The following is a 119,069-nucleotide window of genomic DNA, read 5'->3' as shown; positions in this document are numbered from 1 at the left end:
AACTGTCAAGTCAATCTGTAAGTGTTCTTTTAAAAATCTGTGATAAGGGCGTTTTTCACGGATATTGCGGAAAGGCACGACAAATAAACTTCTGTTTTCTTTAGCTTGTTTTCTTGTAATAACTTTTGCATTTGTGAATTTTACTGTCGTTTCAGAAGATATTTTAGCGGAACAACCATTAAAGTTCCGAGAATGCTGTGTTTTTTACGGAAAGATCAGTCTATACACATTCTCTAAATAGGTATTCTCTCGTGTACAACATTGTTCCAACAATACATTTTACCAGTGTTTTTTTAAGTGTTAACTAAAGCCGCCATACCGAAGTCTTGATTATAAGGACGCTTTTGTTTCATTGTTTATCTTTGCACAGTGATCTTGACCTTGAAATAAGGCAATCAGCCTCATCTGCTAATCGAGTCACAGCTTTTGAGCTTAAATGAGCGTCACTTGTTTCATAAGAAAATGGGCTACCTAGTAGTTGTCAGTGATATGAATGCCTTTCATTAGGTCGTTTGTTTTCGCTGTTCGCATGCTAATAGCGAGTGTAACTCTGGACTTGAAATGATGTAATCGCCAAACAATCCTGTTATCTAGATGAAGAACTGTTTGAGAAAATTAATGCGATGAACATGAGAAGAGTATTTTTAGATCACAGCCGTTGACGGGCCGCTCCAAAGTCATTGTTGGACTCAAAATACCCTCATACATTCGTTAACCAAATTAGCACTGCTTGTTTTCTCTTTGCATTTTGTGTGACTTTCAAATTATTCCCCGTGATATCACAGCTTTGAATCGTATAAATAAGAAGCATCATGTTCTGGCCAAATCATTGTCAACATGAACAGGACCAGAACTAGACTTCCGTGTAGACAACTAAATAGTCAAGCGATAAAGAGTTCGGTTTTATGCTACATCAGTCCAATAGTTGCTGGGAAGTGCAGTATTGTAAGTGCAAAATGCGTTTGCAAAATTACAGAGGAAGGATTTCAAAGGGCGTGGAAGAACGTGTGCAAGATACGAGAACTTTGCGACGAGGCAATTTTTGGTGGGTATTTGTTTTCCATGCGTTCTCGCAGATTTTTCGGTTGACGAAGAAGTGTCTCACTGCTTTCTAATTTCGTATGTCTTTTACGTTTAACAGGAGTTCAAAACGTGGCATTCTTTTTCTCGGCAATAAGTGCACAAGGACCTCAGAAGAGCAGGGGAAAAAAGCAACCAAGCGCCGTGGAGCCCGAAAGTGATGACAACAACGAAGAACTCCTAACATCAAGTCAAGTTGCCAGCAATGCAAGTCAAGAGTGGCTTTCGAATCACTCGACTGTAGTAGACGAGAAACTTCGTCCCACAATCAACTATTGGATAGCATTAACTTCGCCAAATGGAGCCCCGGTAAACCCCATCCACATACACCGTGAGCTTTTAGATTGTGACGTGGAAACTACGGCAAATCAGGTACACATGGGCTTTAGAAATGTTATAAGACACTGATTTCTAGGGAATAAAACAGGATAGATCTTGCACGGTATTGATTTCTTACTTAATAGCATACCGTACTTAGATTGTAAATCCACTGATATATGATTACAAAATAAAATGACTTATGCTCACAAAACTTGAACATTTCGATGAGCTTTTTTTTATCTAAACGAACAAAGATATGATCAACCGTAAAATTATAAATGGCGACTAATCATTTAAAATGTAACAGTAGATGCGTTAATTGCTGACACCTAAATTTCTGTCGTAGGTGCCCTGTTACGAAGGCAGAGAATCAGCGGCAATGAAGTCATTGTACAACGTTCTGAAAGATCATAAGAACCCGATGATACAAGACTTGGTTAATTCGTCCTATGAACATTGTTGCACAGAAGAAATCGAAATGGTGGTTGGAGACGGTGATTTGTTCGATAGTGAAAACTGTGGTACAGAGAGCGCCGCCAGAATTTGTCTTGTAAATCCTTCATTTAACACGGTTGTACAGCATGCAGTGAAAAAGATGGAAGATGCTAAGCTTGTGATCGACCAGTTTGGCTTTAGCATTGATCATCCAGACAGTGCACCAACGAACGATCGCGATGAAACGAGACTTTCAGATAAACTAACGGTGCTAATAAACGACATTGGGATTGCCACGAAACGACTTGAATACGCCTTGTACCGTGGCGAAATTTACAAGAAATGTCCAATGGCCAAATACACGTTCGCTTACAAGTGTGAGGTTAAAGCCTTCATCAATTGTTTAGCAGCCAACGAGTCATTCAAAGCGAGACTCTTGAAAGACATGAGGAAGATCATTGATGTTCTGGCCGACCCCGATTGTGAAGTAATCCGTCCAATATGTGTCGATTACAACTTGATTGAAGTTAGTGAAGGCCAATGCTGGTCCGTAAAGGACAGGTGCTTCTTAGCAAATCCCATCCAAGAAGAGAAAATCGGACTTGTCACTCCGAGAGCGTTTGCAAAGTACGATCCGCGTAAACAACCAGATGGAAAGTATTTCAGAGAAATTTTACAGAACAGCCTGACTGAAGTCGAAATTGGTGCGTTCTGCGAAGACTTTCTGCGACTTCTGAACGTCAACAAGAAGTGCCACAAGGACAAAGTGCCTTGCCTCATTGGCGATGCCAACAGCGGCAAAACAAGTCTCTTCCAGCCAACCCTAGGCTTAGTTCATCACAGCAACATCGCCACTGTTACCAAGCAAAGAGTATTTAACAAGGCGATGATCTCTAAATCTACTGAAATCATCTTCATCGACGAGGCCTCTACGTCGACCATGGACATCGACGACTGGAAGATTTTGACGCAGGGAGGCTACACCGCTTGTGATGTGAAATATCAAACAGCAAAATCTTTCATTAATCGCTGCCCGATGCTCATCACTGCCCAAAGGAAACTTCTGTTCAGTGACGAAGACCAACCTGCCATGGATTGACGACTACGAAATTACACTTTCAAGAGCCTTGCAGCACCAAAAAAAAGAGCAGCTGACTGGCTGAGGAAACACCCTATGGAATGTGTCGTCTGGGCCGCTGAAAACGCTCGTAGATTGGAAGATGAAGACGATTCGTCAGCTTCTTCGGATGAAGAAGACGATATGGAGAATGAGGATGGCACCCTGCCGCAAACCGAACGAGAAGCTCTCAGAAAGATGGTGCTCGCCGATGTTGTAATCGACCCTACTCAGGATAGTGGTGACGAGCTAGAGGATGTCATGGAGGGTGAGCAAAACAGCGTCGAAGATCACGATGACTCGAACGAGTGTCCAAGCATTGCAGCTCTGAAGAACATCATCGTGGAGTGTTCTCCCGTGTCGATAAGACACCGACAAGCCGCTAGAGTTTTAGAAATGCGCTTGGAAGAGAACGCCAGATTGGAAGAGTGGCAAAGGCAAGACTACGTGAGAAGACAGGAGCACCTTATCAGACGCGGAGTAACAAGAGAACACGTAGAATTGCTACCCGAAGAGGCAACAGATCCACTGCCCACGCCGATTGTCGCCGATCTATCCGAGTTCAGGCGACAAGCACTTCGAGACGAGTTGGTTGCGCGACGAAGGAAAGCAAGAGACGCATTCCAGCTGCCTTGGCTACAGTCGACAGAACGAGAACTTCACGAGACGACAACAAAGTTGCTGCAGGTAGACCTCGACGGGCAAACGAGAGCGTCTCTGGAGGCTTATCAAGATGTGCTCCAAGAAAAGCTGAAGAATCATCACCAGAATCTTGGCTTCAATCTTGACTGCACCATCGCGTTGGAAGAGAGAAAGAGAGCATGCGTCGCCTTGGGAATCCTGAGTAAAGAGCAAAGAGACCTAGTCAAAACCCTCTTTCAGACCCTGCCCACAATTCAAGAGGTTGGCGAGCCATCGGGAGTGACCAAGGAGAACGATGCACCGCCTCTTTCAGAAAAAGACGGGAGCAGTGACGAAGAGAATGCCATTTTCATCACACAAGTGCCAACGTCGCAGGTCGGCGAGCCGTTTGCCACGCCAGTCAGAAACACAGCTCCAGTACGTTCTTGCTCAGCCCCTAAGAGAAAGCGAAGGCTCGCAGCTAGCAAGGAAGGCAATTCAGGAAAGAAAGCTTGTAACGACATTAGGAACTATTATATTTCCAGTCAACGTTGATTTGTATTTATCGCTCACTGAAAGCAGTTAAGTTAAACAAAGTGAAGTGATAGTCGTGTAAACCTTAGGCAAAGGAACATTAAACTCTTCAGACATTGCATTGCAATGTGGTTGTCATTTATTTGAGACAAGTTTACCCCTTTCATGGAATTTCAACTCGTTTTGCTTAGGCAAAGTTTCACGTACATATAGCAGAGTTCTTTAGTTGGTACACTTAAGCGCTGTAAATTTGAGTCCAGCCCTTTTCTTCAGAGAATCTGCCGATCTTTCTTTTTGAAATTTGAAATCGGAATCTCTCAAAATTGCCGTCCACTGTCCATATCCATGCCTGTGAATGCCTTTCTCGAGAAACTCGTCCTCGTTTGCAGTGAATTTCAACACCGAGCGGTGATTTCTTTGAATTCGCAATTGCTTTGTGGGCGGGGAATCCGGTCTTTCAAGAAGCGCGCTCTTTGTTTCTGTTGTTTCGACTGGTGCTTCAATACTTGCGGTCGAACTGCTAAACCTCGTTTGCACTTCTCTATCCACCTCCGAGCCTTTCGTGCCTTGTAGCTTTTGTAGACACTCGTGAGCCTTGACAGCAACTTCTCGCGATCTTTGCTTTTGATAGTGAACTTTCGCAGCGGCAGAACTGTGTTTTTGGTCTTCTGACAAAATTCTTTGCTCCTTGCTTGTGAGCAATTCGAAGCTTTGCGTTTCCACAATTTGACGATAGCGCGTTGGGTGAATGTACTTTCCGATTGCATCGAACACTAGTTTACTCATGACGTCGCCCAATTTACTGTGCTGGCCTCCGTTTCTAGTGACAAGTACGAAGTCGCACTGGGGTTTCAGCAGTGGCCTTACGAAATTGATGTAGCTTTCGAGCACCTGCATGCTTGCATCGGTCAGAATCAATGAGTCAAATGCATATTTGCTGGCCGTCTTGAACTTTTTCTGGTCAATGAATCCTCCGTTTACCTTAGCCGCTCTAACCATGTCCACTGTCAAATACTGATATGTCATGGGCCGAGATCCTTTCACCTTGATGAACAAATACACCGCAACAAATTTCGTGGAAAATGTTAAGTCCGAAGGATTCACTTGACCTGGGAGGGTTTTGCACGTCTTTACAGTGTTCTCGAAACGAGGCAAATGAAATGTGACGACTTCTAACAGTTCCTCCATAGTCGCCCAATGCCCTCTAGCATCCAAAGTTTCAATGTCTAGATCTTGTGTCCATTGCAGTCTCATCATCTTTGCAACCGTCTTGCGTGCTCGTTTAAAGTACAGCTCCGTTGAAGACAAATTTCGAAGAACTGTGTCAGATGCGCCATTTATTTTTCTGAAGTCGATTAATTCGGAGATCGCATCAATGTAGCCCAATCGGCCACCGTGTCCGAGCTTGCATTCATCTTGCAGGTAGTCGATAAACTTGAACAACAAATTATGTGAACACAGGCTAAAATCGAGCACTTCAAAACTTAATTCCTCCTCGTCTTCGCAGCAAAATTTGAGAAATTTGAAACACCTCTTGACTATCTGCTGGGCTACGTGATCTTTCTTGCAACCTCCACCACTTCCAGTTAACTATCTCGTGAATGATTCGCCAATTTTGCTGGAAACGGAAAATGAAGGCAAAACTCTGGCAGTTTGTATTGTGATCTCACTCGATTTAACATCACTGGCACCTTCTTTTGCGCATGCAGCGATTTCTCCCAGGTCAGGTTTCTCGTCAAAGTAATAGAACCAACTGTGCTTGATATTCACATGTTTTCTGCACCCTCTCTGACTTTGAAACCCATCATGGTCACACACTTGTATTGGGCAATGAAACAATTGGTCGATTTCATCTTTTTCCAAGTGAAGCCTTTTCGGTTTGGGCGAAGCTCCATCAATATTTGACCAATTGATTTTGGACTTCTTGCTCATTTTGCCCTTTAAAAACAATGGCCAAAAATCTCCTAGATTTGAATTTTTGCAAGAAACAAGGAACGAGTGAAAAACTAAAGGAACTTCATTCATGTTTAAACTTGGCAAGGCATGCCTCTGCTTGCCTACCTTTATTACTATTGTGCAAAATTCATGACATGTTCAACTTGCCCAAGCGGGTCTATGCGCGCCCCATTGTTTGTCTTCATTTTAAAGAACATTTTAATTTAGGAACAAAATGGACCAAGAAGTGAAAGGAATTCGGAACTGAACAGTCCTTAATTCGTTCCTAAATGAGCAATTTGGGAACAATGTGTTCCATTAACAGATAGGAACTCGGAACAAAACAGTCCTAAGTTATCAATTTGGGAACAATGTGTTCCATTTACAGATAGGAACGCGGAACAAAACAGTGCTAAGTTATCAATTTGGGAACAATGTGTACCATTTACAGATAGGAACGCGGAACAAAACAGTCCTAAGTTATCAATTTGGGAACAATGTGTTCCATTCACAGAAAGGAACGCGGAACAAAACAGTCCTAAGTTATCAATTTGGGAACAATGTGTTCCATTTACAGATAGGAACTCGGAACAAAACAGTCCTAAGTTATCAATTTGGGAACAATGTGTACCATTCACAGATAGGAACTCGGAACAAAACAGTCCTAAGTTATCAATTTGGGAACAATGTGTTCCATTCACAGATAGGATCTCGGAACAAAACAGTCCTAAGTTATCAATTTGGGAACAAAGTGTTCCATTTACAGATAGGAACGCGGAACAAAACAGTCCTAAGTTATCAATTTGGGAACAATGTGTTCCATTCACAGATAGCAACTCGAAACAAAACAGTCCTAAGTTATCAATTTGGGAACAATGTGTTCCATTTAAAGATAGGAACGCGGAACAAAACAGTCCTAAGTTATCAATTTGGGAACAATGTGTACCATTCACAGATAGGAACTCGGAACAAAACAGTCCTAAGTTATCAATTTGGGAACAATGTGTTCCATTCACAGATAGGAACGCGGAACAAAACAGTCCTAAGTTATCAATTTGGGAACAATGTGTTCCATTCACAGATAGGAACTCGGACCAAAACAGTCCTAAGTTATCAATTTGGAAACAATGTGTTCCATTTACAGATAGGAACTCGGAACAAAACAGTCCTAAGTTATCAATTTGGGAACAATGTGTTCCATTCACCGATAGGAACTCGGAACAAAACAGTCCTAAGTTATCAATTTGGGAACAATGTGTTCCATTCACAGATAGGAACGCGGAACAAAACAGTCCTAAGTTATCAATTTGGGAACAATGTGTACCATTCACAGATAGGAACTCGGAACAAAACAGTCCTAAGTTATCAATTTGGGAACAATGTGTTCCATTCACAGATAGGAACGCGGAACAAAACAGTCCTAAGTTATCAATTTGGGAACAATGTGTTCCATTTACAGATAGGAACGCGGAACAAAACAGTCCTAAGTTATCAATTTGGGAACAATGTGTTCCATTTACAGATAGGAACTCGGAACAAAACAGTCCTAAGTTATCAATTTGGGAACAAAGTGTTCCATTCACAGATAGGAACTCGGAACAAAACAGTCCTAAGTTATCAATTTGGGAACAATGTGTTCCATTCACAGATAGGAACGCGGAACAAAACAGTCCTAAGTTATCAATTTGGGAACAAAGTGTACCATTTACAGATAGGAACTCGGAACAAAACCGTCCTAAGTTATCAATTTGGGAACAAAGTGTTCCATTTACAGATAGGAATGCGGAACAAAACAGTCCTAAGTTATCAATTTGGGAACAAAGTGTACCATTTACAGATAGGAACTCGGAACAAAACAGTCCTAAGTTATCAATTTGGGAACAAAGTGTTCCATTTACAGATAGGAACGCGGAACAAAACAGTCCTAAGTTATCAATTTGGGAACAAAGTGTTCCATTCACAGATAGGAACTCGGAACAAAACAGTCCTAAGTTATCAATTTGGGAACAATGTGTTCCATTCACAGATAGGAACGCGGAACAAAACAGTCCTAAGTTATCAATTTGGGAACAATGTGTACCATTCACAGATAGGAACTCGGAACAAAACAGTCCTAAGTTATCAATTTGGGAACAATGTGTTCCATTCACAGATAGGAAAGCGGAACAAAACAGTCCTAAGTTATCAATTTGGGAACAATGTGTTCCATTTACAGATAGGAACGCGGAACAAAACAGTCCTAAGTTATCAATTTGGGAACAATGTCTTCCATTTACAGATAGGAACTCGGAACAAAACAGTCCTAAGTTATCAATTTGGGAACAAAGTGTTCCATTTACAGATAGGAACGCGGAACAAAACAGTCCTAAGTTATCAATTTGGGAACAATGTGTTCCATTCACAGATAGCAACTCGAAACAAAACAGTCCTAAGTTATCAATTTGGGAACAATGTGTTCCATTTAAAGATAGGAACGCGGAACAAAACAGTCCTAAGTTATCAATTTGGGAACAATGTGTACCATTCACAGATAGGAACTCGGAACAAAACAGTCCTAAGTTATCAATTTGGGAACAATGTGTTCCATTCACAGATAGGAACGCGGAACAAAACAGTCCTAAGTTATCAATTTGGGAACAATGTGTTCCATTCACAGATAGGAACTCGGACCAAAACAGTCCTAAGTTATCAATTTGGAAACAATGTGTTCCATTTACAGATAGGAACTCGGAACAAAACAGTCCTAAGTTATCAATTTGGGAACAATGTGTTCCATTCACCGATAGGAACTCGGAACAAAACAGTCCTAAGTTATCAATTTGGGAACAATGTGTTCCATTCACAGATAGGAACGCGGAACAAAACAGTCCTAAGTTATCAATTTGGGAACAATGTGTACCATTCACAGATAGGAACTCGGAACAAAACAGTCCTAAGTTATCAATTTGGGAACAATGTGTTCCATTCACAGATAGGAACGCGGAACAAAACAGTCCTAAGTTATCAATTTGGGAACAATGTGTTCCATTTACAGATAGGAACGCGGAACAAAACAGTCCTAAGTTATCAATTTGGGAACAATGTGTTCCATTTACAGATAGGAACTCGGAACAAAACAGTCCTAAGTTATCAATTTGGGAACAAAGTGTTCCATTCACAGATAGGAACTCGGAACAAAACAGTCCTAAGTTATCAATTTGGGAACAATGTGTTCCATTCACAGATAGGAACGCGGAACAAAACAGTCCTAAGTTATCAATTTGGGAACAAAGTGTACCATTTACAGATAGGAACTCGGAACAAAACCGTCCTAAGTTATCAATTTGGGAACAAAGTGTTCCATTTACAGATAGGAATGCGGAACAAAACAGTCCTAAGTTATCAATTTGGGAACAAAGTGTACCATTTACAGATAGGAACTCGGAACAAAACAGTCCTAAGTTATCAATTTGGGAACAAAGTGTTCCATTTACAGATAGGAACGCGGAACAAAACAGTCCTAAGTTATCAATTTGGGAACAAAGTGTTCCATTCACAGATAGGAACTCGGAACAAAACAGTCCTAAGTTATCAATTTGGGAACAATGTGTTCCATTCACAGATAGGAACGCGGAACAAAACAGTCCTAAGTTATCAATTTGGGAACAATGTGTACCATTCACAGATAGGAACTCGGAACAAAACAGTCCTAAGTTATCAATTTGGGAACAATGTGTTCCATTCACAGATAGGAAAGCGGAACAAAACAGTCCTAAGTTATCAATTTGGGAACAATGTGTTCCATTTACAGATAGGAACGCGGAACAAAACAGTCCTAAGTTATCAATTTGGGAACAATGTCTTCCATTTACAGATAGGAACTCGGAACAAAACAGTCCTAAGTTATCAATTTGGGAACAAAGTGTTCCATTCACAGATAGGAACTCGGAACAAAACAGTCCTAAGTTATCAATTTGGGAACAATGTGTTCCATTTACAGATAGGAACGCGGAACAAAACAGTCCTAAGTTATCAATTTGGGAACAAAGTGTACCATTTACAGATAGGAACTCGGAACAAAACCGTCCTAAGTTATCAATTTGGGAACAAAGTGTTCCATTTACAGATAGGAATGCGGAACAAAACAGTCCTAAGTTATCAATTTGGGAACAAAGTGTACCATTTACAGATAGGAACTCGGAACAAAACAGTCCTAAGTTATCAATTTGGGAACAAAGTGTTCCATTTACAGATAGGAACGCGGAACAAAACAGTCCTAAGTTATCAATTTGGGAACAAAGTGTTCCATTCACAGATAGGAACTCGGAACAAAACAGTCCTAAGTTATCAATTTGGGAACAAAGTGTTCCATTTACAGATAGGATCTCGGAACAAAACAGTCCTAAGTTATCAATTTGGGAACAATGTGTACCATTTACAGATAGGAACTCGGAACAAAACAGTCCTAAGTTATCAATTTGGGAACAATGTGTTCCATTCACAGATAGGAACGCGGAACAAAACAGTCCTAAGTTATCAATTTGGGAACAATGTGTTCCATTTACAGATAGGAACTCGGAACAAAACAGTCCTAAGTTATCAATTTGGGAACAATGTGTTCCATTTACAGATAGGAACGCGGAACAAAACAGTCCTAAGTTATCAATTTGGGAACAATGTGTTCCATTTACAGATAGGAACGCGGAACAAAACAGTCCTAAGTTATCAATTTGGGAACAATGTGTTCCATTTACAGATAGGAACTTGGAACAAAACAGTCCTAAGTTATCAATTTGGGAACAATGTGTTCCATTCACAGATAGGAACGCGGAACAAAACAGGCCTAAACTATCAGTTTGGGAACAGTCTGTTCCATTTAGATTTGGGAACTCGGAACAAATAACTCCTATTTTATCTTAGAGTGAACGTTTTGTTCCTAAGTTTATAAAAATCTGATCCTCTTAGGTTCAATAGGAACACAAAAACAAGGAACAATCGATATTAAAGGAACGTTCCTTATGAAAAGATCGGAACATGCTACAAAACTTAAAACCAGTTAAAACTTAAGCAAAGATTCAAGTTAAAAGTCAAAAAATGGTAAGATGCACCCTCTAGTGAAATGAAAACAATCTTAAAAATTTGATCAACTTTAACGCACTCAAAGGCAATAAAACATTCAATGAAAAATATTGGGAAACGTTAAGGAGAGGAGAGGAGAGGAGAGGAGAGGAGAAGTGACGAGAGGATTGGAGAGGAGAGGAGAGGTTAAATGAGGTGAAGGCAAAGAGAGGAGAGGAGAAGAGAGGAGAGGAGAGGAGAGGAGAGGAGAGGAGAGGAGAGGAGAGGAGAGGAGAGGAGAGGAGAGGAGAGGAGAGGAGAGGAGAGGAGAGGAGAGGAGAGGAGAGGAGAGGAGAGGAGAGGAGAGGAGAGGAGAGGAGAGGAGAGGAGAGGAGAGGAGAGGAGAGGAGAGGAGAGGAGAGAAGAGCTAAGGCGCGCTATGTGTACTGATTTCCTAGGCTATGGTATAAGAAGTTAGGTCCCTTTGCATATAAATAACTGCTTTTTTTAACTTTTCTTACCATTAACCCAGAAATCGCTTGAATTTCAGACCATGCAAGAGATTCTTCTTGGGACTAAAGGCTGTCCTGAACTTCAAAATAACGACCGCAGTGACCGTGAAATTAACAGTGGAGATATTTCACCTTATGTAAATGAAGGAAAGTAAAATACACCAACACAACCGTCAAAATTTTATTTAACTTAATAGCGATGTCAGATGATATCAACACGCCATTTCATAGCGCTTATTACCATTTTTTAAAAATACTGTCACCTAAATACCGATAACATTGGATGGTTGTTGATAAATCCTGCAGGACACCATTTCCCTTAATCAAGTAGTAATAACATTAAGCTTGGCTTTGCTTTGTGCTTAGCAACAACAAACAAAGCAAAGAAGCTTCACTCTTTGACTATGGTTATTAAGGTTATTCTACTGAAATAGAACCTGCACTGAGATTTTTTTCAAACTTTGCCCATTGATTGTTTTTATTATAGGAACTGAAATTGTGAAATAAAGATGGGGGGGGGGGGTGGGGGGTGGGGGGGAGGTGCCCATGCTCGTTTAGGACAAAACCACCTTGTTTATACCCAAAAAATCCTTATAATATCACCATGATTATAGTCAAGATTGCTTGTTAAATTCACTTTTAAAACTATCATGTCTTATTCTACACTTAGAATTGGTCCAAATGTGTTCTACTGAAAGAAAGTTACTATTCAGTTCAAAACAACAGAATAAAATGATAGGTCACCGCACTCGTTTTTGAGAAAATGCCGTTTTACGTTTCTGGCGAGGTTCAGTCATAAAGAAAAAACCGCCATCTTTTAATGCGCCCGCTTATCAAGCGTTGAATTATATCCAGTAGGGATACGCAATGCAATACTGCGTAATGACCTTAAATACGGATTATGTCGTGGATGCACCCCTGGTGGATTTACATGTGTTAAATAATTTCTAGCTGAAACCATCCATTGACGTCCTCTGAATATTGAATTTAATTGTCACAGATTATAAATTAGATGACTGCTTTAGTTGAAGGTCGCAAATTTGTGTGCGTTTTCATGCTTATCACGGCTAAAAAGGTAGGGGGAACAAGTGCCAGTTCATTACGACATCCCTTCTCCGAGAAGTGACTGAGCCCGCGATTTTCGTCCCAGAAATTGCTAAGCAACATGACGAATTTGTACGCGCGATTGCTTTCGAAGTACGCGTGAACGCTCGGGCTAGTTTTTGATTGAATTAAGTAATTTGGAAACTCTCGAGTGTATCAGCGAATATTTGCCAAAACTGGCACTTATTCCCCCGACTGAAAATGTCTTGGTCTAAATGGTGCGAGATGTATGCTTAATATAGGTTGAAAGTGAAAAAACTCCAGATATCTTTATTCAGCTAAGTTAACTGTACAATAAGGGCAATCGGCAAAAGTCTTATGAAAACAATTTCAGAAGATTTGTCAAAAATTTAACGTAACTAAAAGTTGATGACAACTTCTCTGTCGAATGATTGTTTAGCAAAAGGTTGAGTTATCTTGTAGCGTGGCGTCCTCAGGCCTCACATACCTATATAGCACATATTTATCCCTCGGGGGACGGAGAAAGGGGTCTTTAATAAGGGATTAGAGACTTTGTTAAAACTTTTCAGCCCTGAGGCAATACTGCCCTAGAAGATAACTTCAAAGGGCACAGTTGTTGGCGATAACTTACACATGCAGGTTGCAATCTTTCCATTTGACCTTCTTTTCGTCGCTTTCTGCAGCTGTCACAACCATGTTTCAAAACTGAAATGCTTATCATTCAATGTAACAGGTTTATTGAAAATTTACTGTCACTCGCTAAAACTGAACGAGAATATCTTGGAATTTCGGTTTCTAAGACTGCAACCGGCTGTTTGGCAAGACACGAGATCTAGTGTTATTATTATTGTAATTCTAAAAATATCTGGAACCTTTCCTCGTAGCTGTTATTTTTTTTAAAATCAAGTCCTCGGTCGGTTGCCTAGAGTCTCCGAGAGTTTAAATTATTTATCTTCTCGATAAAGAAACGATATCTTTTCATGTTTGTTGAAAGTTTGAATATAAAGGTCGACTTTGGTTTCTGAACAATGTTTGTAAAACGCGCAGAGAATGAGCTCGCGTCAACGAAAAAACAAAATATCGTGATCAATCAAATGCAAGTCAATACAGTTACCCCAATATTAGAGGGTAACTGTATATTTTCATTTCAAGTGGCTTCAATTTGATTTTTAAGGAAGCTAAAGTACACTGACTCGAAAATAAAGGTTTGTTTTACTACAGTTGACTTATTTGTGTTAGGCCAGAAAAAAGCATTGCCTGATGAAATAGAGACTAGTACAGAACTTTTCGATAAAAGTTACGTACTGGGGAAAAGTAAAACTATTTTGCAAAACATGCACATTGAATACATGTAACAGGCGTTGGCTTTGAATTTCTAGGAACGTTAACTGCCACCAAACGAATAAAACTTGCCATTTCTTTGCTATTTCCTAATCCATAAATGGAAGATTACATTTCATGCGTGTGTTTGGGAACGGAAGAGTTTGAAAGAATGAAACCTAGTTTTGGACGAATGAAACGCGTCTAACATAAACAAGTGATATAGATTATCAAATAGGTTTTAGGCGTATAATTTAACTCAAAATTAGGAAGAAAATGATTTTCCTTCAACACCACGTCTTATCAAAAGGACATCAGCTGGCGAAATAGCAAAAGGAAAAGGCAACGGAAGTATCAGCAATAATCTGAATAGTGACAAATTTCCTCTTTTCTTTAAATAAGCTAATCACTGCATTTTATTTTAAAATATTACGGAACTCGTGATCGCTGGGTATTCAATAACAGTCAAGAATTAGTGTCAGAAAACGAAAATTTACATGACAATTTCATCTTTTTGCATGTTTATAAGAACCAAAACCTAAGCTCGAGGAACATTTTATTTTGAAAAATGGCTGTTAAAAGAGGTGTGAAAAATGAGGACCTAAACTCCATCTTGAAGTCTCTGGCAGAAAGAGGAAAGGACGGTGAAATTTACAGTGCATGCAGCGATTTTTTCAGAAGCCAGCCGTCGTCCACTGAAGTGAAACAGTTGAACGAAGCTGTTAATGACCAGGTCATATTCCGGCCCTATGGAAGCGAAGCAGAAAATCTTAAGTGCTACGAATCCCATGATTTTGGAGATATTGATATTATGATCTTCCCATATTCAGATAACTTGATGATTGATGAGGAACGGCTCGAATATTCACCCGAGAACCCACTGCACGTGAGAATCAGAGGAAGCGATCATCCAGTGTTACAGTCCTGCCTCGTGGCAGACACAGAGTACGTCGCTACTTCATCCTTCAGAGGTTTTCATCCAGCCGTTTTTGGTGCTGGGATGCCTTGGGCAATCGACTTTATTTCCTTTATCTTGCAGAAGAACGAGCAGGAGGACGTTTCACTTGATTTTACTACCGACCTGAAGAACAACGCGACCAGCCCAGCTGTAACTCTTAGTATGTCTCACTTGTTGGGTACTATTTCCGAACAACGAGAAATGTTGAAAGCCGACATACAAAATTTTCCTATTAACAAAGCAGCAGCTGAAATGGAGGGCATTGTCCATTTCCTGTGCGTGGCAAAAGGAATTGACTACACCAGACAACATGCCGAACTTTTAAACGACTCTCTACTATTATTGAAAGACACTTCCAATATGGTAAACAGTTTTTCAATTTTCGTTTTTGCTTCAGATATGATCGATAAATTCAAGAAGCTCGATTCTCGATTACAGGAAGTGAAAAGTCGATTACAGGACCACACCATGCATAATGGCGATTACCAAATTATTACGCTAGAACAAAATGACGAAGATGGAAGACGGAAATTCAGGAGCAACTGTGCCGAAATGACTTCAACTTCTAGTGGTGACATTGGTTTAAAAGTCACGCCACAAACAGATGATGTCGATCGGCGTTCTCCCGAAGACTTAGAATCCACTTCAAGCCAATCAATACTGAGGAGAAAATCAACAAAAATGTTTCATCATCTGCCCGAAATACAGATTTCGAAGGAGGTAGCCGAAGGTGACGTCGTGGAAGGAGACAGCCAAGAAGAAAAGAAAAGAGAGATAACCACTGATAATGTAAAAGGCGAACATTCAGAATATGGGAATGAAAAGATCGAAGAGAGAGAACTTAAAAGAAGATGTTTCCAGTGGATTGAAAGTATGGTTTGTCCAAGGGAAGACCTATTTAAAAGACGCTTTAAGGACTCTGAGCGTGTTAAAAGCGGGATGGATATCATCCCTGCCTTTCAATCCCGTGGATGGCCGAAGGTTGCAATGGAGTGGATCCAAAGAGAGCGTAAATGGCCTTCACCTGAAATTGTCGACAAGATCATTCAGGAGGGGTTCCAGTTGGTAGTAAAACCCCCAAAGAACAATGGCAACCCAGATTGCGACTTCAGAATATCCTTTTCTCATGCAGAATACCTACTGAGCCAAGAGATGAACGACATCCAGCGTGAGTGTTACCGTTGCTTGAAAAGATATCATCGCGCTTATCTTTCCACTCAGCCAAAGAGTTTGGTTTCATTTCATCTCAAGAACATTTTCCTGCAAACAATCGAAGAAACCGGTGCTGAGAAGTGGACCGAAAGCAACAGAGTCGAGTGCATGATGAAACTCCTAGGGAACCTGTTGGAAGCTCTTACAAAGAACGATTTACGACATTTCTTCGTGAGATCGTACAATCTGTTTGGCGAAGATTACATCGAAAACCCAGAGATTCTTGAATGCGTGACCAGCAAAGTTAAAGAAATCATTGAAAACCCCATACCGTTCTCAGTGCAGTTGATTCAGAATCGAGAAGATACAAAACAAGTCAAAAAGGAGGAATGCGTCTCTAAGAAAAACGTTTCAAGCACCGAATCAACTCTGACTGGAAAACCTGCTCCACGAGAAGAACATTTGAGAACGGAAGAAGTTCCATTCAAAGGCAGCAGTGACACCCATTTCAGAAAAGAAAAGGTAAAAGATCCTTTGCTGCCAACGGAAGCAACCCAAGAAAGCTGCCAAGCTGCAAGTTATCGATATCATGACCTCCAAGATATTTACCAGGAGGTGACCAAGCAGTTGGTTGATGTGGCTTTTGACAACACCGATTGCACGCTTCAAGCTATGGACCCTCTGGGATGGTCCTTAGTGGAAGATCTCAGAGAGCTTGTAAGGAGATACGGCATCCCTTTTGATATGTTCCTGAAGGTATTTAACGTTTACTGGCACAAAAGGGCCTACTATTGGATTTGGCTTAGCACTGAACCAGACATGAGGCACCGTGTGCTTGTTGCAATTCAGGCTCTAGTTGAACTATTGAAGTACCATTTGAAGGAAGACGATTTCCGGAGCTCAGAGAATGAAGAAATGCTTGAAGCTTTAGTTGACAGAATTCTTGACCCTTCAGTTGAACATCCTATAGAACTGAGCCATATTCGTCCGCATGGTAATTATTTTATAAAGTTTATGCAGACGGTTGCCAACATGCTTGATAAGCAAAATCAGACACAAGTGGACTCCAAAACGTCCCCAATGGAAAAACTGAAAGAGATGGTTTCGAAGCATTTTGACCTCAGTGGCGACATTCGGCAAGTATACTCCGAAGGTTTACCAGACGACGAAATTTTGGATCTCTTCAGCAGTTTTCTCAGCACCACAAATTGGGGATCAGCTCAGCCAAATATGGCGTCTAATCCTGGCAATGAATCGTATGATATGCTTGTTGAATTTCAGGGTCTACTTGGATTAATAAAGCAACATGCGTTAAAGGGAGGCGACGTTCGGCAAGAAGAGGGCGACGAAGGCGCCGAAGATGTTCCCGACGGACTTCTTGATCTCATGAACAATTTACTTAACAATATAATTTCGACATCAGCTCAGTCAAATACCGATGACATTCCATTAGACTGACTTTGTTTATATGCAGAGAAATTTTGACAAAGCTGTCCAGTAACAAACGCAGAGTACGCGGATCGTATTCTCTCGCTCAGGTGAAACATTTCCAGAAAATTATAAATAATTATGCTTATTTCACAACAATGAAAACTTTTTAATTTTCTATTGATTGTTTTGCATTAAGATATTTTCCTTCGAAAGCAACTGCCGAGAAAAGAAAGTAATCAAACATTTGGTAACTATAGAAAAATGAAAGCTTTTATAAAAGCTCGGAAGATGCAATGTTAATCACGCCATACGTAATACAATGAAGAAAAAAAAACACATTTAAAAAAATCACGAGTATTGTAAAATTTAAATTCTTCAGATTACTTCAATTTGTAGCTGTTGACAGGTGTATTCGATACTGCTAATAATTGGGTTTACCTCGGTGTAAGAACCTGTGATATTTTTCTTTGTTTTGGAGCTTTTGGTTTCCTGCTCTGTATTGTTTTTGACGCTCTTTGTTGCTTTGCTCGTTCTTTGTTTTACGTCACCGGTGAGCTTCACAGGTTCTTACACCGAGGATGAGCCTAATAATTGCCTTATTGTTGATGTGGATCTAATAAACAATTAGACTTCCTTTGATTTATTTGTTTAAAATTATTATTTTGTTTGAATTATCTGTTTGAATAAGAGAGGCATAAGGGTGGAAAGAGTAACCTACCTTTCAATGCTTTCAGCGCAATGGTCGCGCGGCTTAGAGCGCGTTCGTTCTTTTCTCGTCCAACTAAGCTGATTAATAACTCATTTCTCTATGGGCGCCGCCATTTTGTTTTTACCCCTAGGCCCCAACTTTCACTCGGTCACGATTTGACGGGGACATGGAAAATTTGGAAGGTTCCTCTTGAAACTGGATTAGGGAGAACGCATCCCCCCAGAATTTCCCGGTGGCCTATGACCTCCTGCCCTCCATTCTTTAAATGATAATGAAAAAACTTGCATTTAAACGAAAATCGTCAACTAATAGAGATTTCTTGTCGCAATCTGAGTTAGTTTCGGAAATTAAGGACTCCGTCCATAAGAAACGTTGAGCACAGTTCGTTTAAATTTCTTCTTTGACTGATTTTGTTTTGGGTGTCTATTAAACGAGGGCACAGGAGGATAAGAGGTGGGGACGGGAGATAAAAAAAATCAATAGCTGACTAAATACACATGGTATTTTATTGATGTAAAAAGGAAAATAAAGCGCGCCTTAAATAACGATTTTACATCTTCAGTATCAAGAACTAAGCTTCTTCTACTTCTTTGTATTTTATTTTATTATTACGATGCAAGATGATTACAGAACATTAGTATTACAAACTGTAATATAACTCAGTTCTGTAGGCTTGCATATAAAGTATGTTCACTTATTTGGATTAAAATTTCAAGGTTTAGATACACACCTTGATAAATTTTTAACTTTTAAAGTTGGCACACAAGATACCTTGTAATAGAACGGATATCGTGCAATATATCTAGTAAAAAATTATCAGTGCCCCAACACCGAGATTTTTTTGCCAGGCATTATTTGTCGGCTGCTCGTATCGTCTGTACCAAAAGTTCTAGATCTAGCTGTGTTGTGAGGGCTTTCCACGAAGGGGGTTGTCCATTTTCCCTTGTTTCTAAAAAAATTTCCTTGAGTTTCCTTTTTCTCAAATTTTTCTTCGATTTTATTGTGCCCTGCTCCATAAAATATGCTTTTGTTTCCCTGTTCCCTGTTCCCAGTTTTATTTTCCTTTTGTTCCCATGTGCCCAAAACGTTAATGGCCATATTCCCATGTTTTCCGAAACCCCTGGAGAAGTCTCCGCTATGGCTAGCAAAATTTAGCCAAAAAAAAATTGTTTCCAGCCCGTCTCGTTTTTTTTTTTTCACTCATAAGTGTTTCACTTACTAAGCTATGTTTATGAGGTTTTCTCGATTTGAATTGAAACATTATGAAAGACAATGGTTTTCTTTCCTACATGAGGAAAACTTAATGGCATTAAGCTTCAAGCTATTCATTTAAGGCATGATACATTCAAGGTGCCTTGTCACAGTTACACACGAGAGGAGCCGGCTGGATCCATAACCAACCCCCTCCCCTAGTACAGTCGTCCCCTAGTACAGTACGCGCTGTAAACTGATGAAGGTCGTACGACCGAAACGTTTTTAGTAAATTTTTATATTTTATGTCATCTTAGCCAGAAGTTGTCCGTCCTTGGTCTTTCTCTTCAATTTCTATACTATACTCTATACTATACTGTAAATGTACGTGTCGTCCGAGGGTCGAAATCTATTTTGTAACCAGGTGATACATATGGTACATTACTTTGAGTAGTATATCAAACTAGCCCTGTTTTCTTTTGACAGTCACGAGTAAAACTGAAAACAGTTAGAGCTTTGTTTTTTTACAGTCTATACCTCTGACTGACTGTAATCTAGCCCCATATAAACATCAACAGACCTCCCATGTGCATCATCTAGTGATTGGTAATGTTCCCCAGGGTTAAAGTGGGGGTTTTGAAAACCAACATCGGGCTGCTGAAATCCCTCAATTTCCATGTATTGTGGTTCGTTGTCTTGAATGCTAGCTGAGTCGTATGTCGGGTTAATATGCCCCATAGTTTCCTCCCCGTACCTCTGTGTTGGAGCATTGGATTTCGGCCGTCTGCCAACCCTGCAAAAAAGAAAAAAAAATCCATTGAAAAGTTCATTAATATCAAAAGTTCATTGACTTAAGGCAAATGGAGTAAAAGCCGAGTTTTTTAGATAAGGGAGTTTTCAAGCGACAAACTGGTCAACGCTAGCAGCAAGCAATTGAAAATTAGCCATTAAATATATTTATTAACCACGCGCTAGGGCTTTACAGGAAGAATAACGGCCCTATAGGCCTTGACAGTACGGCTTGGCCGCCGCAAGGTCCATGCAAAAAACACCAATACCAGCGATAGAGTGTTTCTATTGGTTGATTTTAGTCATTGCCCCCACCCCCTAGTTTGGAAAAGTCAATTTGAGACAAAATTTCGGTTGAACTCAGCAGCTACAGGAAGAATGTTGGTTTGAAAAGGCAAGTAGAGAAGCCCAAAAATATCCATGAAAACATACAAAAATACAAAAATTTGTAGTGAAAGCACTAGTTTCGCCTGTGAAGATTTGAACCGTTTTTTTAAGACGTTATCTGTATGGTCGGTAAAAAATGCTTACCATGGAAAAAATGTGGTTGATTTGAATTGTATTCTTAACAACTTACAGGTAGCGTTTTCGCAGACAGAAGACGACGACAACAATCAGTGCAATAACCACAATGGATCCCACTGTAACAACTGGATAAAGAACCTTCCCGGAAATGCCTTGTTCTTCAGTCTTGGATGGGCTGGGAATTTCTAAAAGGAAATAACAAAATATAAATAAAATTAGGGTAGGGTGCAAGATAGTCAGAAACAGTGAGGCCGAGTTAGGTGCGTGTGTGATAGATTGCATGAACATAGAACCATTCCCAAGCCGAATCTTGTAAGTAAGTAAAATTTCTTAGCCTCTAAAGGAAGATGAGTCCACGAGTTTCCAAATCAATCAATCAATCCAAAACAAACAAACATACAAGCAAAAAAAGAAAAAAAAACAAAAAAACAAAGCAATTAATCAATTTCAAATTACCTTGACAGTCTTTGGCCTTCTTTGATGCCGTTTGTCCAAAGGTTGATGTCCCGGATGGACACGAAACACACGAGATCTGGGCCTCTTGATCCTGATAATGGTCTTTTGCGCATGCCTGACAACTAGTACTGTTAAAGAAGTAGTAGCCAACTGGACAGTTTACTAACAAAAAGAATAGAAAGTAGTATTTAGCAAGTTAGCTTCCAGATAATTCATCATGCAGTTTTATTGTTTTTAGGTACAATTCAATCGAGTAGCTTTCGAATGATTTTCTTCGAAAACCAATGTCAATTACCTAAAAAATCATGGATAGCTTCATTGCAAGCAAGTTTCTTCCAGGCGTTTTAGTTAAAAGTTAAAAACAAACGAGACTATTTTTGAAACTGTTCAGCCTAACGATTTCGAGAACCCATATCGTAATCTTTCTTCAATTTTTGTCCATCCATGCCTTTTTTGTATTTGTTGTGTTAATGAACTGTTCCTTCACTGTTTTAAAGTTCTACTATGATCAAATTTTTGATTTCATTTTTTTACATTGTCGTGAACAATTAGACTTTCTTACTCACCTTGCCAAATTTCAATCTATTACGAACAGCAGAAGTCGTTTTATTATAACATTTACGGCCGCCATTAATCAAACTTGTTCCAAGGCTTAGTTGTGAATAGAGAGAAAATGACGTCAAAGGCTCCAAAATCCTCACGGGTTGAAATTAGAATAACAATCAGCATAGAAAATTGCACGAAAAACAAGCCCAAAGTTTTTTTTTTTCGCGTGATTTTCAACACATGTTGTTATTATAATTTCAACCCGTGAGGTATTTTGGAGCCTTTGACGTCATCTTCTCCCAATTCGCAACACAAGGTTGTTTAATGGCGGCCGAAAATTATCGGAAATAAACGTTAAAATAAAACGACTTCTGATGTTCGCAATGGATTGAGAATTGGCAAAGTGAGTAAGAAAGTCTTATTGTACACGAAAATGTAAAAAAAAAATGGAAATCGAAAACTTGATCATAGTAGCACTTTAAGCGTTTTTTTTATATTTCTCTCAATTCGGTGGCAATTTTCTTAGGTCTAAATTTATCTTTAGTTCTTGACGGTTCCATAACGAGATAAAACATGACCTAAAAGTACAAAAAAAGACAGATGCAATAATATAAAGACAAAACTTCCTTTTATAACGACCGACTGCGTGGACCAAGCTACAACATGGTAAAAAGGTAGCTACGTCCCTATCTGCTACAATTTTTTTCAATTGAGATTATTATTTTTTTTATTTGTTTTGTCTTTCATACAGGAACAAAATGTTTGAACATGACCGGATGGAAAACTCTAGAGTACGTCTATCCCGTTTGTTATGACTTGCCCTTACCCGACAAAGGGCTAAAAATTTAAGCCTCTGGTTTAAATTCAATACGCGGAAAATTTACCTTTATCAACTTATATTTGATAATTATTCATGTGTCTTACCACATTTTGTCCCTCTAAGAACTTGTCCTTTATCACAAACGAGACCAACGACGCGAAACACTGGTGGTTTCGATGTGTCATATTCTATAACAACTCCATCTATATTAAGATCCAGATCTGTTTCGTTCAGGGCTGTCAGTAAATCACTTGATAACTCTTGAGTAGTCTGGTCGAGGTTAGCTTCGGAGGCATTACTGGGCAGTGGAACTTTCAAAGCAAATTTCACAGTAAGAGGAACTTTTGTGTCTCTTCTCCGACGCGTTCCAGTTTGTTCTCCACATTCTACTCTAACGTTGTCAATTGTACAGAGTTCGTGGCTACAAGCCCCAGCCATACCAAAACGTGACTTATTGAGAAGTTCGATGAAGTTACTGGCGATGACTTCGTGCATGTCTTCTCCACCGCAGTCATCAGTTAGATAATGCAACTCTCCATTTACTATTGCTATTGGTGAGTGTGTTCCTGAAATCATAACAATAAACAATAATTGCAACATTCAAGACGTCGGCTGACCTACCACTAACGAAAATTACAAAATTTCAAAACTTTTTTGCCAATCACAAAGCCACGTTAAACAACCAAAACCAATTAACACTTTCAGGTATAGTGTTTTAAAAACGGAAAGGTTTAGTTCTTTGAGATCTTAATCTAAGTAAAAGCCCGGTCACAGGCTTATGTTCAGCCGGGCATTGGGCGAGGCACACAATTTGGTGTGCGGAGAGGGGGATGGCTGTTTTTCAGATTTATGTGGCTTATACATGTATAAAATGAGAGTTTAAAGGGAATGTCAATTCTTACTTGCACAATCCGGAAGAGCAGCTTCTTTCTTTCCTGGCACTAGGGCATTGAACCAAATTCCGCTGGGTGTGCAGATATATAACGAAGCTGGCTTAGTAACGAAGCCATATCCTTTATTGCAGTGCACGGTGCAAAACATGCCAGCGGTCTGCCAGGTGTCACATGCTTTGGCTCCATTCTCTGGCGGTGACATTTGGTCGCACACAGAACCTTGTACAGAAGAAAACAGACTGTCAGTTCAACATACCAAGTTAGAAAGGAAAGCCGTAACTATGCTAAGTGCTCCGTCAACTAGGTGTGGTGTCAAACATAGACTGAGTTCTAGCATACAAAAGTAAATGTGAATCGGAGGTTGAAATTTTCGTCTCAAATAGTGATGAGTGTAAATTTGTAGATTGTGATAAAACAAAAAATAGGATTTGTCTTAAAAGCTCGCCACCCGTCAGGACAGAAATTCGACCTACTTAACGACAATCTACGTAATAAAGAGATATAAAGCTAAATGCATGACCATTATAAACAAATTTGACATTTACATGCCAAATGGGAGGAGGCTGACCATTTGGTTGTTGCCAAGGAATTAAATTTGTGGCTACCGAGAACGACTCCACTTACTAGCTTAATGTTAAGCTTAGACACAGAAACTCAGGAATGTGTAAGCTGAGATAAGACTTTTTTTATAGAACAGAGGAACGAGACGACATATTTTTTTGTGGCAGTGCATAAATGCACTTGGAACATTGCGTGGAATTTGCCTGTCACAACTGCAAACCCGCCTCCCCCCAAATCAATGTATTTTTACAGGTTGCCAACAGTTTGACAATAGAAGTGTCGACAGGTAAATGAGAAGCGGTATTGTAAGATACTTATAAGTGCCGTGTCAAAAAAATCTAGGAAAATTTCACGACCACACTGGCGTCGCATGCGATATGACTATTGACTTTTAATAAGCGCCCCCCTCTTTAACCCGCCCCGTCCTCTGCTATTTGCCATCCCTGACAATTCAGCCCCTTTCTCTCTTAAATCCCAACTCCCCCCCCCCCCCCCTTAAAGGTTACAATAAAATTTCAACGCAGCTTTAATTAAATAGTAAATCTTGTGAATGAAAGATTCTGCATACCCACAATAACAAGTTGAAACTTGCAATAAGCTGTGTTCCCTGCTTTATCTCTTGCAGTATAAGTAACGTTGTATGTTCCCCATGATAGACTACTTCCATTTTCTAAGTTTGTTCCAAAGAAGTCGACACCGACATTATCTGTTACAGTGACTCCAGGAAGTAAGATCGTATTCCATCTTTCGTGAGAAGTTATTTGAACATCACCAGGACAAGAAGTAATCGTTGGCCGCTCAAAATCTGTTCGAAAAAAAAAACCATAAGTGAAAAAAAAAAACAGCAACAAGTACAAACAAACAAACAACTAAACAAAGGAACGAACGAATGAACGATTTCTTCGCTATAGAAACTGCTAAGATTTGCGTAGAAAATTCCATACTGATAACGTAGCACCACAAAGGCCCGTGCAGTGTCTTTGATTGGTTTTTACTTGCGCGTCAAAATTCAAAACAGAGTAACAAACAATCAGAGACAATACATAGCCCGCGCCGCAGACGAAACTAACCGGGGTTAGATTACGTCTGCCACGCAGGCTAACAGTACACGGATCTCTATAGAGCTGCGATTTGGGCGTGCAGAGAGCACTTATTATTTAATAATTTTTCCTTAAAGTGTTTTCTGTGTTTTTTTTTTTCTTGCTCTTCAGTCAACTTCCGCTTTGCGGACCGCTTGCTATTAAGGACAGGAGTTGAAGTCCCGATGAAAAGGATTACTGAAAATTACTCCAGCTACTACGGACTTTTTCTTTTGCTGTCAGCAAACTTTGGTCCCGGAGGTCCCCGTTATAGTAAGAGTTGACTTTATAGCAAGAATAAAAACTGATCAAAGTCATTTAACGGCACGTATTAGAATTCATCGATTTAGACTGCAAATACGTACCCTGCAAAGTAATATTTTTATCCGTACACGAAGCATTAAAGGTTTTCGCCCAATTCAAGGGATAAAGACATCAGTGAAATGGCTGGGTGCTAAAATGCTAAAGCATTTTTTCCCCTAAGGCCTTTGCTGCGGGAAAGAAACAACCATTAAGCAAATTCCTCTTAGAACTAAAGCTACAGTTAGTATAGACTTAGTATAAATATCAATATTTGATATCATTACACCCACTTTCAGTGTTACGTACACTACTTTCCACATGTTAAAAAATCAAGACGGATCAAAATTCACCAACCACAGCCCACTTGCATGAACTTTTGAGCTTGTGGGCTCATTTGAATGAAACAAACGTCGGTATGCATCGGTCAAAATAACGCGATTTTTTGGGCTCATTTCAAACTGCAAGTTAAAAGATGATGTCGAAACAGGAATGCCGAAAGATGAATGCACGTAACACTTAAAGCAGGTCTAAGATGACAACAATGCGTACCTTTAACATAGACGAAAAACATGCAGCTATTACTCATTCCAGATGTGTCGGTGACTCTGTACGTTATGTACTTTTTACCAACATTCACGTTTTGCGGTGGAATTGTCCACGGAATGCTGCGTTTAAGGGGCTCGTTAGAGTTGTCGGTGGGATCTGGTACCTTCCACGTCACTTTTGCATATGATTGGCCAATCTCCGTTGAAATATTATCCATATTATTTGGACATGTAATTTTAGGAGCTTGGACATCTGTCGAGGAAACAGCTTTCTTTTAAAATAAAACTGACACGAAACAATTCTTCCTGGTTTAATTTATATTTAACGATTAGACTACAAGCCCGAGTTTTCTATAAGCGAATATGTAGAGCAATGAGCGGGCGTTTGTGTTTTATCAGCAAAAACAGTGGGAGAATCAATCAGATTCGCGGATTTTCAATATTTCCACGGTCGGCTTAAAGGCCATGTGTTACTTTTTAAAGGGAAATTTTGACTGTCAACTTAAAATAGGAATAATATATATAGAATCGACCTAGTGTTCTATGAGAGATATTCGCTCAAGGAGAAGTCAGGTTAGGCTTTCTTTGAAAATGACAAATGCCGTACCCAGGGGTGGGGGGGGGGGGGGGAAATGACATGCTTCAAATTTACAAAAATTCAATTTATCTAGACTCAAACATTTGTTAAATGCCTGAAGTGATGCAAACTGAATGCAACAGCAAATTACAGTACACTAAATTGAAGAGAGGTTGACACTGTGAAAAGCATAAACAATGAACGATATGGGTCGACAGCATTAAGCTTAGTAAGCTTAGTAATATTCCATTTATTTAGAATCAAAATATTTTCTTTCGTTGAGAGCTTTGCAAGCACGATTTTGCAACCTGTCTTATTATAATGTTCATTATGTCAAAGACAACGATTGCTTTTTTGTTTTGTCTTCCAAGTCAACATTTGGGGGCATCGTTCATGGTTTAGGATTTTCATGAGTCAACGTTTCGTCCCTCAGGTGTATACAATACGTACCTCTACAGATTGTTTTGGTGGTATCTGCACTCCATAATCCATTTGCAAGGCAGAATACCTGCTGTGTGCCTTGTAGTTGATAACCGTCCGTAATATCGCACTTGAAGATGCACTGTGTTTGATAAGTCACACCAGAAGGTATCTTGCAAGTACTTGGTTGAACCGTTACATGAGACGACGTTACAACGGCTGGGCACATGACAACTGAAGGGAAAAGAAACAAGACCTTTTAATTCTTATTAGCTAAGCGTGAGAGTCGTTACCAAACTGAAGGCGGAGAATTGCAGTCAACTCCAGCTTTGCGGGCACCGCTATTACAGACACCCCGTTATTATGGACGGGCGTTTGAAGTCCCGATAAATAAGGACTTCCTTTATTGCGGACAGCAAATTGTGGTCCCGAAAGTGTCCGTTATAGAGAGAGTTGACTGTAATATCACCTAGTTCAAGGTATTGTCTTGGACAGACAAAGCGAATTGAAGTACCTTCAAGAAAAAACAGGATATTTTTTCAGCGTGAGCGTTTTTTAATCCAGTGTCGTTAAACCAAAACCAAAGTGACCATTTTAACCAATCACAAACGACTTATAGTCCAATGATCCAATCTAAGCTAGAAGCAAATAAAAGTCGCCTGCGCAAAGCGCGGAAAACGAGTGCTACCGAGCCTCGATTGATGGGTGAATAAAGTGGCGCGCGTTTTTGAAAGCAACCACTAAACGTAGCAATGTAAAAGCAAAACAAACGCGAATAACTTTCGTCAGTCAAATGAAAGTCGCTCTAAGCTGAAGTACGAGAAACGTTATGTGGTGTTGCTTACCGTTACATACAGTCGTGCTGCCTGACCAGGTCCCATCTGCTTTACACGAGCGCTGGCTTGACCCAGTCATTCGGTATCCTGTATCACAGGAGAGGGAAGCCTGAGAACCAAATGAGGATCCACATGATAGAGAGGTTATTGATCCGTGGACTGGTGGCTGGAGAGCTGGGCATGATTTCCCTGTGGATAAAATATTCTCTTTAATTAGATGTTAACAAATGAAAAGCACTCGGATGTATAACCGGACATTAAGCTTTGGGTTAAACCATGTGCTTAGGCTGAAATAGAGTCGTAATACTATCAACGTGACTTCTTTGGGAAAACTCGACTGCTGAAAAATATCTACGACAAGCAGAATTTTCGTGTCACGCCATAACACGTCGGGTGAATAGCTAGTGGAAAATGAAATTTTTCTGCTGTCCGTTAGTTGCTTTACAACGGAACACAACCTTGTTTACGTTTTTAGTTAGCAATGAGACATGTCATCTTCCATTAAGCCATAAAACTCACTGTATTTTGCGAGAAAATAAACGTCGTCGATCGTTTTTACAGTTTGTGGGTATCGAATAGGGTTAACTTTGTGCTTTATGCTAAAGAACGCACCGTGAGCTATAATTCACGAAAGCTAAAACTTATTCCAATTTCAAAACTCACAGGAACTATAAAATAGTTAGGAAAATTTATTAATTATGATAATCTAGTTTATAAATTATGTTAACTAACATAGCTATTTTATTTTACTTAAGTATGATAATTTATTTCATCAATGATGGCAAGAGCAATGACTTACTTGCTACTTGCACGATAAAAGTACAGTTGGCCCGGTTTCCACTGCTGTCTGACGCGGAATACAACACATGGTACAAGCCAATACTAAGGTTAACAGGAGGTCGCATGGCAGGGTAGCTGATAGAGACGTGACCAGAATTGTCAGTAGCTATTGGTTCATTCCACGTAACGAGAGCACTTGACAAGCATTCAGGAGCGTAGAACACCATATTGCTTGGACATGTGTCATTGAAAGAAGGACGAGTGTTGTCTGCAAAAAATTTAAATATTAAAAAAAATATTTCAACTTCTATCACGACAAATAGTAATTTGTTCGATGTAAAATTACTCCAAACTGAACGAGATAGTCACTCAAGGAGGAAAACACAATTTTTTTTAAAGTGACTAAATCGAGTTACAAACACCGAACTTGTTAACTCAGTTTTCAAAACCAACAAGTAACGAAAGGAATTCGAAAACCATCCGTGAACGATAACATTGAATATATCCAATTTCTGTTTTTTTTCTTTTTAATTTGTTTTGCAAAATTGATTCTGTTCGTAACTGTTTTAACAGCAGTCGTCGTGGAAAATTTATAGCTAGAAACTCGGATTACGAGAGCGGTCTGTGTTTCGTGCGAAAGAATTTCGAGCACAAAATGAAACGCCACGGTAACCGAAGTCGAGTGACGTTTACTTGACAGTTTTACCCATGGCAGTTGAGCCTACATTTGACTTCCGGAAACATCACTAGGCGATCAGGTAGCAGGTCTCACAAAGTCTCACATGAATGGCTTGCCACCCCCTTCGGCAGAGCAATAGAACAAACAACAGGAACAATACCCCCCCCCCCCCCTTGAAAAAAAAATGCAACTGCTACACCAGAGGACCAGTAGAATTGCAAGCTAACTAGAGCTTCTATACAACTGTCATAAGGCATATATGATCAGTGAATTTCCAAACAATAGCGAGAGGAAAAAAAAAATAAAACAGAACGTTAAGTTATGTTGCGTTACCTCTACATCGCGTATCGTTCGACCCAGTCCACTGTCCGTCATTAGCACATACACGTGAAGAAGTTCCCTCCAGAACGTATCCAGGTCTTTGACAAGTAAATCTACATTTCTGAGAGTAATTACCACTCGATAGACACGAAGATGGAGATATGACAACGTCAATGGGACGGACCAGTGGGCCACAGGTAATAGCTAGAAAAAACAGCAACAACAAATATTGGCAGATTATAAATTTGCAGATATGCTTCACTCATCAATAATGTCAACATTTCTCTACCAAAAGGAGGTTTGGGACTCCGCATCAAAGGGCTTTATTAAGCGAGTCTTTCGCTTTGAGTAGACTTGTAATAATTTCAATATAACAAATGTCATCGAGAAAAGGGAGGGATTTGCTCAACAAAGTTACTAGGAACAATGGACATATTTAAGACAACTTCCACTACCCCCTCCCCTAGAAAAGGAAGAAATTTTCTTGAGCGAGAGAACGAGCAAAGTATAGGCATAGAAAGCTTTAAGTCATCTTTCATAAAAAAATATGTCTTTTTAAATTGACCACGAGGAAATTGTGTACTATAACGAAAGCTTTAAAGCTTTATTTGTTTTGTTTTAAGATGTGTTGTTCCTTACAACAAAAGACGATTATGTGAACTTATATTTTCATTGGTGAAATTGAATTAAAACCCTAATGTACACTATAATCTTGCTGCGTAAACAAGACTCTGCCTTCTAGTGCGAACGCTCTCTTTTTCATTTACACCCTTGTTGCAATTTGTATTTCTAGAACTATCCTTTTACACCTCTCACCTTGGCAGTAGGCCTTTTGTCCACTCCAGGTCTCGTTTTTTAGGCATCGCCTAACTGACGAACCGATCATTTTATAGCCAACATTACAAGAAAAGCTACAGTGTGTATCGTAAGGCTCGGACACAATGTTGGTACAGCCGGTCTTGACTCCATTTGATGGAATAGGGAGAGACGGACATGTTATAGCTGGAGAGAAATAAAAATGGATATAATTTATAAACAGAAGGAATAATCTGACATTTGAAAAGACCTTCTTTGCTGCTTAAAAAATTGCAAAGCAAAGACAAAGGTTGATGGGAGGCGCAGTGGCCTAATTTGTAGTGCGCCGGACTCCGGATCGAGCGGTCCTGGTTCGAACCCCGGCTGGGATCACTGTGTTGTGTTCTTGGACAAGACACTTTACTCTCAAAGTGCCTCTCTCCACCCAGGTGTATAAATGGGTACCGGGGACATAATGCTAGTGGGGGGGAGGTACCCTGCGATGGGCTTTCATCCCACCGGGATAAGCTCCGGCAGTGTGGAACGCATGCATCGTGGCTTCCCTTTAAAGTGAAAGGTCAAGCACGGTAAATTGATGACTTTGTCATCCCGCCAGCTCAACAATAAGAGCAGCAAGAACAAAGTTCGTCTTCAGTTAGAGCGGTTTCACATTTTTGGTGATGAACTTTGTCATGCGCGCTAGGAAAAATGGTGCATGTAGAGTATTGAGCTGAAACTAAATGGACAAAGCTACGCAATCTATTCTATCACGTACCTTGGCAAATGGGCAAAGGATTATCCCAGGACGCTGGAGGTTTGTTACCAGGGGCAACACACGTGACTGTTGATGAGCCATTCAAACGATGACCAATCGCACAAGAGAAGTTACATTGCGATCCATAATGATTACCACAGCTGCTCATGCGCAGTGGACCTCCCGGAGTTAAAGTCAGCGACGTGCAATTGATTACTGATGACGTTAAAGGTATTAAGATGGTCAGTACAAAAAAATCGTACAGTACAACTTGTTGTGACAGCTAAGAAGAAAGCAGTTTTTACCTATCACTTTAATAGCAAAGGTACAAGTGGCCTCGTTTCCTGATTGGTCCACAGCAGCATATTTGATCACGTGCGTTCCCTGAGTAAACCTTTGTGGTGGTTGGTAATTTGACGTCAAGGAAACCGCTGCTCCCAAGTTGTCAGTAGCAACAGGCTCGGTCCAGTTCACTTGGACTGAAAACAGGCCGCGTTCTGCATACACTATCAAAGGACTGGGTGGACATGTGGCACCAAACGTTGGGGGATAAATATCTGCAGTAAAAACAATACCACATAAGACACATACGGCACAGCAAAGACCAACGTTCTGAGGGTTTTTAAATCTAACAATATTCTATCTGCTAGCTGTTACCTCAAGTCGTTACTCAAATGCTCTTCAATACGGCTTATACACAGCAGTAAATGTCTGTTTATGTTGATCGAGGTGGGTTTAACTTTTATTCAGGGATGTGTGCTCACTTCAATGAAAGCTATCGAGGAGTACGTACCTGAGTTGCTATTTCCGATGCTGTGCAAGGTGGTTATAAGTTTCAAATCTGAACAAATTTGTTGATGAAACTGTAGTGTGTGATCATTCGAAAGAAAGCTATTGAACCGTTTCTTATTTTTTTAGAGTTTCATAGAGCGTTACTTTCGCGTGTTATGTAAATGTCCTGCACAAGATGGTTCTAACTTTTATAAAGTCTATGGATGAAACCCTAGTAGGTGGCCATTAATGAAAACTATTGAGCAGTACTTTCATGTGGCACTTTTATTATGCTGTACAAGGTTGTTCTAAGTTTTTTTCATTCTGAAGATGAAACCCTAGTACATGGCCATTAAAATGAAAGCAAGTGAGCAGTACTTTCACTTGGTAGTGTATATTATGCTGTTTAAGGAAGATCTAAGTTTCACGTTTGTGAATGAAATCTTGCGTTTTTGTCTGTGGCCATTCCGCACAAATACCGAGTGGTAAGTTCTTGTAGTATTTTTTATTTCGCTGTTGAAAATCATGATTGAGTTTCTGGACGAAAACCATAAATGTCTTTACCTGTACAGTTGATGGGATTACCACTCCATTGTCCAGAGCTTAAGCACGTCCTAGTCACATTCCCGTCAGTACTGCCATACCCACTCTGACATCCAAAAACACAGTTTGATCCATATGTATTGCCACATGATTTAGTTAGCAGTATGGCTTTTGGCGGGACGCTCAAAGGCGGACAGGCAACAGCTGTAATAGAAACGAACGTATTACCACATTTTAGTAAGTACGGAATAATTTACAGGTCTTATAATTGCGATGTAAACTAACTAACGCTTATGTATAAGGTCAAGAACAGGCTTGCGCCAGACAACGTCTCTGCCCTTTTTGTCCGCAAAGACACTACACACTCGCTTAGAAATAGTGATTTTGTCTTAGCGCGTTTTGATACTAAACGCTACGGGAAACATTGTATCAGATATCTTGGACCACTTCTATGGTCAAAATTAAGCAAAGACCTGAAAAACTCGCTGACTGTGGCTGCATTCAAAACTAAAATTAGAAAACTCAATCCTTTTGGACTACGTGGAGAACAATAGTAACTGCTGCAAACTCTGTAGCGCTTAAGACATTGTAAATATTAGTTTTTAGTTTTTAGTTAAGTATTTTAAATAACTTTTAGCTTAGCATTATTAATAGTATTTTAGGTATTTTAATTGTGTCCCCAATTAGTCCATAAGGGCTAAACACACAGACACGGAAATAAAGTTTTTATCTTATCTTATCTAACTCAACATCAAAGTAACCCTTACAATTTGTGTTATAGCTTAATGAGGTAGAGAAATGCCAAAGAAGGATTACAAATAAACAAAAATCGATAATGGTTAAATATACGCCTGGTGCTTTTCTGGAGGTCTCCTCGCCCTACCTACTTTATTTTTTGTTGAAATAATTTATTTTAAAATTGGATGATAAATTATGATGAATGATGATGAAATGCTGAAAGGTCGAAAACAATTACGAAAACCATAAACGAAACCTGTAGGCTTCATTTTCTGTTAAGAGCTTTATTTTTACCTTGACAAAGGAAATCCTGACCACTCCAGGTTCCGTTTTCCAGGCATGTTCTGGATGAAGAACCGATCCCAGTAAAACCAGAATAACAGGAAAACTGACAAACTGTGTCGTAAGACTCCACTGTTATCCCTGTACAGCTCTTTCTCATACCATTGGAGGGGATTGCTAGAGCTGGACACGTGACGACTTCCAAAAAAAGAACGAAAACGTTAATAGAAATTAGGAATCCCACCATTTACACAACTCGTATACAACTGAAAAGTGCCATTTGAAATAATGCTCCAAGTTGTCCTATTCGGTCCCAAAAATGGTCAGAGAATTGGTTGAGTCTGTGGCGAAATACAATCTCACTACGGCAATGCAAGTTATGTAAAAGTGTTTAGCTATTAAAAGATCACTGGCTACGTTTTAATATAACTGGTGATATAGCAATTTCGAAGGGCTCTTCTCAATATTATAAAGAACAAAAAAAGTAATAGTCCTATACATTGTATGTCTCCTTTGTCGAGGAAATATATCAGTGATAGAAATCCCAGCATGCACTGCGTATAGATGGACTGGAGTTACCGCACTGTTATCGGTAGTCTTTTTGGAATCACGAATTCAAATGTCTGCGTGTCTGCTGGACCGAGTCTGTCTTACTCTTTGTCTATCGGCCTGCCAGCCTGGGTGACCGCATAGCTTTCTGTCTGTCTGTCTGTACGTCCTTCTGTCTGCATGCCCGTCTGTCTGTCTGTCCGCCTGTCTGTCTTTCCGCTTGCCCGTCTGTCTGTCTGTATGTCTGTCTGTCTGTCTGCCGGACTGACTGTCTGTCTGACTGTCTGTCTGACTTTGGTTTTCTGTCTATGTCTTCTTTCTTAGCAGGCAATCGGAATGGAAAATGTTCTAATTTTGCAGTGCTCCTCAGTAGGTGTCATCAGGAGTTAATCCTTACCATTACACTGAGGCTGTGTTCCAGTCCATGATCCATCACTACTACATGTCCGTGTTCCTGATCCGGTCAGGACGTACCCTTTGTTACAGGAAAACTGGCAGATTTGTCCTGGCAAATTGGAACACGACTGCAAGGTTCCTTGGGCTGGTGCAGACAGCTGGGAGCAGCGGTTCACTAGTTTACAAAACAAAACAAAAAACTTTTTATTTCTGAAGTAAATTTCTGTTAATATCGTTTAGATTCAGTCTAGTGGATGTTTTCTTCGTTGATATGGAATAAATGAAATTAGCACTTAATTATCACGAGTTAGTAAATTAAAATAACTGCAATATAATTACACATGCATTCCGTTGATACACGGTGCGAGATAATGTATATGTATATTAGAAAAATGATAGTCTCTCGCATATTTCTATCAGGGTTAACATATACTACCATAATTTCTTTGTACATATTTTGTTCGCCTTTTGACCTTGGGATTCTTATGAATGTAGACCACAGAAATAAATTTCCAAAAAATACCATGAATTAGTCTGTCAAACCTTGTGTGACACGCGTAGCAGCAGACCTTACCTCCTTGACAAGTAAAGGCATCACCAGGTTTCAGTTGTACTCCCTCTGGACAAAAACATCGATGGCCGCTTGGATTTGGAAGACAAATGTGACTGCAGCCTCCGTTCAACTTAGAACAGCTGGTGGATCCTACAAGATAAGGCACAAGGAGTAAATCGTACAGGTCAACTTCCGTACATTTTATCATATATTATTTATATCACAGCTTATAATTTTTATATATCCTATATTATCGCCTGGTCGTAGCTCTGATACAAGGTATCTTTAATTATTTGTACTTTGTATTTTGTCAGGTTTTGTGGCTAACAGTTTTGTACGTAGCCATTTTTGTTCTAGGTTTCGTAGCTAGTTAACCCTGTGGAGATAGAGATCTATCTTTTTGTGATAGATGCGCATGGTTGCACTATTTGACATTTCCGCCATTTTCGCATTTTAACCAGACAAAAATGTTATTACTTTTGATTCGAGGCGTAGAGGAAAGGGGGGGGGGGGGGGGGGACATTTATTGGAATTCAAAGTGGTTGTAAAATGATTACCATTTAACGTTTCCGTGTGATCATGGATGTGCAATTCCATCGGACTTCCCATTCCATGAACAAATACTTCGATTCGCGCAGCTGACATGTTGTATTTGTGAACACTCTGGTTGTTCCAGTCAGACCAGTACAGAATGTCACCAGACAGAGCGAGTCCAAATGGGTGCAGTTTGTCCAGTGATAAATCCAGTATCAGTGCTCGGTTATTTCCTTGGAGGTCAACCCTTTCGATCTTATCAAGTTTCGCATCGCACCAGTACAGCAGTCTATTTCGGTAGTCCAATGCAAGTGAGTTCACCCAGATTAGTCCAGAACTGACAAGGATTGTCCTGGCAGATCCGTCCATGTTAGCTTGTTCAATCTTTGTTGATGATCCCCAATCACTCCAGTACATCTTGCTAAAATATCAAATTTATGTTAATCAATCAATCAACCAATCAATCAATCAATCAATCAATCAATCAATCAAAAGCAAAAATAATAATCAATCAATCAATCAATCAATCAATCAATCAATCAATCAATCAATCAATCAATCAATCAATCGACATTAGCAATATAAATCGAGTAAGAACAATGTATTTCGAGCCAGGTCCAAAATAAGTGAGCGATTTTATGAACTAAAAGTCTGGTAATGTTTGACAAACATTTGTAAAAGTTGCCGAATATTAGCATATGAAGTTATATTCGGTTAGTGAAGTAGTAGTAATGGGGCAACATAATAAGAAAACTTTTGTGTCTACGACATGGGAGCTTAAGGACAGTAAATTTTCAAGACACGTCTCTGCACAAAAGTCGTATCACAGCCAAAAGTCTTCTATCGCTCTTCAATTCCACAACAGACACGCTGGGTAGAGAAGACCATTTGTGACCATTAGACTGGAATACATTAAAAATGGTTACAAGTAATTCAAAAGCAAAACAAGTGCTTTTAATTTCTGGATTACCTTTCTGCAATATCGAGTATTATTGCTCTGGGCTTGTCAATACTTGATGTGATAAGGCTCCTTCTAAATGACCCATCCATCCGTGCCACCTCAATTTTATTAGTTCCCGCATCGGTCCAGTAAAGAATTCGTCCAACATAATCCACTGCCAGCCCGTCTGGAGTAGTCACATTATTGTGTGCAATGACTTCAACTGACGATCCGTTTGGAAATGCCCGAGCAATCAGTTTTAAGGTCACATCCGTCCAGTAGATCTTGCCTTCCACTGGATCGTAATCAACAGCTACGGGTCTTGAAATGTTTGTGCTAATTCCAAGAGGAAGGCAAGGGGTTCCCGGTACTGCGAGAGGAACCTTGTAAATTTCTCCCGTGTCCGCTTCAGCAAAGATCATGAATTTCTCTGAGCTTGACTTGTGGAACAAATCTTGGAAAAAAAAGAAAAGAGAACAGAGTTCGCGTGTAAAAATCTCTATATTGATATTGGGGGGTACTCACTAGCCAGCTTATCTTCCTTAGTTAATCAGGACTTGCTCCCTTTTAAGATATCTCAAAGAAGTAAATACAATAGGGCAACCAAATGCAAGGAAATGCTTTTTCTTGTCAGTCACTTTTGGTTAAACAACACAGTACAACACCGGAGGAGTTGCGATGGCCCAGTGATAAGAGGTGAGAGCACTTACCTCCCACCAATGTGGCCCGGGTATTAATCGGCATGGACCTGGCATCATATGCGTGTTAAGTTTTTTGTTGAGTTGCGAAGGTTTTTTCTACGCGTACTCCGGTTTTCCTACCGCCAAAAACCCAAACACTTCCAATTCCAGTTCCATCTCTGTGAAAGTATAAACCTTATTCCAAAAAATGGCGAAACATTTTTCCTGTGTCTACATGGTAATCGGCCCTCGTGGCCTCGTTTCAAGCCAAAGATTCTTCTCAATTCTGCACATGCGATCAAGGCCATGAGGGCCAATTAATAAAAAGAAAACCATTTCCATAAATTATTGGAATAAGGGGTATACTTTATAACGAGCTCTGGGATCATTTCCGTATCACGTGGTTAAATAAAATTATATTAACTAAAATTTTATCGTTCTTACCATAGTCACAGTTTTTCCCATCAGACTTGAGGGCAATGCCTGTTGAACATGCGCACTGGTATCTTCCTGGCTTTAAAATACACAGATCGCTGCAGAGTCCATTGTTTTGGGAACAGTTATGAGACCCTAAAAAAGAGGAAAACGTACATGAACTACAAATACATTGCAAGAAAAATTGGGCAAAATGATTATTCTAAAAGATGTGAAGAATAGAGCTTGATACCTGAAAATATCAAGGACGGATCAAACACGTGAATGTCCATTGGTTTTTGAAGGCCAGTTACTATCATATCCTGATTTCCACTGGTTAAATTATAACGTGATATGCTTTTGGTATTCCAGTCGGTCCAGTATAGCATGTTCTGGTACACAGCTAGTCCGTAAGGATGGATGTTGGCCGCAGATGACAATATAAGCTGTCTGTTTCCTCCATTAAGGTCCGACACTTCAATCTTGTCCAGTTTAGCATCTGCCCAAAACAAACGGTTTGTAGCTTGGTCGATAGTGAGTCCATTTGGCCAGGCAAGGTTTCCTGTTACAATGGCTCGTCTCGCTGAACCGTCCATCTGAGCTTGTTCGATCATTGGATTGGCACCCCAGTCTGTCCAGTACATCATACTGAAAGCAACAAAAAAAGCACTTTATATGTAACTGACTCTTATAGTGCATTTTGTAAGACCTACTGTTGCTGTTTTGTAACTTAAACTACTTGTAACTATTATTAGATTCGACTGCACAGTCGAACCTGTCCTTACGTACACCTCTGAGTTTCGGGTACCTCCCTCTTACGGACAACTCAGTTGGTCCAAAAGAGACATAACTTTATAACATTCCACCTCTGTAATAGGGACACCTCAACAATACAAACCCTTTTCCGTTTCATTTGGTGTCGTTATATAAGAAGGTTTGGATTGAATATTTAAAACTTACCCATTCCTCTCATCGAGTACAATCGCCCTGGGCTCATCAAGTCCATCTTTGATCAGCAGTTTTCTGCTTGTTCCATCAAGTCGAGCTACTTCAATCCTATTGGTTCCTGTGTCAGTCCAATAAATGTTTCGTCCAACATGGTCAACGGCAAGGCCGTCGGGTGTTTTAACATTACAGCGAAATAAGATCTTCAAAGAAGTGGCATTAGAAAAAGCGCTAAGAATAAGACCTTGTGCAATGTCTGTCCAATACACTCGATCCTCCACAGGATCAAAATCCAATGCAATTGGGCGCTGATTTCCTAGATGGCTAAAAAGAGTTTTCACGATGAAATAGTCCACGTCCAAGGAAATATAGTTCGTAGATTTGTCGTCGGCGTCAGCAAAGATAATAAACTTTTTCACCTCTGCAATTTGTTACAATAGTGTGTGTCAGTTCATTAGGTTTTTTTAAAGTTGTTACTTATGGGTATTCCTCAAAGCCGTCCTTTACGTAAATGGAAATAATGGGATTGAAATATGATATATTCTTTTGAAAGTCCCTTATTTGCTAAACATGTTGGAATTTCTCCAGGAGCCGTTTAAAACGCGATAAGACTAAGACAATTGCATTAAATATCTTATTCCTAGAGGTCAATAACGTAAGAGTTGATGAGATTAAGAAAATTACATTAAATATCTTATTTCCCAGAGGTCAGTAACGTAAGAGTTCCATAATGCCTCTCTCCTAGCGTGGAGAGAGTCACTAATTAAGACAGCTAAATGCTTTCCCCAAGAACACTATACAAGGACTAACCTTTGGTCTACCGCGTATCGCACTCGTGTGGCCAACCAATTGCTTATAAAACAGTATCAAGAGTTTCTGAGAAAGATAATTTAACACCTTACCTTCTTCGCATGTCTTGCCATCTTGCTTTACAGCCAAACCGGTTGGACATACACATTCGTAACCAGATGCTTTCACAACACAAAAATGGCTGCATCCTCCATTGTTTACGGCGCAAGGACTGGAAGCTTTGTAAAGCAAGAAAACATGTTCCGTTAAAGTAAAACAAACAACATTGTAATGTTTTTAGTGACAACAAATTGCTGTTTCATTTAGTTTACTATATATGGAGTAATTCCATGGTGACGGCCGCGATGCTCGCAGGGAATTTTGAAAACAAAACAAAGAGGGTACCAAATCGATTCTTGTGTGAGTGGCTCAAGTTCATTTTACTCCTAAAAGGGGTCAATCGACATCGTTAGCATGGGGGAGAAGTATGATTAAGTGCCGAGAGGTAACTGCCCATAGCATAATTATGCCGGTGCGCATATTAGACAATGACCCTTTCAATACCTGAAGGTTGACGAGAGCTATCGTATGCTACAATGCCCATAGGCTGTCCGCCATTAATATTGTAACTACGAAGCACTTTTCCAGTGGCAGCATCCAGTTGATGAACTTCCTTATGTGCATCCCAGTCAGTAAAGAACAAGAAAGGAGGGATAAACGCCACATCAAACGGATGCAGCCATTGTTGCTGGTAAAGTAGTTTTCTATTGTTGCCATTATAGTCAACGGATTCGACCTTGTCGTGCATGTATGTTGCATCTACCCAAAAGATACGTTTATTTCCTTTGTCAAGTTCAATACCGTTAGGCCAATAGAGATTAGAATTTACAATGGCGAGTCTTTGACTTCCGCTCAGTGAGGCTTTTTCAATTTTGGGGTTAGCACCCCAGTCCGTCCAGAACATAAAGCCACTATCGAGGTCCAAAGCAATTCCTCTGGGTTCGTCCAACCCCAAGTCAATCAACGTACGTTGGTTATTGCCGTCTAGGTCTGATACTGATATTGTATCATTTGTTGTATCAGTCCAGTACAGCTGTGATGAGTTCCAATCCACTGCCAGTCCGTCACAAACTCCAATTCCAGTAATGATTGTTTTCGTGCTTGCTAAGTCAATATGGAAACGTTTGATGTTTCGTTCTGTCACATCGCTCCAAAATATGTAACCCAAGCTGAAGTGAACATCTATGGCAACAGCTCTTGTCAAACCCGAAATAATGGAACGAACAGCTGCAGTTTTATAGTCGACGGCTAAAATATCCGATGTGTTTGATACCAGCAAACATGGAGGACTGCATAAGGCCGCTGCGAAGAAAAAGTCAAATATGTTTAATAAAACAGTATCTACATATATAATTACAAAATTCGTATAACCCTAATAGCGAGTAAGATATAACTTACTTATTTACATTCACACCAACTAAATTGATTTATCTGTTGGCTTGTTCATATACTGGCCATGGAACCTTGACATGACCCACTGATAATCAAGTAGCAGTGTAAACAGCAACAGCAATGACGTCTAAATATATTGACACGGCAACGTCAAAAGAGGACAACATTTACTCATTGTATGTTGGATTCAGACTTAGGCGGGAATATCAAAAACTTTCCCAGCCACCTTGAAGCCCCCTCGCTAGTAAAGCGACTTAATTTATTTTACTATAGCAACATATTTTTCCTCTGAAAAACGTGCAGTTAGGCTGCCAGGTAACACAGATTTCGTGACCCGATCAGCAGAAGATTAACCATGGCCAACGTTGGGATTTTGTCTGACTCTTTTACCTTGACAAAAGGACGTTCCTCCGCTCCAAGTCCCGTTTTCCAGGCAACGTCTAGCTGACGGGCCAATCAGGTTGTATCCATCATTACAAGCGAAACTGCATTGCGTGTCGTAAGGTTCAGATCCCATGTTAGTACAGCCGGTCTTGACTCCATTCGTTGGCGTTGGAAGAGTCGGACACGTCACAACTAGAGAGAAATAAGAGGGATTTGAAGTGTAAACGCTTTGCTTATTCTTTTTCTTTGTGAAACGGGGTAAAGTTTTGGTGTGAATTACAATTGTTTCTGGTGGCTGTGTCTTTATAACCTCTTGGTTAGTGCGCTGGACTCCGATCGAGCGGTCCGGGTTCGAGACCTGGCCGGGGCATTCCGCTGTGGTTCTTGGGCAAGACATTTTACTCTCATAGTGCCTTCTCCACCAAGGTGTAAAAATGGGTGCCAGCGAATTTTCTGCTGGTGGTCGGAGTGGGGCAACCCTTCGTTGGACTAGCATCTCATTTAGGGGTAGTAGAAATACTCCAAGTCGCTTAATGTTACTAAAACCGGGATAAGGTCAGACCTAATGAGTCACTTGGTTGGACAGTGGACTTAACCTACCTTGGCAATTAGACGTTTCTCCACTCCAAGTCCCGTTGTCCAGACAACGTCTAACTGGTGAACCAGTCAGATTGTAACCAACATCACAAGAGAAACCACAATGCGTATCATAAGGTTCGGATACGATGTCAACACAATTGTTCTTAAATCCATTGGCTGGGTTTGGAAGAGACGGACACCTTACAACTAAGAAGAATAAAAGGCGAGCTATTAGAGTCTGCTTTAACTTTCTCACATTTTGTTTCCTATGTTTGAACAACAACATGACGGAGAAAACGTCAAAGGGTCTTCAGTTGCAGTACAGTATTCTGTTAGTTGATCTTGTCGAGCATGGCAGTACAGTACAAAATAATTGTACACTTATGACTGTGATAGTACAGTTGATTTAATGTGTCATGAGATAACATGGCAAGTCCTGAGAAAACACGGAGTGACGTGACGTGACATGACTTGGCATGACATAGCATTGTATGACATAGCATGACATCGGTAACGTGACGAGACGTGACATGACGTGATATCACAAAACAGTGTTCAACATAACGTTGAACTGAAAAGAAATCACGTGATTACCTCAAGCATCTTTTCATATCACTTACCTTGGCAGCTTGGCATAGGGTTGTCCCAGTGCCCTGGAGGTTTGTTACCAGGGGCAACGCAAGTGACTGATGAAGAGCCGTTCAAACGATGACCAATCGTGCAAGAAAAGTTACATTTTGCTCCATAATGATTACCAGAAATGCTCTATGCGCAGTGGGCCGCTTGGATCTACCGTCAGCGATGTGCAATTGATCACTGTCAGATTAAAAGGGTATTTTTTTAAAAGTTAAAATACAAACATTATCAGGATATGACGTTTCATAATCACCACGGCACCTTTTACAAAAAATGTAAATTTGTATCGTAACAATATTTACTTTAATTTTTTAGCATTTTAACTTTTATGCTTTTTTACATCGCCACGAGTTGGTCTAGAAATCTTCAGTTTCAGCTTAACTAACCCTCCAATTAAAGCTCAGCTGATGCTAGGAAACAAGTAAAGGCCTCAGTACAACAAAAACTAAAGAAATGAAAAAAAAAACACGATTCTCTTGCCCTTGTCAACTGAATAATATTGCTTTAAAAATAACCAGGGGTAAACATCGGTTAAAGCAAATACAAAAGCAAGCCAATCATGCGACTTTTGCATTACTAAGCGCTTGGTTTTATAAGCAACGCTTTATCTAGGACCAGGCCTGATTGTAGAGGAATGGAATATAAAAAATAAGCCTTCAGTATTATTTTTTTTACCTATAACTTCAATTGCGAAGCTACAAGTTGCTTTGTTTCCTGATTGGTCTACAGCAGTGTAGGTGATCACGTGAGTTCCCTGACTGAGTCTTTGAAGCGGTTGGTAATTTGATGTCACAACAGGCTGGAATCCTGAGTTGTCAGTAGCAACCGGCTCGGTCCAGTTCCACTAGGGCTGAAAACAGGCCGCGTTCTGCATACACAATTAACAGACTTGCTGGACATGTGGCGCCGAATGTTGGAGGAAGAATATCTGCAATATGGAAGGGTATTATACGTTACGACACCTACTTAAAATATCTTAACAGGCTAAATTTTCCCAACAACAGAGTTGCCATATAAATACCTGTACAATTAATGGGGTTTCCACTCCACTGACCAGAGGACAAGCATGTTCTTGTCACATTTCCGTCAGTACTGCCATATCCACTTTCACATCCAAATGCGCAGTTTGATCCATATGTATTGCCACAAGAAGTGATTCAGTAAAATGGCTCTCGGTGGGATGCTCAAAGGCACACAGGTGACAACTTTATAAAAAATAAAATGCCATTTTAGCATGACTTCTAAATAAAGTAATTTTTTACACGTGACATTTTTGAATCAAGGAAAACAGGGGGGGGCGCAAGGGCCCCCCCCAAAATTAAAAAAAAAAAAAAAAAAATTAAAATACATTTAAAAAAAATTTTTTTTACACGTGACATTTTTGAATTAAAGAAATCATTATTCTAGTGCTAAAGTAGAAAGGCGCCCAAACAGGTAATCTTAAATGGAAACTTTAATGTGAAAAGATTAAACAGGGCTGTTCGGAGTGGGCGAGCTAGTTTTCAAACGCGACAAGCCCATCAGAGAACCAGGAGCCTGTAGAAACGCGTTACCCGTCTGAAAGACCTTCGGTAGAAAATCACCCATTTGTCTCTTCCGGGTTTGGTTATACGTCTCCAGTATAAAGATTCGCTCGGGCGATATTTTACAAAAACGAGTCTCGGGTAACACGTCCTTAGTATAAAAACAGCCCCATCACTAAAAAGTTTTTTCACCTTGGCACTGGAAATCTTGGCCACTCCAGGTTCCGTTTTCTTGACATTTTCTTGACGTAGAACCATACGCGTTGAATCCAACATTACATGAAAGCATACAGACTGTGTTGTAATTCTCTATTGTGGTCCCAGAGCAACTCTGCCGGATGCCGTTCGAAGGAGTTGGCAGAGCTGGGCACGTGATTGCTGTGAAGGGAACAAAAAGCTTACATGTAAACAGAGTGACGGTGTTTTATTCCTGAAAAAAATTTTCTTTACCTATTCTGAGAAAATTAAATGGCCTAGCTCACCCAACTTTTGGTGATTTCAAAAACTAATGCCCAGTCATTAAGTTAACTGAAATCGACCTTTCATGCGTTTATCTCGATTTTTATAAGAATGCTATTTATGATGTTAGGAAATTATTCTTGCTTGTTAAGTGGCCGTGATTTTCCTCTCTCAATCAATTTGAAGTTAATTGTACATAAATTTGAAAAATAAACATTATAATGTAAAATACCACGATCTAGTCCCCTTATACCTGAAAATAGCCCACCTTTGGTTAAATCAATAATCTGCTCTTTAACCGTACCTTGACATGTAGGTAAAGAGTTGTCCCAGAATCCTGGAGGTCCGTTGCCAGGGGCAACACAAGTGACTGTTGATGATCCATTCAAACGATAACCAATCGTACAAGAAAAGTTACATTGTGCTCCATAATGATTACCACAGCTGCTCATGTGCAGTGGACCTCCTGGATTTACTGACAGCGTAGTGCAATTGATAACTGATGAAATGGAAAATATATTTCTTATTTATAATCACATCTTAGTGGCAAGAAAGCTTATAAAGATTTACTTATTGAAATATGCATATTTGAAATATACTTGGTTCAAACCACTGCAAATGAAAAAACAATTTCCTTTAATTTCCTGCCTTTGTTACTCGTGTTCAATACCTAGTGTCGAATAGCAACGACCGGAGCAAACAAAATAATCCACAAGTAGGTTTCTGTATGCCTAGCTTCTTTACTTTAAATCCATACGTCACACATACGCAATAATATAACTTCACGTTTCCCAGAATATATATTTTATTTTCGTTTTTAAACAGTCACGTTTGCGTCATAATCACCACGTTCACTTATAAATCACGAAAGTTTCCTTGTAAACAATGTAAAAAGACGCAATCAAATCAGTCTCGTCTACTATCTTAAAGCTTTCTGTACACACGGCTTAAGGTAATTCACGTGAATAGCTGTTCATAGATTTCCAACCAAACTTTGCCGGCTGGTTTTTTACCTTGGGAACAAATTTTGAATAGGGGTCACCGTATTCGTGGGTGGGGCCTTGTATTCCAAATATTCCTATCTTCCTCGCGGCTCACGTGGTGGTGTATTTCTCATGAGATCTGTATTCATTTTTGTTTCGCTACTCACAAACTAAGAGAAGATCACCGTACTTTCGAGAAAACGAGATTATCTCTTTCGGGTGCCGCATAGAAAGCGGTAAAAATGTCAATGTTAATTAGGGGTAAAATTCTGCGCAGTAAGGATGCGCAATGCAATACTAGGAACTACCTTAAACACAAAAACGCCCGATACAAGAGCTATCTCAGTTGAAAAGTACACTAACATGAATTGCAAGATTTTTGTTACCTGTTACTGTGACAGTAAAGTCACAAGTAGCATTATTCCCTGATTGGTCCACAGCAGTGTAAATGATTACGTGAGTTCCCTGATTGAGCCTTTGTAGTGGTTGGTAATTTGACGTCATCGCAGGCGGGACTCCTGAGTTGTCAGTAGCAACAGGCCTGTTCCAGTTCACTTGGGCTGAAAACAGGCCGCGTTCTGCGTACACTATCAACGGACTTGCTGGACATGTGGCACCAAATGTTGGAGGAAGAATATCTGCAATATGCATCAGCCGTTAGCAAGCCCTGAGCCTTAGCAGTTTTAAAAAGATGAAGACTTAACAACTTGCATTACCTTAGAAGGTTGTGAGATAGCTACTTAGATAATTATACTGTTTCCAAGTCATACCTCCAAAAGATATGCAAGGATATTCTTGCAGAGTTTTATGTTTTTTGGTCTAATAAAATGGGATATGTTTTGTGCACTTCGATCTGGAATGGGTATTTGGGTTGAAAAAAAGAAAGAAAGAAAGGGTTGCGCAATTCCTAATAGCATTTGGGAGTAACGGAGGTAATGTCTACTTTCATTTTTTTAAGACTGAAATGGGCTATCGATGCTTCTTAAGTCATTAAAGAAATAGAGATTGTATATCACATATTGTAGTGTGAAATAGGGTTAAGAAATGGTTTCAAAAAGAGGTCCATGCATGCCGTACAAAATCAAAACGTGGAAGGAGTACAACTGGGACTCCGATACATCACTTATAGCTAATTGGTTTATTATCGACTAGAAGTTGGAAAAGGTTTAATAAACCACAAGCGTAGCGAGTGACGTCTCCCGCGTTATACCCTTTTTTGGACGCAACACAGCAAAGTCTTTCAAACTAACGACTCTCTCATTCAACGTTTAACGTATAAATACCTGTGCAGTTAATGGGGTTTCCACCCCACTGCCCTGAGTGCAAGCACGTTCTAGTTACATTTCCGTCGTCGCTGCGGTATCCACTTTGACAACTAAATGTGCACACTGCTCCATACAAATTTCCGCAGGAAGTGTTGAGAAGTTTGGCGTTTGGAGGAACGTCTACAGGGCCACAGCTATGAGCTTTAAAGATAGCAAAAATTGCACTGAATAATATCATTTTTAAGGTGTATGATTTTCCCTATTTAGACCCGAAGTCTTTTTTTGGTCCTAGGGGGATCGGGAGACTGGTTTAGTGGGGGGGGGGGGGGGGTTGGGAGGGTGCGGAAGTGCGCTTCAGAAGCACTCAAACCACCAAATTTGGTTACTTTCCCCAAAATTTATTTGGTAACATTTTGACGTCAGTGTCACGTAATCACAGTTTCAACCAGTCTTTGACAACTACAATTTTAACAAATTCACGATTTTTGTTTAGTTTAAATATTCCTATGTTTTCTAGTTCCATTTTGGTTGTTGACAACAAAACTACAACCTTAAAACTTTAGGGTAAATTGCTTAAATCGTTTTACCTAAACAAACGAAGTTTTTGCCACTCCAAGTTCCATCTTCTTGACATTTTCTTGAGAAGGAACCGTATCCGTTAAAACCAGAATAACAGGAAAACAAACAGACTGTGTTGTAATACTCTATTGTGGTCCCTGAGCAACTCTGCCGATAGCCATAGGGCGGGGTTGGAAGAGCTGGGCACGTGATTGCTGTGGATAACAAAATAACATGTCAAGATCTTCATAAAAATAGTCAACAAATAACAAATTTGTTAAACGAGGGTAGCACATAGTAGTCTAGTACGGCTAACAAAGCAGTGGACTTCGTATTTTCGGTCGAAAGATTCATATTGTGGCTCTACTTTGAGTAAGTATCTTCTTTTGTTTTAGTACTCAAAGCCTGGTAGCCATATTAGAATTTAAATCATTCTCGTCCCCAGAGTCCACGATCCTTCTGGTCTGCGCCAGGGATCGAGACCTCTGGCCGGCTCCGGCACCGGAAGTCCACTATTCACGGACTAGTTGTCAAATCTGACAAGTCTGATTGGCTGAAAATACAAACAAGTACTCTGCGCATACTCACAACTCCGGTCGGAAAGATCTCGATCTCTGGCACCAGAAGGATCACGGACTCTGGGAACGAGAATCTTGATATATCGAAATTGGTCTAATTTAATTAGACGGCCTTCATTAAATGAGAACTGTGTAATGTTTAACAGTATATACCGTAAAAGCCTCGTTTAATTACAGCAGGTGTATCGTCCTTTTAAGGAAAAAAACACGTACCTTGACAGCTTGGCAAAGGGTGGTCCCAGTGTCCTGGAGGTCTGTTGTCAGGGGTAACACACGTGACTGTTGACGAGCCATTCAAACGGTAACCAGTGGTACAAGAGAAGTTACATTGTTCTCCATAATGATTACCACAGCTGCTCATGCGCAGTTGTCCTCCGGGATTTACAGACAGCGATGTGCAATTGATAACTGGTAAAGATAAAGGAATATATGTGTTTATCCCCTTTTTTCATTAAAAAGGCCTCTTAACAATAAACGCGCAAACGCCCTAATCAAAAGTACAACAGTAACGGAACTCTTCTAGATCCGCTTGCGTTTGTTCTTGCTTCTCGTACTTTTACGCATCAATGCTGGCTTAAGAAATTGTAAACAAAAGCAATTTGGTTTTATCCGTCAGCATATCTATTGCGCTTGGCTGCATAGGGTAAGATACATGCTTTACACGTACAGTAAGAACATTGTTTGCTCTAGAGCTAGATTAGAAGATGTGAAACTAGACCAACCAAGAAACAACTCCTGTACAACACTTATTTACCTGTCACTTTAATTGTGAAGCTACAAGTGGCCTTATTTCCTGATTGGTCCACTGCAGTGTATACAATGACGTAAGTTCCCTGACTGAGTCTTTGAAGTGGTTGGTAAATTGACGTCACAGCAGGCGGAAATCCGGAGTTGTCAGTAGCAACAGGCTCGGTCCAGTTCACTTGGGCTGAAAAAAGGCCGCGTTCTGCATACACTATCAAGGGACTTGCTGGACATGATGCACCGAACGTTGGAGGAAGAATATCTGCAACATGGACAAGTATAACGTGGAAAGCAATGTTGTGTGACCTTTCACTTTAATTATGTAAAGAATGCCTATTATTTATTTTTATTTAGCAACTGATCTTCCAAGGGTTTTTGCAACGCTCTCTTAGGAAAGATACTTTACAACACAAAGTTTTTTCCCCTTACTCTAAAGACGATCGTTAAATTTCTTAATAAAATGTGATGATTCCAACGTTTTTTGTCCCTGAGATAAAACCCCCTCCTTTGATTCCGCCCATTCGACTGAAAGCTATCCCAGTACTACTTTCATGCATTACTGTCTTTCACTATGTTTCACAAGGTGTGTTCATACTTGTAAGTGTGTGGACAAAAACCTAAAAACAAACATTCAAATTAATGTTTTTGAACAGCATCTTCGTTGTAAAGTCTAGCCTGTTGTTTAGTTCGGGGATTTCGCGAAATGAAAAAGCCGAGTATTATCCAACCGTCAAAGACATGTTATAATCTGTTTTACTTTTGAAACAGTACAGTAGGTATGAAAAAATACCTGTACAGTTGATGGGGTTTCCACTCCATTGTCCAGTCTGCAAACAAGTTCTAGTCACATTTCCGCTGGTGCTGCCGTAACCACTTTCACATCCAAATACACAGTTTGATCCATATGTATTGCCACATGATGGGTAATGTAGTATGGCCCTTGGCGGGATGCTCAAAGGCACACAGGTGACAACTAAATAATGGCCAAATGTACATTTTAAAGTGAGTTGTAAAGGATACAGTTGAAGAGAATAATTATATAGCTGTTGTGTCATAGTTTGAAGTAACCACTTGTATCTTTAAATAAAGGAAACCTTAAAACAAAATGTCATAACTACGAACCTGGACAACTAGGTAAAGGGTTGTCCCAGAATCCTGGAGGTCTGTTGCCGGGGGCAACGCACTTGACTATTGATGAGCCATTCAAACGATAACCAATCGCACAAGAAAAGTTACATCGTGCTCCATAATGATTACCACAGCTGCTCATGCGCAGTGGACCTCCCGGTTGAACCGTCAGCGTCGTGCAGTTGATAACTGATCACATAAACGCAAACAAATATATTTATCATCGATTATTGGTTGACAGAATTTATTTAGAATTTCTTGGGTTTAAAGAAGCCAAGTCAAGGATGGTGTGGTGTTTTTCCGCTGTCAGTCGCGAAAACGTAACGATATTAGCAACACGAGTTTTAGTAGTCACATACTTGTTGATCTTTTTGTTTTATTTCTACAACTGAGAAAAATGACTGATGCCAAATTTTGATTGACTCACAACGAAAAAAATTATTTGAATCTATTATTTCACATCGAATGAACTCTTCGGACGAAAGGATTTATTCTAGAATGACGCAGCAGTTATCTACTCAGATATGATAAACAAAGGAATTGAGTGGGCTGATGTAATAGCTCGTACATGCGCCGAACCGTGGAGCTCTTCCCTTAACAAAAACATAAAGACATTTTGTTACCTATCACTTCAACTGTGAAGCTACAATTGGCTTGATTTCCTGATTGGTCTATTGCAATGTATGTGATCACGTGAGATCCCTGGCCAAGTATTTGTGGCGGATGGTAGTTTGACGTCACGGAAGGAGGAACTCCAGAGTTGTCAGTAGCAACCGGCTCGGTCCAGTTCACTTGGGCTGAAAACAGGCCGCGTTCTGCATACACTAGCACTGGACTTGTTGGACATGTGGCACCGAACGTTGGAGGAAGTATATCTGCAATACAAACAGCATTACGAGAGCAACAAGCAAGTTTTGGTTAAACTTAATAAAACATGTCATAGGCAGCCGGGAAAGTGCTTTGATCTCGGAGGTAGAGTGGGGGGAAGGCGCTTTGATCTGGTTAGATTATGTGCGTTGATCGACCGTCCGAGTGAACACATGGAAAAGGAGGGAGGGCTCATCATATGAAAAAGTTAGCTTTTTTAACAGGTCCGTAGATAAATCCCTTGTGTATTAACATTCAAATGACAGCCAATAAGAAGATTTTATTTGTTTTCTTTTTTTTTGTGGAAAATTTGCAAAGCTAAAATTTGAGAAATCTTTAATTCTGCAGTTGGCTTAACGTAATATTTATCAGCAAACTAGACGTTACTTTTGAAGCAATTATTTTGTTCTGCGCATTCATGAATATGTACCTGTACAGATGATAGAGTTTCCACTCCACTTTCCTGTCTGCAAACACGTTCTAGATACGTTTCCGTTGGTGCTGCCATATCCACTTTGACATCCAAATACGCAGTTTGATCCGTACGTGTTTCCACATGACGGGTTCAGTAATATGGCCCTTGGAGGAGTGTTCAATGGCCCACAGGAGACACCTTTAGAAGCAACGAAGAAAAAAATAGTTATGAAATTTCTAAAACGGGTTACAACTGAATTTGTGCGTGGACAAATAATTATTTAGCTCACCTTGGCAGTGGAAATCTTGGCCACTCCAGGTTCCATTTTCTAGGCATTTTCTCGACGGTGAACCGAGCGCATTAAACCCAGGATTGCAGGAAAACAGGCAGACTGTGTTGTAGCTCTCTGTTGTTGTACCAGTGCAACCCTGTCGGTTGCCATTGGATGGCGTTTGTAGAGCTGGGCATGTAACAGCTGAAAGATAAAAACATTTGACAGTTCGGTGGTTAGCGCCTTCTGGTATTCATTTTAATGGCAATAGGGTTTCTAAAAAGACGTTCTTTTTATGCCGAGCTTGAAGATCGATATGAGAGGTGTAGTGGCCTAATGATTAGCGCCAGACTCCGGATCGAGCGGTCCGGGTTCGAGGCCTGGAAAGGGTCATTGCGTTGTGTTCTTGGGCAAGACACTTTACTCTTATAGTACCTCTCTCTACTCAGGTGTATAAAGGGTACAGGCGACAAAATGCTGGAGGTACCCTGCGATGGACTAGCATCCCATAATATTTTAAATAAATACCATAATATTAGAAATATTCCTAGCCGCTTTATGGTAAAGAAACCGGGATAAGCTCCGGCAAGTATGGGCCACCTTGGCGTGTGGTTCCCTTTTTTGTATTTTCGGTATTGAACTGGAACTGGCTTGCACTGAGGCTAATGCGCGGGATTTTTTCAAACGCAAATGACATGAAGCTGTTTTTAATGATATTCAACCGTTTAAGCCTCCATTGCAAGCTAGTTTCAGTACATTGGCGAATATGGTCTATTAAACGTTTAATTTGGCAACCTTACCATTACACTGAGGCTGTGTTCCAGTCCATGTTCCTCCGCTGTTACATGTCCGTGTTGATGATCCAATCAGGTTGTAACCTTTGTCACACGTGAACTGGCAGGTTTGTCCTGGCAAATTGGGACAGGGATCTAAACTTCCGTGGACTGGTGCAGACAGCTGAGGACAACGGGTCACTATTTTTTAAATTAAATAACAGGTGGTTAAAGGGCTATACGTTGCCACCGTGCATTAGAAGATCATGGATTTTATAACAAAGTCTAATCGTAGTATTTAGTGCAGTTGTATCTCTCTGAACCGCGTCAAAACGTTAACTTAAAACACGGTTCATATATAGCTATATTGAATTCTAATCATCACCGAGGGTTTTTTATAATTTCTTTTTTGAAAGTTTGAAAGTTTGGAGCTAGCTGATATGTTACATAGACTGGAATTGCACAAAAGTACTATTCTAACTATAACAATACGCGGAAGCAGGAGACTAGAAACTGAAAAAGCGTAGTTTCGAATCCAGTGTCATGTTTCTTTGTGTTATCTCGTTGTTGTTGTTTTTTTACATGTAAAGCAGCACAGTTTATTTTCTTCTAAACAATTAAAAACTTCAACTTAGGTGTAAATCTTCATTTTGCTATTTTGGCAAGTGGACTTTACAAGATTAATGCCATATAAAGAGCAAAGAAAATCACAATGATTATCTTTTTGAAATACCAAAAAAATTAAAAAAGGGAAAAGTCCCCCCCCCGAGCCGGAGGCCATAAAAACCGCATGACAGTAAATGATCAGACAATGAATTGTAATTTGAAGTTGCATTTCCATTTATTGAAATGATTCTTTGACTCGAAGAAATAGCTACATCATTTATTTAATGACCCTTCCCCTCTTCTTCACGAGACGCACGGATTACAGGCCTTTTAAGTGTCACGACGGAGCCGTCATACCTCCTTGACAAGTAAAGGCATCGCCAGGCTTCAATTGTACTCCTTCTGGACACAAGCATTGATGTCCGTTTGGATTTGGAAGACAGATGTGACTGCAGCCTCCATTCAGCTGAGAACAACTGGTAGTTCCTATATATGAGGCAAGTAGAGTCATGTTGTTATTTTCGTTAGTCCACAGCGTATTCAGTCGGTATGGTCAGTTTAGTGTGGGTGAACAACCCCACAGCAAAAGGTTCTCCCTGTCAGGTTATAATGAAGAAAAGCGACCGTTTCCTTGCAAAAACAAATTTCCATAAGATCGATCAATGATGTTCAAACCGCTTTTGGGTCGTATTCCTAGCATACGTAGATCCACGGCTAAACAGAGAAATTTTCATTTTTTTTTATATTCTTCGTAGCCATTTTTAATCAGCGTACAGTTTTGTAGAAAAGTTGACTCCAGCTCAAAGCAATAAACAAACTCGGTAAAATATGAAAACCTTATCCAATATACTTTATTCCTCGCGAAGCGAGGCCGAAGGCCGAGCGTAGCGGGGTGTATAATTTTGTCCCCCAAAGGGCTCAGGCGGGATGAATTCTCGTGTGGAGTTTACGGTCATATTTGTGAGCTTGGTGTCTGGCGGAAATGACGTCATATGGCCGCGCGCTGGTGGCCTAATGGTGTGAGCGTCGAACTTTAAATCAGATCTTCGGGACTGAGGGCAGGGGTTCGAATCCGGCTAAGGTTTTTTTTTTTTTTTTTTTTTTTTTTTTACTTTTTTTTGTGGGTTCGAATCCTGAGCCTTTCATTTTTATCGTTTTTCTTTTCGGATTAAAATAACACTGATTTCCACATAATACTCCCTCAACGCCTATTCAGGCTATAAACCTTCCATGGCCAGCAGGGGCGCGCGGGCGAAGGGTTCGAATCCTCCAGCCGTTCGTTCTTCTTTTTTTTAATGCCCTGAAATAAATGTCCAAAATGCGAATATCCAATAATTTGTCGATCATTTTGAAAATAGCCTGCGCTTCCCAACGCTTTATACCTCTTTACGAACCAGAAAGAGCCGCCATTTTCAAAGCGGAGTAGACCCTGGGAACGAGGGTGTCGCGGCCATGTCCGTTACTAGGCAGCAATAACAAATCACCGGTTAAAACCAGTTATCACTCCTTATTTATAAGACCCCCCTCCCTCCCCAACCCAGAGCTTCGCGAGGCCCTGCGGGTCACGTATTACTAGTATTGGGAATCTTAAAAAATAATACGACTTTTCTAAATTTTGACAAACATGTTTCGACGGTACATCCGTCATCGTCAGTGTGACGGGTATGGAAGTTTACAGTGATTTAAAACGTGCCTGTTACAAATCATACGTTACATTGCGTTGAAAAGCAATACGCTAGATAAATTTCGAAGTTAACAGAATTAAAAAGAAGCGCGCGCGCGTGCAGCTATAGGGAAAGCACGATGCGCGTACGGAGCCTGTCAGGGAGAGGATCTTTCACGTTGAACAAGTTCTTAATTTTAAAAGTAGAAAAAACAAATTTGATGTCGATGGGTACGCGCATCCGTACGCGCATCTGTACGCGCATCGTGTACAAATTTTCTTGTGCAAGCTGTAATGCTTGTTACGTTGGCGAAACAAGCCGACATTTCTTCACGCGCGTGCACGAGCACTTGTCATCGGACAGAACCTCTCACGTTTATAAGCATCTGCAGGCTTCAGAGTCATGCCGTACCTCTTGTAACTTAGACTGCTTCAAGATCTTAGACTCTGCGCCTACTAAGTACCAGGTTAAGCTTAAGGAGTCTATGTACATCAAGTGGGAAAGGCCGGACCTTAATCAACAGGTCAAACACATCAATTTGACGCTTTCCCTATAGCTGCACGCGCGCGCGCTTCTTTTTAATTCCGTTAACTTCGAAATTTATCTAGCGTATTGCTTTTCAACGCAATGTAACGTATGATTTGTAACAGGCACGTCTTAAATCACTGTAAACTTTCATAACCGTCACACTGACGATGACGGATGTACCGTCGAAACATGTTTGTGAAAATGAAAAAAGTCGTATTATTTTTGAAAATTTCTACACTTTTGCTGCTGTCTCGACCATATTGGGAATCCAAATTAGACAAATTGTCAGTGTAATTTTTTCAGCTGTTTTTAGTTAAAATATTGGACGTTTGTCAGTTTTCAGCAAAAAAAAAAAGAATTCGAAACGTTTAGGTCCAATAAATGAACCCTTATTTACAAACAGTTAAGGAGCCAAGGAGTTTAGTGGTTTATCAAATGTTTTCTTTTAAAAATGTCTTACCAGAAAAGACTTCCGCATGATCATAAATGTGTAGTTCCATAGGAGTTCCCATTCCTTGAACAAGGACTTCATTTATAGAAGTTGTCATGTTGTATTTATGAACACTCTGATTGTTCCAATCAGACCAGTAGAGAGCGTCATCAGACAGAGCAAGTCCAAACGGGTGCATATTACCCACTGACAAATCCAGTATAACTACTCTGTTATTTCCTTGGAGGTCAACCCTTTCAATCTTATCAAGGCTAGCATCGCACCAGTACAGCAGTCTATTTTGGTAATCCAGAGCAAGCGAGTTCACCCATATCAATCCAGAACTAACAAGAATTGTTCTGGCAGAACCATCCATGTTTACTTTTTCAATCTTTGGGAATGATCCCCAGTCATTCCAGTACATCTTCCTAAAAAAGAAGAAACAGCTCACGTTGACACAAACATACGGCTTTTTTTCCCAATAGGCCAGATATGTCCAGGATTGAACGCTAATGAGATGCACGTTCCTCATTACAGGCATCACAAAGTGTCCTCATCGATAAAAAAGCACCAAAACACACCAAAATGTGTCATAAATGAAGTAATATGGAAATGTCAAGTAACACAGTTAAACATGAAGTACTCATTAAACAATAATTGTGTTCAATCCTAGACATAAGTGGATACTTACGACCAAGACCTTTCTTAGAGAAGAGCGGGAATATGCCAGAACAAAGTCAGTCACATTCCGAATGTTTTCGCACATTTCCATAGATAACTTTTTGAGGTTTTTCAAATATCTCATAAGATTATTCTGCACAGTCCGGTCTTTCCTGCGGAAAGATTTGCGAAAATTCCTAAACGTTACCGAAAAATTCCAATACTTCCGAAATTAGGTCCAGCAAATAACAGTAAAGTGACTAGACTTGAAATCTGCAAACTTTTCCGATATAAAAAGATATGTAGCTGCTTAATTCTTGGGATTTCTAGATTACCTTTCTGCAATATCGAGAAGTATAGCTCTGGGACTTTCAATGCTCGATGTGATAAGACTTCTTCTAAATGACCCATCCAATCGAGCTACTTCGATTTTACTTGTTCCCTTATCAGTCCAGTAAATATTTCTATCAACATAATCCACTGCCAGCCCGTCGGGAGTATCAACATTGTTGTACGCGATGACTTCAACTGAAGACCCATTGGGAAATGCTCTGGCCACAAGTTTGGAGGTCACGTCTGTCCAGTAGATTTTGCCTTCAACTGGATCATAATCAACAGCTACAGGTCTTGTGATGTTCGTGTCAATTCCAAGAGGAAGGCAAGGAGTTCCCGGAACTGCCAGAGGAACCTTGTAAATTTTTCCAACGTACGCTTCAGCATAGATCATAAATTTCTCTGAGCTTGTCTTGTGGAACATATCTTGGACAAAAAAGAAAACAAAGTTTACCTTTGAGAATTGGAGGCAATTATAGTCACATTCAGAAAATTTACGACATGCTCTCATAATATATCATCTTCTGCGTTTGATTTCTACACTTTTGGCAAGATAAAATCCTACACTCCATATCTTGGTTCTTAATCTATGGCGTTCAAATTCAAAATGAAAACAGCCACTACACGTTCAACACCAGAAAGGCTGCTGAAAGGACTGAAACAAATAAGATGAGTCCTTACCATAGTCACAAGTTTTACCATCAGGTTTTAGAGCAATGCCCGTTGGACATGCGCACTGGTATCCTCCTGGCTTTAAAAGGCAGAAATCGCTACAGAGTCCATTGTTTTGAGAACAACTATGAGGACCTGATAATAGAAAAAAACATGACAAGTAATATTTTTTCTGACTTACTGAACGCAAACACGATTGTTATATAGCTTCTTTCCCTAGCGAAAGTGCGCACATTCATTGGTTAATCTATCGTCGCATGACATATCTCAGCTTACAATACTGACTACCCGTTAAAACTTCATGTGTAGGCAATATTATGAAAAATGTGACGTCAGATGGAAAAAAGTGCTGTGTTATATATATACTGTTGTACTTCAGCACGTAAACAGAACGTGACTAGCAGTGACTAATGGTTGCATGATAAGTAAGCGGCTTTATTTAAACTGGTGGCCCTTCACATACAGAGGTCTAAATCGCAAGCCATATCTGATGTTGGCATAAAAGGTCTCAGATAGCTTGCCTTTTAAGTCCGTTTTTTTCGCTAAAGCGAATTTTTTCGTCTCGCGAAAATTCTTATAAAAATCTGCAATATGACGGCGACAAACCGATGAGTGGTGCCGGAGCTCTTGAAGACATGGCTCAGCAAATTAGTTAAAACGGAAAATATAGACGGCAAATTGATTCTGACGGCGTAAGCTGTCAAAAATATGCTTGCATAAGCTTAAAGCGTTCCTTAGACATCATATTCACACTGATGAAGGGGTTTCCTCCAAACGTCTGTTTTTATACAGCCTTTAAAGCACTTCAAGAACACTGTTGAATACTTATTGATGACTGTTAGATAATTGGCTGATTCCTAAGGTAATAACACAAGACAATAATACTGGATACCGTGAACACTTGAAAGATCAGGTCTCCCGGCTGCGCATTATTCACTGTATGGAGTGAGGTAAATTGTAGAGCTTCACATTAATCTATTTCTAAGAGAGAAAATGTTAGCTAAGTACCTGAAAATATCAAGGAAGGATCAAACACGTGAATGTCCATCGGCTGTTGAAGGCCAGTTACTATCATATCCTGGGTTCCAGTGCTTAAATTGTAACGTGATATGCTTTTGCTATTCCAGTCGGTCCAGTAAAGCACGTTCTGGTACACAGCTAGTCCGTAAGGATGGATGTTGGCCGCAGATGACAATACAAGCTGTCTGTTTCCCCCATTAAGGTTTGACACTTCAATTTTATCCAGTTTAGCGTCAGCCCAAAACAGACGGTTTGTAGCTTGGTCGATAGTGAGTCCATTTGGCCAGGCAAGGTTTCCTGTTACAATGGCTCGTCTCGCTGAACCGTCCATTTCAGCTTGCTCGATCTTTGGACTGGCACCCCAGTCTGTCCAGTACATGATGCTGAAAAGCAAAAACAAAACAAAACAAAACAAAATAAAAATAACCACTACAAATAATGCTATACGATGCAACATTAATTGCAGAAAACTTGTGCGCGCATCTACGACGACGACGTCAATAACAAATATTTTCCCTTCTAGCCCTTCCACTCAGAATGTTAACCCTATTCAGACAGGGCTTTTTTGGACCTTCTCAGACCGGGGGGGGGGGAAGCCCCCCCTATGTAACTTCCAGAATATTTAAGTAATCACCATGAAACTTATAGAATATATTGTACGTCCGAAACTCTTTCTTTTGGTATACATCACGTGGGATGGTGACGTCACATTACGTGACAATTGCATCATGATGTCAAAACAGCCGCCATCTTGGATCCGCCATCTTGGATTTCAAAATTTTTCCAAAATGCCAGAAAACCACCCAAAATCACTGCAAAGTACTCAAAATGAATAAAAAATGTGCTTTAAACCCGTAAAAATGTAAACATAATTCCATTTAAGTTGATTTTTATTAACAAAAAGAGGCAAAATTACAAATTTGGGAAAACATGCCTGTCAAAATGCCGTTTCCATGGTGATGTCAAGTTCCTGACACACCATCCAACCCGACCAAATTGTTGCCAGACAAATTTTAGGAAAACTCAGAAAGTTTGGCAGCGTTTGGTTAAATCTTAAAAAAGTTATAAAAGTTCAAAGTCAGCGCGGGCCTCAAAAGCCCCCCCCCCCCCCGGTCTGAATAGGGTTAAAGCGTTCCTGAATTTTAATCACGATCATTGAAACCAAAAATCTAGAAAACGACTTAGGCACGTTTTCATCCAATCAGAAGTAAACCAAAAATAATTGCGACTTGCTCACGCACATTTTGTAGCGTTTTGCACAATGTACATGTTTTTTTTTTTGCGTTAAGTTTAATTGGTTAACTGGGATTGTTTGTGACCTTTGTGCTTGGCCAGAGTGACTATTTTGGTTGCGGGTCTAGAACACTTCATTAAAAACTACCATATCACCAATTTTTGGAAACCACGTTTCGAAAAGACTAGTGCAACTTACCCATTTCTGGCATCGAGTACTATTGCCCTGGGCTCATCAAGTCCGTCTTTAATCAGCAGTTTCCTGCCTTTTCCATCAAGCCGTCCAACTTCAATCCTATTGGTTCCTGTGTCAGTCCAATAAATGTTTCGCCCCACATGGTCAATGGCTAGGCCGTCCGGATGCTGGACGTTGCAGTGAAACACAGTCCTCAATGAAGTTCCGTTGAAAAAAGCGCTAAAGATTCGACCATGTGCAATGTCTGACCAGTACACTCGATCTTCGACGGGATCATAATCCAAAGCAATGGGGCGCTGACTTCCAAGATGGTGAAAAAGAGTTCGAGAGATGAAATAGTTCACATTCAGTAGAATATAATTCGTGGATTTGTCGTCAGCATCAGCAAAGAGAATAAACTGTTTTGGTTCTGTAATTGGGACAAGAAAACTGATTTAGGCTTATTACGCCATGTCGAGAAAGGCGTTCAATGTCCGCGCGCTTTAATGCTTTGACATTTCAACTTGGAAAACAAAGAACTGTACTTTTTTTCTAGAAGGTTCATATAACGAAAAGGAAATGTGTATGAAACTGTAGTATCCCTTATAACAATTTCCCATCGCGAAGCTAAATAAGACGAAAATGACTACGAAATGCTCAAAAGGCAAATACCAACACGTATTATCTACAAAGCCATCGAAAAAGTTTTTTGTCTCCCCGGTTGTTATTGATGGCTTCTAACCGTCATATCTTGGGCTCCCTTAGTATTTTGGGTTTAGTTTTTCGTCATGTTTTTTCTATTGAATGTTGCCTTTATTATAGGAAGTCATGACCATATTTGGTAGGTCACGTGTTCAGAACACAAAACCCCCCAAAAACACACAGCTTACATTTTTCTCCGTTGAAATCGACACCACGGGTAGCCTGCATTTAGAAGCATAATCGGTAGCATTCAATTGTTGAAATTATCATTATTTTTAAAGTTATGACGTCACAAAAACTTTATGTCGTCATAGTGTTTTTCAGTAACGCGAATTTCAACAAATCCATGCTACAGATTTTGCTTTTAAATGTATTCTACTCGTGGTGTTGACTCTACCCGTGGGCTCCCCCCCCCCCCCCCTCCTTAATGCTTTACCAACTAAAGTTTGGCCTCCGTGAAGTCTAGTCCAATAATAGCATATTGTTTTTATTGAAAATTATCAGCGTTGTTGTGATTGAATAGTTTAACTTCGTCAACTCGTAGTGCTAAACATATATCAAAACAACGTCATTCAAAAAAAAAAAATACTTACTCTCTTCGCAGGTCTTTCCATTTTGCTTCACTGTCAAACCAGTTGGACACACGCATTCATAACCAAGCGCTTTCGCCACACAAAAATGACTGCATCCTCCATTGTTCTGAGCGCAAGGACTTGAAGCTTTTAAAGACGTAAAATCCCGTGAGATCAACGGAGTATACAAAAATAGTGTCCAATACCAGTAAAATTATAAAGAACTATGGCGCAAAGCCGGGATAAGAAAAGGTTAAAAATTGCAATATGCAGTAACGGTGTAATATGAAGGATTAGGGAGAGAAGGGATCAAGAAATGATGGCCATTTCCAGGTTACCTTTTGTCTCTATTTTGCAACGAATAGTTCTGGTGAAAACTGTTCATTTGATTTGCATTGCATGACAATGAACGTACAGATGAAACATTTTCATAAACGTGGATTTGCTCCAAGACCCCTTTTTCTAAGGGCAAGATACATTTCGGGAATGGCCGTTTAATTTTCAACATTCTTTGCTACCGACAGATTTTCAGCCGTAATCTCTGACGTTCAAGGAGAGAATGTCAGAGTTTCCGCAAGGAACAATATTTTTGAAAATGTGTTTGACTCCAGGAAGAATAGTTAAACTTTAGCTAGTAAACTAAAGTTCTCTTGGATGCAAGTGTGTTTGTCTATGGTTCTTGACTTTGCCATTATACCCGTTTTTGACATGCAGGTGTGCCAAAATTTGGAGTTAAATTACCTGGAGGTTGCCGGGCGTAATCGTACGCTACGATGCCCATAGGCTGTCCTCCGCCGATGCTGTAACTGCGGATTACTTCTCCAGTGGTAGCATCTAGATTGTGAACCTCTTTATTCGTATTCCAATCGGTAAAAAACAAGAAAGGTGGAATTAGCGTCACGTCAAAAAGATGTAAACCACTCATCTGAAAAAGCTGCTTTCTGTTGTTGCCATTGTAGTCGACAGATTCTACTCTGTCATACCCTGCATCCACCCAGAAGATGCGCTTGTTTCCTCTGTCAAGTTCAATACCATTTGGATAAAAGAGATACGTTGTCACGATGGCTACTCTCTGATTTCCACTCAATGACGCTTTTTCGATTTTTTTACTGGATCCCCAGTCAGTCCAGAACATTAAGCTGTCAGAAAAATAAAAATGGACTTTTGGTTATTTGATCTGCCTCGTTATTGGATGGCAAGATGCTTCGCCTGAATGCTATTCTAGCATTTTTATGAATTCATGGTAGGCGCGGTGGCCTAATGGTTGGGGCGCTGGACACCGGATATTCGATCGAGTGGTCCGGGTTCAAGCTTTGGCCGGCGTCACTGTGTTGTGTCCTTGGGGGGGGGGGGGGGGGGGACACTTTACTCTCACAGTGCCTCTCTTTCCCCAGGTGTTTAAATGGGAACCGGTGAATTTACTGCTGGGGGTAACCCTGCGATGGACTAACAACCCATCCAGGGGGGAATTGAAGACTCATTAAAATACCGAGGATCCGTGCTCTGGAACACGCTATCAACAAAACACAAAGATCTGGCTTATGTAACACGTCGAAAAAACCTTGTGCGCATGCTGAAAACTTCGGATGCTTTTATTGATTTCAATTTTAATGTTTTATCTGTATCAACCACGAACTTTAAACAAAAATATTTTACCTACTTTTAGCGCTAGTTTTTAAATTAATTCAAATGTAAATAGTTTTATAAGTTTAAATATTTTTAACTTTAATAATTTTAAAATCAAATACAAATGTAAATGGCCTAATTAATTGTAAGTAAATATTTTTAACTTTAAATACTTATTTTACACGACCCCACAAGCTGTAAGCTTTTATCCATATCGTGTTTTTAAATAAAGGCAACTATAAAGGCAACTTGAAACCGGGATAAGTTCAATTCAACTGAATTGAATTCAGAGTTGATGGGCCACTAGGCTCCAACACAGACTTTACCTATGTTACGTCACGGACGACGCAACTTGAAAAGAATTGAAATTTTTAACTCCTAAGATAGTTAATGTAGAGACTCCTACATTCCTGTCTGTTTTAAATGTTTTAAACCCTGCGCAGTTATGCCTTTACGGTAATTTCAGTGGAATTGAAATTAATATTAAAAAATACCTGCTATCAAGGTCAAGAGCTATTCCTCTGGGTTCCTCAAGACCTAAATTAATTAAAGTACGTCGGTTATTGCCATTTAGGTCTGATATTGATATGGTATCAGATGTTTTATCAGTCCAGTACAGCTGCGATGACCTCCAATCCACTGCCAGTCCGTCACAGACCCCAATCCCTGTGATAATTGTTGTTGTACTTCCTCCAATGTGGAAACGTTTAATGTTTTGTTCCTGTACATCACTCCAAAATATGTACCCCAAGCTGAAATGAACGTCTATGGCAACAGCTCTTGTTAAACCGGAAATGACCGGATTGACGGCTCCACTTTGGTAGTCGATGGCAACAATATCCGATGTATTTGATACAAGTAAACATGGAGGACTGCATAAAGAGGCTAGGGAGAGAAGAGTAAAAGAACCGTCAAGTTATTTTATGTAAGAATGATGAACTGAATTAACAGTGATGACTTTTGCAACTGAAGTAAGCGTTTTGGGCAAAGGGAAAAAGGAATTCAGAGTATGACAAGAACGATCTTATTTGCGCCAAATTAATATCCTAAAGGTGAACAAAGCCTCTGGGAAAATTCTAGAATGTCAGATCAATAAAGTGTGTTTAGTTTAGTTCCATGTTCAAGAACCCGTTAATAATTTATAAAGAAAATACTACTTGGCTTCACACTAGAAGCTAAGTTAGTTTCAAGTCAGCACTTGAATCAAGTGCACTTAAAAATCTTAAGTCGTATTTTACAAAATCTGGCTTCACAATTAATGACTAAGTATATTACTTGAGGTATAAGCTGTCAATCATCTTTCGCGGGGTAAATCAGTCACGCATAATTATCACAAACACGATTGCACGCTTGTGAAATCATGAGGCCTTTGCAAAAGAGAATAGTTTTTTGTAATCTCCTATTTATTTTGTCGTTACTTTTGACCCAAAAAATTTCAACATTACAAGAAATGCACAGGTACTTTGTTATTAACGAGTACGTGGTTTTGAAGAACCGCATTTCGTGGTAGAAATGAAAACCGTTGGTTTAAACCGTCTCTGAAAAAGGTAGTTAAAATAGGATTATAAGTTTATTATAAGTTTAACCATATACATCGACTTTTCTTTTCTTTCTTTGTTAACTTACATAAAAGACTCTTGCTCCTCCGAACACCAGCCGTCAATTTTAAATTTCTTCTGATTTCAGCTGGCAAGTTGTTTTTCAGAATCGTGACAACGCTGCACGCGCGCGCTTTCAGTTGGCTTCCATTTCCTATTGGTCAAGTGCGTTCTCAAGTGTGGTGTAGACCATACTTGGTGGCGTACTTCGGCTTCTTTGAACTACGAAAGTTTCCATGGTCACCAAGAGAAGTTCAAGTAAGTACGTTTTACCCCTTCACACTCAAAGTAGGTTCCAAGTGCACTTAGACTATACTTTAAGCTCTAGTGTGAAGCCAAGTACTAAATAAATTTTACGTTTAACGTGTGTCTTTGTATCTGATAAAGACACGGTCAAACTTAACGTACAGTTTTCTAGGCCAAAATAACCCCAAATCTTAATATTAGTTCATAAACGAGTTGATCTTCATCAGAAGTTTTGAAGCCGAGTGTTTTAGACTTGATAAAACACTGCTGCTCATTTATTAAACATTACATAAAGTGTTTTAAAACATTTTAACGAAGGCCTATTCAACATAATAAATAATATAAAACCATTAGGGCGATAAGTGGAAGATAACAGCTATATCTCTTTCTAGGATTGTTAATATAACTAGGAACGTTATAACACAGTTTGACATAATAACGGTTTGTTAACAAGTGGTAATCAATTCTTTAATTTTGCTTTTTCCACATACCACGAGCTATGTCTTTTAGTATCAGTCTCGCTACCTCTAAAACAAACTCGACTCAAGGGCATGGGCCCGCCATGTTGATTCCTGTTATTTTAAGGGAGCTATAAGAAGATGAAAAAAGAAAACCGAATTAATTTACACCCGACCGAGGTGCTAGTGAATCAAGCTGCGGTATCCGGTAATACTTGTTTTCAACAGTTTGTTATGTCTACAATGCTACTTACACATAACACTCAAACAATAAAAAAACGTCACATACTGGCGGCTGTGTAAATCATGCATTTTGGCACACTTGAAATTTTAAAAAGGATTTTCTAAATTTAGTCAAGAAATTTACCTTCACAAACTTTAATACTTTGCTTGTGAATAAGCGTCAAGATAAACAGCGACCAAATCCTGCTCCGGATGCGTATGACACTCATCGTTTCCGAAAATGGACCGTGCTAGCATGCTACAAGATCAAACAATAAAAAAAATTGTTGACAAACGCCAGGCTTGTAACATACGCAGCCTTTTCAAACAAAAATATAACTCTTACCAAAGGAAAACACGGCAATGACGTCCTTTGCTTGAATCCAACTGGAAGAAAAATGCAAAACTAGGTCACTAATTAGGTCTGTACACGGGTATTGGCCAGATATGACTCGGCATGTCCTGAATAAAGACGAATTACCGCAAAATCTACCTTCCAAGTTTGTCACGCGAAATTAAAAATACCCATGGCTGGTCCAGAGACAGCAATACGTACGCAAGGGAAACCTACAGTTTGAATTAGATGGCGCAGTTAACAGACAACTCTAAGACTGTAACGTTGCGTTATGTACTTTCGCGCATGCGGAATGCCTTTGGATTTTGAGGGACTTACCCTTTTATATCGTTGTCAGCTAATGATGTATTTATAGGAGTTATCTGCTAGGGCTGACGTGAAAGTGGTTTCAAATGCTTCATTCCATTATCTTCGACGAAGGCGGAAAACTATGATCAGGAAGAAGAACAAGGAAGTAACTGAAGAACTTAGGAACTTGAATTCTCGGAAAGTTCTAGAATACCGTTTTGGAACAAATAAAGCACTGATTTCTATTCATATTATTCATTCGAAAACAATGCGCAAAAGTCATGCATTTAGTCAGTAACAAGACCTTTTTTAATATTTGACCCTGTTTCCCGCAATACAATCGTCACGAAAATAAACATAGCTAATCTAACATCTGGTGTCTTATTTCCAATATTCGCGTGTATGCGACAGGAGCTAGCAGTTAGTTCCATGCAGTGCTGAAAAGTGGTAAGTGTCAGTTTGTGATAGAAGTTACTTTTGCCGTAGGTTGATGTCTCTCCAATGATAATAAACTTCCATCCATTGTTTAAGGTCGTGCATGCATGAAAATAACATATCTGCATCTGTAGGCATGCAGTTATTCCTGCTACGCAGTAAATATTAGACACGTCTGGACCAGTTTTTGAGGTAAGGTGGCTAATATTGCTTTGATACCCGTCTCATAACCCAGCTAGCAGCCCTGAACGTTTGCAGCAATTTGTGTTCTTTCAAGAATGTGGTATAAAAGATAATTCCGATGAACTGAAGCCCGGTGAATATACTGTATTCATGATTCAGTGAAATGTTATTGCTTCACGCGATTTTCAAAGCCCTGACACTTCGAAATCGGCTTAATAACGTTTTCAAAACGTCACGGCCAACCTCCAAAAAATTAAACCCCTTTGGCAGATGACTGAAATTTAATAATTTGTTAAACGTGCTGTGAAGGTTGTCGTAGAAGATGTTTTGCTCTTTCATCCAAAACTGAGGTATATCAAAAAAATCTTGTCTGGAGCTGAAAAGGTCAGCATTATTGGTCTGTCACTTTGGGGTTGAAATGTATCACGCGGTGTTTATTGGGCTGATATTCATTGCTGTTGTGGTCGTTGCCGCAAGTTGAGCAGTAAAATAGCGTATAATTAACGTGCTTCCTTTTCTAGGGACACTCGAGTTAATTTTCAGGAACTAATTGATGATCACAAGTTCCGTTTTGTGTTCATTAAATACTGAGTTGCGATGGACCTGCAATGGGTTGCAATTTAAGGAGCTTTGTCGCGGATTTTACCAGATTATTGAACAGCCAAAATTGTTATTTGTGTCGCAGGAAACCTAAAAAATAATGGTCCATTTTTATCAAAAATTGTATGCAAGAGCACTGAAACTGTTAACGAACATTCTTGGCTGCGGATGGCTCGGATAGAACGGTCTTGCAATTTGAAAAAGTTCGGCAAACGTGTTCAAGTTGTTTTCGTGCGTTTTCGAAATATCGATATTTATAGCCGTACCTTGGTTTCTATGCACAAATTAAGGTCATATTTTCCTTTAGATGTTCAAATATTTCATGGGTTAAGTTGCCTACCACTAATTTCAGAACAGTTTAGACGAAAAATCTGCGAAATCCCTGTGACATAGTCCCTTTATAGAAAACGTGCCAATTCGGAACGATAACTCTGCTATGTACGTCGGTCTGTTATCATTGAACACCACTTTCACTTCAGTTAAATAGGGAATATCGATAAATAGATCTAGGCATCACCCGTGTGGAGTCCCGAGACCGGAAGTTGTTTCGGTAGCGACAGTGTAAAACAGTATTAGCCCGGTGAAAATTAATCGTATATTGTACAGTCTGAAATTAATATGAAGAACATTCCACAATAAGTCTGATATATGCCCTGCAATTTTTTTCAGGCCGTTTTTGAATTTCGGCGAGTACGCTTTTAGCACCTGATATTTAATGAATATTTAGTATCCGGTATTTCTAGGAATTTTCTCAAAAAACAAAAATATGTGCTTTATCAGCGATCTGTAAAAAGGCAATTTCAACAACCGCTTCAACCGGTTGCTTAGTTAATGCTTCGTCCATAACAAATCAACATTGAGTTTAATTTCCTCGATTTAGCCACAGGTAGACCACGCTATGTGTTAATTTAGCAAAGGATAGTATTTTAACATGTACGTAACTTAGTCCACTTACTTGCTACGCAGCTGCCCCCACTCTTAAATTTTGTTGTAGAAGTTTAAAGACTTTTCAAGATCGAAAGCAGTTTGTGTTTGCTTTTGTAGGCACTGGGCGCAAAACTAATCCTTCTTTGCAAACAGGAAAATTTTAGATGACAGCTCACACAAGTGCATAACCCACAAATAGCAGGGCTGTTATAAAAGCAAAGGGATTTTTCCCTAACATAATACCACACCTCTTATGTAACGCACGGTAATTAACTGCTGTCGTGTTATATTTCAGGTGATATTTCCTTGTCAGCCAAACAGTTCGTGTGTGGCTCCTTGAAAAATATGGGCTCTCTTGCCAAGTTTGGCGTTCTTGTATTGACTTTAACGATTCGTGTCAGCCAGAATTCCGTCGATGCCTGCGGGGGATGTGGACCTTGTGAGTAGTCTTGTTATTCCTTGATGTTTTTGGTGATGTTTGTGAATAATTTATTAATTGCGACGCGGAAATTCGAAACTATTTTATTCAGTATTTTGAATAATTTAGGAGACAAGGTAGAGTTTTATGAAAAATTATTATCAGTCACTTTCATAAACCGTAAAAAATCAGCGCGTTTTTAGACAACTGTTATTGCTGTGTCAGCTGATGTATAGGTTTTATCGTCATGGTGCCTAAGCTAAAAAAGGACTAAGATTATGGATTGGAACGAGTGGTAAAACAAGGAAATTTACTCCGTATCTGGGCTCCGTATGCATCAGCACTCGATTGGAGCTGTTCACTATGGTGATATGAAAAAATGATTAAGCTCAGTCGGGTCCGATATTCTCGAAAGAGTCCCGAATAGCAAATAGTTCTTCAGTCAATACTCAAGTCAATCGACGGTCGTAATCCAATGCTGGTAGACAGATATAAATAGTGACCTCGCAAGCACTGTCTCAATCCTACAGTTCATAATATTTAGTGCAGACTTCTCTAAGTGAAGCACTTGTTATGGATGTTAGTTTGATATTCACACGTTTTGTATAACTTCGCTTAAGTAATTCACAGTTTCACAACAGACACTTGTACTGAAAACAAGTCGTACAATTATGATCGATAATATATAAAAAATCGCTGCATTTTACTGTACTGTGCACAAAGCTTCAATTTTTACCTGCAGGTAAACAGCTTCCCCGTTACAAAATTTATGCGGATGCCATTTTAATAGGCATTTCTGAGAAATTTCAATTAGCTAGTTCACTTCTTGTTTCAGGCATTAACGAGGAACTAGAGCTATACTCTGGCGGTTTGGCGGTTTAAGCCTATTTTGAGTGTCGGTTTGCGGTTATATTCCTATTTATCTGGCGGTTTATGGTCAAGACGTTACGGCGATTTCGATCTTAAGAAGAGAACGAAAGTTTTATGTGGTCTAGCACGAACAAATATGACGGCTTGCGGAAATTCAACCCCCTCGCGATCGTTAATGCTCGTCCCCGGGAAAAGTGCTTCTTACCAACTATAATTATCATTCAGGAAGAAACCCCGTGTCTTTATTAGACAAAAACTTCACAAATACTTTATATATTAACTAAATATGTGGGAAACAGAAATCCAAGCTGGTCAGCTAGTTATGCGAAAATGCACGACCCATTTAAAAGGAAAACAAAAGTGTATTGAATAAGGGACAAAACCCTTTATATTAAAATAACAATAAAAGGGAAAAACCCCTCAGACTTGAATGGGTCTTTGTCCCTTCCGCAATCCGCTTAACGCCTTTTGAGGACTTGTTTTGACATTTTTGATGGTTTACTACCCTTTATACTGAGTTAACTACTGCTTTTGATTTCCTCCGAATTGAATGTATTATTTAATACTTCGCGTGAAACTTTGGGTTTTCTATGAAGATTTTGGTTACCCTTTGTCAATAAGTGGTGTCAAACTGACAAACTTCCAGTATCCTTTAAGCAAACAAACCACTCAAAACAACTGAAAGAACTAAAAGGTTGTTCGCATATTGACGCATATATCAATTTAATGATAAACAACATGTAAATTATCTAAGCCACAAATGACTGGATATTACAATTCCAATATCATCTAATCGGTTAGTTATGCTCAAAGACACGACAACATCGATCCCTCAACAAGTGATATACCTGCTATCGAGTTTTAAGTTTTCTCGTCTCAAAAGAAAGAGATAATTAAAATTGATGACAGTGTTTAATAAACTTGCAGCACTTCTTTAGTAGTTTACATTTATTCAACTCTTTTAAATCGCAAGCGACAAGGGAGACAAAAGATTAGTAGTCAAAAATATGGCATCATTGAATTTGCCACGCATCATCGAATTTGCTTATATTGTCACTTTCGATGCTCTTTTCTCGGAAATTTTGTTGAAGTGTTCTTTAAATATTCCTCGAAAAGCCTTTACTTCCGTATTTCACTAAAATAAAAGCGTGCAAACTTTCTGTTCTCTTTTTTAGCGCTTCCAGAACATCTGAAAGTCTATTTTCGTTCAAAAACGACCGTCTTTAAACACTTTCGAAAGCAGACTAAATAGGCCTTATCACGGTTTTCGACGCCATTTTGACGAGTAGGCAAAGCGGGTAGAAATTACAGTGTTTGTATGAGAATCCGACGGCAAATATCTTCTACAGAAATTGAATTTTGGACAACTTATGAATTGTTAAGTTAATATACTTGGTTAAAAAACCAAACTAGAAGCGGGAAAACGCACGACTTTGTAGACATTAATTAACAGTGTACGATAGCTTAGCTAATCAGATTGCATGATTTGCATTTGCTTGTAGTAGTACAGGTTCCAGCCTTTTTACATCGAAACGAGTGTCCTTTTGGCATGCAACTGTTTTAGCCAGAGGTCGATATTTAACGTTCAAACCAAAATTAAATTTGACTCGAAAATCGTTGTGTTTCAACAGAGCACGGAAAATCTAATAAAAAACGTAATTGTCATTAAACTCATTGCCAAACAAAATGAATATATCTATGGCAAAATTATCGAAAGTAATTGGTGCGCGAGCAGCCTCAAACTCCCGCTTTGCAGTCGTCTGATTTTGTACTCGTATGAATTGTACTTAATTCAGTGCCGTCTTATTACATAGAAATATATATTAATTCTTTTTGCAATGTTAAGAGTTACCATCAAATAATGGTGTTTACATAAAGCAGGAGGCAAATATATATAATTAACCCTATATTATGACAGTCGTTTATACTGAAATGCTTCGTTTTAATATAGCGGGATTTCCTTTAGCTCAAAATAACAATTAGCTAGGTTAAAAAAATATAGCAAAACAAGTCCAAACAAAAGGGGACCTGGGAGCGCATGATGAGTGAATCAAAAAAAAAAATTAGGCATCGGAAGTGACCATCAAATTCGGCGAAATATAAAAAATAACCTCGGAACATTTCAATAACACACCAAATATAAAAGAAGGTACGGATGGCCAAAAGCGACGAGGATTGAAACGGATTGCGATTTGAGTTTTTGAGATATTGTTTGGCTAAACAGTTTTGAAAGTTAATTTTGTTCGCCCGATAGACACATTTTGTTACAATGAAGCTATGGTTTTGTCATTTAGATCAATAGAAGTAATTTCTTTTCAAACAAAAAGTTTCATAGCGAGTATCTGGCAAAACTTAATAAAATAAACTCAAATCAGTCGTAACACAGTTCCTTTAATGTATTCTCTTGCGATTCGTAGCACCACGACATGGCGGATGGGGTTCATGGCAGCCAGCTAGCTGGTACGAAACTTCATGCTCAAATGGCTACAAGACCCGATACCGGTACTGTAATAATCCGTCCCCAGCCCACGGTGGCCGCTCTTGCAGCGGAAGTAGCTCCCAATCGATAGATTGCGATGAATGTAACTATAGCAACGGAGGATGCGAACATAGATGTATTAACCTTTATGGTTCTTATACATGTCGCTGCTATCCTGGTTACAAACAATCATCCTGGAGCTGGAAACGATGCGATCGTAAGTGTTTCTGGCTCTTTTGGATACTTCTTGTAAACGTCACGTTCACAGTATAATTATAACAAATGTTATTCACAGAAAACAGCCTTGAAAAGGTAAATAAGTTTCTTGGTTCTAAAAAAACCTTTTGTGCTGACTCGGCGAGCAAGGGAGACGATAAGTTAATGACGGTAAATAAACCGAATATTTTAGCCCTTCGTAAAGTAGAGAATCGTAGGTTATATGTGTGTGTTTTGTATACTTGAGTTGTGTTATTGGAATAAGTCGGTTTAATTAGCGAGGATGTATTATTTATTAAGTTAATTAGTTATTCGATTTATAAACTTGCATGTGATCTTTAAATAATATTCTAGATAAAAGCAACCTTGGTAAAAGATAATAATTTTGTTTACTTCTTTTAGGAATCACCTGCGACACAAGCGACTGGCCGTCTCCAAGCAACGGGCAGATATCTTCACCTTGCAGTAGTCATTCACAGGTGGATTCTGGGACGTCTTGCTCTGTCACGTGCAACAATGGCTTTAAAATAGATGGGCCTTCAAGTTCTACATGTGGTAGTGATGGAGAATGGAATCCTAGGACAACCGCAAACTGTCGAGGTAAAATAAGTTTTATGTTATGAAGACTTTTTTGGAATTACCGAATTCACGAATTTGATTGGCTAAATATATTTGATATTTGCCACGTTGGAGATGTAGATTCGTTACATTGCGGGAGAAAGTTACAAACAAAAGTACAAAAATATCGACCTTGTTTCTGCTACAAAATACTCAATGGAAGAGCGAAACAGTTAACTAGAACAAAGTAAATAGAAAGACCAAACTTTAAGACCAAACTTTTAAGTTTAATTAAGTTCAGTTCAGGCTTTCAGACGAGACACCGCGGGATGGTCACGAAATTGCGAAAGTATTTGCAAGTTAAAAAATAAACACTAAGCAAAATAAAAAGAGACTAAATGAATAATTTATTGTTAATAACTGCTTACTTATTGTTATTATTCAGTGCGTAAGTGCCAAGCCTTAAGTGCCCCAGACAATGGTCAAATAACTCCTGATATTTGTAAATCACAACCAATGCATGGTCAAGTATGTTCTTATGAGTGTAGCCCAGGCTACACACGCACTGGACCCAGCTCAAACACGTGTGACAATGGTTACTGGACACAAGGTGGATTTCACTGCCAAGGTAAAGCTTAACTACACTGTAATGATAATTTAGTGATGTACTTTAATACATGAAATTTTCGTTTTTTGGTTGTTATATATGTACTTGAAAATAAAAAAATGTGATGTCCCATGTTGTGAGAAACAAAATGAGAGTCGTACTGGGGTAAATATGAACGTGGAACGTGAATTTAATAAATTATATTTCGTCCTCCGTGACTGTTGGTGCGATATTCGCGATTTCACCACGTACGTGATTTTGCGTTGTGAGACCCCTGAAATAAATAGTTATAAAGACTCCGGGACCTCCAGACAATTATCGTAATGTCTCGTAAGAATGGTAAACTATAAATCAGTACAATATGCAATATTCTGCCTTTCTCGACTTTGCTTTCTTCAAATGCTCCTCCTTTGCTACTTTTCTTTGCGTAAAAGCAGGATAAAAGGGTGCATAATTTGCTTATTTTCTTTATTCCCGCCCAAAACAATAACGTCCTTCCGTCTTGAACGACCCTCCAAAATGATAGAATGCCGGTTGTAAGCCCAGTAAGACAAAAAATGTCCAGCCAACTTCACCACTCATTTTTCTGTTCATAGACAGGGAGCCCCCTTCATTTGGTGAAACCTGTCCAACTGCACGAAGTGTTTTTGCCGACGAAGGGAAGACCTCGGCCACAGTGACCTGGGGACCAGTCACAGCTACAGACAATGACCAGGCCCACCCTGCCGTTACTGTTTCTCCACAAGTGACGTCACCGCACGTGTTTTCTGAAGGCAGTCATACCGTGGTCTACACTGCCACAGATTCTTCAGGAAACACGAAACTCTGCTACTTCCATGTTACCGTTCAAGGTGAGAACACAATTTCCAATTGGCGCGCACATGTGTAAACTTTTAAAATGTGAGTGTATTATCAAAACATTATCGTTAGCAGTAATGCGAACTTCATTCATTGTATATAAACTCGCATATCTACAACAACACAACTTAATATTTTGTTTTAAGTACAGGGAAGGGGGTGGGGATAGAAAGCTCTCTTTCCTTCTTCTTTTGACAGAAAGAAATAGTTTAGTTCTTTCATGTTCCATACTCTCCATCCAAGATACTAACTCTAATGATGTCATTTAAAATCATCAAGGAATTACAAGAATAGCGCAAAACTTTACAAAACAGGTGAAAAACGAAATATGAATTCTGTGACGTAATATGTCGTCAGCCAACAAAAATTATGTCATCTTGTAGAGTAAGCTAAGGCCTTTCCACTCAGTCCAAAATATTTTCGATGAATTTGCTTGACCGTCCTAGGTCTAAGCGCTAATGTTTGAAACTTACGCTTTCCTTGTTATTGAAGAAGGCTTTTTTAATATTTGCCTACAATCTTTTTTCTCTAGTTCTTAGATGTTCCATACTCTCCGCACCTGCAAACGGTAAGCTGGAAAATGCCGCCTGCGGAAATGTTTATGGAAGCGTCTGCCGCTTAGCGTGCTACAAGGGGTATGAATTGAAAGGATCCGTTGAAAGAAAATGCGACAGGCAAGCAGGAACAAATGTGATGCTCTGGACGGGAAACGCAACTTCATGCGAGGGTAAGTTTATAGGGTGCTAGCATGGTGTATCCGACGTAGAACCCAAGTCTGTATAATTATACTACTCCTTTTACAGATAGAAGCCTTCGAACGCACACGCATTCTCAGTAATCGTGAAAATCAGTCTTCATTCAAAATGATTCACAACCTTACCCTTGAATTGTCTTGGGCCGAGTAGTTTGGGTTTAGTACTGAATTTTGATAACAGTGCCCGAAAGACAGAATGCGATAACTCAAAAAGCGAATTTGCGTGGTGCCAATATTTTGAACAGTTTCACTTTTAATGTTTTGGAAAAAAAAATCGGATTTTTTAAGCTTTCGTCTACTAAAACAATAAGTTAAGTCAAGCTAGAAAGAATAGCGCTAAAAACGTTACAAAACAAGTGTTGTCACCCGTGTAACCAATTCCGGATCACTATGTGTTTAGGCACTTTTGATACTTTTTTTTAATTTTAAATGAAACTGATCTTTTATGTATTCGTTACAGTTATCCAATGTCCCTCTGTGAATACTCCCCATCACGCGATAAAATCTGGATATGGGTGCGGAGGCCCGAGCTCTACCTACAGCACCCCCTGCTTCTTCAGTTGCATGCTGGGATACGAGGCTGTAGGAGGATCACAGAAAAGAACTTGTCTGGAGAACAGACAGTGGAGTGGGACCGAGCTTCAGTGCCAAGGTAACGGAGAGTAATTAAATTTTCTGTGAGCTGTGCTGCTAGATACAGGCGACGTTGATTTTAAACTATGATATATTGGGTAAGAGAGATTTTACAGATCGTATTTTAAAAATGAAAAACAACCGTTTTTGCTGTCATGGTTTTATTTTGTTCTCTGTCGAATAACAGAATTGTTTTACTTTCATCAAACGTGTTAGCTGTTAAAATAAGCTAAAACAGATCTTCCTGAGGAGAGCGATCAAAATCTATCAGGATTCCAGCCTGAGTTTCAGTCCTCTCCTCTGGTCACTGAAATACGTCTCTCTTTCTAATTAGCCTCACTGATGGCCGGAATATTTCATTTTTGTTGTAACTTTTTTTAGGCCCGAGTTAGCCATCTAGCAACATAGTATAACGTTTTGATGTACCATGTTAAAGAGTTGAACAAAAGAGAACAATCAAAGTTATCTGGGAGCATTAACACAGATTCATAGGAAGCTTCGTCTAGTCACAATAAGCTAAAGTATTTTATTTTTTTTTTGTTTGTAGCTACTACTTGTATTCCTCTGACTATTCAATCAGAGGGAATGAACATCAGTCCACCATTCTGCACCAATGCAAGCGCTGTCATTCAGTACGCGTCGGAATGCCGGTTCTCATGCAAGAGCGGATATCAACACCACGGGCCTGGACTAAAGACCTGTAATCAGTTCAAGACTTGGACTCCACTGGGAAATCCGTGGTGTAAAGGTCAGTTTGTCAACTTCAACGTCACAAAAGCCCAGTTTATGATGCGTTATCCCATCCAGTTAAGGTCAAGCGAACAACATAGTCTTGATTTCTGAACAAAAGGCCAATAAATATATGTCGAGACAGTAAAGGGAAATGCGTTATAACGGTGAAGAGGAATATAGTTATATTCACAGCCAGTTCATGAAAAATTCTAGAGAAGCATGAACTCTTGCTTTATCAACTGAGCTTTAATGTAATAAATATATTTCAATGACACAATGAGAAATGGTATATTAGAATGAAATCATACTTTGATCTGCAAACAGGAAATGAGGCAAAAAGGCCCTGTTAAATGCAGTTGTATGTGTTGTTGGTGGGTGTGCTGATGATGATGATGGGGGTGATGATGGTGATGATGATGATGATGATGATAATGATGATGATGATGATGATGATGATGATGATGATGATAATGATGACGATGATAAAGCTTTCGATCTTGTCGTTTATGATGACAATTTGTTTTGTATGACACTGATGTGTATACATATGCTTACCATTGTGACTAAATATTGATACAATTTCAATTTACAGATGTATCAGCCCCGCTCTTCTCCAATTGTCCATCAAATATTGTGGCCTACGCTGATAGAGGCACAACCTTGACACATGTTACGTGGTCTCATCCGACCGTTACAGACAACTCTGGCATCATCCCAAACGTAACGTACTCCGGCAAACAAACTGGGGATATTTTCCCTGCAGGAGAACACAACATCCGGTACTTGGCCTCTGATAAAACAGGGAACGTTGCTGAGTGCAAGTTTAAGGTCTTCGTTATAGGTACTGGCTATAAAACGGCGTCTGACGATACTGCACTGTGACTAGCTAAAAATACTTATTAAACAAAATTTTTATCAAGTTTAAAACTAAAAATATATAAACCGTTACAGTTAAAGATAGTAAACTGATGTAAATAAATTTGTCGAGGGAGGTCCAAGTCGGGAGACGAATTTGAATGGGGTAATTTTATTTAAAACAAAAAACAACAACAAAAACAACAATAAAAAATAAGCCCCACCAATTGTATCATCGCCTCTGTCATTTAACAAGTTATTTTAGAACAGCGAAATCAAATTTTTATTGTTGGGGTTTCCATGACAGCCGTGTTTGTTTTTCTTTCTCAAAATTGTAATAAGAATAATGACAAAGAACTTCGCGATACTGACCCTAAAATAACTATTTATGACTGCAAGGTGGAAGAGTCTCTAGAAAAAAATTAACTGGTGTAAAAGGAAAGGCAGAGGAAATAGTAGAGGAAATGATTTAATATTGCTGCTTGGCTTTCTGTTTTAGTTGTGCGTTGCTTGCCAAAGTTGTACGCCCCAGCCGGAGGCGCCTCGCACTGTACCAAAGACAATCGATATGGTTCGGAATGTTCCTTCGCTTGTCATGATGGACACACTATGACAGGCTCGTCCCGCAGAGTTTGTGAGAAGGATCCAGCTACATCCGTGGGTTTCTGGACAGGAAATGAGACCAAATGTGAATGTACGTTAAATCAAAGGAATATGTTTAGAACAGGGCGAGAATCATTATTGTCACGTTAAAATATTTACCTAGCTGCTAGAACGAAAATGAAATATGCAATATTTGATTTCAGATAAGCCCGTACACATTCTTTTCTGCAGCTCCCCAGCCCCCCCCCCCTCCCCCCCCCCCCCAAAAAAAATCAAAATAATCGACCATTTAAAGTTGCTCTTTCTGTTTTCGGAAATATGTCACGAGGGAAACAATTTCAACTAGAGCTCATTTTGAATCAGACAGGCGTAAGGCAGCTTGTACGATTAATGGTATGCCTGTTTCAGTTGTTGTCATAACAAACTTTTTGGACTTCCTCAGAAAACAACAACAACAATACTAATTAAAACAACAACAACGAAGGAACAGAGTAAATTACCTTTCGTTCTTTTTAGCTGATTACTGTATTTTGTTAACCAATGTTTCATGCAATTAACACTCTATTTAAAATATGTAAAAAAAAAAAGAGTGTGTCGATGACGCTTGATAGAAATGCGTCTTTCTTTTAAGTGGCGAGGTGCCCTCGTCTCATCCCACCCCCTCAGAGTCTACAGTCTGGTTGCGGAGGCGGTTCCTCGTACAACGTGTTTGGTGACAAATGTCTATTATACTGTAATCGCGGCTACCGGCAAGTAAATGGATCAACTGAGAGGATCTGTCAAGCAAATGGCACATGGTCTGGAGAAGAACCTAACTGCGAAGGTAAAGGAGGCAACAGATACAGGGAATACTTGTACAACGTTTCACGGGAATTTTTTTTTTTTTATGATAGGCAAAAGCTTCATACCGCCTTGGAATGCTGTCTGGTAAATTACAAATATGGGATGTTGTCAGTCGCCAAGATTTTGTGGCCGGATTGTTGACGAAATCGCTTAAAGGCATATAGTTCTCGTCCATATGTTAAACGATCGTATATTTTTTTTGTGTTGTTAATTACAAAAAATGATAAAACTAAGAAGAGTGATGAAATTTCTTAAACGGAATATTTCATGATCGATTTTGCTTTTTTAATTTGACAGTTTGACAGTTTTCATCTACAGTAAGAGGTGCGCAAATAATATTATTCCTAAGTGGTGGATAACAGAATTTCTCTTGTTAATAGGACCTGTCCTTAATATCATTATAATTCATTCATTCTTTTCCCTTCTTTTGTTTTACTTCTCTATAGTTGTCCGCTGTGAATCCCTGCAAGTTCCAAAGGATGGTCACCTAACACCAAGCTCTTGCAAATCCTCTCCAGAGTACGATACCACTTGTCACTTCTCATGCCCCAAAGGCTACAGATTACATGGACAACCAATAGCGACTTGCCTTAGCAACGGACAGTGGTCGAAAAACACCACTACGTTTTGCAAAGGTCAGTCTATCTTTCGGCAAGTTAGATTCTTTGTATTTGTTAGAGGTTGTGAAGAGAGAGGTGGGAAAGTTAGAGGAATTGAAATTATAAAGACACAACTGCTTACCTCATACTTAAATCTGTCAAGAGAAGTTGATGGAAAGTGGCTATTCTATTAGCTTCTGTCAACCTTGAAACCACTTGAAATTAATTGGTTCTAATAACCTTTTATATTGATAAATTCTTTAGAAGACAATCTGACTAATCTTACGCAACACAGAGATTCTTTAATTGATACCTTGGCTTCGGAAGAGGGCCATAGTGCTATTGTTCCTAAATTGATCTAAACACACTGACGTAAACGTTTACCTTCTTGGACTGAGGGGGGGGGGGGGGCTTTGAGAGCCCCCCCCCGCGCCTCCTATGTAACTTCGCTTGCAAAGTTTACTTACAATCAACAGATTTCGATGAAATGAATTCTTGCGAGCAATCTATATTTTTAAAGCACAATTAAATATCGTGGTTTCAATCGAAGTTATTTCTATTTTATTTTCGCCTTATGCATAAGCAAAAAAAAAAATTGAAAAGCATTTTTTTTTCTGTCTAGCATGTTATTCTTTAGATAGCTTCGAACCGTTCGTGCCATAAGAAGTTAAACGGATGTAAAAGTTACAAACGAAGGCTGGTTTGGGAAGCGTGTCTTATCGCACGCATGCGTGCCATATCGCACGCGTGTCATATCGCTCGTTAAGCGTGCCAAATAGCACACTTCTCTTAGATAAAAGCTTTAGCGTGCTTAACAATATCAACCGTGCCATTCTTTGTTTTACTTATTAAATATGCGCATATCCGTACGATGTGTGACACGCTTATCGTGCCGTGCCATGACGCGCGTGCCTGTGCGTTCACCTTTTTCACTGTTTTCCCGTGGAGGGTCACATATAAGCAATCACAATGAAACTTATAGGATGTATAGTATGTCCAAACATCTGTCTTTTGGTATACGTCACGTGGGTTGGTGACGTCACATCACGCGAAAATTAAATCATGATGTCAAAACAGCCGCCATCTTGGATCCGCCATCTTGGATTTCAAAATTTTTCCAAAACGCCAGAAAACCACCCAAAATTACTGCAAAGTATTTAAAATCTATAAAACTGTGCTTAAATATAAAAACCGTTAAAAGTTGGAACTAGTTGCATTAAAGTTAATTTTTATTAATAGCAACACGAAAATTACAAATTTAGGGAAACATGCCTGTCAAGATGCCATTGCCATGTCCTTGACGCAACAACCTTTCCTTCCAAATTATTTCCAGATAAGTTTTAGATAAACTTGCAAAGTTTGGCAGCGTTTGGTTGAAGCTTGAAAAATTAATAAGCGTTCAAAGTCAGAGCTGGCCTCAAAAGCCCTCCTCCCCGGTCTGAATAGGGTTAAAGCCTGTGTCATCTGTGACGTAGCCCTTTAAGGTTGACGATTTTTTTAACTATCTTATTGTTTCATTCGTCCAATACTTACAGACGTAGAACGCCCCTCCTTTGGTGCAACTTGTCCCAGTGATATCAAGCGTTATGCAGACAAGGCTAAAAACTATACAACAGTTAACTGGCCTCCAGTTGTGGCTACTGATAACTCTGGCCTGATACCGACAGTAATCGCTAGTGGCTGGACGAACATTTACTACAAGGGAAAACACCAGGTCATTTACAACGCCAGTGACGCAGCAGGGAACTACAGAATCTGCACATTTCATGTTACTGTCGAAAGTAAGCTATTGACCAATTCTGCAAGAATAGCGATTGTTAAGTATAAACCTAAGAGCAGGCAACTCAACCTACTCATTTTTTTTTTTTTAATTGGGCGTTATTTGTTAGGGTCTTGGGTTTTGTAACTATACGGCAAAATCCTTTTTTACATTATGGGGGGTCAAACTGGTCGTATAATTGTATTAATAGTACGTTAGAGCAGTTTACAATTGAGTGTCGTAAAACCAAAAGCAAAGTAATTACTCTGGCAAGGTACAAACGATACAGACAATCCAGTGAGCCAATCAAAACTCGAAGCAAATATATGTCGCAGGCACAAAGTGCGGGAAAGCGTGAGCGAGTGACTCACGATTGGTTTTGGTTTTACTTCTGATTGGCTAATTAAGAAAGTGGCGCGAGAGTTTTAAACCAATTACTAAGCGTAGTAATGCAAAACCAAAGCAAACGCAAATTACTTTCGACATTCAAGTGAAAACCGCTCTATTCTACCATGAACGCATCTAAGCATTTTACCTTTCATTAATGCTCTACAAACTTGTGGTAGAAGCTTCATATGGTGTAATGCCTATTCTTGTAAAAAACGATTGCCATATATGTCAAGTTTGCTGTTTTATTCCACAGTTTTGCGATGCCAAACATTGCACCCTCCGCTAAACGGCTATCTAGTGGGCGACTGTGATAACAGCTATGGTTCCACATGTAGAATGAGCTGTAATGATGGATACAACTTGCTTGGAGCTGAGAACCTTACCTGCCTGAACAGACCGGGACACATTAGAGGATACTGGGACAAAGCTTTTCCAGTCTGTAAAAGTAAGCTAACAATGGCTATAAACCTTTGTGACCTGTTGTTAGCCTGACTCATCCCCGAGCGTCTCTTATCAAAAACATAAATGTACGACGGAACGAGTCAGATCATATCGTCAGCATCAAACTCACCCTGCATGTTTTTTTCCTACCGATGCGTCTTAGTCAACCGGTGAGGGAGGGGAGGAAGAACTTCCTAAAAGTTTTAAGTAGAGGTGACTGCATCCTGCTTGTTGAAACCCGTGCCCTATTTCTGACTTGCATGCAATTTTTCCTATCCTATTTCACTTATATCCTATATAACGTAACCCCAAAATCGATACATAGTTTAAGAAAAAAAAACATCTACAAAAAGTGCATGTGTATATTACATGAAAACAGCTAACCAGGAATTACATACAATTACATAAACATTTGAGAATGACTAATTTAAGGCAAACATAGAACACACATTTGAGACCAAAATGTTGAAAATGTAAACCCCATTTTAGACCAAAACAACTTATGAACTATGTTCTTTGGTGCCTCACTTACCTATAATTATAGCTTATTGTAAATTATCGTTATTGAAATAGACCAATTTACATCAATACAGTTGCAACGTGACTTTACTTTTAATATTATTTGTTTAATTATTTATTTAATGATTCATTTCAGTACGGTCGTGTTCTTCTCTAAGTGCGCCCCAGTATGGCTTCATCTACCCACACATGTGTACGAATTTTCCGGTCAGCGGAACTGTCTGCTATTTCGAATGCAGGCACGGTTTCCTAGGTAACGGTGGTGTTACCGTGATTCAATGTGGTAATGACGGGAAATGGAGCAAAGATGTGTCTTCGATTTTGAAATGTCTTGGTAAGCGATTTTTCACTGGTTTAGAAAAATGAAGTTAAATGGTCAAGTCATCGATTATCTATTTCCAACTACATTTATGTGGACATTCATTTTTGGAAATCACTATATTCCACCATATATACACATTAGTAAGCAATGCCTAACTCATGCATGTATGGAGAAGACACCAGGCAGAAGTTAATCAGAACGAATAAGAAACAATGTTTTTCATGCATTTGCAATTGCCTTTATTTTTTATTAGTATGTTACTCTGTGTACCCACTTAAACATCACCCTTATCTTGGCTAGTTGTATTGAGCAATAGCGAATGTTTTAGTTTAACAAATGTTGACTTTGTAGAGACATCTACAAAGTCAGAGAAATGAAGCGTGGGACCGGATGGATAAATCACGATACCACGATTAAGCTAATCAAGCGTGGATTTTGATTTCCGTTTTCTTTTCAGTGATTTTTTTTTTTTTTTCTCCCGTTTTCTTCGCTAATTTTAAACGCAGCCAAAACATATTAAGCAACATAAAGGATATTTAATATTTACACATACTTTATATATGCGTGTTATTCAATCCAAAAGGAGCACGATACATAACATTTTTATACAAGAGAAATTAAACCCTCGATCAACTGTTAATCCTGCGTTAGTGCTTAACTGCTTTCCTGATTTCTAAAGCTGTCAAACAGTCCAAGCTATAGATGCCTGTGGGCTGCACTGGGGAAGATGCCATGGCGCCTTTTGATAACTCTCTCACTCACTCATTCCCATTACGCCTAAGTGGCATGTAGGGCAGCAACGTGCTCCCTCCACATCTGGCGGTCCCTTGCCATGAACTTGATGCCCTCCCAGGTCTTTCCCATCTCCTTTATTTCCTTCTCAACCGTCCGTCGCCATGTGATCTTTGGGCGACCTCTCTTTCGTTTCCCTTCCGGCGTCCAGTGCAGGGCGGTTTTTGCAATAGAGATTTCCTGGCGAGCGACGTGGCCAATCCACGTCGCTCGCCAGGAAACCTTCATTGCAAAAACCGCCCTGCACTGGACGCCTGAAGAGAAACGAAAGAGAGGTCGCCCTCTTGATAACGTCTAGAGTAATTGTTTTGTTTTTGGTATATTTTAATAGATGTTACGCCACCGGTGTTTATGAAGTGTCCTTCGGATATTCGTGCAAGTATAAACATTAATTCGACAGCGTTGGTAAATTGGACCAAGCCTATCGCCCTGGACAACAGCAACCTGGCACCGCAATTAACAGTTGTTCCATCCGGGATAAGTCCACCACACATTTTCAACGAAACGACCATTGTTGTGTACACTGCAAGGGATGCAAGCGGAAACAAGAAAGAATGCTCGTTTAAAGTTGTGTTGGAGGGTAAGTCTGAAATAGTTGTACGATTTTGTCGAGTTGTAGAGTGAACTAGTCTTCAAGTTGAGTCTATATCGCAAAACGCTATACTTTCATTTTATCTTTTTATTTATTATTATCATCATCACTACCCTCCTCCTCCTTCTCCTCCTCCTCCTCCATCATCATCATACATACATACCTTCAATAACTTCTATTATTAACGAATAAAATATGTGGAAAACTGCTGTGAAAGGGTCATCATCATCATCATCATCATCACCATCCTCGTCATCATTATCATCATCATCATCATCATCATCATCGCCATCACTATCCTCATCATCATCATCATCAGCAGCAGCAGCAGCAGCAGCAACAGCAACAGCAGCAGCAGCCAGATATGTCTAGGATTGGACGCTGATGAGATGCACGTTCCTCATGACAGGCATCACAAAGTGTCCTTATTAATAAAAATTCACGAAACACACCAAATTTTGTCAAATATGAAGTAATATGGAAATGTCAAATAACACAGTCAAACATGAAGTACTCATTAAACAATACCTGCGTTCAATCCTGGACATAAGTGGCAGCAGCAGCAGTATTTATCAAATTATCTGGGCTAGCTATAGTGTGATTTGAGATTGAGATCTTGTAATTCTGCTGAGAACGTTTTCAATAAAGAAGTCACATTTATCTATGTCACTGAGATACAAAACTTCCTTTTAACAACTCGTTGATATATTCTCACCGCAGATAATTTAGGCCCCATGGTTGTATACTGCCCCCCAGACCAAGACGTAACTGCCACGAAGATGAGAACAGTTGTGACGTGGAAAGACCCCCAGTTTAAAGACAACAGCAATAATCCATTGGTAATAAGATGCAGTCATCAAAGTGGAACTGAGTTTTACTGGGGGACCTGGAATGTGCATTGCACAGCCTTTGATAACAACCCGAATAACAACCCTGCTGTCTGTCAGTTTACACTCAAAGTTGAACGTAAGTATTAGGTAGCGCAACCAAAGACTTCAAACTCACAACCTACGGTATCGCCCAAAAACGTTCGCATTAGTATTGCGTTCTCGTTCCTCGAACGCAAATATAGCGTAGAAAGAAATCGATTCATTTTGCCTTATTTCTTGTACTAGCCACTTAATTAAATTAATTACATTGACATGCTTTTAAATTTGTATTTCCCCTTACACAGCAACCAAGTGCAGTAACCTGTCTCCCCCCGATGGAGGGGCCATGGCTTGTGACGACTGGATGCTTGGGACGTTTTGTTCGCCTTTTTGTCAGAACAACACAGATTTTGCACAGCCTTTGCTTCAAAGCATGTGGGTTTGCGGGGCAAAGGGAACTTGGTTTCCAAGTAATCGATTTCCGGACTGTTCGAGTAAGTAAACTAGTATCCATAGTTTTAATGTAAAACTGCAATATACTTTCATGGAAATGCCATGGCCACAGATGGCCACGGCTACTTTAATGCATATTTACCTTCGGACATACAGGGGAGGGGGGTTAACATCAGCTATCATCCCTCTGAGTTTTTCGCATTTGCTTTTCTTTTAAGATGTTTTGATGTGGCAACTTATTGTCAACTGTAGAAAACGTATTTTGACATGTAGGTTTCAGAATTTTTAGAAAAGGTTATCCGTTTTAAGAAATATTTTTCACGTTTTTAACTTAGTATTACCATTTTATAAGTAGTTAACAAGCAATTATATTAAGTACAGACTTTGCGCAAAGGCGAGGTAGCCCAATTTTTAGTGCGCCGGACCCCAGATCGAGCTGTTTGGTTTCGCGTCCTGGCCAACTTGTATCCCATTAAGGGAGGAAAAAGTACTTTTAGCCGCTTTACGTTACAGAAAGCAGACTTAAACTATATCAAGACATAGACCCAACACCCCGAGGGTCTTAAAATAACTGAGGAGAATATGCTACCTTTGCGTTGACATCTGAAAATGGTTAGACATTTTAGTATTTTCGGATAAGTACGATAAACCGTAGGCCCCGGGGACGTAAAAGAACCCACACACTCATCGTAAAAAATAGAGCACGAAGTTCCCGGTGTTGTGGTCAGGTGTTTGCCCGTTGTACCGTTCCACTGTTGAAATGCTCGGAGATATCAGCTATATTAAAAAGCTACTCTACAATCCGAGATGAAATAAAGTATTCATTTCACTTCACTTCATGTCAAAACAACGCGTTGTTTTTGTTAAACTTTTGTAGAAGTGTACCACGCCAACGCTGTGCGAATGGCAATGGATTTACATTACTACTATGGTGATTGCACGACGCCAGAAGCGCAGGCACAGATAAAACAAAACTTTATCCAGATTCTAAATGAATCTTTCTTTAATGAAGTATGCCAAGATCCAGTACTTAAAGACAAGTGCAAGGCCGAAAACGTCAAGGTCACGTGCTCAGTGGTCGTTTCTGTTACCAGTAGGAGAAAACGTTCAGCAGGTATGGTTAAGTTACATGAGGTGTTTGGTCGGTGGGAAGGGTGTGTGTGTTCGGGCGGGGGGGGGGGGGGGGGGGGGGTGTCGCTCTATCCTAAAATTTGCGTGGGTGAATGCAGCCTGCGCTTCCTAACACCCCCACCTTATTTCATGGGAAAAAAAGGCTTTTCCTCTATTTTAGCCTGACTCTACACAGGAATTGCTACAGTTTACGGTTTGCGTAAACATCTCGCTTATTTTCAAGAATTGTTCTAAAGAAGAGTGGACAAAGCACAATCTAATTTAGACAAAAAAATGAGTTGGATATTTACAAAGACGTCTCCAAAATCATTGCCTTTTGCACAGCACTCCAATACAGCTTTTATAAGGGAGTACTCTGCTCACAGGGGGATAGGTTGTATTTAGGTCACGTTAGATTTTTGTTGAACGCTGTACGCTGTACATTTTTTGGAGGTATTTTAGTTTAAAAACTTGTTCGCTACCAAGGGTTTCGAAGTTCAAAACTAACCAATCAAAACAACAAATAGATAAACGGTGGCAGGCCAACGGACATACAGACAAACAGGCAGACAAAAAGACAGACATGCAGGCAGGCAGGAAAACGAAGTGACAAGTTTCAGTTACAATTGATCATGAACAGATCGCGCCAATTGTAACATAGCCAGTTTCATTTGCTTGGCAACATCATGAAGCTTCATCATCAGCTTAAAAGTCGAAACTACTTTTTACCGCGGCCCCATTCCAAATGAAGATACCTTTCAATAGGCCATTTTCAAAAATACCATAATACTCTTGGTCGCCACTCCCAAAAGTTTGCATAAGCATTGTTGTCAATTTCTCTTGATGTCCCAGGAGAAATTGAAAGCATTGCTTATGCCAAATTTTGGAGGGACAACAAAGAGTATTATGGCATTTTTGAAAAAGGCCTATTGCTTTCGTGCCCATTGTTGTACATCAGTTTCATCTATAGACCTTCTTCTATACTGCATCACTTATAAACAGTAAAAATTCCTTATTTAAATGGCACGACACTTAAATCACATCTAATCCTCTTTGGTGTTTATTTACAGACGATGAAGGTCGCCACGGAAGAACTCGAAGATCGATTCCACGAACAACAATCACTCTAGATATCGTTGGTAGGTTAAAACTAATTGAAGTGTGGGCTCGGAACGCAATTCAAAGCCTTAGAGGTCTTTTCTGTTGTTGCAGTTTGAAATATCATTGCTATAACACTATTTTTTTGTTTGTCTCCTACAGTGGACCTCGATGGTATGAAAGCCAATGACACCAAGCAGGACCAGATTATGATTGGCGAAGATGGCGTGCAGATTGCAAAAAACATCAGCAGGCAGATTAAATTTGCAGTTGATAATGGCAGCTTAAGCCTGACCGTCAATGGTACTAAGTTTATTACCAACAAAAACTCATTCAATATCTCGGAACCAAAGCCATTTTGTACCAGAGGACAAACTTTCAGAGATGGTTATTGCTGTAAGTAAAGAATGGAATATAACTTTATTTAGGATTTTTTTTAGTTAGCTACGTAAGTAAATTGATCATTGTTGATCATGTGATGTTCTCCATTGAATATAGTCACCTTGTTTATTATTCAGTCATTTCCAGATCATTCTAAAGAGAAGCGTCACGAGATCTATTAATACTGACAATTATTTTATCTAAAATTAACATTCATCGTAGATGCAAGCAGTATATTTAAATCTATTCACCAAACTGGAGGTGGCTAGTGGTGGCTATTTACCGAGCCGCGAACCAGCGAGGTAAATATCTACCACTAGCCACCGACACTGAGGTGAATAGCTGTTTTTATTATATACTAAAACAGTGAGCTAATAAAGCCCAGAAGAGTTTGAGTAGCCAATCAGCGCACTCCAAAAGCACTATCCACTGTTTTAGTTTGTACTAACCGGTAGTTAGTATACACTAACAATGTCCTATACGGGGAGGCTCCGCCCTAATTGGTACCTTTAAAGAGGTAAAATTTCACAAGCTTAGTTATAGTGAAAGGTAGCGAAATATGTAATTTAGGGACTTAAAAGGCCTATGAACTAAAATATTTCAAACAGGCACACATGATGGGCGTATCATCTTATTTTTTTAAATGCTACATCAAGACAACAAGACTTCCCGTTTAAGGTATATGTCATGCCATTTAGGTATATAAAAGGGGTCACCTTTTTCATAAAAGGTATACGAAAGGGTTTCTTTTTCTGTGAAAATGGTATATAAAAGGGAAAGGGGTTGGAACTCGGTACGAAACCTTCCCATATACAACTTTATAGAGTATCCTACCCCAGTCTATTCTCCCTTAGCAAATGCCGACATGTTTGACTTTAGTGAAAACTTATTTGTTGATCTTTGCATTCCATAGTAAATTGCACAGTAGGGACTTACTTGAACCAGGCAAATGGAAAATGCGAGGACTGTCCTATTGGTACATACCAAGAGTTTCCTGCACAGCAAAAGTGTTCAAGGTGTCCATCGAATACTTCTACAACAGAGTCAAGAACGGATAACAGTTCCAGCTGTTTAGGTAGGTATAGCTTTTTTAAGAAGATTGACGAAACAAAAGTTTATTGTAAGGATTCGACCTGAAAATGACATCATTTTCTTTGGCGTATGTTCGGGTGAAGAACGAGACAGTAACTCTTTAGATAGACTTAACAGGCATCTCTGCAGTGTACGTCATTATCGGGATTTTGGGCTCGACGTAAGTCGGAGAAGAATTGAGTACACGAAAAACAGTCATTCTTGAGGGGCACTAGGCAAGGTCACACGAATTTCAGCTTGATTATTAGCCCACCGAAAGTAACACGAAAGAGTTTCGTTTTTATTTTATTTTCTACCCTTTGCATAACTGGTAGCAAAGCAAAACTTTCTTTCTTCAAAAACAGACAACTGGGGTGCGCTAAAACGGCTCGTTAAGTGGTTATTCTACCAAAATTTAAATGAGACCCTGTGTCATCTGTGTACTCTTATTAGAAATGTCGCAATTTCAATATTTTATCATTAGCTATATAAATACAGGGTAACTTTCTGTGGTTTATAGCCCCAATTTGCGTATATATAACGCAGAATTAGAGTATTATATGACATACTGAATTGAGTGATAAATGGCAGTTTCTGTTATTTTTTCGCGATAGCTCTTTGCAAACCTGGTTCATATTCTCCCACCGGAATGGAGCCATGTTTTCCTTGTGACAAGGGATATTATCAAGACTTGGAGGGACAACTCTCATGCTTACAATGCGGTCCCATCCAAACAACGCCCGCCGAGGGATCCAACAGCTCTGTGCAATGCGGAGGTATTTAAATTACATTCCACAAGTATAATGTCAGGTCACGTGATACAAAATCCACAATGCTGGATGGTTGCAGGCCCTGCAATAGTCACTAGCAGATTTTGCACCGAGTAGGCCTTGTAATGGATAATTATTTCTGAATAAGATGTATGGATCTGTATCGGAACTTGCTCTAGCCTGCAATGTTGCTTTATTTTCTTCGCCACAAAACGTGAGTCTCGTGCGTGTGTATTGGCAAGATGTAAGGACAATGGACAATGGACTACCATTTCATGAATAATAGCTTGGAACGCAACCTTTCGTTTTGATTCACCTGGATATGTGGCTGCTAACTCGTACAAACAGACAACTGCCTTTTGTTGGCAATATATTTACAGTTAAGGTTTTCTTAGAAGGTGTCAACGTCCAAAGTCTCAACAATGTCTGCACGAATCTTCCTTTATATTAAATACTAGTATAAGTTATAAGTATTGTTATCACATAATATTTTTTTTAAAAATCTTCAACTGGTTGACATACCTCGTTAACGGTCTATTGATCAATTATTTCCCACAGTTCCATGCACGACTGGATCGTTCTCTCCAACCGGGCTGGCACCATGTTCTTTATGCGATCGACGATCCTTTCAGCCTCGTAATGAGAGTCGAGTGTGTTTTTCATGTCCAGGAACAACAATAACACTGAAACCCGGGTCAAAGAACTCACAGGACTGCATAGGTTAGTGGTCTCAGTTGAAATACCAGTCTTCGCTTTTGCGAACCCAAATATCTTAGTAGAATAAATTTCAATCACCTCCCTTTGACAAGAATAAATCGTAATTTACGCTAATTAGAAGGAAGTACGGTTGTGATCTTGTCGAAGTGAAGTTGCCTTCAAGACAGAAACCTCATAATAGTTTCTAAGCTGTAAAACCGTTAAAATGAGCCAAACGAAATGAGTATGGCTAAAAGTGTTCAAATAATCGTATCACGAATGACGAAAATAACAGAGATACCCCATCTGCGTCAAAGCTCCTTTGACGCCCCAATGCACCAGTATTTAAGAAGTTGTTTATCACTAAAAAAATATGCAACCACTTTTAAATACTGACAATAAAATAACTTGTTTTCATTTAGATCGCATATTTTTCTTTCCTTACTCGCACCTGCAAACTGATAGTCTTTATTGTACATGTTACTTTTTTTTTCAGAAATTGACGAGTGTGACTCTAACCCCTGTAACAACAACTCCACGTGTACCGATCTCATTGGCGATTTCTTGTGCTCCTGCCAACCGGGTTACACGGGGAAACAATGCGACACCAATATTGATGACTGTCAAGGCCAACCTTGTTTCAACAATGGTACATGTCATGACCTTGTCAACAACTACACCTGCACATGCGCACATGGCTTCAGAGGATTCAACTGCGAGGAGGATATTGATGAGTGTATTTCATCGCCGTGTTCCAACAACGCCTCATGTGAAAACCTCCCTGGAGGTTATCAATGCCAGTGCGAACCAGGTTATACGGGAAGGCTGTGTGATATGGACATCAATGAATGCCTTATATCTCCCTGTCAGAATGGAGCTACTTGTAAAGACAAAGTAAATAACTATGAGTGCGTTTGTGCAGCGGGTTTCCAAGGAAACGACTGCGAAGAGAATATCGATGAATGTGCAAGCGACCCTTGCCAAAATGGCGCCCGATGCCTTGACGGGATTGACAGTTATGACTGCGTCTGTCCTGCAGGTTTCAACGGAGCCAACTGTGAGCACAATATTGACGAATGTGCCGGCGCAGACTGCAAGAACAACGCTACATGTCTGGACCAGGTCAATGGATTTTACTGCATCTGCGAGAAAGGATTCACTGGGATAGCATGTGACGTCGACATTGATGAGTGTTTCTCCAATCCTTGCAGAAACCAAGCCACCTGTGTCGATATGGTGAACGGCTACCACTGTGACTGCCGCGATGGATTTGATGGTCTGCACTGTGAAATCAACATCGATGACTGCGCTACAAGTCCTTGCTCAAACAACGGGTCGTGTCACGATGGTGTGAACAACTTTACCTGCGTGTGCCCGCAAGGTTTTACGGGTAAAATCTGCGATGTGGACATCGACTACTGCGCTTCCGTACCTTGCTTCAACAACGGATCTTGCATTGACGGTGTAACTTCCTTCACTTGCCAGTGTGTTGATGGTTTTGTTGGAGACCAGTGCCAGATCAATGTCGACGATTGCAAAAATGCTACCTGTTTAAACAACGGCACTTGTGTCGATGGCATAGACGAATATGAATGCGCATGTGCTGACGGCTTTGCTGGTATTAGCTGTGAAATAAATATCGATGACTGCGGGCAAAATCCATGCGTGAACGACGGATCTTGTGTTGACCTGATAAATGACTATCGATGTAACTGCCATAAGGGATACATAGGAAAAAACTGTAGCATTGACATTGATGAATGCGCCAGCTCTCCGTGTCGCAATAATGCTACCTGTATCGACAAAGTTGATAACTACACTTGTGCCTGTGTTGATGGATTCAGCGGTCGACACTGTGAAGTTGATATTGACGACTGCTTGATGAGCTCATGTGGTAACGGATCTACTTGCAGGGACGGAATAAACAGGTACAGCTGCGACTGCGCGCCTGGATTTTTGGGTGACGACTGTACTGTGGAAATTGACGAGTGTGCGTCTTTCCCTTGTTTCTATGGCGGGACTTGTTATGATCAGGTAATGGCACAGGTTTGAATAGCACGTTAATACTTTAATTTGTGCGTCGACCTGCTTGTATTCGCTTTAACTTCAGTCTTCTTTTAACAAAGATTATCCTTAACGTTTGCCACTGTCAGTCCGGCTAACACTGTTTGGGACCACTTCTCTTTTCAAACACTCTTAGTTTGCAAATTGACAATGAACGACAAATTGTGTCAACTGAAAAAGTATTTTTCCCTTATCCACCTCTGTGCTTATGAACTGTAAAAGATGTGTGACACACGCTTGAATTTTGATACTCAGCATTGTTTGGAGATAAAGTGGGTGAATTTACAATAGAGAGTGACCCAAAGTGATAGTTTCGATTAACTTTGACGAAGTATTCTGAATGCAATACAAGAGGTTACTTAAATTTAGAGTAGTTGCATTTTTTAAAGCTATAAATAATACCTCATGTTTCAGCCATGGTCATGGCATCCAATTTGCTTTTCATGATATCACTTGAAGGAAATTGGAACTTTATAATTATTATTTCACTTCGACCCTCTCGTCCGCTACGCTTATATTTTGGCCTATGATAAGAAAGAGCGAAGTTCAAGTGACCAAGCCTTTTTTTGTATTCAAATCTATCTTATTTATATATGCAGATAAATGGCTTCGTTTGTGTCTGCCCAACTGGATTCACAGGTCTGCAGTGCCAAGAAAACATTGACGACTGCAAATCTAGCCCGTGTGTTAACAATAGCACGTGCTCAGATTTGGTGGCCAATTACACTTGTTCTTGCCTAGAAGGTTTCAACGGCTACCACTGTGAAAATCGCATTGACTACTGTAAAGAAGCTAACTGCAGCCAAAACGGCTTCTGCGTCAACTCTCGCACAGGCTTCTATTGCAACTGTAGCAGTGGATACTTTGGCAAATACTGCGAGTACGAAGTAGACGAATGTTTAGCAAGGCCGTGTTTCAACAACGCAACCTGCCATGACGCCGTCAATAATTTCACTTGTTCGTGTGTCGCTGGGTATACAGGGAGGCTCTGTGACACCAACATTGATGACTGTGTTAACAATTCCTGTCTGAACAATGCTACTTGCGTTGACCACACCCTAGGATACTCCTGTCGGTGCTCCGAAGGCTATAACGGAACGTACTGCGAAACGGAGATTGACGAATGCGAATCGAGCCCATGTTCCAACAATGGGACCTGCATCGATCTGACACCTGGTTACAAGTGCAATTGCATGGATCAGTTTATTGGCGAGAACTGTGAAAACCTCACAGATCTCTGCCTGTCAACACCTTGCCAAAATGAAGGCACATGCAAGTCTGACAACTCTACAGGAAACTTCACTTGTTTGTGCAAGACAGGCTTCACTGGTGTTACATGTGAAGATGACATTAACGACTGTGCTTCGGACCCTTGTATGCCAAATTCGTATTGCAAGGATCTTGTGAATGGTTACGGTTGTGAGTGCTACCCTTCTTATACTGGAGACAGCTGTGACATCTGTAAGTAGATACAGTAAAAACCCGCGTGTAAGAACCTAGGGATTTAAGAACCTTCTGGCAGAAATTTGCTTTTTTAATACCCCAAAATATAAGAACCTGTTTAGCCAAACAAATCCCAACAGGTTCTTATATGTGGGGTCTAACTTTTTTAAGTTATATATTTTTTTACCAAAAACCAAAAAGGTGTTGTTATATACATACTAGTTATGCAACGCTTTCGAGTTGTATACTATGGAATATCCCACGAGTCACTTGTGTATACGAAGAAAATACAAGTGACAAGTGGGATATTCCATATTATTAAATTTTCAGCCACGGATATTGCATTTCTAGCATTCTGATTGGTTCACTCAATCCCGGTTGTTGACCTTATTTGGAAAATGATTGCGTTACTGTTGCCAAACTAAAATTTTTCTGCGGGGAGCGACAGTTTCATCAAAATGGTTTTGAACAGCAAATTTGGCGAGCTTTATGAACAAGAAATAATTAGCGGTGCCTACAAAAACCAAAGAAATGCCATACTTAATTAAACTACGCAAAACAAAAGGATAGATGCGAAAAGTGTAATTAATAATACTTTTAAACTGAACGCACAGCAAGAGCGAGTGAATAAAGTATAAAAGCAGCAAATAATTTACGAAAGAACGGCAAACTGACACAGTTTCATTCAGTATACGTCATAAAACTAGGCTCAGCACTTCAGTAAAGTTTGTTACCTTTCAATCTTGGTTTTGTCCTTTCATACTTTAGTAAACCTGTTCCACTTTGAGCTCAATTTCGCTTCAAATAATATAGCAGTCTTGATGACAGCCGTGGAGCCGTAAAGAAGTACAAATTAAACACTTGCCTCGTTCGACTTGCACAAGACTTGTTGTTTCCAGAAAAGGTTTTGCTTCGGATCTTCTCGTAAATCTTAACTGTTGTCACAATTTCCATGATATTTAGACGACTTTAGAGGGGATTATTTGAGGAAAATCTTCTGAAGAAAACTCTCTTGCTCGCTTTCCTCGTATGTTTCATTCAACTCAAGAAGTGAACACCGCGCCAGAAATTTTCGCGTCTCCTCATACTATCACTTCGTTTACATCAAAATGAAATGTCCATTCGATTTTCAAGTTCAGTGAACTTGAGAAGAATTTAATAAAACAATTATTCCATTCGCCCTTGTTGGATACGAGTCGTTATAGCCAACTCGGCGCTTCGCGCCTCGTTGGCTATTTACCACCTCGTATCCAACGCGGACTCATGGAATAATTGTTAAGTATACCACGAGAAAGTGTTGTGTAACTATTTTATACCATGCCATAGAAAATATGCTCACTAATTTTCATCGAGAATAAGATCGCAGCGCACGATGGGAAGGTTGGGTTGAATATCGTCGAATATACAACGACTTTTCTGTATTCTGATTGGCTGTATTTTCTATGGCATGGTATAAAGTACTGTATCATTGATCAATTAAAGTTGTACATTAATAAGTATATATATTGAAGAATAAACCAGATTTTATACTATTTTCTGATTAATCAACAACAATGTCTACTTTGTAGAAATTAAGAACCTAATTAAGAACCTACTTAGCCTAAACTGTCAATAAGTTCCCCATAATACAAGAACCTGTTTTGCCAAACTCTGAAAAACGTACGTCCTTACACGCGGAGTTTACTGTAGTAAGCCTTTCTTTAAAATAGTAATATGTTCATGTATCCCTGGGAAAGGCGTCTCAGATTCCAACCGAAAACTTATGTGTAATGACATAACACTTCAGGGATCTGTCTAACGCCCTTGATTGGTAGGAAAAATACCAACCGATAAATAACTCCTGTATGGATATTTGTAGAGCTGCGTCATCGGTTAAGAACTGCCAGCTCCTTAGGGGTTTCAGACGTTTCTCTGTAGACAAATTAAAGCACCAAAAGGTCTTTGTTTTCTGACGCTTAATTTTGTTTTGCAGTTCTTGGTGGCAACTTTGACCTTATTTTTAAACGCAAAAGCACAGCAGACATGGTTTTATTATCGGATGGAATAGGTATTCCGAGTATGAGATCCTTTACCATCGCCTTGTTTGTCCGAGCAGACTTCAGGTACAAGTCAGGAACACTGTTCAGCTACAGCGTTGCTGGGCAACCAGGATCAGATGACATCATAGTGCTGTCCTTTACCGAGTCTCAAGTTCATCTGCAGATTAAAGATAAAGTACTCAGTGCCGATTACAAGTTAGCAGACGAACACTGGCATTACGTAGGAGTAGTGTGGAACGGACTCTCTGGAAATACTTCAGTGTACGTTGATAGAAAGGAAATAAAAAAGGCGACAAATGTCAAAATGGGAGATACAATCACAGGAGGTGGATGGATTGCGCTCGGACAGCGGTATCTCGCAGGAGAAAAAGCCCCAGCCCTTTCGACTGCTTTTGTCGGTACGTTGCATCAAGTTAGCCTTTGGGATGTGCCAGCGACTGATGACCACATGTGGAACGCGGCTCATAATTGCACATGGCCCATCGCTGGAAGTGTTCGAGCATGGAGTAGCTTTTTACCAGGAATCAAAGGAAAAGTCGAAAAAAGATTCAAGACGCAGTGCAAAGGTATTTTCTATTTTTACTTGTTCTTTTTGGCGTCTGTAGTAAATCATGTAGTTCTTGCATCTTCTTCTGAACTAAAGGCAGTCCCAAAAATAGAAACAAAGACGTAAGTGTCCTTGATAGAATTTTCACTTTTTCATCACACACGATCTTATTTATTTATAGTCTCCCAATTAAAGAAATTGTGACTGTTTATATTAAAAACCGCGCAGCATCCTTATACGCTGTGCAAGGTCGTTTAAACTTGCAAGTTTTGAGTGCAACTCCAGCATTGACCATTTATGTTCATTGTGCTGTACAAGGTCGTTCTAACTTTTAATAACTAGCGTGTGACCATTCAAATGAAAACTTTTGAGCACTACATTCATATGGCGCTGTACAAGGTGGTTCTAATATGTGACCGTTCAAATGAAAGATACTGAGAAATTCAATCATTTGGTACTGTTAACTATCATTGTAAGGTGGCGGCTCCTTATGATAATTGGACTGCTGATAAAACCTAAATTGGTGTTAGCCCAACAGACTGAAAATTATTTGGTAGTGCTTTGATGCGATACTTAATACTTCTCAATATGTTTCAAGACGAAACTTTGAATAAAGTTTCCTCCCTAAATGCTTTGCTTGCAGCTTTGGACATGTGTACAAATAACTGTTCGCACTTCCTTCACTGCGAGTCTCGCCAGGGGCGTTACTACTGCACATGTCAAGCTGGATTCACAGGTCCTCACTGTGACATCAATATCGACGATTGCCGCTCAAATCCCTGTAATAATGGGAAGTGTGTGGATGATGTCAACCGTTATGACTGTGTGTGTGAAAAAGGTTATTGGGGAACCAACTGCGAGAAGAAAATCATCAACGAAGAAGGTATGAGACCCCCAGAGCTTTCGACCTGCAATTGTAGAAACATATTATGGAGAGTTCTTCAGACGGGCTTTGTTTTGTATTGTTAAAATTTACAAACCTTTTTTTATGATATTTGAGAACTGAGAAGAATTTTTCGCTGTGCTTTATCAACTCCCGTGACCTCACCCTGGAGGGAGGGGGGCGGTTGCTTCATTTATATACTTAACCCTTCCAGTTTCGTATTTTGACCCAAATCGTAACCCTTTTATATGCCTTCGTTAGTAGTGTTCCCCTTATTCATAACTACCATATGATTGCATCTCTTTTTAAAAGTTAACACTTCGTTTATCCCTAACATCAGGACGTCATTTTGAGATATTTTAAAAAGGTCTTTAAAACTTTTAAATATTAAGAAATGAAAGTTTCTTCTACCCGTTCGTATACTTCAGCTCGTGATATCACTATCCTTTGAAATACCTCCAGCCTTAAAAAGGTGCCTTTTGGAGCAAAGCCTTCCCGTACAGTCTTAATCATAGGAAGTACCCCGCGGGTTTTTCATTTACTTTTCGTTGTTTGAGGTACCATAAGATCAATAACAACAAAAGAAAAGGCAAAATCATAATTTGTTTCTATTCTAGTCAAAGACGCAAAATAAATGTTTTAGGCTTAGACAGATGTTGTAATACCTGTGGTATCACACCAGGGTAATGTTTGAAACTTGGAAACTGGAAGTACCTTAGGCATGTTTCCTCCAAACAAAATGTTATTCACTGAATATTGTATACGTAATATATCAAACACGAGAGGCAGTGTTTCATCGGGAACAAAAACTACGGAATAAGCGGAGAAATAAAATCGTAAAAATCTGTGCTAATTAAGATCGGGTATCCAGACAACCGTCACGGCTATGATTTTCCTTGTTTTAACTTGATGAATTATTAATGAGTTTGAGAAACCTAATTACAATAATGCTGTCGTAAAAAAGGGAAAAAGGAAAAAAGGCAAATAGGAATGAATTCGTACAAACGGCCTTAAAATGGCTCAAAATACGACTGTATCAATTTATCTTGTCACAGCATAAAAAAGTGGACTCAAGTTGTGCAGATAAAAACTCTTGAGTTTCCTGTAAATGCTACCAGTTATGAAACTGCGCTAATTAATTCCTATTTACCTTTTTCTCTTTTATCTTCTATAACAACTTTATTGCAATTAGGTGTATTTACAAATTCCTCACATTTATGACCTAAGGCATCTTCCAAAAGAGCAAGGCTAACGGTGTTGTTATCTCAACTCTATAGAGTGTCCCGAATTAAAGAAACCCAGGAATGGAAGAAAATCTTGCAAAAAGGTTTCAGGCAAAGAGCTTTGTCTCATGTCCTGCGATGAAGGTTACTCGTTCAGTGCTGAGGCAATGACTATGTATGGCTGTGGTCCTGATACAAACTGGAAATGGAATGGCATAGAGGATCTGGTAGTACCAATATGCTCAAGTACGTAAAATGATTTTAGAAAGGGTATTTTGTTTTTAACTGAAGAAATAGCCGTCTTCCTCACTTTAGAGACGTTCAAGATTCGTCATAAATATACATTCCTTAAAGGTTACCAAAACGCAAACAGTAGTGTAAACATTCGATTTATTTTAACATTATCAGGAGACCAAGGGACGGTTAGTCAAGCGTTAGTCAGCAACGAAAGTTAACGGACTTTACGATACGTTACGTTACCATTAACGGACTAGTTCCAGAACCTTAAATATCCCGGCCTCTGATTGGGCCCAACATTTGTGCATTGATTTTTTGCACGTGCAATCGTTAGCGAAAGATAGGTATAACACAGGTATTTAAATTCAAACTCAGCAAAGAATGCAGTAGCTCATTACATCTTCAATTGACCCACATATTGACTCACTTATTCTTTTCTGTCACAGGTAAAGCGGCGCCAAAAGAAATAGAGCATCGCTTCTCGATTAAGTTTCCTGGTATGCAATGTGACATCACCGAAAATAACAATGAGTTACACTCTGCAGTCGAAAAGGGAATCAAAGGCACGCTTTCAACAGTCCAAGGATGCCATGCATGCGAATTAAGAGACGTCACAGTTCCCGGATGCGAATCGAAAGCCAGTAAAAAGAAGAGAAGGGCAGTGGACCATGCGATGGAAGTTCTTTTCTCACTGGTGGTAAAAGGAGCTGATTCGTCTTCATTAGGAGGCAATGTGGAAGAGACAAGTGAAGCCGTGTTGTTTCAAATGAAGTATGCCGTAGCCACAGGCCAGTTTCGGATAAGCTTGCGTGGAATGAACAGCACTGCGGACCGATCGTCATTGCAGCATCTTTACTCCAATGTCACGTGCAGTGCTGGATTCGTTACAGCTGGTAAAGGAGAGGGATGTGGTAAGCATTGCTTACATTTAAGGTGGCTCCATAGGGTTTCTTGACCGCGCGAAGAATGGGTACGAAAGGGCGAGCTTGAAATGCCGGCAAATCAAAACAAATATGGCGGCTTCACGCGAGCGTGAAATTTTCGGCGATAAAACGCGAAACTTGCTTCCTGCCAATGAAACAACACCAGTGCTTTCCTGTGTTGGGCAGGTAAAAGAGTTTACAACACCCTAAAAAGGTGTTTACAACGTCCGCGGTGCTTCTGGCCACTTTTGTAAAGTTAGTACGATCGAAAGCAAAAGAGAAAATAAAGAATAGTCTCCGCGATTGTGAGATACTTCGAGCAGAATTTCAGAGATTCTGCTACATAAAGTATTAAGGTATTTCTCTAACTAACCTTTGGGTTAACAGATATTCGCACAAAAACCAACAACAACGGGGAACGCTCGTCTTTACACATCAACTCGTATGGTTCGAAAGTTCGCGCATGCTCAAATAGCGATCTTGGACAATTTCTATTCTGATGACGTAATTGTTATTCGGGCGAAATTAGAAATTTTCCTCTGGGATTTACTAGAGTTTCCTTCGGTGAAATTCCTTAAAATTTGGCATAGATGTGATACCTTTTTAACTGCCCTTAGCAGTCAATATTGAAAATATGGACCGCCTTACATTGGAAACAGCAGAACTCTTGCATTTGGCGGCTGTATATTAACACGTGCTTTGTCTTTGACAGTGGCTTGTCCCGTAGGAACATTGTATGATAAAAAGAGTTTCAAGTGTGAAGCATGCCTTAAAGGCAGTTATCAAGGCAAGGAAGGACAGACCATCTGCATAAAATGCGATGAAGGAAAATCAACCAATAGCACGGGAGCCACTTCAAGTGAGAACTGCGTTGCAGGTGAGTTTATATCACACCGATTTTGTTGCAGAAGAATTAATTAAGAAAACAACAATGCATAAGAAGGCAGTTTAAAACTAATCCCAGGTTTCATTTCACAAAACAACGAGGGGCAAACTTAAGATCAGAATGCCACATAAGGGTACCATATGCAGTCAACTCCCGCCTTGCGTATACCTCGCTATTACGAGCACCCTGTTATTACGGACATGAGCTGAAGTCCTGGCGAATAAGAATTACTGAAATGACTCCCGCTACTATTGACTTTCTCTATTACGGACACCATATTGTGGTCCCAAAGGTGTCCGTTACAGTGGGAGTTGACTGCACTGTGTGGCTCTGCTCTGCGGAGTCTCACGATAGGTGACGTGAAGATGACTAAGAAAGAAATTTAATTTTACTCTTGAATGCATATGACAAGCTTTTTTAAAGTAAAAACCAAGTTATAAGCGATATTAACCCTTTGACCCCCAAATTTTCTCAAAAAACGCGTTTTTTTTAGCCGCTAAACTGAAATTTTGGTGCTATGGTCTGGAATTTACCTCAACTTTGCTAAAGAAGCACTTTGTTACACTTCAGCAACATTTCCATAAAGATTCTGTGTAAAAATGTACAATATTTTACTTTGGTGCATGCGCATATAGCCTTTTTTTTTTGCTGAACCGTTCCAATTTTTTTTTTTTGCCCCTTTTGCTTCCTTTTTTTCCTGCCTTCTTATTCTCCTTACTTTCAACTCTTCATATCCTTTCTTTTGGCCAAAAAAAATTTGACGTTATCATTGGAAAACACTGAAAAGGCGACCTTGACCAATTACAGGTGTACTGGCCTGTTTAAGCAACGATTTTGCACCAAAAATGGATTGTGCTTTTCTTTGATTACCTCTGTCAGAATGCAACCGATATTCAAAATGAACAGTCCTGTAGAAAGGTCGATCCAGGGGGGGGGGGGGGGGGGGAAGAAACTTCCTTTGTTACACGGCTCAAAAAGTAATCATAGCGGTGCCGGGCAACCGAGACTGCGCAGTAGCTATCGAATGGTTGCTAAGGGCGTAGTGAATAGCTTGACAAATTTCATTGTTTAGTTCGCATGATTTGGTCTTGACCGTGCACAAAACACAATAGCTATTTGCATTTTGATTGCTTCTTTGAAGTCTTCCGGACATCAAGACAACAAACAGTGATAACGGTGACCAGTCTGGCAAAAGTAAGGCTTGTGAATTATACTAATTAAAAATAACTCCAATGGTTCTGAAATTATTTTCTATTTTTTTGGTTGTTAAATTCCAAACGTGACAATTTTTTTTCGCTTGTTATTCCACGCCGCCGCCAAAACATTCTCAGTGACGTGAGACATTAGGTGGAAATCTGGCGGAAAATGCCAAAAAACATCTCAGCGGCGTAAAACATCAAACGCAAACACAGCGACTATTCGCATTTCATACGCACGCGGTCATTGATATTTAAATCTTTCTGAGAAAACAAAACTTTTGTTTGACGTCTTTCTTAGCAACGGCTTGATTGACATGGACTCGCACCGTTTCCAAGCACTGCTATGTATTCAAAGAACGGTGCCCCCCCCCCCCCTGGGTCGATCCAAGCTCTGTCAGATTCTTATCACGAAATTCCACTGACGTGCTTATTGATGACATCACAAGTGAATCTATGACTGCACCTCCAAATAGCGCCTGAATGTGCGTTTAGGAGTGAAAGGGTTAAGAGATAAATACATGTACTCTACACAAAGAAGTAGATATTTTGTTTAACTACATTTATAAACGAAAGACTTTGCTCGCATCGGTGCTAACCTTAACAGCAGCTGATCGGTGTTTGCCACGTTAAGGTGGCCCGCGGGTATTTATGAGGCTGACAGTTCCCTTTTTTAAGCGCGTTTTAAAACGGGAAAACGTGAAGCGATTGCTTAGATTTTTGAGAAACTGAAGAATAATGCTTAAATTATATAAAATGATAAATTTTATGGCGATCAAACGCGATTTGTTTAAGTAATGAGCGATTTTCGGAAGCCTTCGTTTTTAATAAAATGCGATTATTTTTAAAATGCCACGGTGATTTGTTTCGCAATTTCCCCAAAACGCTGCCAAACAGTTGAAGTTTACTCACAACAACTTACAGGAAAATCCACTCCGTAGATTTCCTGAACGAGCGACATCTTTATTTTGCCTTTGAAAACTGTTGTGTTATGCGTTTGACTTGACCGTCGCATAAATGTGTTACTTATAATAACCCAGTACCAGCCAGTTTTGAGGCTGATGTCACCTTAATCTTGTGTGTAAAAGTTAGAAAGATCGTGTATATACATCAAATGTTAGCAGTCAATAAAGATGGATGGTTTTCAGCCGAACTTTTGAAATTATGACACAAATGACGTTATCTTAAATTGCGAAAAATTTGTCGATTTGTTTTGCATTTCCCGTCTCAAAACGCGCTTAAAAAAGGGAACTGTCAGCATCATAAATACCCGCGGGCCACCTTAAACAGGTCCATAAAGAAGCGTTCTTTCTAGTAGGATTATGCGTGGTGTTTTCTAACCTCCAGGAGTAAAAGACGACGGCTGGCAATGACAAGTATTGTAAACGACGTACCTGACAATACAATACGGCAGTATATAAGATACATGGATCTTCTGTTACATAGCTTTTATGATTTAATAATATCGAGAGATTAGCTATGGCATGACGATTTGTTTTCTGTTTTCGCCTACAGACGTCTTGAGGACAAAAGTCGAATCAAAAGAAAAGGATAACGCCGCCCTCATTGCAGGATTGGTAGTTACTGCAGCTATTGTGATACTTGGCATTGCCGTTGTTGCCTACTGCTGGTATGTATGTATGGAGCGCAACGAATGTATTACAACAATTCTCGGGTATAAATCAGGAGGGCAAGAAGGGTGGGGGTGGGGGTGCCCCCCCCCCCCCCCCCAAGCAATATAGTTTCAAAACTATCACTAGTGCAGCATAAACTTGGCTTGTCAAGACACAACTCGTTTTATCAGCTTGGTGGAATAATATGGTGTAGGAATTTAAACGAAACTCCTTTCCCGAAAATTCTGGAAAGGGGTTTGCAATCTGTTAAGATTGTATTTGACAACACCTGTGGCATCGTCACCTTCAGAGCGTACGTTCACTTTCCTCCGACGTCTAAAGAACTACCCAAAAAGCACCCAATAATAATAATCGTCCCTAGATATACGTTGTCACAAATCGATTACGGACACACCGGAGACTGTTAAAGACATTTGGGAAATTTGAATAGGGGTTTGTGCTCTTTTCTATTCTAATTTGGATCTTTGGGAGGTTCCGTCACAAGGGGATGGGACTGGTCCTTCCTATACATTCTCCACTGCTGTCACTGAAGACTAAATAACTCGTTTTCCAGAGCTCGAGTTCGATTACTGACTCATATAAGCATCTCCACAGAACATCGTTTTCCATCAGTGCTTCCAAGGTGCAAAATAACGATTTCTGGTCTATTTTGTTCTTTACACAGCTTCCGCCGTTCATACTGCTTTGCTGATAAACCAAAGTCGAGCAATAACTCACTCCGTTACAAGGCGGACAACAAAGTTGGTCACGGTAACCCAGGATTCGATGGATATGACTTACCGTTAAGAAGGAGAGGATCGTCGCAGAATGAGGAGACAGACAGCACAACAGAGAAGGATCCAGTATATAGTACAATACCAGACACTGTTCCGCACACTTATGCAAATTCTGGCGTAGCTGGTCGCAGCAACGGACATTACCAGGAACTAAATGATGGGAATGGAAGATCAAATGCTGTCTATGCAGGGCTTATTAATGGGGACCCTCGTTACGAAAATCCAGTGACTCAATCAGGGCTTAATACTGGAGACCCTCATTACGAGAATCCAGTGACTCAATCAGAGGTGTAAGTCGCTTCGCTAATTAATCAAATAGGCGTCCTCGCCCTACTTGTCGCCAGAAGACCAGAAGAAGAAGCAAAGCTACCACTCTGGTTATATTTGGAACCATTTTTACCGCGTTTCTTTTTCAATCTTATCTTTCAAAAAAAAAACTGAGAAACTGAGAAGGAAAATGCCACAAAATAACGCATTCATTTCCTAAAATAGCAGAACGACTCGTAATTGACAAGTTCTGTTCGTTGATTTCAGCGAGTTTTAATTTTAGATCGGTTGAATCACTAGCTGACTTTACGCGCAGTCAATAAAACTCCGTTCAAAATCAACACATTTTGTTATACTAATTGCTTTTAGGGTGCTCTATTCTGTAAAAAGTGCGAGGAATATTAATATTTTGTACTGTTAAAAATTGCTCGAACACGGCGAAGTCCAAGCTCATCGGATACACTGGGACCTGAAAAGTAAACTTGGCTTCCCCCAAGGGTTTTATAGGGTATAATTTATGCTGATTGTGATGCCAGTAAAAGCGTGTAATAGATAGCTGCATAATTAAGGTGAGCACTGTTAAACGCGTGTTGATATTTGACTGTTAAGTGCGCTCATACAGCTAGAAGCTAAAGTAGGCTTGCTTTGTACAGTATTGCCCTAAAATAGGAGAATAACTATTGAAGTTCAAAAAGGGCGAGAAACGACAATTTAAACTATGTTTTAGAGCGTTTACCGTTGTATTTATATAAAAATAATACAAATATAAATAAACGATATGTTCTCCGAATTTGAATAAGTGTTGTGATATTCTCAACAAGCGGCGATATTTCAAATTCAACACTACCGAACTGTAAAGTTTCAAGCACTCCCATTGGCCTAGAGTCTGCAAGAGCGGAACTAGCGTTGATTGCCTGGCTTGGAACATAAGATATGAATATTTCCGCCCACGTAACTGGAGCGAAACTGGTCATATTTGCTTAGACTGTTTTAAATTTCTGTTTCATTGTAACACAACTTTACATTTAGAGGTCAGTAGCTGAAGAAACCATGGCTAGCTTTTGTAAAGGTCTTGACAAGGAATGCAGCATAAAAAAAGCTAAGACTGTTTTATCCTTACTCTCGAGCCTTAACTGATGCCCCAGTAAGTGAATTACAGTCGGACCCCGGGATTTTTCGGATACTTTTCTTTCTTTCGTTTTTTTCTTTTCTTTTACATTTAGCAACGTTTGTTGTACCATAAGATCAATAACAACAAAAGGAAAGACAAAATCATAATGTGTTACTATTCCAGTCAAGAAAGCAAAATAAATGTTTGAAACAAACTGTCTTGCATTGAAAATTGTATGAAGGACTTAATAATTCAGGTCCTACCTGCGTAATGCAGTCAGATCAAAGGTATAAATCGCTTTGCCTTATAATTAAAAGGCGTCCTCACCCTACTTGTCGTTAGAAGGCCATCACCCGAGCATGACTATCCTTTGGGTTATTTTTGAAATCATTCTTTCCGCGAACATTATATGCCTTTTTTAATGGGATCCATCAGAAAAAAATAAATAAATAAATAAAACAAAACAACAAACAAACAAACAAACAAACAAACAGAGAAATCTGAGAAGCTATTTCTTGTCACGAAATCACGCATCCCTTCCTCAATAGAGAGTGATAGAGCAGAAAGACTCTCAATTGACAAATTTTGAGCAAATTTATATGTAATATAAATGCCAATTTACATGTAATATAAATTAAAGTTAATGTGACAACCATGAAAGGAGTTCAGAGAAGTCATAAGATCACTCTATTCAAATACGCAGATCTGTCACGCAATATGCTGCAAGACTATCACTCTTGCGTTACATTCAAAGGTCAAACTCACTTCTAGAGTGTGATGCGCTATTCGGGCTGGCCAATCACATCGCCCCTTTTCTATTATGTCAATCAAGGCCATGCGGTTTTATCTAGACTTGAGTAGTTTTACTTCAAATTCTCTGAGCTCCCTAAAAGAGTTTTCACAATAATTATTATTGCTGTGATATCTTTCGATTGTTTTTCGCTTCAACATCGCTCCATCAGTACTTTATGAGTTATTCTGGTATCTGCCCACGAACTACGTTTCGGTTTTACACATTTTATTCTGTCGTTCGAAGATAAATGTGCGGACGATCTGTCGAAGGCCTTGCACTACTGAACAGGTATTCGGTCCAGCAACTCAGGAACTTGATATGCACACACAGAACAGATTACCTCTACCGGAATATGGCCACTCTACCGACTCGGCTTCAAGGTCCTGTGGTCTCCAAACCGCGGCTAAACCCGGCACTACAGCAAAAAGCATTAACCTCACAAAAACATTATTTGTATGGTGGAGACAACATGCCTTCGTTTGCCCGAGATTATGTAAGCTTCATGTGAATGAACGACTTATAAAGAACAAGACGATTTCTTCAACTAGAATATACTATTCTCTTGTCAAGCCGGAGAACAGTCAACAAGGGTCAAGGCCGTCGTGAATGTCTTTCAAGCCTCGTTTAGCGCGCCGCCTTCTCTCCCGTCGAAAGTGGTCAGTAAAAAATTGGACAAGCAATCCGGATTTCCCTAGGGTGCATCTTGGCCAAGTGGAGCTTGCTAAAAGCTAAGTATAAATATTTATAAGCTGATTCTATTTTGCGTTATATTAGACCGGCGTTAAATGAGATTTCAATATGAAAACAAACGAAACTTAGAGCAATTTGCAGGCTGCCGTTTCCACCAGCCGTCGAAAAGCCTAAAGGGCTGGAAATTACAAGATACCGGTGGAATTCGCTATTGTTATCTTCTGTAATGTTCGAAGTCATGTCTTAATACCTGAGTAGACGAGACCCTTTATAATTTGGCTGCTCAAAGTTGAGGAAGAGCGACATAAACTTAGCTTTGCTGGAGGCTAGGGTGGTGAATTCTCGTCCCTTGTCACTAAAGTAAAAATAGGACAAATAACAACTCAAAGCAACGAAAGTTCTCAGCTTATAGAATACTTTATGAAGATTCTAAAAATGTAAACAGTTTTTACATTTAATGCAAGAAATTTGAGGTATTTAAAGGTGCCATTGTCACTGCCATTTTAACAAAAAATATGTTATAACTCAAGGGGAAATTGAACAATAATATTATTGTAGCAAGAATTTGATCCAAGACATACAGGGGCGTACCTGCCTTTACTACCACTAAAATTGCCTAGGAACGGCCCTAACATAAAATACAATAACAGGACTTTCTACGGGAGTATGTCACAGGAAATATAAAAGTGAGGATTCTAGGATCAAAACATAACATTTTGCTTTGTAGTGAATACATTACTTTGTTCATGCAGAAGCATTGAACCATTTCAAGCCTGCCAAGTTTAGTGGCACAAGGATAAATCCAACAGGAGCTACTCTATCTAAAATGAATGCATGTCTGTGTAGCAAGTGTCTTAATTGTTCAAATACGCCTTATTTTTTGCACCTTCTACCCTGATTTATTCTTGTGTGAGTTCTGCCTTCCTGCCATGTTTCTTAGGTCAGCAATGTATAATTCCAGTGGTGAATAACAAACTTTTGCTCTGTATAAGGTCTTTTATTCCCGTTTTTCCCAGCACTCATTGCATTTGTGCTGTATCATTCAAAGGGAAACCATGAATAGGGCATTTTAGTATTAACAGTCTTGAATTTATATATCTACTCCTTTACGTGTATGAAATGGCTAGGTCACACCTTACGGATGCCTTCCTGTTCCATCAAAAGGCAAGCTTTGACCTGAAATCCTGAAGGGAGTCAAAAGAGAGGTCGACCATGAAACACCTGGAGACGTTCGCTAAAAGCAGAGATCGAGTCCATGGGCAAGAGTTGGTACCAGCTAGAGAAGGATGCACAGGACAGGATACTATGACGAGAGACTGTTGATAGTCTATACTCCTGAAAAGGAGTCGAGTGAAGGGCTACTACTACTTATTTACATGTTAACTTCAACCTATTTTATATTTTCGTGCTGTTCGTCTATGGGGAATACACTTCGTGTATTTGTGGGGATGAAGTGCTCTGTACCATTCGCCCTTTTGCCCCATAGCCTCACAGGGTCAGCTTTCCCCTTATAGTGGGGCCCCCCAGTGTTGCTGTTGTTGGTTGTTGTGATTGTTCCCAAGGGTCCTAGAGATTAGGACCCCAGTTTCTTGGGAACCAGGGCATGTGGTTGTGTTTGTTCCCAAGGGTCCTAGAGATTAGGACCCCAGTTTCTTGGGAACGTTCCCAAGGGTCCTAGAGATTAGGACCCCAGTTTCTTGGGAACCAGGGCATATGGTTGTGTTTGTTCCCAAGGGTCCTAGAGATTAGGACCCCAGTTTCTTGGGAACTAGGGCTTCCTGAAAGGAAGGAGAGGATTCCAGTCTCTCGTTGCCAACCAACTAACCTGTGATACATGTACCCTGCATGATTTCTATTGATGATTCTGATTGGCAACTCGAGCACTTCATCCCTTACCCCTTTTCTCCCACTGAACTTGTTTTCTTGTTTTGACTTCATGGGTTGGGAACATTAAAGCAAATTTATATGTAATATAAATTAAAGTTAATGTGACAACCATGAAAGGAGTTCAGAGAAGTCATAAGATCACTCTATTCAAATACGCAGATCTGTCACGCAATATGCTGCAAGACTATCACTCTTGCGTTACATTCAAAGGTCAAACTCACTTCTAGAGTGTGATGCGCTATTCGGGCTGGCCAATCACATCGCCCCTTTTCTATTATGTCAATCAAGGCCATGCGGTTTTATCTAGACTTGAGTAGTTTTACTTCAAATTCTCTGAGCTCCCTAAAAGAGTTTTCACAATAATTCCCACCCACCCAACCCTCTTTGGTTCTCTTTTAGCTTAGTATTTGTAAAAATGTAGGCAATGTTTTAGTTCTACGCACATATCCGGCTATGTTAAGGATGTTTATTATATTACTATTATTATTTTTAAACGTTAGCCATAGCTGATGGACTAAAGAAGCAAGCCCGCATTTATAGACATTATTTTAATAATTATTATGTCCATTTTGTATGCTTACTTACGTTTAGAGCTGATGGACTTAAGCAGCATGCCTGCTTACAGAAACATTGTTTTTTATATTGTTATCATTTTGTATGCTAGCTCAGGCTTAGAGCTGTTGGACTTGAGCAATGTGTCTGCTTTTGAGATATTGATATACATGTAACCGTTAGCTTTAGTGTCGAGCTGGCATGTATCAACTCGACCATTCTGTTATTCGATTACTGTCTCTTCTGAACTTCTTCAATAGCTTTAGACCATCTTAACTAAGCATTGTCTTTTCTTATAGTTAATAAACCACGGGAGGGGATGAAGTGCTCTGTACCATTCGCCCTTTTGCCCCATAGCCTCACAGGGTCAGCTTTCCCCTTATAGTGGGGCCCCCCAGTGTTGCTGTTGTTGGTTGTTGTGATTGTTCCCAAGGGTCCTAGAGATTAGGACCCCAGTTTCTTGGGAACCAGGGCATGTGGTTGTGTTTGTTCCCAAGGGTCCTAGAGATTAGGACCCCAGTTTCTTGGGAACGTTCCCAAGGGTCCTAGAGATTAGGACCCCAGTTTCTTGGGAACCAGGGCATATGGTTGTGTTTGTTCCCAAGGGTCCTAGAGATTAGGACCCCAGTTTCTTGGGAACTAGGGCTTCCTGAAAGGAAGGAGAGGATTCCAGTCTCTCGTTGCCAACCAACTAACCTGTGATACATGTACCCTGCATGATTTCTATTGATGATTCTGATTGGCAACTCGAGCACTTCATCCCTTACCCCTTTTCTCCCACTGAACTTGTTTTCTTGTTTTGACTTCATGGGTTGGGAACATTAATTTGTTGATGTCTTATTGTTATTAGATTGAGAACGCTAGTGCATTTCTCGTTATAGAAACTCCCGTTTAGAAGGGACAAAGGTTGACTGACTAATTAGGTCTTCTTTTAACCTTTAAAATGCTTTATTCTGTAGCTTTTGTAAGAAAGCAATGTACTATTAAGAGCTGAGGGAACGCACACGGGATCATATAATTATAATTATATATTATAATTGTCACTATATTCTAAATATATTTTTCAAAGTCTGCCAAAAAAAGGACACTCGCAAACTAATAACGACCGCGAATGAAAGCGGTAGCTTGCCACAATTTCATTGCACGTGCACGCCATAAGCTATGTCATTTTCTCGCGCGCAAGGTTTATTCTAAAAATAGTACTCGCAAATCTGATAGCACAAGACCCATTACAAGAGATACAGACTTTTAGAATTAATAACAATACATCAAGTGGTGCTTGATGTGTTTTTATTGAAGGAATTCATACGCTCTTTTGAAAGAGAATTCGAAAAACAAAACGCTTTGATGACGCGAAAAAACAAGGAAACGTATTTAAGCCAATATAAAGCCGCGCACTGCAAATGCTTTAAAGCGATTGGTTCCTAAAAATTATATGGCGATGAGATTTTTGTCTTAGTTTCACCTCGCCATGATTTCGTAGAGTATGCTACATCATTTATTTGCGCGCCTCGCGCTCGAGGTTTGTTATAAAAACTAGACTACAGGTGAATCTGATCGATAGCACGCAACCTAATGCTAGATTTAGACTTCTGGAATAAGGAACTCTGACAATACCTTCTTCGAATTTGTAGTGGTATTGTGCTGTCTAAAAATTGCTTCATACCAGCACCATAGATAAGTTCGTAGAACTTATAAATAAATGTATTTAGGTTAGCTCTTCTATTAATCTGGAAATGTCCAAACTAAGCACAGGTCGGCCAACACTGTTTGCCTTTAAAGCAATGTTAAACAATTTAATTTCGTAATTGCACAGAACAAGTTTATTGTGAAATATATGTCATCCCTCCGCACACTCTACTTACTATACGCACACCTAAAAAAAGTAATATAGCTTATTATGTCATGTTCAGATCTTGTACAAATATTTATTGGCTGTGTGGAAGAAGAGGAACGAGTGAAACATTATGGAATTAAAATAATTCAAACAATCATTAGAAGTTGCATCCAGTGGTCCTGCTAAGTGTGTATTTATTTGTTTTTGCTGTAATTTGGACAAAAAAATGTATCTAGCATCAGGGTCATCCTGAGCCACTCGGGCTGGGTAACCCAGGGAGGCAATAGCAGCGAATTGGTCGCTTAAAGTCGAGACTGGACGCTAATACTTATTTCCTTCCTTAATTCAGGTTGGGCGCCTAATCGAATAAATATGGCATGTGGACAAATATCCCTTATCTCTGATCGGCTATTACCGAAAATTAAAACTAAAAAAAAACAACAACAAACAAACAAAACAGAGATAAGAAAACTAAAACTAAAAAGTATTATACATGAAATCCTGTAAAAATTAATGATATAACCAGTTTCTTCAGGTTTATTAGAAATACCATGCACGTTGGTGGTTTCCTTTTAGACTGTACAACAGTCGTTAAAGCGCTTATCGAAGGCCCGAAGCGCCGATCGTATGGCGAGCCTCGCACGCCCGCAGGGCGTGCGACAGTTTTGACATTGGCTCCAGACCTCTCGCTCTCCCGAGCGCGTTCGTAAAAGATACGACTGTTTTGCAGTCTAGTTGTCTTTGTACAGTAACGTTTTGACGTTTGCTTCAATTCGATGGTAGCTTTAAACATGATAGCAAAAGTTTTTCTTAAACGAGCATTTCTTCATTTCATTCGTAGTCAAACAGCTTTAAAAAAAAAAGAATTTTCCGTGCGTATTCAAGCAATCATATTTTCTTTTCAGCGCAGCGTGGGAACATAAATTCAAGAAAAATCACAGAAAGCTAACAGGTAACAGCTAATCTACACGCTTAAACTTGTCGCACCTAATAAATCGGGAAGCGAATGAAGGTGTATGAATGGCGTTCTGTTGCGGTCGCGACTTCAATCCGACATGTAGCGCCGATATGAAAAACCACTAGCAGCAGCCGCAAAGATTTCCACGTGTTTGGACCGATATTTGTGAATAAAATGGCTAAATGGTCAAAAAATGACGCAAAGAAATTCTATTTCTGACTTAAAAAAAAAAACATACGTACAGTGCATCCACAGTACACATATCGTTTCTCTTCCCGATGTATCTTTGAATTGGGGGACATATCCGGAGCTGAAAAATCGTTGCGTTTGCCTTAACTTAACAAACACTGCTGATCTCAAAGTAACATTGGACTGTATATATTTATTTTGAAAATCATGTTGTTGTTGTTGTTAGGGCTACTCCCGTTTTGTGGGGTGCTGATAGATACCCTAACGGCAAAGCAATACACACTTAAAGTAGAGGACACGTTATAACTGTCCAGCGATAATCTTGGTTGTGTTCATGATTGCTTCTTGGCGGTAACACAAATCAAACGTAGACAGCTTATCGTCTATTCCTATTTTTATTTTATTTTTTTTTTTCAACTGCAAGGACTACAAAAAATAAAGATAATAGAATTTTTTGGAACTGTGTAGTATATAGTTTAATCCTTTACGGCTTACTTTCCATACCATTTCTAAGACCATATGTCATTGCAGATGTATAAAGCAGCACTACACAATATGCGTTTTGTTTTTTCACTTTTTTCTTTAATTACAGGGACTACAAAATATAACAATATAAAAAATCTTCGAACTGTGTGGGTTTATACTTAAACTTCTCACTCTTTAATGCTCGGTAGCATTTATAGAACTATATTACTGCAGATAGATAAAGCAGTACTACACAAAATAGTGTTTTTTCAATCTTTTTTTCCCTGCAATTGCAGGGACTACAAAAAATAACAATCAAAACTTTCTTCGAACTGTGGGGTATATAGATAAGCTTCACACTCTTTAATCTTCCCTAGCATTTCTAGGGCTATTTCACTGCAGATATATAAAGCAGCGCTACACAAAATAGTGTTTTCAAACGTTTCTTTCTGCAATTGCAGAAACTACAAAATAGTAATAATAAAAAAATACTCGAACTTTGGGTTATATAGTTAAGCACCTCATTCTTTAATTTTCCAAAGAATTTTACGACTATATAACTGCAGTTATATAAAGCAGTAATACACAAAATAGTGTTTTTATACTTTGTTCTACAATTGCAGAGACTACAAAAAATAACAATAAAAAGTTCTTCGAACTGTTTAGGGTATATAGTCAAACTGCTCACACTTAAATTTTCCGTTACATTTCTAGGACTATATTACTGCAGATGTATAAAGTAGTATTACACGAAATACTGCAACCCTAATAAAAACACGTAGTTGATGCTAAGAATGTGGGTTATATTCGTTATATTAGTTCAGCCTTCCGAATGCAGCGGGCTCGATTGGTTGGTCTACCATCGCAGCACAGGTTACTTCTAACAATTGTTAGATAGTCCAACAATCACTCGCCAGCGTTACCGAGAGCCTCCAAGCTACGACGATTCCAAGCTTAGACTCTCCAAAGGGGAGTAGAAGCTAGGAATACATTACGAGGGATGACACCGAAGTTCTAACCATCGAATCTGACGATCTTCCTAACACAGCTATTTTATATATATTTTAATTCCAAATACTCAGTATGTATCAAGTACGATTCAGTTGTTAACTGGAAAACATTGAAATTGCTTTAAAGAGATACAAGTCTAAACTATCACGTCTTACCACATTTTCCTACAATTTGTAAGCGTGCATTCAGTAGTTTAAAACTAACAAGGAGGCTGCTATTAATGGGTAAATCAACTTCTTATAATTTTATGCTACTAAAAAGTGAGAGTAAATATTGCAATGCGCCCTATCTCTGAATATAAGGTGTAACCGCTTTGACTCTAACGAAGTAAACTAAGCATTACAATATCACTGTTTCAGTCTTGTGTTGCTGAAAAACAAAGACAAGCTGTTAAAACCCCTGCGTCACGAGCAGAGCCCCTGACGCCAGTTGAGGGTGGACAAGCATGGAGCGAGAGAATCTAAAACATTGGGTTTTCGTATTGCGGCTCGTCATGAGTGGGATAACGCAGCCTTTCGTAGTGATGATGGTCAGGTGTTGATGGTCGTCGATTGCTTGTTTCCGGCAGATTGTCGGAAATTTCACTGTCCAGAAGTACCGGATCATTCTCTTCCCCCCTTCGCTCCTCATAGTGCAAAGATTGTCTCTCATGTAATTGCATTTCACTCAAGGATTCTGGTTCTGGTGTCACCCTGCTGTTCCGCCGCTGATCCATGTACAACTTCCATCTAGGGTTAGACGAACGGCAGTACCTAAACAAAAATCAATCAATCGTTTGTTTAGCAAAAGGCACGGAAAAATTATGTGGAGGGATATGTGTAATTACAAGAGTAACGATGACGTAAACACACACAAAAAAATATAATCAGTCAAAAGCGACAAACCACCCCCAAAAAGTACAATAAAAGAACACCAGCTGGACTGGGGCTAATTTCGGCGCTTGTTGCCACTGATTCCCGCGTCTCTTGGACAATCGCTAGGTAGGACCCAATTCATTCTTTAACTTAACATCGATAATAAAAATAATAATAATAATAATAATAATAATAATAATAATAATAAAAATAAGTACAATAATAATAATAGTAATAATAATAATAATAATAATAATAATAATAATAATAATAATAATAATAATAATAATAGTAATAATAATAATAACAACTTTATTTAACGAGGGTAAAAACACTTTTAAGTTAAAAACTGAGAAACTAATGGCCCTCATTATATTATACATAAAAAATGATAATTGAAATGACTAAAACAAAATACTAAAATAGAGTTTAACTTAAGAAAAAGAGAAATTGTCGAGACCTATGTATGATTCTTTAAGGTAATTCACATAATTCTTAAAAATTAGAAGCAAGATTATTAAAAGCAAGATATTTACAGTTCGGCTACTAACCGGAGTTATTTAAAACAAAACTGATTATCAGATTTCAGAACACGAAGACTTAATTTAAACTAAATTCTCTTGAGCCAAAATCTGTAAACGCTTAATTAAACATCGGTGGTATATGGGAGGGGAAGGGCGTCTATTGGAATTTTCGTTCTATAAAAAACACCTCTGGCGCCCTTCTCGATTGCTCTCATTATTTACATGTGCTTTGGCGACAAGCACTAACATCGCATCCGATTCAAAGAAACGAGATAGAAAGCAAAGCTGGCATCCTGTTTTGTCTTTAAACACGTCCAGTAGATGGTATCGATTCTGGATATATTTGCGATGCTCTTTGTTTTCGGTTATTCTCCAAGTCACCGACAGACGCGAAGGAAAAGAAGACCGCAAAAGTCGAGGTCTGTCTACACACATTGTGGCCGGTAGCTCAGATTTTGCACAAAGCAACAATAATAACTGTAGAACGTCTCTGAATTTTTTCAAGACCCATAAAAAATAATTTTCACAAGAGATATAGTAGATTGGAGCTGACTGATCGATCCAGAAGACAACTACAACTGACACACGCATCAGAAGTAAACCGTCGCCGCAGCAGACAATCCACCGCAATTTTCTACAATGTCGCGCATGGCGCTTCTTCGTTGCTTTCCTTGTTGTTGTGGTACTAACTGGCAGGTTACGCACTCCGGGACGACTTGAGAAAAAAAAAAAGGCAATCTAAAATTCAAGTGAAGTGCACTCGGGAAGACTAGACAGCCCGCCATTTTATTACGTCACGCTATTGTTTCGCGCGTTTTCAAGGTGGACATACCGTGGTCCTGGACTGTAAAAAAGGACGCTAATTCTTAAAGGCAAACTTCGTAATGGGCGTCGAGTTGGCCCCCACACAAACTGTTTAGTGTGTTTTCGCCTATCAGCAGTGCGTCTATATCACTAGGTGAGCGCGGTTGTCTAATGGTCTTGACCTAATGTACTGGACCTCGGATCGAACAGTCCAAGCTCGAGCCCTGCGCGGGGCACTGCGAAGAGTTGTGGGGGAACACTTAATTCTCACAGTGCCTTTCTCCTTCAAGGTGTAAGTAGGTACCAGAGAATTTACTGCTTGGGGTAATTCTGCGATGGACTGGTATCCCATCAAAGTGGTATTAAAAATACTCATAGTCGCTTCATTCTATGCGGGAACTGGGATAAGCTTCGGACTGATGGACCACTAGGTTCGGATGCAAAACTATACCTATTGTTCTTTGCTTGCAATTCTCCAGCGGAGGATGGGCCATGCAGGATTGGAAAAACAAATCGAGTACTCCTTTTTTTAACGCCGGCATCGCAATGTAATCCGATTGGTTAGTTTCGCTTTTTTGCGTTTTAGTGACACCCATTAGTCGCACTGTAAACACATATCTGTAAGTGGTAAAGCGCAAGTCATACTGATCTTATTTTTGCTCAGGCCAGGCCATTGCAATAATTGGTTCATGCCCGGGGGATGGGAGGGGGGGACCTTCTTTGTGACATGACTCAGCAGCGTGAAACATGAAACGCAAAAACCGCCACTATTCGCATTCCATACGCATGCAGTCATCCACATTTCAATCTTTCTGAGATAAACAAAACTTTGGGTGACAAAGCCGTCAAAGAAAAGTGCCGCCTTTCTCCCCCCCCCCCCCCCCAAAAAAAAAAAAAAAAAAAAAAAAAAACCTCTAACCTGGTAAAATAATAATAATAGAAAGAGTTGCTTAAGTTAAGGCCAAGAGCAACTCTAGAATCACGAGTCCTTTCCCAACGTTCCAATCACATCCACTCTTATACATTTTAATCACTATCCTTTTTTCTCATCGGAAGCTTGTACCAGGCGTTCGGTTAGTTGGGGAGCAGCGCGAAAAAAGGCGAGCGAAAAATAAGGGAACGAGTGTGCGCTTTCCACTCGCCGGTCTTCGCGCTAATCCCGTTTTTCGCGCTGCTTCCCAACTATCCGAACGCCTGGAACAGGCTATCTCATCGGCTAAGAGCATACAGTTAATTCTAGAACTGAAAGCAAACTGCAGCTTCTTCACTAATATGCTAGCAGATTAGTAAACAATTTGTAGGATACGCGCGCAATTTCAATTCACGAGTGGTGAGAGGCAACTCGCACACAGCGAAGTAAAAACATGGCTTGTCGATTCGCTTCTTCAATCGAGCTGAGAAATCGAAAAATTGCTTGAGGATAAAGACTCGAAAAACACAAAAAGATCGACAAAAGTTGCAAAGGAACTGTTTTAGAAATACCTGGAGGAGAAACACATTCGTGAGCCGGACGACATAAACGAATTTGCACGCGTGTTGAAATCGTTTGTCGTTATTTTCTTAAAAAAATGTTTAAGGAAAACGACAAAAGTATTAAGTTTAATAGACATGTTTAGACAAAAACTTCTGTCATCTTCAGTTAATTAATGTAAAAAGCGTCATTACACTAGTATCCCTCTAGACTTTAGATCATTTATAAACTGCAAGCCTTTAGCTTTTTTTCGGTTTCCCGGAAACCCAGCCACAATCTTCCTTTGAAATTCCCTGTTCAGTTTGTTTGGTTCTTGAGTGTATCACTTGTTTGACGTCACGGCGCCCAGTGGGGAGCTGGGTCTAGACCGTAGATTTGATCAGGCAAATGAAAAAAAAATCTGTCATATACACTTTAAGCTCAGCCTTCGGCGTCCTTGATCATCTGGATATCACCAAGTCGAGTCTTCGTTCCTTGCTGCGCAAGCTTAAATTAACGAGCGACTCTCAAAGTTCATTTACAGAATCGAATTTGATTGGCTTTAATAACAATAAAAGTTCGATGGTCATGCTTTTGAAAGCAAGGCATGCGCAAATAAACCGGAAGTCCAATATTTTTGGACTTCCAATCAGATTGTTTCAGAGTCGCTTGTTTCCCAACTGCTGGTCAAGGTTAACGAAGACCCTAGGTATATGGATGGTAACACAATAAATAATACTTTTCATTGCGCAAAAAGGGAGAAAGACGGGCTTCATGATCTTCAAATAAGTTCAAATACTTTTCAGGAGCAGAGTTTTTGAAACAAACATAAATTAATAAATAAATAACTTCACCAATCTGTGAAGATTCTAAACCAGCAAACTTTCCGTGCAGTTCTGTTCTTTTTTAATAACTGACTCCGGCCACAATTTGCTAGATTTACTCGTCAAAGAACTTTTAAGTCATTAAAGCGTTTTCTGCCTTGAATCGTTTGTCTTTCTCTCTTTCTTTAGTTTATGACTTTTAAAACTTAGTCTTATAACTTTAAAACGTTTTCGTCGTATTGCTGATCCGTGGATTTGATTTTGTGTGTGTGGAGCTGAACCTGTGTTCAATTCTTGAAGAAGCTGTTATTGTTTACCGTGTCATCCGATGAATGCGTTGAAAAACCAGCAGCTTGACTACGAAATTTAAAATCGATTTCACTTTCTTTGACAAACGTTTTTCAAAGATATTTCAAAAAAGAAATAGACCACACTTTCTATGATTTCATTGGCGCAATAACCCACGTGGGATTTTAGGGGAACTTTCTAAAAGCTCATAAATCGCTCGCCTGGCGGCTTGTGATTTACAAGCATTCGTCATTACGCCACAGAAAAGTGGTCTATTGGAATGACCAACTTTTAAGCACTATGGACCATTCAGAATTCAGCTTGTTAAAATAAGTGCATGTACATGCATATATATCAACTTTAAAATGTTTCAGACGAACATGTTAACTTATTTTAAAAAACTCATTAATAATTCATAAATAAAATACAAAAGAAATTAATGTTTAATGAGTGTCTTTATATCTGATAAAGACACGGCTAAACTTTACGTCCAATTTTCTAGGCCAAAATAACCCCAAATCTAAATATTAGTGCAAGAATGAGTTGATCTACACCAGAAGATTTTTAAGCCGTTCAATAAATTCGCAGTTCGTGTTTTATCAAGTCTAAAACACTCGGCTGTGCGTCGTGTTTTAAACTTGATAAAACACTGCTGCTCATTTGTTAAACATTACGTAATGATCCCAACTGGAAGCGTGTTTCCAGTATTCTTCTAGACATACCTGCAGTACAATCCTATGGCGACGACGAAAATCAGGACGACAGAAAATAGTGTTGCCAGTATTACGGTGGTAGTTTTGCCACTCTGGTCACCTGAAATTTTGATGGAAAGAATGAAAGTAAGGTCATCGTCATTCTGCATAACGCGTCCTTTTAAACTTTGCAATCTTTTTCCAGTTTTTATAATCATATAAGTTCATACATTTGGTATGCAATTGGTAAAAAGCTACGAACCTAAATTTTAATATTCGTAAAAATGAAACCGTTTTATTAGGGACTTTCTTTTAACGATTCTTAATTAGTACAATTAAAAATACCCTTATGGCA

General features: G+C 39.6%; 6 protein-coding genes across 8 annotated transcripts in view; 2 read left to right on the top strand and 4 right to left on the bottom strand.

Moving 5' to 3' along the window:
• Positions 1-4,330: 4,330 nt before the first annotated feature.
• Positions 4,331-5,134, bottom strand: LOC144667292 (uncharacterized). The gene has a single exon (XM_078528686.1). It carries the CDS (start codon positions 5,132-5,134, stop codon positions 4,331-4,333), a length of 804 nt encoding a protein of 267 aa, XP_078384812.1.
• A 9,382-nt stretch (positions 5,135-14,516) lies between these two features.
• LOC144667507 (uncharacterized) lies at positions 14,517-18,056 on the top strand. Its single transcript, XM_078528933.1, has one exon. It carries the CDS (start codon positions 14,546-14,548, stop codon positions 17,543-17,545), a length of 3,000 nt encoding a protein of 999 aa, XP_078385059.1. The 5' UTR covers positions 14,517-14,545; the 3' UTR covers positions 17,546-18,056.
• A 1,166-nt stretch (positions 18,057-19,222) lies between these two features.
• LOC144629261 (uncharacterized) lies at positions 19,223-65,192 on the bottom strand. The gene is made up of 43 exons (XM_078487490.1): positions 64,938-65,192; positions 64,737-64,842; positions 62,562-62,952; positions 61,183-61,580; positions 60,463-60,588; positions 59,192-59,597; positions 57,748-58,142; positions 56,749-56,874; positions 56,070-56,493; positions 55,105-55,502; positions 52,810-52,938; positions 51,874-52,047; positions 51,092-51,277; positions 49,183-49,365; positions 45,634-45,885; positions 44,569-44,763; positions 41,668-41,853; positions 41,074-41,259; positions 39,796-40,593; positions 39,345-39,470; positions 38,458-38,863; positions 37,751-38,145; positions 37,528-37,653; positions 36,434-36,857; positions 35,487-35,884; positions 34,951-35,079; positions 34,378-34,551; positions 33,444-33,629; positions 32,433-32,615; positions 31,403-31,654; positions 31,119-31,313; positions 30,365-30,550; positions 29,561-29,752; positions 28,568-28,816; positions 27,778-27,957; positions 26,963-27,166; positions 25,940-26,188; positions 24,577-24,813; positions 23,457-23,666; positions 22,659-23,120; positions 21,189-21,350; positions 20,785-20,917; positions 19,223-20,211 (listed from the first exon to the last, which is right to left on the bottom strand). The coding sequence occupies exons 2-43, from the start codon at positions 64,819-64,821 to the stop codon at positions 19,950-19,952; spliced, it is 10,758 nt and encodes a 3,585-aa protein (XP_078343616.1). The 5' UTR covers positions 64,822-64,842; positions 64,938-65,192; the 3' UTR covers positions 19,223-19,949.
• On the bottom strand, positions 42,259-44,094 carry LOC144628746 (sushi repeat-containing protein SRPX2-like). The gene is given in 5 exon segments (XM_078486868.1): positions 42,259-42,411; positions 42,413-42,462; positions 42,958-43,123; positions 43,125-43,210; positions 43,998-44,094. Coding segments are annotated over 5 exon segments (552 nt in total).
• A 129-nt stretch (positions 65,193-65,321) lies between the features above and the next one.
• Positions 65,322-104,575, top strand: LOC144628957 (uncharacterized). 3 transcript variants are annotated; one of them, XM_078487080.1, is made up of 34 exons: positions 65,322-65,681; positions 67,675-67,818; positions 71,085-71,363; positions 71,765-71,962; positions 72,366-72,548; positions 73,124-73,378; positions 73,918-74,112; positions 74,600-74,791; positions 75,320-75,520; positions 76,097-76,345; positions 76,859-77,053; positions 77,594-77,785; positions 78,252-78,440; positions 79,940-80,185; positions 80,807-80,998; positions 81,650-81,847; positions 82,959-83,207; positions 83,940-84,185; positions 84,394-84,582; positions 85,419-85,655; positions 86,722-86,790; positions 86,912-87,145; positions 88,044-88,205; positions 88,816-88,977; positions 89,530-89,691; positions 90,164-91,701; positions 92,331-93,192; positions 95,147-95,779; positions 96,404-96,643; positions 97,921-98,112; positions 98,550-99,014; positions 99,739-99,903; positions 102,624-102,738; positions 103,407-104,575. In XM_078487080.1, the coding sequence occupies exons 2-34, from the start codon at positions 67,725-67,727 to the stop codon at positions 103,810-103,812; spliced, it is 9,384 nt and encodes a 3,127-aa protein (XP_078343206.1). In that variant the 5' UTR covers positions 65,322-65,681; positions 67,675-67,724; the 3' UTR covers positions 103,813-104,575. The 3 variants fall into 3 exon arrangements, with proteins under 3 accessions (XP_078343206.1, XP_078343205.1, XP_078343207.1); XM_078487079.1 differs by having other exon boundaries at positions 65,322-65,861; XM_078487081.1 differs by lacking the exon at positions 65,322-65,681 and having other exon boundaries at positions 103,407-103,700; positions 103,749-104,575.
• Positions 104,576-112,362: 7,787 nt separating this feature from the next.
• LOC144628958 (uncharacterized) overlaps positions 112,363-119,069 on the bottom strand; it is a 74,003-nt gene continuing 67,296 nt past the window's right edge. The window contains exons 34-35 of the mRNA XM_078487083.1: positions 118,745-118,835; positions 112,363-114,030 (exon numbers count right to left, since the gene is read on the bottom strand). Of these exons, the coding sequence (XP_078343209.1) occupies positions 113,739-114,030; positions 118,745-118,835 (383 nt within the window). The 3' untranslated portion in view covers positions 112,363-113,738. The remainder of the gene's footprint in view (positions 114,031-118,744; positions 118,836-119,069) is intronic.

This window comes from Oculina patagonica, chromosome 10 (genome assembly GCF_052425735.1).
Source record: "Oculina patagonica isolate OP01 chromosome 10, crgOcupat, whole genome shotgun sequence".
NCBI lineage: Eukaryota > Metazoa > Cnidaria > Anthozoa > Scleractinia > Oculinidae > Oculina > Oculina patagonica.
The sequence above is the reverse complement of the archived record's forward strand: the minus strand, read 5'-3'. Positions and strand labels throughout refer to the sequence as shown.

Bases quoted from the DNA above. Each gene is read 5' to 3' on its own strand.
- LOC144667292 (XM_078528686.1), bottom strand. From the start codon at position 5,134: ATGACATATCAGTATTTGACAGTGGACATGGTTAGAGCGGCTAAGGTA.
- LOC144667507 (XM_078528933.1), top strand. From the start codon at position 14,546: ATGGCTGTTAAAAGAGGTGTGAAAAATGAGGACCTAAACTCCATCTTG.
- LOC144629261 (XM_078487490.1), bottom strand. From the start codon at position 64,821: ATGAGTGTCATACGCATCCGGAGCAGGATTTGGTCGCTGTTTATCTTG. The intron at 59,598-60,462 runs GTAAGTATTTTT...TCCCAATTACAG, and splicing joins TGGAAAGACCTGCGAAGAGA to AACCAAAACAGTTTATTCTC. The intron at 21,351-22,658 runs GTAAGACACATG...TCTTTTTGTTAG, and splicing joins TCTTAGAGGGACAAAATGTG to TAAACTGTCCAGTTGGCTAC.
- LOC144628957 (XM_078487080.1), top strand. From the start codon at position 67,725: ATGGGCTCTCTTGCCAAGTTTGGCGTTCTTGTATTGACTTTAACGATT. The intron at 74,113-74,599 runs GTAAGTTTATAG...TATTCGTTACAG, and splicing joins AAACGCAACTTCATGCGAGG to TTATCCAATGTCCCTCTGTG. The intron at 76,346-76,858 runs GTACTGGCTATA...TTTCTGTTTTAG, and splicing joins GTTTAAGGTCTTCGTTATAG to TTGTGCGTTGCTTGCCAAAG.